This window comes from Canis lupus, chromosome 8 (assembly GCF_011100685.1).
Source record: "Canis lupus familiaris isolate Mischka breed German Shepherd chromosome 8, alternate assembly UU_Cfam_GSD_1.0, whole genome shotgun sequence".
Lineage (NCBI taxonomy): Eukaryota > Metazoa > Chordata > Mammalia > Carnivora > Canidae > Canis > Canis lupus.
In genome coordinates this window covers 22056150-22200328 of record NC_049229.1, presented here as the reverse complement: position 1 = coordinate 22200328, position 144179 = coordinate 22056150, and the positions used below count along the sequence as shown (strand labels likewise).

The 144179-nt window shown below is 35.4% G+C and overlaps 1 pseudogene; it reads left to right on the top strand.

Annotated features, from left to right (window-relative positions):
* The first annotated feature begins 23208 nt into the window (after positions 1–23208).
* On the top strand, positions 23209–142009 carry LOC119872816 (annotated as a pseudogene).
* The last annotated feature ends 2170 nt before the right edge of the window (positions 142010–144179 follow it).

The following is a 144179-nucleotide window of genomic DNA, read 5'->3' as shown; positions in this document are numbered from 1 at the left end:
CTATCTAGTGTTGAAATAACCTTTAGGAGAGCCACGGGCAATTTATTAGTATTAATTACTTTTTCTAAATAGAGCTCTGTGGCAGTCAATATCATATTTTTGAATTTCTGTGGTAACAGTGGTGGTTAGGTGCTCAGCATTTAGGGGTTTCATTCCAGTGTGGAAGGATAGATCAGGAACCAGCTAAGGTAGGTGATAAGGAAATTAATTGGCCTCTACAAGCTGTTTCTCTCAAGGCAATAGGGCAGATAAATGCATAGTGTAAAAAAAAACCTTTGAGGCAAGACCACATGTAGATGGGACTCATCCACAGGACCAGCCTGATAACTAATTTGTATAGGCTGATACTGGTATGACAACAGAAAATGTTCAGTAAGCAGTAATATTTGAAATCAGGTAAATGATGACATTACTGATTTAGATGATGTGACCAAGATAGAACCCCAAGTAGCAATGGGGTTGATATAAGTTGTCAACTTATATCAACTTATATCAACTTATATCAAGCAAAATAGACTTAAACCACAAAAACCATAATAAGAGACAAAGAAGGACATTACATAATGATAAAGGGACCAATACAACAAGAGGATATAACTATTGTAAATACACACCCAACATTGGAGGACCTAAATATATAAAGCAAATATTAATAAACAAACCAGACAAAAACAGAAAAAAAAACTGGAGAAAGCAAACATGTGGAAGTTAAACAACACGGTACTAAACAATAAATGGATCAACAAAGCAATCAAAGAAGAAATAAATAATTACACATAGCCAAAGAAAATATAACAGTCCAATTTTTGGAACACAGTGAAAGCATTTCTAAGAGAGAAATAGAGGTCTACCTAAAGAAAAAAAAAAAGATCAAATAATCTTACACCTAAGTAGTTAAAGGAACTAGAAAAAGAAGGAAAACAAAACCCAAGCTAAGTGGAAGGAGGAAATAATAAAGATCAGAGTAGAAAAAATGAAATAGAGGCTACAAAAACAATAGAAAAAAATCAATGAAACCAAGAGCTGGTTCTTTGAAAAGAAACACAATGGATAAACCCTTAGCCAGACTCACTGAGAAAAAAATAGAAAGGACCTAAATAACATCAGAAATGGTAGAGAAATAACAACTGACACTGTAGAAATACAAAAAAATTATGAGAATATTATGAAAAACTATATGCCAACAAATTGGACAACTGGGAAGAAATGGATTAATTCCTAGAAACATACAATCTTACAAAGCTGAATCAGGAAGAAATAGAAAATATGAACAGATCAATTATTAGTAACAAAATTGAATCAGTAATAAAAAAATTCCAAAAAATCAAAGTCCAGGACCAGATGGATTTACAGGTGAATTGTACCAGATATTTCTCTTCAAATTATTTCAAAAATAAGAGAGGAAGGAAAGCTTTCAAATACATCCTACAAGGCCAGTAGTACCCTGATACCAAATAATACCCAGTATTACCCTGATACCAAAACCAGACAAAGGCATTTCAGAAGAAAATTATAATATCCTTGAACATGGATGCAAAAGTCTTTTTTTTTTTTTTTTTTTTTGGATGCAAAAGTCTCAACAGAATATTAGCAAAAACACATTCAACAATATATTAAAAGGATCATTCACCACAATTAAGTAGAATTTGTTCTGGGGGTGCAAGCATAGATCAATATTTGCATTTCAATGAAAGTAATGTACCACATGAATAAAAGAAAGGATAAAAATCATATAATATCAATAGATGTGGAAAAAGTATTTGACAAAATTTAACAACATGACAATTCAACAAAGTGGGTTTAGAGGTAACATACTTTAATATAATACAGGCCATATATGGAAAACCTATAGCTAACATTATACTCAATGGTGAAAAACAGAGAGCTTTTCCTTTAAGATTAGGAATATGACAAAGATGTCCACTCTCACCACTTTTATTCAACACAGTACTGGAAGTTCTAGCCACAGTAATCAGACAAGAAAAAGAAAGAAAAAATATTCAAATTGGTAAGAAAGAAGAGAGATGACATTCTATATATATATATAGAAAACCCTAAAGACTTCATGAAAAATCTACTAGAACTGATAAATGAATTCAGTAAGGTCACGGCATATTAAAAAAAATTAATACTCAGAAATGGGTAGCATTTCTATACACTAGTAATGAAGTAGCAGAAAGAGACATTTAGAAAATAATTCCATTTACAATTAAACCAAAAAGAACAAAATACTTAACCAAGGAGGTGAGAGACTATACACTAAAAACTTTTTTTTTTTTTTAAATTTTTATTTATTTATGATAGGCACACAGTGAGAGAGAGAGAGGCAGAGACACAGGCAGAGGGAGAAGCAGGCTCCATGCACCAGGAGCCCGACGTGGGATTCGATCCTGGGTCTCCAGGATCGTGCCCTGGGCCAAAGGCAGGCGCTAAACCGCTGCGCCACCCAGGGATCCCATATACACTAAAAACTTTTAAAAAATGATGAAAGAAGCTGAAAGATGACACAAAAAAATGGAAAGATATTCCATGCTCATGGATTGGAAGAACTAATACTGTTTGAATGTTTTTTCTACACAAAGCTGTCTACAGATTCTATGTAATCCCTATCAAAATACCAACAGCATTTTTTACAGAAGTAGAGCAAAAAGTACTAAGAATTGTAGAGAACCCCAAAAGTCCCCAAATAGCCTAAGGAGTCTTGAGAAAGAACAAAGTTGGAGGGATCACAATTCCATATTTCAAAATATACTACGTAGCTATAGTAATCAAAACAGTTTGGTATTAGCACAAAAATGGACATATAAATTAATGGAATTGCATAGAAAGCCTAGCAATAAACCAATACTTATATGGTCAATTAATCTATGACAAAGGAGGCAAGAGTATACAACGAGGAAAAAGACAGTCTTTTCAATAAATTATGCTGGAAAAACTAGACAGCTACATGCAAAAGAATGAAACTAGACCATTTTCTAACACCATACAAAAATAAACTCAAAATAGATTAAAGACCTAAATGTGAGACCTGAAACAATAAAAGTCCTAGAAGAGAAGAAAGGCAGTAATTTCCCTGATATTGAGTATATCAATATTTTTTAGATATGTCTTCTAGGGCACGTGAAACAAAAGTGAAAATAAACTATTGGGACTACATCAAAATAAAAAGCTTTTGCACAGCATAGGAAACCATTAACAAAACAAAAAGGCAACCTGTTGATGGGAGAAGATATTTGCAAATGCTATATCCAACAAGGAATTGATTATTCCAAATATAAAAAGAATTTATACAGCTCAACACCAAAAATACCCAAATAATCCAATTAAAATATGAGCAGAGGACCTGAACAGACATTTTTCCAAAGACATACAGATGGCCCACAGACACATGAAAAGTTGCTCAACATCACTAATCATCAGGGAAATGCAAATCAAAACTATGATGAGATATCATCTTACACCTCTAAGAAAAGACAAAAAGTAAGTATTGACAAGGATGCACTGTTGGGAGTGGAGAATGTAAAATGATGCAGCCACTGTAGAATACAGTATGGAGGTTCCTCAAAAAATTAGAAAAAATACCATATGATCCAATAATTCCATTACTGGGAAATGAAAACACTAACTTGAAAAAAAATATATGGGTTCCTATGGTAATGCAGCATTATTTACAATGGCCAAGACATGGAAACAACCTGTGTCCATCAATAGATAAATGGGTAAGAAAGGTGTGATTATGCGCGCGCACACACACACACACACACACATACACACACACAATGGAATATTACTTGGCCATACAAAAACAAGAGATCTTGCCATGCAACAAAATAGTTAAACCCAGAAGGCATGATGCTAAGTGAAATAAGTCAGATTGAAAAAGACCAATACCATATGATTATATTCATATGTGGAATCTAAAAAATAAAACAAACAAAAAGTAGAATCAAACCTATAAATACAAAGAGCAAATTGATATTTGCTGGAGGAAAGGAGTTGGGAGGATGGGTGAAATGGATGAAGGGGAGTGGTAGACACAGGCTTCTCGTTATGGAATGAGTAAGTCATGGGGATAAAAGGTACATCATAGGCAATACAGTAATTGCCATTTACATGAGGACTGATGGTAGCTACATTTGTGGTGAGCATAACATACCATATAGAGAAGTTGAATCACTAAGTTGTATATGTGAAACTAATTTGACATCACCAATTATACTCAAAAAACTAACTAAAAAAAAAAAAGACAGCACACTTCAGTTGCATCATGATAGGAATGGCAAGTGGTTGGTCATGATGATGATGGTGAAAAAAGTTTAGAGGCTATAAGTACAATAAGTTAACCTAGAACTCCTATCTGATATAATTCTGAGTATATATGGATCTATTTACTTTGGTAAAAATTATTTAGGTATTAGGGCTAGTGGTCTGGATTGGCAGATATATGTGAGAATCTGGGAAATGAATCTCATGATGATAGAATCTCTCTTTGCTACCAGTAAATTAATGACACAGCTTAAAAAAATCTAAGGCATGCCTGAAAATTCCTCTCCTAAATTCTAAGGGGACAAGCAAATTATAGTACAATGACATAAGAACTGAAAAAAAATATAAAAGACAAAGTGAGGGATCCCTGGGTGGCGCAGCGGTTTAGCGCCTGCCTTTGGCCCAGGGCGCGATCCTGGAGACCCAGGATCGAATCCCACATCGGGCTCCCAGTGCATGGAGCCTGCTTCTCCCTCTGCCTGTGTCTCTGCCTCTCTCTCTCTGTGACTATCATAAATAAATAATTAAAAATTAAAAAAAAAAGAAAAATAAAGTCTGACTTTTTTAAAAAAAATAAAAGACAAAGTGAAAGGAAATAAGGAAGAATAATAAAATGAGATTACAAGAAATGGAGGAATACATGGTATGAACATCTCTCAGTGTCTAAAGGTGGGACACCAAGTCAATTCTAAGTTTCCTAATGAGTCAAAACAGTAACTTAGGACAAATTGAACGATTCACATTGTCCATATATGATAAAATATATCTAAAAAACCACAACACAACTGCTTGAAGTTTTGGAAAAATATTTCCTGTGCTTGTTACAAAGGAGACATAAAGTGAAAAAAGTGAATAATATAGAATAGATAATTAACCTATGTAGAGTAGATACAATGTAGAATAGATGTAGAATGTATATGTAGAATAGATAACTTAAACTAAAGCATAGTTTAACAAAAGTAATTCTATGGAAGGCCCAGATGGTATAGTCTGAATTGATCCTTGCATAGCACATAAAGGAGCAAAAGAATAGAATTGCACCCTTTGTGGACCATGCTCCATAAAGGCTTTTGAGGAATAGTACTGATAACTTCTGGCAAAATCCTTAGTTGGGGTTATTCCATGTTTGTGATGAAAGGAAGATTCCTATGTCTTAATATCTACTGAATGGAGTATAGAGTTCTCATACTTTTATTAAAATTAAGGAATTAAAAACTGTATTGAAGAGGTAGCTACTCTATAGGGTTAGCCATAGGCAAAGTAAAAAATGTCCAAGACTAGATTCAGTTTTGCTTTGGCTCCAGCCCTTGAACAAATGAAAGATCAAGTGCTCCAAGTTCCAAATTATGGAGCATCTGTGAGACTATCATAGTTTGGAAATTTTCTCGTAAATAAATAAATAAATAAATAAATAACACTCCTTAGTAAGAAAAGGAGATTTTATATCTATTCATATGACATGTGTCTGTCAGAATTTATGAGCTAGCATTCTTCCTGCTTTTAGCTAGCTCACAAGACCCTTTGTTGAGGTCAGTCTAGGTTTATTATATTATATCCCTAGCATTGAGGAGAGAACTTAATTGTTCTCCTTGATGTGAAGTAGGGATGGAGAGCATATGTTAGGTTATTTACCATGTGTAGGTGGGCGAATGTGCTCTGTACCATGATGATGATATAATAATGATAAGTGTTTATTAATATTTACTATATGTTTGGTACCTACTGAGCACATCATGCATTTTTATTTCACTTGATTTTGAGCAACCACTTAGTTGTTATTAAGTATAATTGTTCTCAATTTACAGCTATGGAAATTGAAGGTTAGAGTTTAAATAGGTAACCTGCATTTGAACAACTACAAGGTGGAATGTGTAACCAAATGGACTTATTCCAAAGCCTGTGTTCTTTCATGTTTACCAGCACTATTTGGCTTTGCATATTTGCTTTTCAGTTTTACCATCTATAGATTGTACATGGATCAAAGACCAGATCAAGGGCCTTTGGCCACTCAGTATAAGGGAAGTGTGTTGCCAGACTGAAAGCTTAGTTATGATCTTAGGATGGGGGGTGTGCCCCACTAATTTTTAGGAAAATAACTGTTAACTGTTTATTATAACCAGCCTGGCATATTTGATTAAAATATTTTTATGTCCTCTCAGAACCCTTGAAAATTAGTATATGATCTAGGTCTTTTAAAAAATTTCATAGAAAATGAGTTATACTTTATTGTTAAAATTAAAACTTTTGTTTTAAAGATTTTATTTATTCATTCATGAAGGACACACAGAGAGAGACAGAGACACAGGCAGAGGGAGAAGCAGGCTCCATGCAGGAAGCCTGATGTGGGACTCGATTCTGGGACTCCAGGATCACACCCTGAGCCAAAGGCAGACACTCAAGGGCTGAGCCACCCAGGGAGTCCCTGAAAGTAAAACTTTTTTGAATTATTAAATAGTCTTATATTTTAATATGTCTTAAAATACTATTAGTCATATCTGTGAGTAATTTGATTCTGGGTTCTTTGTCAGAATTCATTACTGATGCTGTAGTCTTTCAAAGAGCAATTTTGATTCACATTATGGCAATCTAATTTACAAAATGATTTCCAGAAAGACATTATGATAAATGACCAAGAATGCATGCACATATTGTCTTCATAGTGTAAACCTTAGCAAAGTGCAAAAATCTCTACTTCAAGAAATACTATTCACATTCATAAAAACGTAAGGATGAAAAATGTGTATATATACTGTTAAAAAAATATACGCTCTACAGTCATTAGTTTTATACTTTACAAACAAACCCTGAAGGATATGGATAAACTGTCTTAAGGTAGTTTTGCTTTGAGGTAGTATATCCTAATGTAGTTCTAGTATAGAGTCATACATTCTCCTTCATTTCGTAAGGATACTGTCCTGGTGTCTGTGAGCTTAGGGTTTGCAAAGAAGTATATGAAAGAGTTAATCAGATAAGGCTTCTTAGGAGAGCAAATTTTTAAGCCAGATTTTGAAATGATTGACAAAGAAGGATATTTCATGAGGTGCAAAAGATATGGGAAAATAGAGATTGGATTTTAAAATATCCTCCAGGATGATAAGAAGGAGGAACACTGGGTAAGTAATATGTAAGGAGTTAAGAAAGATGAGAGGGATAACAATGCGGAGTTTTTAGTAAAGGACTGAAGCATTTAAATTGGGTTCATTGGCAGTGGAAAATTATATCCTAATACAGCCTTGTGTAGCAGATATGGTAAAAACAAATAAAAGACTAGTTTGTGTGAGACAAATGACTAAGAGTAACTGAGATTTGTTCAGTAAATTTTTTTTTCTTTTTTGTTCAGTAAATTTTATGTTCAAGTACCTCTATTTGGCACTAAGATATGCAGTGAATTAGAAATAATTCCTTCCTTCAACCCAATTTGGTCATAGTCTTAGAGAGAATACTGGAGTATATGTAATATAAATAGAGGTGCTTTAAGAACAAAAATAAATTTCAAAAGTTTACTTTTAATTTGAAAAAATTGAGGAATATGTAATAAAGAAATGACTTATAAGCTGGTTTTGAAGGATTAATAGGACTTCACTAGACATGCCTAAAGGAAACCATTTCAGGTGGAAGTAGTAGAGTTGGCCAGAGGGAGGGGTAGCAGAGACAAGACTGCTGGTTGGTGCATTGGAAGGAATATGTAAGATATTGATAGGTGTTTGAAACCTGTCGTAAAATTAGTGTCTAAATCTACATGTAGATCAAGGCTCGGTAAATAGGAAGAACTGTTAAGTTAGCAAATGACTTTTTCCTCCACTTGTTTCTTATGTGAAAATTATGATATGACTGAAGCAAAGAATTCTGATATAAAGTGTTAACAAAGCTCAATAGGCTGGCATCATAAAGCGACTTGAAATGTATATTGCTTTCACTTATATTTTCTAATTCCATCCTCTCAAAAACTTTATGAGTCATGGGGAAAATATTATTCTCCTATCCCATCTGAGATTATTTAGATTTAGAGACACTTGCTCCAGGTCACTCAATTAGGAAGTGGTAGAGAAAGGTTTCAACCCAGGTTTCCTGATGTCAGGTTTAGTCTTATTATACCACACATGCAAAATGACAAAAGAAACAAACATTGGAACTGACTGATGAATAGTAATACAAAGGGAGAATCACCATAGAGGAAAGTAGAAATATGTCTGAAAATGTCAAATTTCCTAGTTAGAGAGCTTTCTAGTCCATTATTTTAAGAGACAACATTTCTTCTACTGGTTGATGGTATAGCTATGAAATGGCCAACTGCTGAGACACACTATTAAATTGCTATATCTGAATTTGAAATCAGTTGGTCTGGTCATGCCTCATTTAGTTGTTTTTTGAATGGACAATGGTGAACCTATCCTTTGTAACAGATAGAAATGAATGAGCTCCTACTAACAGGGTTCCATATTCTATGAAATTCATGTTTACTCATAATTTTTATCGTAAGGGCAAAAGGGAGAAAAGAATTCTTTAAGGAATTATTGTAGGATGTCTAGAAAAACAGAAAAATAAATACAGTCTCCTATTATACAATCTTTTTCTTTTTGGTCTTTTTAAACAGAAACAAGGAATTTTAAGTGCTTTAGTAATCAATCTTCACAATGTTCCTATAAGTCAAGTAGGTGGTAAGAATTACTATTAAGAAGAGAAGTTATTCATTTATTTGTTGCAATAAAAAGACATGTGGAGACCAGAAACTTGCAGTAAGAACACTTTAGTTTGAAATATTACACATAATAACAGAGAATAAAGAATTATCCAAGGGAGGAAAAAATTAAATCTAACTACTATATTGGAATATGGAAATGTTTTCTCATAATGAGTGAAAATAGAAAATAAATCATAATGAAGATTAAAAATAGAAAAATTCATGACACTTCAGCTAAATTCAATAAACATTTATTGAGTGCCTAATGAATTTAAACTTTAATCATTTTCTGTTTCTAGTTATGTTGAAAAATGCTGTTTCTTAAGGGCCAAATATTAAAAATATTTTTTAAATGCTAAAGAAGTTTCCCTGAAAATATAAGCAGTATATGAAAATGAGCTTTAATAATGATTCTAGTTGTGAGCAGTTGTAAGGAAGGGGAAGCAATAAAAATTCTTAGTAGGACCTCTGCGAAGGATTGCTTAAATTATAAAAGAGAAAACAGACACAAGAATAGCCTCTGTATTTAAGTACAGATTATGGAAAAGTGTTAAATAAAGGGTCATGATTATTCATTTTCAGTGTGCACAAAATAAAAGGAAAAAAAATATGCCATAACATGAAGTTTTAGTAGATATTTGGAAAGATTTCCCAGCAATGATCATTGCCTAATGCAATGATAGGTTGGGTATTTATTAAGATAGTTTGTAGAACATTTTTAGGCAAGAAAGGAGGTAGAGATACTGAGTTATATGATTCTTAAGGTCCTGTGTGTGTGTGTGTGTGTGTGTGTGTGTGTGTATTAAGGCTATTTTTTTCAAAAGATTGCTAAATTCATTGTTAAATTCCATTAAATGATAGATTACTGTTCTCTTCAGATCGTCTCTTGAATGTGTATGAGTCTACATGTCTTAAAAAAAATCCAAGGAAATGCTTTCATGCTGAACTTTGCTATTCCCAGCAATCAAAAGTTTGTCCAAAACAATTAATTGAAGATGGAAAAATCAATTCCTCAATTTATATTGTGTATGTATTGTGAGAGTTCTCCAGATTTTAGAGTAGGTCAAGATGCCTTCCCTGTCAGTTAGATGCCCAACGCCATGACCACTGGTCCCTGTCAGGGAGGAAGGGCTTCTAGCTGGTAGTGAGTTCATATTCCAGAAGGTATATATCCCTTCCAGAAGCATACAGATTTTTAAAAGAGAAATTGATGGGTAAGGCAATACTTACCCTAAAGGAAAAAAGCTCTAAAATTTCAGCCAGAGGGAATGGGGCAGCCATGATATTGACAGAAGTCCATTTAATCACACTATAAAAGTGACTGTGCTTAAGGTTGGTGTAGGAACATGATATAATAAAATAGCAAATTGATAAAGTCACCAGGAAGAAATCACTGGAGAGAGAAAAAGAAATCAGAAAGGAGAAGAAAACTAAGAGAGGGAAGGTGATGATGGAGAAGGGAGATAGACATGGAGGGATGATTAAAAGTAGATAGATCCTGAAGGACTATATCCTGTTCTGAAGTAGCTAAAGGAAGTATGTCTATATGGTACTAAACATAACCATATGTTGCTAAACAACTGATCAATTTAATGTAAAAATTAAGATTGTTCTTACTTATGTAGATCTAATCTTAGCTGCCTTTTTTAAAAAAATTCTTATCTTCTCTCTTCATCTCCTTTTCTCACTTCCCACTTGTCCTTGAATTTCTTCCCATTAGATCTGTCATCTATTATCTATCTATCTATCTATCTATCTATCTATCTATCTATCTATCATCATTTCTCTGTGTTTATTTTGATTCTTCTAACAATACTTTCAAGACACCAGAGATGAAAATGGATTGTAGTCTTCCTAACAACAGCTTCTTGATAACTTACATGTGAACCTCAAAACTAGATCAGTGTTTTTCTTAATGTAGTTCAAGCCTTGACAAAGATATACATTTCTTAAGATGTGGATCTATTGCTTAAGAATCATCAGTGAAGATTGCAGTGATGATTTATGTGCTGGATTCTGTATTTTTAACAAGTTTTATGAATTTTATGCACTACAATATTTGAGATGTATTACTGTAAAGATATAGAAACTGTAAAGATATAGAAACTTAAAAGTAATAAATGTTTCCGATTTTAGGTATATACTCTTTTTGAAATATCAATGCAAGTAGAGAGGCCAGAAAAATGAAGCTGGATGGTGTTGGAGGAAGACTTCCAAGGACTGCTCTCAGAAAGCTAACAACAGGTTAAGGTGAATGTGTCACTGTTCTCTACATTCTTCTTACTGCTGTTAAAAAAAAAAAAAAAAAAAAAGGAATCATTGAAATGCTGAGTGCTTAACTTCTTTCAGCAGTAAGCCTCATAAGAACATCAATAAAAATTTAAGATTTCTTTTTTCTTTCCTCTTATTTTTCTAGCTTGCATGAATGTCTCTCATCACCCTGCCTAACCTCTTCCCTACAACATTTTTCTTTTTGAAACTTGAGCTCTGCTTTCAATACTTTTGCTATTATGCAAAAGGTGATTTGAGGAAAGAGTCTTTTAGAAAAGTTTTACACATTTATGTTAAAGTTTTGACAATAGTTAAGAAAAATGGAATTTGTTACTGCTACCTCAATGAAATTATTCTTCTGTAAATACTTCAAAGATGATTTCTAGGCAATTAGCACTGTGAACAAGTTTGATTGTTTATTGATTTCTGAGTATAACAATTTTTTTGGAGGAAATGTTTAAATTTGCCTGAAATTAGGTTGTTTTTTTACCTGAAACTTTATTTTTTTTATTTTCTATTTTTTTACCTGAAACTTTAAAGTGGTTGAAATTAATCACGTTTTGAAAGTTCAGGGTCTAGCCAGCTGATGAAGATATAGCCAACAAATTTCTCCATAAGTCTGTTAAATAAAAAGGGCGTCTTTCATAAGCCATATAATCTCTTGCATTAGATTTTATGATTATATTTTTCTTCTCCTTAATTCTTTCAAGGTGATAATTGGCTAAAGAAAGACTACTGAGGAATAAATTTTTATGCAAAGTGATTCTAGTGGTTTCATAATTATTCTAGATAAATGTGGAAAACTTTCAAGCATCTTTGGAGTTTGGTGTAATATGATATGTATGAATGTTATATTTTAGTTCTAGTGTAATATGATAAAGTTATTACTTTGGAAGAAAAATTTCATATCCTTATGGGTCCCCCAAGATAGTCTTTTCTACGAAAGAAAAAACATAAGACATTAGCTCAGCCTCTTGGTTTATAAACTGTGCAGCTTTGGGTATATTGTTAGAGTTTTAAAAACAAGGAAATACAAATTATAAAGAAGCCTATGAGTTATGGTCGAATGCAAAATTTAGTTAATTTTTGGAAGTGTATCCTGTAAGCCAATTATCCAGATCTTATTAAGATTAGATGTATTTCTATCCCAGATTTTTTTCTTGCTATTTAGCTCAGAACAGTTCCACACTAGTAGAGGGAAACAGAGAATTAAAGTAATTACCTGAAGATTTCAAGTGAGAAAGTGATTCTCTTTAAATATTAAGTTTAATGAGGCTTTAAAAAGTTGTTTTAGTTGACCTGAGTTGGACTTCCCAACCCACCTTCAATTGCCAATTGAATTTAATACTAAATACAAATAGTTTTTGGGGAAAAAAGAGGCTTCTTTATGGAGGATATATGGTCAAAGAATTAGAGAGAAGTAGACCTTCTAGTTAGGGGGCCAGCTCACTCTACCCCTTAATTCTCCACAGGAGGCTCTAAGACAGGTTACTCACAAATTTCAAGACTTCTGTATGAATAGGGTTGCTAGGATTTCAGGGATCTCCTTAGGACCATGTGATAATTTTCTGAAACCAGGGTTCAGCCCTGGGCTTTGCCCATTCTCTCCCATCCTTTCATTTATTAAAATCCTAATGTTTTCACTATTGCAAACCCCCAAAGCTTTTACCTAAGACATGGGGCTTATTTTCCATTGGCTTTTAAATGTAAAAGGAAACTAAATTGGAGGTTTTAACTGAGACAGTACTATATTTGCAAGATACTAAAGTGAGTCATGAAACATGATGCTGTAGGAAGTTTAAAATGGAATGAAAAAAAACCTATGATTTTCTCTTTCCATGGGGCGTGTCCCCCTTCACCTTATGTTAAGAGGGAGGGATTCAAGGAGATTACTCAGAAAGGTTGATTGGAGATCTACTGGTAAATGAACCAAAGGAGACATTGGGTTTACCCTATAGTTCTGGAGGTTGTGGAGGCCAAGACTGAGGAAGTGTTATTCTAGACTAGAGTGGACTAGAGGCTTGGGGGAGCTGGAATGCAGGCTGTCCTAATGCTGCCCAGTAGGATAGCCTAGAAGGAATTTAAAGAGAAGTTAGAGGTGACTGCCAGAATAGTAGACACTAGGAAGGGTATAACAAACCCTGAAAGAGAATGGATTTGCTAGATCAAGGAACCATATCTAAGAGTCCACTCTAATCCTGGACATCTCTGAAGAATCTACAAATTTGCCTCATCAGAGAAAGGCAGGTGTAAATATCTGTTATGCCAAGAGAGTGTGAAGGTAGCTTAGGACTGTGCGCTCAACAAATGCCAGGGAAAACACTATACTGATTTGAGTTTAGGGCCAAAAACAGAGGATACAGTAACCTCATTAAATGTATTTAAAGGGTGGTGGGAGGTGGAAGCGTAACAGTGCATTTTGACTATATTTCATTAACCATGTACATAAGTCCTAAGACTTGCTTAAACAATTAATACTGGCTCATGTGGTTTAAACTTAATAAAGAAGCAATGTTTAATAAAATTAGGAATCAAAGGTTTTAATTTCCAGCCAGTATAAATTTTTATTTACTTCATATAATAAAGCAACATAATAATCTAAACAAAACTACTTATGGTTTGCCTTTTTTCCCCCAGGATGGGATAATCACAAGTCACTAGGATATTGCTACATGTTCTTTCTTATTTAATTGTGGATTATTTTTTTTCCATTTTATTTTATTACTGTGTAGGTTAGCATCTCATTTGTAAGTGTAAGACTTTAAAAAAAAATTTACCCAAAGACTTACAGTGACAGCAGGTAAGAAGCCAATAGAGCTAGAAATCACTGCCAAGTTTCCCTCTATGTGATTGTTGCATTCCAGATAGATTGCTTAATTATTGGGCCATGCTCTCTACAATTGGCATCTTGCCAAGGACAAGATAATAATGACCATCCTTGCTTCTGGTGTAGATTTTTTTTTTTTTTGCTTTATTTATACAGATAATTTTAGAAAACAAAAGAAAACAATGCAAGATATGTGTAATTTAAAAAATATATATATATTTATATTCTATTTAGAGTAATGATCTGAGGACCTGACAATGAGATATCTACGGAGAATTATTTTGAACTGTTCCATTCTGCGATATTTGCAATAGTGTGGTATTGGTTATAATATTGAGATGCACCTAGTATGACTGCTACCTACTATTACCATTCTCTTTTGATTATTTTCATTTTTCTTAGACTTCTTGTTGGCCTCCCTCAAAGGTCTTCTTCCTCTATTCTGATTCCCCAGGGTTCATTCTTTGATATTGAACTGTACCCATTCAGATCCCTTTTACCTGCCAGCACACCCAACTCCTCAGAGGCTCTCAGTGTTTTAGCAGTTCAAAATTGACCCCCTTCTCTGAAGAATTGCCTAAATAAAGAGCCACTTCTCCTAGAAGTCATGCTCAGCTCCCTTCCCAACGTAGTCTGCAGCTAACCACTCTCTGATGGGAGAAGGGCTATAAAAAGCTAGCTTCCTTGCCTCAAGGTGAGGCCAACTCTGGTACAGTGCTGACTCAGGCCTCTCTATGAGATTAATTTGAAGCTAGGCTCTATCTGAGACCACATCCTTGCTTAGCTTTTTCCCTCTGCACTATCCTTACTTCTTCTACTCTCTTCCTCTTGAATAAATCAGTAAGTGATTTGAACAAAAATTTCCCATCTTAGACCGTTTCTAAGGAATCAAACCTAAGACAATCATTTGTTCTTTTCTTACAGTCCCTTTCTGTGTAATCCCATGACTTCAACAGAAGCTAACATACTGACTTTCAAGCCAATATTCTCTAGCTCATATCTCATCTCCTGTCTAAATTTCAGACTGAGAAGTGCAATTTCCTTTTTTAGATTCCTATCTCTGGGCAAGGTTGTATTTTTATTCTTTTTAATTGCATTGAATTAGAAATTTCAGGATCATAAAAGTCTAAGGCCAGCTGAAAGCCTTATATGCCTTTTATTCCACATCAAATGCAATAGTCTTGTGAATATAACATATTCCTATGGGTACATCAAGATTATGGCAGCAGCATAAATCATACACACTTGGGTTATGTGTAGTTCCTGAAGTTTTTGCCCTTTAATGAAAGCCTATCAGCATTTAAGAACATAAAAGTGATATTATAGAGAATACCTTAACTGCTCTGAAATTCACAAAAATTATGCAAACCTCGACATATTAATCATTTTTAGTAATAAATTACTTGCTATAAGCTTCACAACACTGCTGTGCTACAACATAGTGAAGTTAATCTGCCTAATGCAAGCCCTCTTGAGTTCCACAGGCAAAGCTTGATTTGGTGAACACATCTCTGTTAGAGTCCCATCATATTGCATTTCAATTGTTTCCTTGTTCACATCTGCTCTGGTCCCTTGGAGACATGGATTGTATTTTTTAAAAATCTTTTCTTGTTAGTAGGTACTCAATAAATGTTAGTTTCTGAAGGAATGTGAGCAGGGAGGAGAGGTTGAAGGAGAGGGAAAGAGAATCCCAAGCAGGCTTCGTGCTCAGCACAGAGCTCCACGTGGGGCTGATCTCATCATCCTGAGATCATGCCCTGCGTTGAAATCAAGAGTCAGATGCTTAACCAACTGAGCCACTCAAGTGCCCCCAAGTATTTCTCCAGTAAAGTGAATAACATGTTCTTCCAGGAGAGGACACTGAATGGATATTGCAGGAGGAAGAAGCTCTTTTCCAGTCACTTGTGTGGAACTAGGGATTGGTAGTGTGGTTGTCAGGACATTGGGTGGCTCCTGCCACAGCCACAGGCCCAAAATAGTTCTTCCAAGGTCTTGTAGCCTCATCCTGGCTATTAGCTTCCCATGGCTTTTTTGGCATGATAGCCAGAGCTATAGTGTGCTCCTATGCTCTGAAGACCTCTTGTCTGACAGCAGTACCTAGACTCACAGTTTACCCCCATGTTACTGGTTGCTGTTCTTCGACTTTCCCACTTGTACTGTGGAGTTGCCTATTTCTTAAGCAGCAACTCTAGACCAGCTCAGGCCTGATTGAACCAGTGAAATTCTCTGCTATACAATAACCAAACCACACCTCCAATAATCTGATTACTTCTAAATTTGTTCTTCCTTGGGTGTCATATTGAGTTTCCCTATATCCCATAGTTACTTATAGTATATGTAATAATTCTTTATATTAACAATCCTCTTTTAACCTACTATGTAGTTTTTTTTTCCTGATTGCACTCATACTACAGTGTCTGTGCTACAGTATGCCTTTTACAAGTTAGCATAGTGACATACCTAAAACTAGACATTTGCATTAGTTTATCAAAATATGTTGGAGCTTAAAGAAAAGTCACAAAGATCTTTCACTATTTCATTTTATTTTTGTATTTATTTTTGATCTGATTCGTATTCTAGAATAGATAATTAGATTTTGTTTTATTTCATTTTTTTGCTTAAGACTTGTCATAAAATAACAATTTTGATCTGTGCAGCTTATAGACATACTCAAAAGTAATGGAGACTTGATATCCATATATATAAAACTAAAGATATTTGGGAAAGATTATTTACGGATATTTAGGAAAAATATCAAACACTATCAAAATTATATTTCAGGATTTCTTTTCCTTTCGTGCCTGATGTTCTTGGTCATGCCAGTTTGAAGAATGAAGAGGTAGACCAGATGAAGAGTGGTGGGCAGCAAAGTAAAGTTTGTTGAGTCCTAGTACAAAGATCCTGAAGAGGACGAGGACTCAAGACGGTTACCATCAGAGTTTCTAAATTGAGGAGTTTTTATGAGATTGTTTGCAGGCTGTTTTAATCTGATTAACCTTCCATGCACCTGTCACTCAGTCAGATTTTGGTCCACATGCTCATCTACCTATCAGGTGGTTGTTCATGTAGGAAAAGATGGAGGACTCCTTCCTGGGTGGTGTTTTGTAGCCTCTAGGATCAAGAGGATGGTGGCGACCACTGCCCTAAGGCACACTGACCAGCCACAGGCCACCACATCAAGTTCTTTACTTACATACCCATTGGCTGTTCAGCTGCCCTCCCAGGGCCTGAGTTAGAATGCCTAGGCCCATTCCCTTGCTTTCAGTCATATACATGTAAGTTCTTCCAGTAGGAAGACTTAAAGCTGGGGCACTGAGTAAAGCTGAAATAACAGGATGGGTTTTTTTTTTCCTTTTAAGGGTAGTTTTCTCTTACAGTGGGGCCCCTTTGACCCTGTCTGCCTTTCTTCTGACTATCCTCCATTAATTAGATGTGCATTAGTTACAAACATGAGTATGAATATGCAAAGATCCAATCAAAGACATCAGAATGCCATATAGCATGCTCTATGAGTCTGCCAGATTTGACTCTTCTAGTTTTCGTTGGCTACAGAAATGATGCCTTCAACCATCAGGATTCTTTTTGTTGAATGGAACAAAAAACCAATCCTAGCTGGCTTAGAAAAAAAAAAAAACAGGAAAAATTTTTGGCTCAAATAACTTGAAAATCCAGAAGATGGTCTCATTTTAAGTGCAGCTTACTCAGAGGCTCAAACCAAGACTTTATCCCTCTCTTTACTCCTTATCTCTTTTTCTGTTGTCTTTATTCTCAGTTTCTAGAAGAAGAAGAAAAAATCACCCAGAAGTCCTAGGCCACATCTTCCTAGGTTAAAAAATACAGTAGATGTGAAAGCAGTTTTCTTCTGGGAACTCCCTTCAAGTACTGGCATTCACTCTGACTAGATCCTCTTGGGTTACATCCCTGATCTTAAGCCAAAGGAGAGGGCAAAGGCGTTGCATGGCCCCTTTTGAGTTTGGGTCACCACTGGAGCCAGACAAGGTCAGTAAGGGATGATTCTCTACAGAAATTTAGAGAAATCTTCAGGGCAGGGTACCCTGAAGAACAGAAAAATGGTCAGTAGGTAAAATAACAAGTATGCACAGAACTAAGCAAATCCTGAACAGGACTGCCTGGCTTTCCATAGCCCCACTGCACTTTACTTGGACAAATCTTGTCAGCATCACATTCTCTTAAGAATTAGCTGGGTTCTTCCATCAAGAAGGTAGATCATTTGTCAGGCCAGCCAACTTTAAGTAAGGATACCTAATGTGACTAGCAGCCTTTCTATACTTATCCCACATGCAAAAGTAACTTGTGTGTTTTTTAAACCAGCCTATGTTGTCTTTGATCATTCTGTATGCCATTCAGCACTGCATACCTGCCAGTCTAAGATGATAAGAGCAGAGGGTGGATACATCTCTTAACTCCATTTCACCTGTTGATGGTAAAAGTAACTTATTGAGTGTTCACTAAATAATAAGCATGCTTATTAGCACCTTATGTATATTAACCTATTTTATCTTCACAATAAGCCTGTGAGATAGATATTATTATTATTATTATTATTATTATTATTTCATAAATGAGGAAATTAGGGCAGAGAGAGATTAGGAAATTTGCCCAGGGTCACACACCTAAAAAGAGGTGGACCAGGGGTTCTCCTTCAGGTAGCCTGCATTCACAACTGCTATATAATGTTGCCTCTAGTGGACACCAAGAGTCATCTTTGGTTCATATCTCGTAGCCTCGTGCCAGAGATGTGTTGACCACATTAAGGAATTTGCTTCTTTCAGAAGGAACATAGTGGTATAGCTTTCTTGTGTCTTTGGCATTTTTGCATAGTTGCTTAAATTTCTAATGCACCTTCTAGGTATAGAAATAGGCTCAGAAACAGTAAGATCTTGTTTAACATAACTCATTTTCCAAAACTTTGAATTTAAAAAACTAGCTTCTACATAGAAATATAGACTGCTAACCCCTTGACATTTCTTGCTCATATAGACCTTATCATTGCCTCAGTGGTTCGATCAGCACTTGAGAAAGGCAGAATAGTGTAGCAAGTCTGAGCAGGACAATGGGAGTCAGCAGACCTGGGTTCAAGTTCTGATTTGCCAATTCAGATGTGTGTGAACCTCGGTATATTCACCTTCCCTAAGCTTCAGTTTTCACAGATGTAAAATGGTGAGGAAATAGAATTTATAAGACAGAAAACGTGATTTAGCCTTGAAAAGAACCCACGTTGCACGAAACAATGGTAATGGATTAGGTTTAGAAGGAAAAAAATGCCAAGAATGAGCTGGTGAGGTAAAACTATTTATATTTTGTGGCCAGAGGTACAATGGTCAACAAAGACTATTCTGTGAGCACCGACAAGTGGGGAAAAGGCCCTACTTAAGTTCAAATCGAGACAGACTTTATCTTGTTTTAACAGTGAGAAGAACAAAAAGCTTTCTTCATAAGAAGATAGGTTTTTAGGATGTTTAAAAATTCATGTTTAATTTCTCTGGAACCTAATTTCTGGGGACAAGCATCTGGAAACATTATATTTTCATTTAACTTATATAATAGATTTAGTATAGAAAATGGAAGTTCTTTCTTTAAAAGAAAGAAGTCCCTTTCTTTAAATGGTAAAGGAACTTGCCAGTTTTCATGTTTCCCTGTGTGAATAGTATAAGTTCCAGCTCAGGTGTCCCTGGTCTGCCAGGCAAGTCAGGCCCAACTGAAGGTCATCTCCATATCTTGATGGAAGAACTCAGCCAATCTCTACGAGTGTGTGTTGTTGACAAGGATGGCTCAGTGGACACATATGTGCTTGAGGGCATTCAAGCAAGCCATCACTACCACCACCACCATCACCACCACAATCAGTACTTCCAATCCAAACAGGATGGGAGTTTGTTTTTTTTTTGGCAATGGTTAATAGTGCCTTTTTCATAGTATATTCATTATGAAGATTTCATGAGACGATGCATGCCCAACAAATACATTTAATCAGTGATACTGATTCTCACCTTGGTGCATGTGGGGACTTACCTAGGAGCCCATCCCTTGGCTACATTGCACATACTCCCACTCTTCTCATTCCCTTCCTAAACTGGGTTCTCACCTTCTACTCCATTCTGCAAAAATACCTGCAGCATAGATTGTGCATACTAGTGGTTGAGATTTGACTCAAAATTTAGCACTTTTTTTTCATGTCTCAGTAGGATTTGGCCTTAATCCTTACGGTCCTACCAGTGTTTCCTTGCTAGAGGTCTGAAAAGCTCTCTAATTTTTATCCCTGAAGCATTGGGCTCGGCAGTGATTCGTTTAGAATTGCGACAGATACATGACAGGAAGGAAGTAAGGGAGAGGGAGATTTAGAGTTGAGGTATTATTAGTTGAGGGCGGGTAGGCGGGAGGGGATCTTCTTTCTTTCTTTCTTTCTTTCTTTCTTTCTTTCTTTCTTTCTTTCTTCTTTTCTTTTCTTTTCTTTTCTTTTCTTTTCTTTTCTTTTCTTTTTTCTTTTATTTTCTTTCTTTCTTTCTTTCCTTTCTTTTCTTTCTTTTCTTTCTTCTTTTCTCTTTCTTCTCCAGCCTAAAATGTAACAGGATCCCTTGGTAGCCCATGTATCTTATAAACTGGAAAGACTGATTTCAGTTCTCCCAACTCATTTTGGGGATGTCAGAGCTTAGAATCTTTGCTCTAGCTAAGCAGAGTTGCTTATGATTATTTCTGGTTTCTCAGCAGCAAAGCTACTGAGTTACTGGAGCCACAGTTTGATATTCATTTCTCTACAATGTCTCTAAGGCCTATGTGGGTCCATAATTGTGTAGAATAAATAAATTTCTGAAATATCTATCAGTGCAAAATAAGGAAGATCTATATATGAAATAGATTGCCTATGAACAAACACAAATGTGGCTTTCTGATATTTAAGAAGTAGCTCAAATTTTGACCTGGGGTGCTTAACAAGTATTTCTATTTTACCTGCAGTATTCTATTCTCAGTTATTAATGGATTGGTATTCTCCTCCAGAGTACTCACCTGTTCTTTATATAACCTTGAACTTGTACTTAGTTTCTCTGTGTTAGTTGAGCCTACAAATGCTCTGCAGTTTCTCAGTTTCTGAAGACAATATAATACAACTTAAATCCTCCTGTTGTAGATGAAATAAGATTTTGTGATAAGAACATTGTCAGGAGCAGGAGGAAGATTAGTGGGAAATTAAAGTATATATATATATATATATATTATATATATATATATATATATATATGTATCTTCTGAAATGAGATAAAAGAGACATGAGATAGGAGACATGAATATTCCAAATCATTTAGACCACATTCAAAATCAAGACAGAAATGTCCCTTCTCTGGCTTTAAAAAATTTTTCTTTTACATTTTTATATTTTGATTCACTTCTATTCTTTACTTTGCCTTAATTAAGACCTCGAATTTAGGCTGATTCAAAGTTTGTTTTCCCTAGTTTCACTTTACTTCATTTCCTTCTGCCATCATCTTTATTAAATCTTCAAGTTTTTCTACAAGGGCTTCATTAATAACTTATAATCCATAATTTAATGCAACCTAAAGGGAATCTTTCCTGATATATGCATTTTCTGTGTATTATACTTTCCTAAAAGTCAGGCTTTAAAATGAAATTTATATGTTAAATTTCTTACTAGCATTTGGAAAATGCTGATTTTTTTTGGAGAATAAAATATTAACAATTTGTAAATTATTTGACAAATTCCTGTGATCTAATTCTCTAATCACTCCCTGACATCTAATACATCTGCCACTGGCTGTACACGGCAAGTGGGGCTGGATCTTGATCACAGAGCTGCCTCATGTTCTGCAGTTGGACCAAAGTCAGTGGTCCTGCTTTTGTCGGGCACACAGAAGAGTTTTTCTCCCACTAAGTCTCTGTGCAGGCAGAACTGCCTCTGAACTATGGCTAGGCATGGTTGGGGCTGAGTCACACAGGACCACTTCAGGATCTATGTCAAATTAAGGTCAGCAGGCTAGCCTTTGGGGCAGACAGGAGTATCTCCTTCTGGGTCCCCCAGTGGGCAGGACTGTTCTCCGTTGCAGCTGCAAAGGTCTAGAGCCAGGTTTGGGGGCTTCTCCAAGATTCGCTGTTAGACCAAGGTCAGTGGGTCTCTACCTCTGGGAGCATGAAGGTGTGCATATCCCATTAGATCACTGGGTTGGTAGAAATGGTCCTCAGTCTGTGGTTGAGAGGGGCCATTGCAAAGCCATTTCAGATCTGCAGTTGGACTGAGGCCAGAGGATCTGAGGTCAGAGGAACAAACATGTCTCTCCCTAGCCCCTGTGTGGGTAGGACTGTCAGCTAAGAGGAGCTGCAGCCAAGTCATGGGCTACTTCTGGGTTCACAGCTGGGATTGAAATTGGCAGGCCTCTTACTGGGAACACAGGTGGAAGTGTTGACCTTGACCATTGGTGGATGGTAATGTGGCAGAGCCAAGGCCAAACAAAGCTATAAGTTGAGTCCATGAGGGGTTGGGGCTATTTCTGAGTCTGTAGCCAGGACCATTATCAGTGAGTCTGCCTCCTGGGAGCAGGCCTGCCTTCTCAAAATGGCACTCCTTGGTCTTTGGCTCTATTAGGTTTCACCTAATGTTTTGTTATTTTAGATATAGAAGCCAGCTTAAGCAGGGCTCCACTGACCTCATTTGGGACATGTTTTAAAAAAGATTTTATTTTTATTCATTTTAGAGACAGAGAGAGAGTAGGCAAGTAGGGGGGAAGGGTAGAGGGGAGGGAGAAACTCAAGTAGCCTCCATCCTCAGCAGGAGCATCACAAGGCAGGGCTTGATCCCACAACCCCAAGACCATGATCTGAGCTAAAACTAAGAGTTGAACACTCAACCAACTGAGCCACCCAGGCACCTCTAGGTTCATAGTTCTTTTACCTGGATCCCAAAGACACTTTTTACCATGGATGGTTACCAAATTATTGTTTCTGGGGGTAGATATGAATGGAGGTGGTGCCCTCCTATTCTGCCATCTTGCTCACAAGTCTCATTTAAAATTTTTGAGAAGCCTAATATTCCTTTCTTAGTCTTAGCTTGAGGGTGAGTTGCCTTCCTCCTTTGCGTTAGTTAGTAGTTGAAAAAAATGTAGCCTTGTTATAATCACATGACTCACTGCCCATCATGGCCCAGTTACTGCTCTGCTATGAAGTTTTGGTCTTTGAGAGTGAGTGTACTTCCCATTTTGTTCCTCTGGGCTGTCACTCTAACAGGTAAGTTAGGTCAGAATTCCATAGATGTAAATTTAACTTTATATAACTGAATTAACTTTTACTTTGCAAGTAGGAGAACTAAAAAATTTTAATTTATCTTGTATGGAAAATTGTATATATGGGTGTCAGACTAATCTCAGCTCTAGCCACTTAAGAACTTTATGCATTTTCTTGTCTATGGAAGATGGGATAATAATAGCTATTTTGTAGGGTTATTGAGGATTAGATTTGTTATTTTGAACAACTTATAATTCCCAGTATATAATTCCCAATTCTCTTTATAATTCCCAGTAATTCCCAAGTACTGTTACTTGTAGCTATCATCATAATCATCATTATCAGCATCATCATAATTAAGATTATATAAAAGAGATGTGTGTATATGTGTGTGTGTGTAGCTTCTTTTTCTTTATTCTGTTCAGTAGTATGGTGGGATCATGTTAAATATATAATTCTGCTTATACTGCAGAATTGGCTATCTCCTTGTAACTAAAAATTTTTTAGCAATATTAACTAGTATAATTGCAGTAAACTTTGATAGGCTTCCCCCAGGTTGCCCTTCCCTCCCTCCAAATTTTAAGGCAGGTGACATTATGTATAAATACTCAGCCTACTGACTTTTTGTAGTGGTGATGATTCTTCATAGATACAGCTTACTTTGCCCTTAATTAATTCATCTCACTATTGCTCATTTGGATAACATTAAGTACAATCTAAGAAATATACCAAAGATAACACTTAAGTATAAACTATAATGCAACAACTGTTTGTGCCACTCTTCTCCCTTTGTTGTTTTCACTTGGGTCAGGTAACATTCTTTCTTACTATGTAAGATAATGCTGGTGTCCAATTTCTGAGAGCTGTTTACTTGCCTCTGAATCAGAGGATGGCAAATTGGGGTCCATGGGCTACTCTTGTCTTATCCTGCTATCTGCTTTTGCAAATAAAACTTTTTTGGAGCACAGACACTCCCATTTGTTTATGTATTACTGTCTGTGGCTGCTTTGATGCTGCAAGGGCAGAGCTGAGTAGTTGCAACAGAGACTGCATGACTCGTAAAGCCTAAAATATTTATTATCTGGCCTTTTACAGAAGAAGTTTGCCAACTCCTTCTCTAACTCAACAAAACCCAGATTTTGGAACTGTGATTCTTCTTGTGGGCCATGCTCTAGCCTGCCTTATCTTGACCAATTTAATTTGGGAGTGTTTTTCTGAAAGAATATTAAAAGAGTTTAAAATTTCATTTTGAAATGAATATTGGCATCACAAGGTATTTTGATCATGGAAAAATAGCATTTAAAAATAATTATGAGTAACATTGCTGTTTTACAGCTTGCCAGAGAGGCACTCTTAACAAATGGCTACCAAGGATTGGAAGAAGTGTGGAGGTTTGGGGAGAGAGAGAGGGCAAGAGAGAGCAAGAGACAGAGAGAGAGAGAGAGAATGAATGGGCCTGTATTTTGGCAATAAGGATATGAAGAATCTACACTTTACTTATAATTTTACTTGCAGTTTTTCTTATCCTACATAATTTTCAAAGCAGAGAAAAGGCTTCTCTTTTCCAGAAAAGACTTGATTCCCACAATTAGTAGCCTGTGCTTACTGTGGAGTGATAAGAAGATCCTTCTATGAAGTTCTTGGAGATGTGTGCTGTAATTGTCATGTAATGATGGAAGAAAAACCCTCTAAGCATTGTTGACAACTTACTGGCTACTGCAATTTTATCTCTTCAGAGAACAGTTTACTATTACTGCATGGTGCTAGTTATATCTACTACTTTTGAACTTGTAGGATGAAAGTGAGAAAGCAATCATTGCTGGGGAGTGGGGTGGGCGCAGACCAGAATGTTTAGTTTCATATTCACTTAGTCATGGGGAACTAAAGTGGTGTATTTTTTTTTTTTTAAGATTTATTTTTAAGAAAGAGAGAGGGAGAGAGGACTCAAGTGCATCATTGAGCACGAGTGGGGCGAGGAGCAGAAGGAGAAAATCCTCAAGCAGACTCCCGCTGATCATGGATCCCAACCGACTGGGGCCGGCTCTCAGGACATTGAGATTATGACCTGAGCCAAAATCAAGAAGCAGAGGCTTAACCAACCGAGCCACACAGGTGCCCCATAAAATAGTATAATTTTATACAGGCAAGTTTCTCTTTCTCTCTTGCTATTTCTCTCTTTCTTGCTCTCTCTCTCTCTCTCTCTTAAATTTATTTTGAAAAGAGGAGACTCAATTCAGGCAGCTAGAAAACACATGCAAACTCTTGATTGTAGTAATTCACTTAAGAGCAGACAGGTGCATGCATGATACAGCAGGTGGCTCTAAAATGTGAAACTACCACAGCAGAGATTTCAAGAGAAATCCTCTCCCAAAGCTAGACTCCAGTTTGAGTTTGTGCCAGGGGTTAGAGCTTAAAAGCTTTATAGAAAGTCATTTTATTTCCAGTGCAACTTTGCATTTTTAAAGCTCAGTCTCTTTTGTATCCATTTGAAATGAATTTTCCATTCTCAGATTCATTTTCCATCTCGTAGGGACACTTTTCTTTCTAAATTGTAAAACTTTCTTTACCTTGATCTTTTCAAAATTATTAATATTTTTTATTTCTTTGCTATATACCATTTTGATGAGTTTGGTTAAAATAAACTTCTCCATTGTCCCTTTAATTCCTTTCAGAAGCTTTTGGAGAAAAGACTTCCTTCCAGGAAATTTTTAATGACAGATTTAATTTCAACATGTATTTATTAGATGATTTTATTGTTAACATACTGTTCCAGGAGTTTAGGGAGATACCAAAAAGAATAAAACTTAGACTCCTTCAAATTTCTTAGAATTTAGTGATATGTGAGTTCTTACTAGCTTTAAAATTCAGGAAGAAAGATGGATGGATAATAATAGAATAAACATTGGAGTTACGATGTATGAACAGGTCCTAATAATGGTGCAGACAAAATATACTGCTGTGGTGACTTTTGTGTAGTTTTGAAAGGCAGTAATCCTTCACATGTGGTCTTTGCTCTGTCTCCCTTGTCATATCACCACATCAGAAAAGGTCTATATATCTTGTATATATCTTATATGTTTAGGTATTATTTTGTATCTGTCTGTCTTGGGTTACAGTTCTTTTGTTTAGTTATCTTAAATTTATAACCTCAGAATGGATCTACTTCATCTGGCTTTTAGCCTTTCTTCAGTAGGCCCATGTGGAGACTAGCTCTAGCACATAATCTGTGGGGCAATAATGGCTAATCTCCTGACTCGCCACCTCCTCCTTGTTCCCCATATTTCCTGCCTTGTTTCCTGTAAGCAGTAGTAGTTAACAAATCAGTCACCTTGTTTGTGCACTCATATGAGTCATAACAGTAAAACCTGTCATATACTGGAGAGGAAGTAAAGAGTAGTGGATGAGTAACACACAGTCTTTGAACTCATATTGCCTGGTTTCAAACTCCGGCTCTGTGGCTTATGAAATGAACAGTCTGGGAGAAGTTACTTACCTCACTTTCCTATATCAAATGGTGGTATTGACAGTATTTGACTATACTCAAGTTGTTAGGATTAAATGAAGTTATCCCTAAAAGTATATAGAAAGGTATTAGTTATAGAAGGAAAGCTCAATGAATGTTAAGGTTTATTATTACTAGAAATAAATAGGCTTGGAAAAAGATTTCCTTCTTCTACTTTTGCTTTTGAGAATTTTTTTTTCTATCCACATTTTCAGGATTTCACATTTCTGTGGTCAGGATTTGCTATTGAAGGCCATGAATCAATGTGATGAATTGAGAGAAATTTCTGAAGAATGAAGAGTTTGGGTTGTGATTTAAGAAAAACCATGATAGAAGAGAAAAAAAATGGGGATATTTTATACCTGTGGCATGGGGAAGAGACCAGTATTAGAGAGTGAGGATCAAGTGTAAAATGCCTCAAAAATTAAATGCTGTACAGTTTATGAGGATGCCAGCAGTTTGATATCTCAGGCAGTCATGCTGCAAAGGGAAGGTCACTTGGTTACTGCTGTGGAGCAACCTGGGTGTCCACTGATGTGGGGCCCAGCTGTTCTGGCAGTTATTGTTCCAATGTGCAGAGCTTCAAAACCTTTGTGGACAAGGCTACACCGAAGAACTTTCAAAGTGGGGACAACAGAGCCCAATTTTCATAAAGCTATGTGAGTATAGCTTAGAAAGATCTATCCAGAGTTGAAAATTCTGGAGTAGATCCAACTGGAAGTCTAGATTATTACATGGTTTCATCTTTTAAAATTTTTCTACAGCATGTTGATAATCGGTCTCTGCCTTAACATTACTTGAGCTCTGAAGGATCCTTCGTAGTAAGCTTGCTCAGTCCTCTGTCAGACATCTCTAATGATCAGCAGGAGATTTAAATATTGAGCTATGAATATTTATTCATATAATTTATTATTTATTATTTATTTATTCATATATTTATTATTCATATTTATTCATGTAATTTATTCTCATGGTTGTAGAGTCCCTTCTTTTGGCTCCCACAGCAGCTTGCATGTATGTCTATCCTGACAATTACAATACAATGTAACTGTAACTGTTTACCTGCTTCTCTTTCCTGTTGGACTCTGAGCTCCTTGGGGACAAGTGACATGTTTCTCTAGCCCCTAGCATGATTCTGATCAGGTGAAGGTCCCTAGGAAACATTCATATCCTAGGGTTATACTAAGCAAGGCTAATACCTCTCAACATCTAATAAGCCATCAAAACTTTGAGAATGACTATGACGGCAAACAAGTCTCAAGTAATATCTGTACATCTGCAAACAATATTATTTGTAAAATACAGGTTGGTATATGATTCTAAACATTCAATTTTCCTGTCCTTGTAAATGTTTATATTTTGTGCTTATTCCAGTTTGTACAAGTCCTGAGGGAGTTGTAACAGTGTCAATGGAAAGTACCGGTTACCTTTTTAAATCACACTTCTACAGGTCTCTGGTGTTTATGGTTCACCACAGGAAGTTGGGGTATTCACTCCAAGCAGACTATGATTTCTGTATCTTCAGGGATGTGTCTTCCTTCTTAGCATAGTTCTTGTGGCTGGCACAGTGCCTGGTACTTTGTAAATTTTCAGTATATACCCATCAATGCATAATTAAATGAACATTTCTACTAAGTTGTTAAATTCAGTTATTTTACTTAGAAAAAAAAGAGATTTCATGTTACGTACACCTTTTCCAAAATGTTTAGGAGGCTCCCTGATTCCTCTGGGAATTTAACATTAGGTGAAACCATTATGTCTTTAGTATTTTTGCTTATGATTATTTCTTTCCTTTCATTTCTTGAGTGCATTTTTAGAATTAGTTTCAGAAACTGAGTTTTGAAACCTCTGAGCCATACCATTAACCAAGTCATTTAACAGTATGAAAGTGCTTTCAGAGAAATAGATTCAGGGTTTCCAGAGGAAATAATTTCCCTTCTCACCACTGGCTAGGACTTTCGAAACTGCCTTTTTGCCTCCTGAAGTTAGTGATAGCAGCAAGTGGCTTCTGTATCTATTCTAAATGCAACCTTCCATAGCAGCATTATAAAGCTTGCACTGGCATCCCTGAACATCCCGTTAATTAAGAATTCACAGCCCTGTTTCTCCTTCATTCTCCTCCACGGCCTGTGCTGTCAGCTTTTGCTCCTCTTCCTTAGTAACGGAAATGAAATTAGAATTCCGAGTGGAGGCGTCACTCCCTGAGGAGACTGAGAACACCACACTCTTCTGAACTTGTTCTCTTTCAGAGCATCTGTCAGTTGTAGCTCACTCATTAAAACGTGGACATTTCATCATTCTGTCACTCACTTAGTGTCTACCCCTTGGGCAAGTAATGCCTTTGTAGAAGGAGGCGTACTGGAAACACTCATAGTTAATAAACCATCATTGTAACCATGCACTCATGAACATAAACAAACATTTTTCTCAGGTGTCCTATTGGTAGATAACTCCAATTTAAAGCCTTTAAAGGGTAAGTCAGGATATTAAAATCTACCTCATAGGGTTGTTATGACTAGTGCATGAATAAATGTGCTTAAATTGGTTTGTGCAATGGCTGAGAGATAACAAGCAGTCAATAAAATTTAGCACCTATTATTACCACTTTTACAATAATAAGTATGTATGTAACATAAATAAAATAAAGTCTTAATTACTTGACTAAATTTCTAGGCGTCCTAGCCTAAGAGCACCAATATTATTATAATTCAACCCAAAGACTTTAGTTGTAAAAGTGGAGATTTAACATGCATTTTATTAAATGGTATGTATTTTAAATAAATTAAATTGTATACATTATAATTAGAAAACATAATAGACAAGAGTAAAGGATCTAACAGGTTATTTTTAATGAATGTATGAACATAAAAGGAGTTTGATGCCTTTTGGTGAAGATGTAAGCTGATACAACCTTGCATCTTCTTGGATGTAGTACTTTTATCTTGTTTTAAAATCTAATGAGCACTGAGTGGTAGCTGATTTTTAAAGGCGATTTCCTTTCTTGATCTCAGTTTAAAGCTTAATAAACATACAAAGAGCCATTAAGTGTACACTTAATGTGACATGTAGAATATACTTAGATCATTGATTATTTTTCTAAATGATATTAATGTTGCTTCTATTTTATTTTATTTTTAAAAATATTTATTTATTTATTTATTTATTTATTTTAGAGAAAGAGTGAGAGCAGGATACAGGAGGGGCAGAGGGAGAGGGAGACAGAAACTCAAGCCCACTGTGCACTGAGTGCAGCGCCCTATGTGGGGCTTGCTCTCATGACCCTGGGATCATGACCCTGAGATCACAGCCCAAGCCGAAACCAAGAGTCGGACACTTACCAACTGCGTTGCCCAGGTGCCTTTGCTTTTATTTTATATAACACCAATTTAATGTGCCATTGAAATGATAACTGTTTCTTATGAAGATATTAACTGATTATTTTACTCACATTTCTGTTGAAAAAGTTAGAGCAACTTGTTTTCCAAAAATAGACAATGAGGAAGGTGAGAAAGACTTTTAAGTTTGTGGTATTGCTTTAGAAAGGGTAGCACAGCCCAGTTTGTAAACTTGCTAATTATTTTGGCATTTTCTGGGCCTGGAACAGTTTCAAAATATATCCACACATTTTTACTGTCATAGTCAGAATTTCTTTGCCAGAACTGACTCAAACAGGCAAAGCTTAGCATGGTTTACAAAAGAAGATTATTTAAATTTATTTTTAGTAATCTGCCTCCCATTCCTCATTTACCACTACAGACTTGCTGGGGCAGACATGTAATTTTTCTGGGCCCTTTCAAATCTTTGTGTGAAACTAGAATTATATAATTGAAGGCAGTTCCTAATCTCTCACCTGTATTGATGTATTTATTTAAAAAAAAAAGAGGGGTAACAAATAGGGACAGGAATATCATTCACAAAGCAGAATTGTATGTAATTTTTACTGCAAGTATTAAAACAAGGGAACATTCATATGCATATGTAGATGAATCTTTAGAGATGTTTCACAAAAATTGATAACCTAAATATTTATACAATATTACCTTTTTTGTGTTGTAGTTTTTCAATCAAGAGATAATGGTCTTGCAAAAGTGCTGAGATGTGGTAGGATTCTGGATATATTTCAAATATAGAAACAATAGGATTTCCTGACAGAATAGCTTGTGGGTTTTTGAGAAATAGAGGATTCAAGAATGACCCCAAAAGTTTTAGTATAAGCAACCAGAAGGATAGAGTCACATCCTATGAGAGAGGAAGGCTAAAGATGGAGCAGTTTTGGAGGGAAAACGTTCAGTTTTAGAAATGTTAATTTTGACATGCCTATTACACATGATTGTAGAATATCTTCCCTTTGTTCTCTGACACCCTTTCTCTCCTTTTCTTTGTTTTGTTCTCTACCCCAGGAAATTGATCTATGTCCATTTCATCAGTGGGATCCCTTTACCCTTTGGCTTCTGATTGTGATCAGCCAATGGTGAACTCACAGGCTGGAGGGAGGAAAGAAAATGGGATCATGAATCTATAATCCTGGCTTCCCACAGCAAGGTTTTCCACAAGTTCTTTGTGTTACCTGACTAAATGTTATTACTATTCTCTTGGTGGTCTTATCTACACAATTTGCTCCTTCCAGTTGCTGTTGACTGCTCCTTCCCCTCATCACTTTGGCCTTATGGGGTCTTAACAGCTCTGGTGCTATTGATGCAGAGACACTGCACTGCCTACCATGGTTCCCCTACACTCTGCTCACACCTTTTTAAATAGTCACTTTGTTAATTAAGTCTCCTCAAATTTCCTAACTCAGAATGACCTCTGTTTCTTATCTGGACCCTCTATGATGTAATATCCATTTAGAGCTGAAGAGTAATAGTGACTATACAGGTTTGTAGTGCAGGGAAGAGGTCTGCCTTAGAGAGATAAATTGGAAGTTATTAGCATATAGATGGTATTTAAAGTCTTGAATCTGAAAAAGATTATCAAGGGAATAAATATGGATAAAATAGAAAAGGAATAAGTCCTGGGCTTCTTATGGAAAAAAATAGGAATCTTCAAAGGAATCCAAGAAGGAGTAACTAGTGAGGGTAAAGGAAAACTGAGTGTGGTCCTGACCAAATAAGGAAAGCACAGCAAAGAGAATGGGAGTGATCAGCTGTGTTAAATACTCCTGACAGCCAAGTATTATCAGGACAGAGAAGTGATCATTGAATTGAATAACACAATAGGAATAAAACCTTGATTAAAGTAGTTTTAAGAGAGAAGGTGAGAGGTTAGGAAACAGAATACAGATAATTTTTTGAAGAATTTTGTGGCAATGGGATGCAAAACAATGGGGTGGTATCTGGTGACAGAAGTGGAGTCAAAATAAGAATGGAGAACTTTCTGTACTTATTCTCTTGGTAATCTCTTATAGACACAAAGCTTTACACACTATGTAATGCACACACTTTATTGTAAGTGACATTCCAAGGAAAGGAAACAGAATGTGCCAAGGTCTAGGTCCAAGAGGAATCATGGTGCATTTCGGAAACTAAATGGTTACAAGTAGTTAAACATGGCTATAGGATAGAGTGAAGAAGAGATGAAACCCTTAGTTTGGTAGCCTAAGAGGTACTGAGTCCTTAATAAGCACATGAATGAGCTTGCCCGCAGATTGTTCCTCAGCTCAGTCTTGGATTTTCTGTAGCCCTTGATTGTAGTCTTATGGGAGACTCTGAGCCAGAAGACCAAGCAACCTCATCCAGATTCATGACCTACAGAAATGGGGAGATAATAAAATTGAAATAATTTGGTTTTGGACTAATAGTTATGTAGCAGTAGTTAAAAAATACCATTTCTTTTTTTTTTTTTAAGATTTTATTTATTCATGAGAGGCACAGAGAGAGGGGCAGAAACATAGGCAGAGGGAGAAGCGAGCTCCCTGCTAGGACCCAGATGTGGGACTTTATCCCAGGACCCCGGGATTATGACCTGAGCCACAGGTAGATGCTCAACCACTGAACTACCCAAGTGCCCCCCAAAATACCATATTTCAGGAACTTCACTCCAGATGACACTGGACTCCTTAAAAGATTAAGGAGGGGCAAAACTGGAAGCAGTCACTCCAATAAGGAGGATACTTACAGAAATGCAGGTGAGAAGTAAAAGTTGCAAATAATGTACTCTCCTTAGACAACCTGGATGATCTTCCTTCTACTTTTCCCTGCAGATGTTAGTCCTCAGAGTATTTAGCTTGTTTCTGTAGGACAGCCAACTTTAGTCCTGGTGTCTCTTTTATATTGACCTATTACACTGTAGTTAAGTTTTCTGTTTGGACCTGTATTTTAAGGAATACCCTGTGATCCCCCAAAATTCTAAGAAGGAATATTTCAGCTTAATTACTTGGCCATTAAAATTGAGCACATCAATATCTTAGCATTTATCCATGCTTATCAAAACAATAGGAACAGGACCCTGAAAGAATAGAACACAGAACAGATGACTATTTTCATGCATGCACGAAAGAAGGGGAGGGAAAGGCATACTTACTGCAGTGTCTAGTGTCTGGTACATAGTTGGTGCTCAATAAATATTGAATGAATTAACAAATTGGTATATAAAAGCTGGGCCAAGGAGACTCTTATATTCAGGGAAGAATATTAGGGCACAGAAGGTTTGGAGGAGTCTAGGGTATTAGTGGAAGGAGAAAGTGAGGCATGAGGAGGAATTTGGGAAGAGGCACTATAAATAAAGTACCAATTTCACAGTTTTATCTAGACCTATCTATGCTTAACTCTTAAGGAAAAAAAAAAAAAAGAGACCTGACAAAGCTGAAGATTAGCACATAGTTTAGAGGATCTGAGGCAGTGCATTCTATTGCATAGGGAGGGGGAAAAGGACTGTTTTGTTCCTTAGATATTCTTGCAGTAGCTACAGATATAGTTTCTGGAGAAATATCCCTCAACTTACTCTGTCATTTTCAGGGAAAAGTCGATTGAAAGGGGTTTCCAGCATGTTCTGTGATTGTGAGCAAAAAAATCTATAAAATTTCAAGTCTGTGGAATGAAAAGAAATCCTTATTCCTACCTCTTTGATAGATCTGGAGAGTTTTGGTATTGGGGTTTTATTGAGCTGTATCTAATGATACAATAGATAGGCTGTGTTTATAGGGACTAGAATGGATTGTAGAATTATTACAATGGAAAATATTCAGTTAATAATGGAATGCATTAAGTAACAATGCAAAGAAGGATTAAATATTTCCTGTTTTCTGTTTCTAATTATACAATTGTCACTTGTTGCTTAATTTTAGAATGCTCACAGCATGATTTAACTATGAGTTTAATTTTTCCACTATCATATTCTGAGGATAAAGATTAAAAATTTTGTCTATGTTTTCTCCAAATCTTATTGTTTTTCACGAGCTTTTCACTTAAATGTGCAAAATGGTGATATCATTATTTTAATAAGATTAAACAAACAAGTTGAGCATCATATTGATGATATTAGAAGTTAATGTGCTTTTTGTCCTGTTTCTAAATAAAATGGAGAATTTAAATGTACTAGGATCACACTTTGTACCGTATAAAGTTTTTACACGATGTGCTTTGTTTAGAATGTAGCTTTTAGTAATTTATGCTTGGGGAAACAAATGAATATGTTAAAATTCCACCCTTTACACCACATGCAGTATTTATTAGTGAAGTCAACATATGCTTGACTCTCTTCATTATTACTTTACGACTACTTGTGTTTAACTAATAGCTTTTTTTTTTTGTTTTATCCTTCCAATGTACTGAAACTTCCTGAATACTCAATACAGCTGTTCCATATAGTGACACTGCCTCATTAGTTTGATGCATTTGAGCATACATACTAATAAGGACAGTCACAAGGAAAACTACTTTATTTTGTTCTTCCCTGGTGTTTCTTTTTGAAATAAGAACATTTGCTACTAGTGGATGTTGCAGCTCAAATGTAACCAAAGGAAAAATCTCAGGAAAAGACACAGATGGTCTCATTGGACTCTAGAGAAACTACTTGTCTGTATCAGTGGCACTTTCTCCCTGGTTTATCTACCTGTTTGCACAACATAAAAATTAATTTTTCAAGTAATACTTCCATAGCTACAGTTAACATCAAGCCTGTAATTTCCTAGTGTGGGTGGATGAAGAGTTGCTTAGCTAAAAGTAGTCATGCCTAATAGTCTCTAGATAACCGTGTGGCTCTTTTCTATTAAGAGATTTTCCTGCAACGTGTGGCAGCATACACAGGTGTGCATTACTTATATGCATTCCTGCTTCAGCCATTGTTATGCATCATGAATTACACCATGGGGTCTGCCTTTCCTGAGGAGGAGGTGGAGGTATGTTCCTCCTCAGACAAATCCTAAATTGGATTTTCTGGACCATAACTGACATTGATGGTTTTGTCTGTAACAGACTTGATAAATAGTTTTCTTTTTTCTATTGTGGAATATTCTATTTGTTAGGAAGCTGTGTCAATAGAACAGTAGAAATTCATGCTATTATATTTGAAATTTAATGTCCATTCAATTTCACTGAAATGCTTTCTGAAAGACAGTCCCTATGTAGATTACAACATCTAGGAAGAGGGAAATTTTAAGCTGCCAAACTACAGTTGTAACCAAACATGAATCTTTTCCTAATAGATTTCCAATGGCTGGGTAGAGAGTTGGAAACTGGAGATTTGTTTTCAGGGCTCTGTATCTTGATTCACTAGTAGACTCTACTTAATTTGATTTCTTTTTACTCTTATACTACTAATTCTATTTTATCTAATTCTACTGAAAAATGAGCACTCAAAGCTTTTAGATATGTCCACTACAAAGAAAGAAATGCAAGACTTGGGTAATGACAGTGTGTCAAGAGATTGCAAATCAACAATATTTAGTTCATTTATATGCTTCTTTTGCCCTAAAAGGATTTAATGAAAGTTTAAAAATGTATACAATATATTAAAATTAATAATTAGAGGAGAAGCATATAGAAGTAGATAGATATGATTTCTTTGTTCTTGGAATCTTTTGGAAGCTCAATGTAACCTATGTTTAAGAGATATGATTATAAAGGAGGTGAAAGAGGAGACTGGTTAATGGAATATTTGTGTCAGCTAGCAGGCTGCTGCAGACAAATGGCAAGGCAAATCCTAACATCCATAGTCTCTTCTAATCTAACAAGTTTTAGAAGGCTCATTCCCCTTTCTGACTTTACCTAAAATCCATCTGGAAATGTTCTTGTAGTTTTAATTGGCTTTGTGGAATCCCTGCCCTACTGCCCCATGGCTCAGTGCCTGGCATATATTAAATACTTAGTAAATGTTAAATGTTTTATTACTAGAATGTTTCATTCAAATTGTATGGAGCTGTATGATTTCAGCAGAGGATATTATATTCATGAATATTCTGGATTTGATGTGCCCTAAATAAATCTATAGAGCATTTTATTCTATCCCTGAGGGAAAAAATAGAAAAAAAAATAGTTCTTATTTCATTATGGATACAATTTTTGGTCAATTAAAATAACCTTCAAAATGTTTTCTAAATGAGTAAGGAATTGTCCTTTAAATTTAATACCTCTGAATCTGACTAATTACAAGTTTAGAGATAAGATTTAGAAGCAAGATATAATATGTAAACAAAGGAAAAGATGATTTGGTTTTTAAACCAGAAGGTACTGGGCCTAATTCCAAAGGGTATATTGAATTTAGTTCTTAGTTAAAAGGCTACTATAAAGCCTTTCATAAGCATTCTGGGAGAGAAAAAGTATCCACATTACAAAGACCTTTAAAACCAAACAGATTTTTAGAAACTAGTTCCTCATCCTCCTGTACTGGTCATACCAGGCACTTTGTCCTAAGGGTCTGTTCCTTTGTAGTCATTAAAATATTGGCGAGACATGTAAACTGTAAGTAAATGCAAAATAAAGAGTAAAGGGTGGTCCAGATGGCTGTAGAGTGATTACTCGCTAGGGATAATGAAGAGTGAGATTTAAAAAAGATCCCTTGGATCAGGAGAGATATTAAAAGCAGGGAGGCAGTTAAGGAACTTGGAAGAGAAAATAAAGGAAGTTGAACACCTGTCCAGAGAGGTTGAGAAAAGTGGCCATAATTAGACAAGACTGTTTTTCATATTTTATTTATTCATATGGACAGACATATAATGGTGTTATAGTTTTCATCAAAATTTGGGGTAACATCAGCACTTAATTCTAGTTAAGAATTCTGCCTAATTTTGTCATCCTGTGTTTTCAGCCTGATGTGTATGTCTACACTGTTTCTTTTTCTTCCTTCTTTCTCTCCTTCCTGTTTATCTCTATATGTTTATTTAATATATACATATTTATTTTATTTATTTTCTACAAATGATATAAGAATAAATATAATAAAAAAAGCTCCACGTGATAGTGATCAATCAAGAGTCCCTTTTGGAGCAATCTTACTTCAACTCCCTACCTCCAACCTTACTGCTCTGTCACCAGAGTTAATCCCTGTGACTAGTCTATGTTGATTACTCTAACTATTCTGTGTTTAGATTTTTTTCCAACATATTTTTTTGAAGAAAGTAAAATTCTTCCTTGGGAGCATCAGGAAAAACAAAGTTGATGAACTTAGATGAATTCTCCCAACACTATGATCCTTATGGATTTATAAAAATCTGACCTGGCTGATTATGTACTGATATTTAATAGACATAAAATGTTAGAATACCTTTAGTTCTGGTGTGAGAAAAACTTCCTCATACCATATTCTTATACATGACATAAATCTTGCATAAAATATTAAAATATTCTAATTAGTACTGTTAGCCATTTATATTTATAAAATGTGAATAAAATTTAACCAAGTTTGATTTCATCCACTGCATATTGAGTTTTGTGGGGTTTTTTGACAGGAGGGAGGAAGTTCCCCATGACATGCATTTTTAGTGAAGCTACTTTAATTTTTACGAATGCTTTATAATAGTTATAGTGAATAACTGAATGAATAATGGGTAAGAAGATTCCTGCAGTAAAAAAGGTTCCTTCTTCTGTGTGGTTTTGGAGCATTGAATGTTGAGCCTTTTAGCTGGTAGTGGGTGCGACTGTAACGGAATTTTCTCATATGTTCCAGTTAAGTGGAGATGCTTCCAAGACATTAAGTCATTGTGTTCTACCAATCAAGTAAGCTTCATTTGGAACACAGTTGCACCTCTTCCTCTTTCATTGTACATAAGCAATGTGCTCTGTAACAGAACTTATTTCCATGTGCTTTTTCTTCTGGTCAATCAACTCCTTCAAATAAAAAGTTAAAGATACATGGCAGATGCTCAAAATTCCTTTTCTAAGTTCTCCAAAATTTAGTAATTTGTGCCAATAGCATGCTAAGAGCCAGGACAGGAATGGTGCACAGTGGTCTTTCCTAGGAGGGATACTTTGTACAGTTCTGATCTGAACTTAGTTTGAAGTCTTCAAATAAGTGATGTAATATTATTCCTGTAAACTTGCTTTTACTTGCATTCCAAATTGTTTCTTGAATGGTAAATAAATGAGTGGATTGAAAGCAGAGATTCGTATATTGTGCATGCTCCACAGTGTAGCTTACCATGAGAAAGCCTAACTTTGGCATGAGGTCGCTGACTGTAGCTGTCACTGGTGAAGTGGATTGCAAATTATTCTATTGCTTGTGAGCTGAACATTTGTAGCTGTGTCTCTGTTATTTTAAATTTTTACCCAGGGATCAAATTTTCTAGTAACTTAGAAAATGAGATGAAGAGATGCGTGACATATTCCTATACAAACGAAAAAGAAGGATAGTATGAACATTTGATGGATGTTGATGACAAAATCAAAAGCTAACAGAATATGTTGCTAATATATATATATATATATTACATATATATGTTACTTATATATATTTTAAAATTTTTATTTATTTATGAGAGAGAGAGAGAGAGAGAGAGAGAGAGAGAGAAGAGACACAGGCAGAGGGAGAAGCAGGTTCCATGCAGGAAGCCCGACGTGGGACTCGATCCCAGATCTCCAGGATCACTCCCTGGGCTGAAGGTGGCGCTAAACCGCCGAGCCACCCGGGCTGCCCTATATGTTACTTATAGATACTTATACACACATGTAATATAGATATGTATACATATATATTTATTTATATCTTATGTAAATCTGGAGGTTTTCTTAGAACATAGAAGAAGACCGTCCCATACCATAGTGCCTTGTGTGTGGATTCACTTTGTGAGAAATCTCAACTGTGGTAGTATAACTATGTGTAAGTTTTTTCCTTTTTCTGTCCCATGAAGTGTGCTTTCAGGTACCCTTTTAACTAGGGGTTGATGTCACTGTTTCTCTAGCCCAGCCCCTGATCTGTAATATTCCTGTCCATGAGCAGAGCTTTCTCCTACATGTTTCAATTAACGTGTTCCACCAAATTGAATATACTCCATGGCCCAGTAGGATAAAGAAAATTTCTATTGAAGATTTTAGGTAGTGGTTCTGAAGCCCTAGAAAATTGGAGGCCAGGATGAACTTTGTAAAACTGCTTTGGGTATTGAGAAATGAAGATTTTTATTTCTGTCTTTAATGACAAATTGTCATTAAGGATAAGCAAATTCTTTCCATCCTCTGCCTTAGAATATTTGGAATTTGGTTTCCTAATCTCTAGGTTGATAAAGAGTATATATCAAAATAAAATAAACACAAACAATAACAACAATGCACAAAATACCTACTAAACCCAGGGTTGATCAGTGTGGTGATACATGAAATTAAAATAAAAAAAAAAGAAATCAAAAGTATTTTTAGACTCAATTTTAAATCCCATTGTAAAATATTAAAAATAATTAAAGATAATAGGTACATATGTTAACATTAAATATCACTTAAAAAATAAACATCACTTATGGTTTCCTTTATTGGCACCGTTTTCTTGTATATCTTTCCAGAAATATTAGATTCTGTATTTATATACATCTGTTCCTCTCTCCTAAATTATAAATTCTTATAATACTTGCATATAGTAAGTTTATATGTGAAAACCTGAGTCTTACTGTTAGAAATGGAATTGGAGACAAAATCTAGAACAGGACTTTCAAATTTATGAGTTTCCTGGGGGATTCTAAAACGTATTTGTAAAAAAAATGAATAACTTCTTCTCCATCACTTTTCCAACCAATTAAACTGCCCCCAAATGTATAGACTTCAAATAACTTTCTGGTTGGATCTTGGTAATACTTCTTCATGTTGTATAAATAGTTTAAAATTCAAGCTAAATACAATCTACAGTGGAGTGGAGGTTTTTCTGCCCAAGTTATCATGGACCCTAATGCTCTTGCCAATTAACGTAACTTTATCAACTTTCTGATGGGATTTGGTCTCTTTTCTGGCCCTGCATTTTTATGAATGGTAATTATGCTCCCCTCAAATTATAGATAATTATCTCTCAGATCTATTTAAAATTTGTCTAACATCTTTCTTGATACATTATTTCAAACTTGCATTTTTCCAAAGAACAACAAATCCAGGGCATTGTTGTTTCACTGTTGACCACTGTCACAATATTATGATTATGTTTTTCTGTATATCTATATAGATTGCCTTTGATCAGGGTCCCTTAAAGGCCTCAGTGGGCAATTAATATGTGAAGGGCTCGTCTAGAGCAAAGGCTTTTGTCCCAAATTCCTACGTGGAATTTGGTGATTTAGGTTGTAGTTGAACCAGTGGTTAGCTCCTTTTGGCCATTTTGGTGAGAGCAAAATATTTTTTCCTTAAAGTGAGAGAAGAGCCAGCATAACCTGCCTGTCTAAAAACTTTTATGGAGGCAAAGGTTCTTACCAGCACTCTCTCAGACCATCTTACCAAGTATGGGAGGAAGAGTTAGAAAGGAGGAAAGGAGAGAAGAATGGCTGCAGTTTTTCCCAGAAGGGTAACATCCAACCCTATCCGTACTTTTCATTCTTTTACAAGCAAGCATGTATAAGACAGAAAGTCAGCCATTTTTCTGGCCTTTAATTTCCTCACTGCAATGAATACCAACCCATTAGCAAAATACACAAAAAATATCTTTGGTTTTGAGTAGCACTCTCCTTCCTTTGGGATAGATTGAAATGAAATATGCTTAGAGGCAGGTGGTGGTAACAGGGTGGAACAAAATTTGGTTCCTACAAGTGGACACGATGTTTTGTTAAAAGGTCAAAATTAACATGATCTAAAATTGTTGTGTTCTTATTGTGCAGCACTGATCTTTGGCACTTTGATCATCCTTTTATTTCTGAGGCGAGTAATTACTTTTAAGAAGAATCTTGGCCCTACCAGTGGATACCCGTTTATTTATCTCCACGTGCAGATGGAGTGGCTTTCTCTTCAAGCATTTGTTCTTGTCAGACTCATCAGCTCTCATAAGAAAATGTCAATATGGCCTCTGGGTTGAGGAGCTGTTAAAACATATGGCTTTGCATTTAACTAGAAAAACAGAATAGCTTCACTCCAGGTACTTGTCAGGGAATATAATCTTCAAGTCACTGCCATTCAACACTTATCAGAAGCTCAGCTGGGAGGAACAATATTTATGAAAGATTGTCTGAAGGACATGCAGTTTGTCCATTCACTTGGTTACTCTTAAATCTACTCCATCTAAGCCAGACGAGCAGAAATTCTGGAACACTGTCTGGTCCCCATGGAAATACTTTTACTAAATTGTGGTGTGGCATTTTGCCATAAGCTTATTCTGAGTGATGCTAGAAGGAACAGTTCTTTCAAATGCACTGTGTTTACTATGAGGCTATTGTTAATGATTCTTTACTACATTACACAGTTTTCTCTTTATGAGGGCCCACAGGAGGAATTTCTCTCTCATGTCAGTACCAGCCATGGAAGTTTCTACTTTGCAACTGGTTTGCCTATAAGCGTGTAAACACTGACCCATAACTGGGTTGTGCTTCTGGCTTTGAGTAATTTGCTAGCAAGTATAAAGCTCAAGTTGTAACCCATTTCTGGAAAGCTTATAGGAGTTCCCAACATATATTTTGAGGCCTGATTTTATGTCTGGTTTCACCTTATTTGACTTCATCTAATTTACCCTTTGTTCTGGGTAGGATGGGGAAGGGCAAAGAAAGTCTTCAAAAAAGGCCTGATTGGTGGAATCTAGAGGGGCAGTAGTTCCTGGATGAAGAAGAGGGATTCACTTCACCAGTAGGACAGAATACTTTGGTCTACAGATAAATCCATGCATAGATAACATTTCACAGAAATCCAGGTCATATTATTATATCCCGATGGTATGTCACTGTCTGTCTGGCACTCAAACATTCTGCCTCCAGTGACCCACTTTTTATTTCCTCTGGTCCTCCACTGAGGAAAAAAGCCTTTCTGCAGAATTGGAAAGAGAAGCCTCTCACAATAGGGTGAGTGGGGAGGAGATGGAGTTTAGAGATAAGAAGATAGAATCCATAGGAATTACATTGCTTTCAGAGTCCCATTCAGGAATTGTTTAAGTAGAAACATCTGAGTCGGAAGCGAACCATCCTGAGAAAACACTGGCACTCAGCCACCAAGTGAATGTGTGCGCCAGGCCATTAGTCACACAGATGCCTCTTTCACAGCTTGTGACAAAATCTGTCACTGATTTTGGCAGCGGCAGGTAAGTCATTCTTTCAAGGATATAACTGCATGCTACAGAAATGATAAACCTTAATTTTCATCAACTATTAAAAGGCCTTTTTGCTTTTTCTAAAGTATCACTTAAAGCGGTATTTTCCAAACTCTGATCTATGGAGGAGGATAAACGTTGTCTTTCATCAGCCTGGGATGTAAGGGGAATGTGATATGATGGTAATGCAAAGAGCTTTTCATGAAGCTAAAGTTATTTCATTTAAAATCCTGCGTTACATTCTGAGGTTATGTACTTCCTGCTTTTGGGTGTCCATATGTTCTTTCCTTTATGATACTGTGATAGTAGATTTTTTAAAAATGCCTCCTATTGTTAAGAAATAATAACAACTGAAGTGAGTCTGTTGGACTGGCAAGTATGGTGGTTCAGGTTTTCTACTGCATAAGGCGGTAAAATTCCATGTGAATTACATGTCTGGTGTTTATCTAAATTCCACTAAAACTAAAAACCACCGAGTGAGAGAGGATGTGTGCTTTTCTTGTGCCAGATATACCCTTTTTTTCCCCTTAGAGAGTTTAGCTCTTGCTTCCCACTAAACATCACCACTTCATAAATGATTCCTATGAAAACATTGTGGAGATGAGAAGATAATTACCACAGCTTTGTCAAACAATATGGAACAGATTAATATGCTTCATTGATGTGCATAAGATGACAGCTGGAACCCTTTAAAAGAGCTTCTGCACTCAGGACCCTGAAGTCTCCAGTTGTCAAGAGCAACACCTCTTTCTCATGTTGTTGATTGGCACTGACAGGCACTTGTCAGTCCCTCACTTATTTGATATGCTGTCACACAGCGAAATTCAGGAGGGTTTTTTTTTTTTTAATTTTTATTTATTTATGATAGTCACACAGAGAGAGAGAGAGAGGCAGAGACATAGGCAGAGGGAGAAGCAGGCTCCATGCACCGGGAGCCCGACGTGGGATTCGATCCCGGGTCTCCAGGATCGCACCCTGGACCAAAGGCAGGCGCTAAACCGCTGCGCCACCCAGGGATCCCCAGGAGGGTTTATATGCGTTGTTTGCTGCCCTACTATGCCTTCAGGAAGCAAGTTTAAAATGATGATTTTCTATTAGGTTTCTTAGTCTTCCTTTTATAAAGTAAGATAGGTAGCACAGATGGCCTCCAGGCACATGTGTGCTCTCACACAGTCTTTGCTATATTCCACATCCATGATGAACAACTGAAATGGAATGGGATCAGAGTTATCGAAGGGTGAGGACTACCTGTTATTATGAACTAAGTACACTGGACACAAAGCCAGTACTTCACCAATTTTAGAAATTAGATTCTCAAGGTCATACAAACAACACCACTGCATGTCACTGCATGACTGCTACAAGGATGAGGAAAGATTTTTTTTTTTTTATGTCATTGAAGTTTCTATAGAACTCTTAATCCTAACTCGCAATACACTGAAAAGCTGAATAAACACATCTCATCCAGCAAAGGGTTTTGCAAGGTTGAATGACTGCAGGTGATATTTTAAGCAAAAGGATTTTTCATTTCCTCTCTACTAGAAAAGCAAAAATATACCCAGTGTGGGCAAAATATGCTGTAGAATTTGTCTTACTTACAGAATGCAGTTTCCTTGTCATATTTTTGTAAGAGATTATTTCCAGAATACAGCAAAAAGTTTTCTGGATGATTCCTCTACTGTTGGATTTGTGGTTAATTTCTAATGTGTGAGATTGAAAAACTACCTTGCAGCAACTAATTTATTTTATTTTATTTTATTTTTTTTTCCTTTTTTCTTTTTTTCTTTTTGCAGCAACTAATTTAGTTAAGACTATCACTTAAATAATGTAGTAAGCTTTGGCTCACTTTTCTCCAAGAACATCACATGGTAAGCTACTTCTTTACCCATGTGCATGAGTCTCAAAACAATGTAGATATTTTATAAAAGGTGCACCTAATAATGATTTTGGGAAAAGGGTTTCTAGATGTGAGTAGAATGTAAGTCTAGTCTTATTTGAAATGTCAGTAATTACCTCAATAGGCTTTTTATTTTCCCAAAAAAAGAAGTTAAGCATTTGATAGTACTAAATATTCTTGTTCTATTAACACACTCAAGAAAAGGATGGGATATAAAATAAATATTAAAATGAGATTCTCTTAGTTTTTATCACAATACATGAATGTTTTTTGTCCATATGCTCTCTCTCTTTCTCTTCTTCCATCTCTTTGCTTTAAATTCTTAACCACCTACTATTCCTTTCACTTTTCTCTCCTCTTGGAATATTTTTTTCGTCTAGTCACTAAGATCTGTTTGACCTTACAGTCTGTGTTCTTTCCCTGTGCACTACTGATTGCAAGGGAGTTTGTTGCTAAGGTGAAATATCTATTTCTGGAAACATTTGAGCCTAACTTTTAAGGAAATCTAAAAAAAAAAAAATGATACTACCAGGAAGCAAAGAGATAACTAATTCCCTCATGGGGACTCTTCTAATATGATGACTTCACTTTCCATCAAGAAAAGTCTCATTCATGAGCACATCCATAGAATCCATATAATTTCTGAACAAATGAGAAACTTACTGGTAGCAAGCAAAGTAAAATTAAAATGAATTATAAACCTTTCTTCTTTCCAAAAATAAAAAGAAGGGATTGTACTATCATCTTTGACAAATCTTTTACTAATTCTTTTTTATTATTTTTTACTTTGTAATAACATTTGAATTAAATTTCTTCTAGAGCATTTTAGAATCTTAAAGACCGGTAAAATAGGCAGCCGTATCATTTTTTTAGTAGGCTGAGAAATGGAAATTTACATGTTTTATATTTATTATATTATATCTACATGTTACATCTCATGAGGGATGTAGCCCAGCCTTCTGTAATGTTTGTTTCCTCATATCACTTTTATGTTCATAATTTTTAAGAGCAGACTCTTAGAAAACAATGGTCTGTTTAGAATTGATTCTTAGAATTGACCAGTTCAAAATGAAAAGAAAAAAAAAGCAATATCTGAGGACACCTGGGTAGCTCAGTCGGTTAAGTTTCTGGCTCTTGATTTTGGCTCAGGTCATGATCTCTTAGGGTCCTGAGGTGGAGCTCCGATCCTGCTCCACGCTCAGCAGCAGTCTGCTTGAGATTCTTTCTCTCCCTCTTCCTCTGCCTCTCCCCCTGCTTGGCATGCACACTTCCCTAAGCACATTGCTCTCTCTCTAAAAGTAAATAAATAAACCTTCAAAAACAACAACAAAAAAACCAATATCTCAACATGACAAATAAAATCACTTTAAAAAGGACTATGATATGTTAAATATAAACGATAGTGGTAAACACTACTTTCCATCACAGCAACTGAAATGTTTTCTTTTACTTAAGTTGCCAAAAGGCAAAGTTAACACAGCCTGCTCAATAATGCTGTTTTAAAATAGGAAAACCTTGCAACAGACTTTATAGACAGATAAATATGTTTTTTCCTCAGCACTTTTCATTACTATTAATTTTTCCCTCTCTTTTCAGCTCTGGTTGATTAAAATAGCCAATAGCAAAACCATTATTTTTTTTTCTTGCTTTAAAACTTGCTTACCTGGGTTAATACACTAACATCAATCAATGTAATGCTCAGAAGGAGATAAATAGCTGTAAACTTTCCCACATGTTTACTCCTTAATGCAGCATAGAAAATGTGAGCTTCATTCTGTACCATGTTTCAGAGTTATGACCTGGTTTATAATTAATCTGTTGATGAAGGTATTTTTACATTCATATACTTACATGCACTCTAGTTCCAATGCAATTAATCACCATTCAGTATCACTCTATCACAAAAACTTTTGATACAGGGTTCATGAACAACAAGATCCCCTTAGACTTTCTATAGAATGGTCTAAAATGCAAAGATCAGCCAGTATCATTTTGAAGTTCCCAGTCAAGATGGACAGAAAGATTTTGACCCCATTGCAGTGGTTGATTGTCCTCACATTCCCTAGACCTCATAGCTCTTCCACACCACATCCTGGTCAGTCATCTCCCTTCTCCATTAAATGCAAATGACAAAGAATGAGAGTGCTCTTGCTGTCTTACCTATTTTAAAGGATCAACATTGTAAAAACTTTTTTCCTAATGCAAAGGCTGGGGCATCCTGGAGAAATTTCTATTCTAAAAGTGGCATCTACTGATGGAGTTAACTCATATTGGAATTGAAACTATGTGAGAGTATTCTGTAGAATGTAAGGTACCATTTACATTACATTACCTTACATTATAAGGTATTAGTTGTTTACTTGACACTAGAATAATTTGATTAATAAATATTACATATATCCATCAGCTGCTTATTTACTCATTAGTTTGGCTGGTTGGTTCAGTTTCAACACCACATTAAAGTAACTTCTGTGCACTCTCCTCACATTTCATTGAGGAGAGTAAATTTTTTATAATTTTGTGCCATATTTAGTAGTACCACATTTTCTTCTCATTTAAACAAATCTTGGGACACTCAGGCATTGTCAATAGGAGATTAGTAGTCATTATCCATTGTTCAAAGACATTATGAATTTCTAATGAATATTAAATGCCATACTATTAATATAAACCAAGAAAATGTTGACAACTCAAGTCAAACCCAAACTGGACACTTATTTAAATAACCACACATTTAAAGAACTTCCCCCCCCCTTTTTTTTTGATTGTAAAAGATAGTGACTCATAGCATAGGTAGTTAAGATGTATATATATATGAATTCCAACATGGTAAAGATGGGAGGTTCAAGATAAAATGGAAGATAAAGAGAGTAGACAGCTGAGACTCAGTTTCTTCCTGAATCAGATCTTATTCTAGAATATGAATAAAGAAGGAACTTTATATAATAAATGAGAAAATAAACATTAATTACAAACATGGTGATATTTTGTAAGCAATTAATGTGATAACATTGTTGGATAATTATATCATTTTATACTTATAGATTATGTCTCTTAAAGAGTAAGCATGCATCTAAAATATTATAGTTTTAATTGAATAGTTTTACATTTAATTAATTTGTAACATATTTGAAGAGTTTTATTTCAATTGTGATTTGGGTTTTTGATTGTGTCCTCTTTCCCATTTCCACTTTCTGTTCTGGTTATGATGTGCTTATTTAACAGTATCATTGGGATGTTTGTGCATTTGTTTATTCATCATTCAATAAATATTTGTTGAGAACTTGCTAAGTGCCAGGCACAAACCTTAGGCACATAGATATGAAAAAAAGGGATATATATATAGATGTATATATAGATAGATAGATTTATATATCTATATAATATATTTACTGTTATATAGTTTGTATTCTAGTGAAAGAGATAGAACATATATAAATAAACAAGCAAACATAAAAACGCCAAGTGATAAGTGTTACCAAAAAAATAAAGGGGATAGAAAGCGATGAAGTATGCTTTTTTAAGAGAGGGGGTAGGGGTCTTTTAAACAAAATCCTAGAAGGAACTGAGGGATTGAGCTAAGTAACTATTTAAGGAAAGAGTGTAAATGAAGAATTAGAGGTATGACCAGGAAAAAGTGCTCCAGATAGCTATTAGGAAGATAGCACTGAAGTTCTAAGTCACTAATTCAATTCTAAGATAAGCCACATTTTTTTTTTCAAAAGCATGTAGCGTCTTTTTACATGATCAAAACAACTGCAGTCCTGCGAGCTAGAAATGTATTTTTCATTGAAAAACATTCTTTATTCATCACTTAGGCAATTTCAGGTTGACTTCCTAAAATGAACTAAGATTTAATTTTATCATGATTATATTAAATATGCTAAATTTTGCAGCTCATTTAGATTTATGAAGAAAAAACCACATAATGAATTTTGATATGATTTTAGCTAAATTTGGAAGTCAATTTCTCAAGAAATGAAGAAATGTGTTACATTCCTTAACAGGGATCACTAAGAGTCAGTCTGCTTTCTCCAAGAACAAGTGATGCCAAACTAGTACCATTTCCTTTTTTTTTTTGACAGAATTGCTAGGCTGGTAGATCAGAGGAAGGGTAGATATAAAGCTTATCTGGATTTTATTAAAGTAATTGGAAGTTTCTTGAAACCTGTGAAGAGATATGGGCTTGGTGTTAGTACAGCTATGTTTCCTGGTAACTGATTGATAAGGTATATCCCAGTTTGCTATTTAACAGATAAATGCTGGCTTGGAGAAAGTTTCTGTAACATGACTTAGGGAATCTGCCCTTGCCCTACATTTCAACTCTTTCGCCAGTGACTTGATTGAATTAGGTTCCAAGTCAAACTCAGTATGCTAGAATGATGGGACAGAGCAACAAAATGAGGGTTCGCAGGAATAAACATTAAAGTTTTATTCATGGACTCCCTCACCCCCCCAAAAAAGCTTCAGTGTCAACAAGGACAAAATACAGAAGACATGCCTTAGGAGAAGTATGTGTGGAAACTAAGATTTTCATTTAATGTGGGTAAACAGATTAATGTGGTTGCCAAAATTGCCACCTTGGGCTGTGTCACTTGAAAGAATCGTGTCTGGAACAAGGGTGATTCATTCTTTGCTCTACTTTGCATTAGCCAGACCATATGCCATTTTCAGTTTTAGGCACCAGACTAAATTTAGGGATACATTAGGAGAAGAGAGACCAGGGTAGTGAAAGAGCTTGAAAGGATATCATATGAAGAAATAAGAGAATATTTGCCTATTAAATATGAAAAGTAGAAAAGGACAAGTAGAAATCAGATGGAATCAGATTTTAGCTTACCATGACTCTATCCTAAGGATAAACTGGTCCAAAGAGCAACTTTTAGTTTCCTTGTGCTGCCATAACAAAGTACCACAAAGCAGGTGTCTAGAACAACAGAACTTTGTTGTTTCACAGTTCGGGAGACTAGAAGTCTGAGATCAAGGAATTTACATGACTGGTTTCTTTTTTTTTTTTTTTTTTGTTGTTTTTTTTATTGGTGTTCAATTTACTAACATACAGAATAACACCCAGTGCCTGTCACCCATTCACTCCCACCCCCCGCCCTCCTCCCCTTCTACCACCCCTAGTTCGTTTCCCAGAGTTAGCAGTCTTTACGTTCTGTCTCCCTTTCTGATATTTCCCACACATTTCTTCTCCCTTCCCTTATTTTCCCTTTCACTATTATTTATATTCCCCAAATGAATGAGAACATATAATGTTTGTCCTTCTCCGACTGACTTACTTCACTCAGCATAATACCCTCCAGTTCCATCCACGTTGAAGCAAATGGTGGGTATTTGTCACAAAAGCAAAAATGAACTATTGGGACTTCATCAAGATAAGAAGCTTTTGCACAGCAAAGGATACAGTCAACAAAACTCAAAGACAACCTACAGAATGGGAGAAGATATTTGCAAATGACATATCAGACAAAGGGCTAGTTTCCAAGATCTATAAAGAACTTATTAAACTCAACACCAAAGAAACAAACAATCCAATCATGAAATGGGCAAAAGACATGAACAGAAATCTCACAGAGGAAGACATAGACATGGCCAACATGTATATGAGAAAATGCTCTGCATCACTTGCCATCAGGGAAATACAAATCAAAACCACAATGAGATACCACCTCACACCAGTGAGAATGGGGAAAATTAACAAGGCAGGAAACAACAAATGTTGGAGAGGATGCGGAGAAAAGGGAACCCTCTTACACTGTTGGTGGGAATGTGAACTGGTGCAGCCACTCTGGAAAACTGTGTGGAGGTTCCTCAAACAGTTAAAAATATACCTGCCCTACGACCCAGCAATTGCACTGTTGGGGATTTACCCCAAAGATACAAATGCAATGAAACGCCGGGACACCTGCACCCCGATGTTTCTAGCAGCAATGGCCACGATAGCCAAACTGTGGAAGGAGCCTCGGTGTCCAACATGACTGGTTTCTGAGGACTATATGGGAGAATCTGTCCCATGTTTCTCTTCTAACCTCTAGTGGTTTTCTGGCATTTTCTGGCATCTGTCATTCTTTGTCTTGGAGATGCAACATCTCCCTTGCAGTTTCATGTTCACATGGTATTCTCCCTGTGGGTGTTTCTGTCTTCACATTTTCCCCTTTTTTTATAAGGACACCATTCATATTGGATTAGGGGACCACCCTACATAAGCCTGACTTCATCTTAACTAATTACATCTGCAATGACCTCATTTCCAAATAAGGTCATATTCTAGGGTACCAGGTAGGAACTTCAACATGAGTTTTTAGGGAATGAAATTCAGCCCATCAGAGTAACTAATAGCTGAGGATCCTCTTAGAAATAAAGACATGAGATTTTGTCTCAAGGATATTTTTTTTCCCTTTAAACACCAACAACAGAGAGATAAGACAGGCTGAGAAAGTCATAATTAAAAAAAAAAACTCTATGATTGAGAAGAGATGGGAAATATTTCTTATGGTAAAATCTCTAATATCCAAACTCTACTTAATCACTTGTTAGATAAAACTAAATTCTCCATTCTCTCTCAAATGTTCTAATACTGAATAGGTGTGCTGGGTCACCATAGATCACCATAGTTATGAGGCTTGAATCAAATTAAGCTGTTCACTTTTTGTCCCTTTATTTATTTATTTTTATTATTTTTGTTATTTTTTTTAAGATTTTATTTATTTATTCATGAGAAACACGGAGAGGAGAGAGAGAGTCAGAGACACAGGCAGAGGGAGGATGCAGGCTCCATGCAGGGAGCCCGACAGGGGACTCAATCCAGGGTCTCCAGGATCATACCCTGGGCTGAAGGCAGCACTAAACCCCTGAGCCACCGGGCTACCCCTTTTGGTCCCTTTAATTGAGACTTTTTTTTTTATAAGATTAGGTTTTATTTGCTTCCATACTTGTATATTCCTGACATGTCAATATATCATTTAACTAAATGATGATATCATTTAACTAAACTCATAATAAATATTTAAGTGGGGAAAAATAAAGTCTTTGTTTTTATGAAAATAAAGTTCACACTTTGGAAATGCATCGTGAAGGCAAATTTTATTAAAAAAATACTGTCAGATGTAGGGATATAATTGTAAAAGCCTAGGAAAAAAGTTGTCAAACTGTGAAAAGGGGGTACATTTATTGTTTCCCAAATGCCTTCTTTCCTCTTGAAAGAAGCTGAACCTGGAGATTTTAGAATATGAATTATGAGTGTGGTTTATGCAAGAAGGATAATGGAGGATTACAATCAACAGACATTCAAAGAAAGGACTTTGGCACTGTATCAAAAGACAAGAAAGGAAGTCTGCCCTTACACATTTTAAATTAAAATAAAATGTTGATAATACATACTTGATGTTTTTAAAGCTGGCATTCAGTTACTAAGGCAGGAGGGGAGAATGGATGTTGGATAAAGAACTAGCAAGTCTGTTATTGTTAGTGTTTTCCTTTTGTGAATATTGAGCCTCTCAGCTTCAGCAGTTAGAGGCAAGAAGCACTGAATCATGAAGCATAAACTACGTATACAGCATTCCTATCTTGTTCTCCTAAAAGAAATGGCAAAACTCTAGCAAACTGTCTTTGGTGCTTGCTTTTTGGAATGATGGAGATGGGATCTGAATCTTAATTGCCTTCAACTTTGATGACTGCTTTTTTACTGCATCAACTGTTTGACCGGTAAAGTACATTTCAGGGGACAACTACACTCCTTTTTATTTATTTATTTAATTTTATTTTTAAAAAAGATTTTATTTATTTATTCATGAGAGACACAGAGAAGAGAGAGAGAGGCAGAGACACAGACAGAGGGAGAAGCAGGCTCCACGCAGGAAGCCTGATGCAGACTCAATCCCAGAACCCCAGGATCACGCCCTGAGCCAAAGGCAGTTGCTCAACCGCTAAGCCACCCAGGCATCCCTACACTCCCTTTTAAAGTCCAAATGAAACTCCTCAGTAAGTGAGCTGAGATCCTGGTGTTCATTTTGGACAAGGCAGCATACTCCTTCATTAGGTCAGCTCACTTTGACATTTCTGGGTTAGGGTATCACCCTTAAAAGTTATGCAATGAATTGGAATCCAACTGTCCTGCTTGCTTTTATAGAATAGGTCAAAAAAGCAATAAGAGTAATCACTACTTAGAATCCTATTTAACAAATGCTTTCCATTTATCTAATCTCTAAGAATTGAGGCCGTTTGTCTAGTGAAATCCATTTGGTATCAGGATTTGTTAGTTATTCTATAATCAATCAAGTGCTCCAAAAACAAATGAATGAGATGAAATAATAATAATACTAAAACTTATATGGTGCCTACTACTTCCAGAAACTGTTACAGTACTTTATTAACCAACTTAATCTTCCTTACCCTAAGAGGTATGGACCAACATTATTCCTATTTTTGCAGATGATAGAATTGAGGCACAAAGAGATTAAATAATTCGTCTGAGGTTATACTGCTAGCAAGTAATGGAACTGGGATTATCAATCTCAAAATTTTATGGATTATATTTCATGATATGTGGAACTAGAAAAAAAGTCTCACAATATAGTTTGGTTAGAAATGACTACTACTTTATTATGGAATTGTATAAATCAATATCCCTGATTAGTTCCTTTTCAAACTCACTAAGCATCATTCACTATGGATAAGGAAGCATGTGAATATACTTTAATTTCTGTTAAATATTTCAGTAAAGATTGACAGATGGAAGAGATGATCACAAATGGTCTGGGGGGCTTTTCAAGATAAAATTCTTGCTGCTGCCCGTTCACCCTTATTCTGTATGCTTCTTTCCTCATATGTAGTTTTTATTAGAGTAGTGATTAGATGCAAATGATAGTGTATTTCAGCTGAGAAAGGTTGAAAGCCACTGAAATTTAATGTTCTATGTTATTTTTCTATATACTCTTTATGATTGTCTCCTTACATATGCCTAGTAGCATTATATTTAGGGCATTGCTTGGGAAGTTGCATTTTTAAATCTTTTTTTAAAGATTTTTTTATGTATTTATTTGAGAGAGAGAGAGAGAGAGAGAGAGAGAGACAAAGACACAGACAGAGGAAGAAGCAGGCTCCATGCAGGGAGCCGGATGTGGGACTCAATCCCGGGTCTCCAGGATCACACCCCAGCCGAAGGCAGCGCTAAACTGCTGGGCCACCGGGGCTGCCCGCATTTTTAAATCTTTTAATCCATATGTATACAATGAAGTCTTGTAGAAGCTGTCGTTGAAGATTTTATAAAACCTTGGATTCATGAATATTGCAGGTCAGGTTATCTATGTAAAAATGACCCTGCAAATAGAGATTTAAAACAATTTATAACTGTTTCCCATGATTCTGTGGTTGACAGGGCTCAAATTTTAACTTTTCTCACTTAGACTCTAGGGTGGTTGCATGCAGATAGCAGCTGGTACCTGAGTCATCTGAAAGTCCCACTGGGTGCAACTGTTCCGGGTGACTTTTTTCTTATGCATATCTAGTGCTTTTGAGCTGCCTGGTTTCTCTCTTTCTTTCTGTCACATCTTCCAACCTTTCCACATGGCTTGGGGTTCTCATTACATGATAGGGTGAGTTGCTCACATTTCTCACATGGTAACTGACCTTCAAGATACTTAAAGTGAACTTTTCTAGGCCAATCCAAGACTATGCTAAGACTGGCATAATATCACTTTTACTGTATTCTATTGGTTAAACTAGTTTTGGGCCTGATCAAATTTAAGGGGGTTGATAAATAGATTCCATATCTTAATGGAGGAATACCAAGGCCATATTTCACAAGAGCATGTAGAATCAGGGCTATTGTTATAAACATCTTTAGAAAATATAGTCTGCCTCAGAACTATGGTACCCAATCCGACATACTTTGTACATGATGTCAGGGAGAGAATAACGTAAATATGTTTAGATGTGCCTGCTAAACACTGCCTAGACTTTATTTATCATCCAAGTGACTTGTTTACATTCAAAGTCATAGACCTTGGGAGTCTAACAAGAGTGGTAAAAAGTTCCTGATTTCTCTTCTAGTCAATCTTTCCTGCTCAGAGAAGTCTAGGCAAAGGAGCTGGAATGGGCAGCTTTGGGAGTCTACCAAAAATGGATCAAAGTTTCTAATTAGTCTGCTTCCCTTATTATCCTTCCCTCTTAGAGGAAGCTCAACATAGGAGCCTAGGATGGGTATATAGTAGAGTCAATGTCTAGGCATGGAATCCAAACCAAACCTAGCATCCTGGTTAACCAAATGGATAGAAACACGGGAAATCATGCAGGACAATAAGGACAAAAATTTGAGTGTAGGAAGGAAAGCCTAAACAATTCTGATTTGAAGTATTAATATTACCAGTAATCTTATACTAAATTGCAGAATGGTACAATTGACCTTATTCTGCTTAAGGTCACAACTGGTTTAATATGCTGGATTGAGGCTGAGATAGAAGGTGGGTGATCTGTAGTCCTAGCTACAAGAAGAGGCCAGACAGGATACTAAGGAGGAATTGATGTCTTTCAAATACTGATTTTTCTACTTTGTGACTTCTAAAGCCCTGGATGACTGATTTGTTAGAAGTCAGAAAAAGACTCAAAATGACTACTAATAATTTTGTTAAGTGGCTAAAATATTTATTCATAGGATGTCTTAATAGATGCTACAATATATTTTTGATAGGTTAAACAGTAGGATGTAAAAGCATAAATCGGTCTTATTGTTTATACATTTTTTAGTTTCTAGTATCTGAATTTTCTAAACTAAGTTTTACATGTGAAGATAATGTGAGCAATGTATACATTTGTGAATATCTTGATTGCATTATTTTGTCCTACTATTGCTTATAACAGCACCAATCTGCATTACCTAAAAAATGTAACCTAGGTATAGCTGATTTAGTTCTGATGATTTTATCATCTTGATAAATGATGAAATCAGGTCATTGTGTAGTCATTGTGTAGTCTAGCTGATTTTTATACAATTGTTTGTGAGACTAATCAGAAGAAATACAAGGGCAATTTAGTTTTTGAGTTTAAACCCAAACCAAAGTTTCAAATTCCTACAGATAAAATGTTTTCTGAGCTTGCCTGAATAGGACTGGAATTGTTCTAGCCAAAGAGAAGTGTTGAATAATGATGAGTTTTTCTTAAACTCAGCTAATCTATTTTTAGGGAAAACATAGTGAATAAGAATCAGATCAGGTCTTCTGAAAAAAAAAATGGCAATAGCAATAAGTGGCTATTAAAAAGACTTCTAAAGAGTAGCAGTTGCATTTGGATAGAGCTTTTTCCCAGTCATGTGAATCATTAGCTAATGTTTCATTTACTTAATTAGAAAATTGTGATTAAAGCTCTGGTTTCAAAAACTAAAGACAAAAATCCAAATCCAATCTTTTCCCTACAAAAGTTTTTATGTAAGAAACAGCACAAAGTAATTAAAGATAAAATGATTCACAAAATAATTACAGAAAATTTCTTACCTTAGAGAAAAACAATAAAAGAACTGATTGAGGTATTGAGGCTATTAAGAGTGTACGTGCCAGAGAAATAAACCCAAGCATAGGTAACTCAATTATAAAAAATTATCCTCAAAAATAAAGAGAATATATCTGTGTTTATTGAAAGAGAATATATGTATGTGTATATATGTATATATAATGGAATTCCATATGCCATATGTAATAGAATTAATATACTTTAATATAATTTATGTTAGAATTACATATACCATATGTAATAGAATTAATATATTTTAATATAATTTATGTTTTTAAAAATAATATGTGGACTTTATTGTGACTTTGAAAAAGTATTTGAAAGTATTACATTGATGTTGCTTATTATTTATAATCTTTTTACTAATGAATGTGTAACTATACATGAGCACTCTTACTATTTTTCATTTTGTGGGTTTTTTTTTTTTAGATTTATTTATTATTAGCGAGAAACAGAGAGAGAGAGAGACAGAGAGGGAGAGGGAGAGCGAGAGAGAGAGAGGCAGAGACACAGGCAGAGGGAGAAGCAGGCTCCATGCAGGGAGCCTGATGTGGGACTCGATCCCGGGTCTCCAGGATCACGCCCTGGGCTTAACTGAAGGCAGGCGCTAAACCGCTGAGCCACCCAGGGTGCCCAATTTTTTTTTTTTTAACAGACTTTATTTTTAAAGGCAGTTTTGTATTTTGTGGTTTTTATGTAAAATTTCTCAATTTCTCAATTTTATAAATTTTGAACCAAAAGGCTACATTTAGGTCACCAGAGAGGTTCTTAAAAGTTTCTCAAATTTTAAACCTTTTTGTTTTATCTTCTTTCCTTAGAATTTACATCCTGCCTATTTCTGAAAAGATTTGAAGTGGCTTATGAGATTAGGCATAATGCAAAATAAGGCCATTAGGAATAGAAGGAAAAGATCTCCAAATATAGCAGAGGGAATGAGGTGAACAGACACCCAGGGTGAGGTGATTGGTAGAATTGGGGCACTGATCTTGGCTGTAGCTTTCCTGTCAGCCAAAACAAAGAGGAAAAGCTCATGTAATAGAATTTTAATTTCTGACTAGAGAAAGCATTTAGATATTAAGATTTTTTTTAAAAAATCAAGCCTAAACTTTGGTTGTATTTTGATGACTTATTTAAGAGACAGTGTAAAGGTACAGAACAGTATTATTGCTTCATTTAAGACAAACACATTCATCCTGTTCAAATCTGTTCATAAAATACTGTATACCAATTTAATGCTTTAAGTTCTTTTGCTTGAAAAATAATACTTATGCATGGAAATAAAGTTTTAAACTTTCCAAAATGGCATAAAATTGAAAGTTGAAGTATTTTTTTTAAGATTTATTTATTTTAGAGGGGGGAAGGGGCAGAGGAAGAAGGAGAAACTAGGTAGACCCTGCAGGCTTGATCTCATAACCCCTGAGATTACAACCTGAGCCAAACCCAACAGACTGTTGTTTAACCAACTGTGCCACCCAGGCACCCCAAGGTTGAAGTACCTTTAGGATCTTTACTTTCTCTCATCTAGTCCAACCTTCCTCAGAAATAGTAACTGTTGACATCCTATTAGAGGTTCTTGCAATGGTTATCTCCATAACTCTAAATGATATGGGTACACTTTCTCCCTTTCTCTTTTTTTTTTAAAGAAAAAAATATACTTAAAAGAAAAACACAATTTTTTTTTTGAAAAACACAATTTTTAAAAACAAAAATATGTGATCTTCACTTAAAAAATTTTATTTTCAAATTTTGAGGACATAATAATTATACTATAGGCAGTGTTTTCACATTTCTTGGAAATACATAAGCATAAAAGGTATGCTTTATTTCTTGATCAAATTGAGCCTATGGACGGTATAGACTTTTACTACTGATAAGGAACAGAGTTCATTATCTCTGCTAACATTTTCTCCTCACTCTTTCTCACATTTTTATTAGTCGTATTATTATATTTTAATCCTTTTACTGAATGAACTTAACAGCTTAAATTGTACTTAAATTTGTATTTGCTAACCCACAGATTTGAGATAGTATCTCTTGAGTTTTCTGGAGTAGTAGGAGGAAATCAGTGCTCTTACACTTCTCTTTTTCTCTCTCTTTCCCTCTCAATATTGCCAGCTCTAGGCTACTTCCCATAATCAGTGTTTAAATTATACAAGTTGAAAACTGTTGGCTGGAGGGCCATATCTAATTATTCAGAGGTATTAGCTTTTACCCATGTGGTGACTATTTTTAAAGGAAATCAAACTAATAGCCAATATGTGAAAATGGAGATATTTCATATATTCTGCTTTGTTTTTCTTTTCTAGAAAAATGGGAAGACTGCTAGTATGGGGCCCACATTTCTATGTGGTTATAATTGGTAGGAAGAAGAATAACTTCTCCCTTTTGATGAGGCTTATGCTCATTTCTTCCCACTTTGATACATTCGCAATTACTTTGCCCTACTCCCTCCCATCACTGTAAGCATCTAAGTTTGTGTGTGGTCCTTAGTCTGTGGTATTCAGTTTTATTCTATTGTTATTGTTAAATGATCCATGTTTTGTCTATGGAATGATTCTATTCTGTGTTCTGAGATATTTCCTTATCTTTTTGGAGAGGTTATTTCTAAATACCTCATCCAAGATGGCTTCTAAGTCCCTTGCACTCACCTGGTAATTCTCTATGTGGCACCTTTGGTGATTCTGATATTTTCCCAGTTCATTTTTAAATGTATTTGTAACTTTCACACCTGAATAAAAGCTCTGTGAGAGCAAAGCCCTGGTACAAATCCACAGATGTTAGAAAAGGTTTTGAATTTATGGTAGGTATTCCACAAATAATAAGTTCTCCCTCCAGTTTTCAATACATTTGTATATTCTTTTCTTGTGCATTGTTATTATAATAAGGTTTGGGCAATAGGAGAGAAACAAATCTGTTTGCTGAGGATGCCATCATGAACCAGAGGAGCCATTGAGTGATATTTGAAATTCTTTTAGAAAGTGACCAAAGAAATAATGAATTTAGAAGAAAAATTCTTTGAAAGATTGTTTTTCATTATCATATAATATTTTTCTGCAAATCATGAGCCTGCTTTTTTGGTACCTTGGTAGTGTAGAAGATGATGGTATAGGTAGCTTTTAAGGTTAAGTTTACAGTACAATTTTTCTTTCATAGGTAAAAGTTCAGGAAAGATAACCTTGAAACGATATGTAAAAATGTTTATTTTTCTGGGCAGAAGGGGAAAATTTTACTCTCAGATTCTCCAAAGTGATTTTATGGAAGGTATCTTTGGTAATTAAATCTAATTTTATTTTCTCAGGTTTCTCTTCAGTAAAGTATGAAAATCAGTAAGGAAACAATTTTTCCCAAACTTCCAAAAGGGATTTTGAATTCATCCAATTTACATGGTATTTGATATTTTTCTTTGAATTCATTTTGCAAGCTCTTATACTGTAAGAGTTTCATTAAGTCAAGTGAAGAGAATCTTTTTGAGCATTAATCTGCTGTATACATAACTGACTTCGATGATGAACACTTGAAGTACATTATATTGTGCAATGATGCTGGCAGTTACTCTTTAAAGTAGATTCACTAAGTATATCCATTCAGTTTCTTCTTGGTATTTTAAACACTGGGCAAATCTCTCTTACAATTCTTCAATTCAATGAAGGGAATTTTCCTTTAGCAACTATGGAAGTTCAGTATAAAAATTGAGTAGAATTTTATTGTTGACATTAAAATCTTTATTAATAAAACAACAAAAAAGTACTTATGCTGGTTTTCTTTTTTTTTTTTAAGATTTTATTTATTTATGAGAAACACACAGAGAGAGGCAGAGACACAGGCAGAGGGAGAAGGAGGGTCCCTGCGAGGAGCCAGATGCTGGACTCTATCCCTGGACTCCATCCTGGGACTCCAGGATCACGCCCTGAGCTGAAGGCAGATGCCCAAACCCTGAGCCACGCAGACACCCCTTATGTTGGTTTTATTTTTTTTATTTTTTTTTAATTTATTTTTTATTGGTGTTCAATTTACTAACATACAGAATAACCCCCAGTGCCCGTCACCCATTCACTCCCACCCCCCGCCCTCCTCCCCTTCTACCACCCCTAGTTCGTTTCCCAGAGTTAGCAGTCTTTACGTTCTGTCTCCCTTTCTGATATTTCCCACACATTTCTTCTCCCTTCCCTTATATTCCCTTTCACTATTATTTATATTCCCCAAATGAATGAGAACATATAATGTTTGTCCTTCTCCGACTGACTTACTTCACTCAGCATAATACCCTCCAGTTCCATCCACGTTGAAGCAAATGGTGGGTATTTGTCGTTTCTCTAATAGCTGAGGAATATTCCATTGTATACATAAACCACATCTTCTTTATCCATTCATCTTTCGTTGGACACCGAGGCTCCTTCCACAGTTTAGCTATCGTGGCCATTGCTGCTAGAAACATCGGGGTGCAGGTGTCCCGGCGTTTCATTGCATTTGTATCTTTGGGGTAAATCCCCAACAGTGCAATTCTTATGTTGGTTTTAAACTGAAAGTAAGGTTGGTGTCCTCTTGTAGATTTCTGAGGAGGGTTTTCAAAGTCAGTAGTTTTTCTATGGGGTGTAATCTCAGAACTAATTCTAAATTTGATTGTTTTCATATATATATGATTTATTCATTTGTCCAAAATTTTGATTTTGCAGGCTAACAGGCTGGAATTTCATAGTAAGCGATTCATTCTATATTATTCTTCCCTACCATTAATTGAGCTCATTTTCAATTCCCTTTTTCTTTTTCTTTCTTCTTTCTTTCTTTTCTTTCTTTCTTTCTTTCTTTCTCTTCTTTCTGTCTTTCTTTCTTTCTTTCTTTCTTTCTTCTTTATGCCTTTCTTTCGTTTGTCTTGAGGTCTGCCTGTGTCGTTTGCGTATTCGGACGGTGGTCGTTCTGTCTTTTTTTCGGTTGATGGGCTGGGCGTTCTTCTCGTTCTTTCTTTCTTCTTTTCTTCTTCTTTCTCTTTCTTTCTTTCTTTCTTTCTTCTCTTCTTTCTTTCTTTCTTTCTTTCTTTCTTTCTTTCTTTCTTTTTTCTTTCTTTCTTTCTCTTTCTTTTTTTTTCTCTTTTTTTCCCCAGAATAATCCAATTTGGAAAGAATTTAATTAACAAAATAAAATGGGGGGAAGGGCCCAGGAGGGGCTCTGGAGAGAGAGGACCCCTCCCCATGGCTGTTGCCCCTGAGCCTGGCAAACCCAGAGAGGGCTCTTGGACCCGCCTGAGCAGAACCTGCCTTAACACCCAGAACCGCTCTGCACGATGCCACCTTCTCCTTGTGTACGCTCCTCCTTATATACAGATTTTAAAAACCAAACAATTGCAGTTGTTATAAAGTGGCTTCTAGCTCTCCTATGCTGGCTTGGCACATTAACGCATGCAAAGCAAGGTTTCAAGGGTTTCAAGGGAAAGAAACTCTTTCTTTCTTTTCTTTCTTTCTTTCTTTCTTTCTTTCTTTCTTTCTTTCTTTCTTTCTTTTCTTTCTTCTTTCTTTCTTCTTTTTCTTCTTTCTTTCCTGCCTTCCTGCCTTCCTTCCCTTTAAAGATTTTATTTATTTGGGAGCCCGCAGATAAGTAGGGGGAGGGGCAAAGCGTGAGGGAGAAGCAGACTCCCTGCTGAGCTGAGCAGGGAGCCTGACTTGATCCCAGGACCCAGAGATTATGATCTGAGTCAAAGACAGAGGCTTAACCGACTGAGCCACCCAGATACCCCAGTTTTGACTAATTTTCCTAGGTACTTAGTGTAATGATCTTTAAGGCTTGAGAAAGTGACTTTTTTTCCAGTTTGTTTGTAGCTTGTTTCTTTTGCATACTTTTTCTTGTATATTGTGTACATTTTTATTTTAATATTTTTGTCTCTACTTCTGTTCCCATTGATGTTATGCTTTCTGATAGATGTCATAGGCAAGAGCTTAGTTCTTTTATTTTGAGTACCCTTTTACTTAAGAGTAAAGTACTGCCACTCCAGTAGAGAGGAAACAGGGAAATCATCTCCTGAAGAAAGAAAACAGTAATTTCATTCTATGGTGATACTTCTTTTTCTCTGTTAAATTTCTCTCCAAATTCAGCAAATTTGTTTTACTTTAAAAGATATTGGTTTCCTATTCCTTAGATTATGTGCTGGCCACAGGACTTTTGCTTTTGAGTCCTTTATTGCTTTCTATGTGTGGCAGATGAACAGATATGGTATTCCAGAGCAGAAGCTCTAAGAGATGGCACACGTTTTTGGCAAGTTCTCTTGCTCTCATCCTCTATAGTGAAAGTGGAATATCTAAAAGATGGTATAGGAATGAGGAGACCTATTTAGCAGAGCCACAGCTGAATACAACTTATGTGAGATGTGGGTGAAAAAGAAATATTGTCATAAACCACTGAGATTTGGGGATTTTATCTGCTACTTCAGAAAAGCTAAAACATCACTCATATTGAGACCTCAGCCTTTGAAAATATTTGGGCAAGGAGGATATATTCAGAACTCTAAATCATATTTATTGATGACAGATGCCCAGTTATTGCACAAGTTTCTTAACTGTTGTCTTCGAATATCTGAGTAAGAAGGAAAAAGCCTTAAAGAGATCCCACTAAAAATAATTCATCACATTGTATTTTTCTGATATAACCATAAATAATTTTCATTGCATACAGCAGTTTGATATTCTTCATTGCAAGAGATAATTATGAATTTTGTTTTCCTGATTAGGCGAATTTTTCCAATTTTACTTTGTAAAATTTGTTTTAAATTAAAACTTTGTTTTTATTTAGGCCATTTTCACTTTTTGATTTTCTAATCTGGAACTAAAACTAACCAACAATATTTTAAATTTTAATTCTACTTTATGAAAGAGTAAAATTCATAGCAAAATTAGAATGTCAAAGCAATATCAAGATAAAATTTCTCCAGGTTTTTTTAAAAAATAATTTTGGCAGTGTTTACAAGTATTTACAATCTCAGGGTTGTATAAATCATTTTACTGTGTGAGGAAAACGGAATATTTATGTTTCTATAAGACAACATTTTTAATAAGAATTTTGCTCCTTTAATTTTCATAGTTTAATTTTAGACTGTAACAGTAACAATTTCAAAGTTGTTCTATTTCTCCTTGTTTGTTTATCTAAATATTAGTCCATTGACCTTAGCTGAAATATTTGTCTCAGGTTTAATCTGTAAATAAAATATATTTTGTTTTCTCTTTTAAAATATATATTACCATAAAGTTATAGGTAAGGTGCATTTCAATAACAAGGAATGTGAAATTTGGGTTTTAATAGAAATGAAATTTAAGCTAGTAGCAATACCTTACCAGAAAACATGCCGAATATATAATAAATAAAAAAAAGTTACTGTGAGCTTCTGTACACTTACACCCCAACTTCTTATATTAATAATTTACTAATACTTCATCGTATATTGATCTATCTGTATATCACTGTAAATATTCACCAATCCATTTCCATTTGTTGGATAAATTTTAAAATAAATTGCAGGCACCAGTACATTTTTTTCTTAAATAAGTCATACATAACATGATAGAGTTCCCTATTTGTTTAATAGTCTTTCTTTTGATGAAATGTTACATAAAATATAATGCACAAGTCTTAATTGCACATCAGAAAAGTTTTAACAAATGCATATACGTGTGTAATCCAAAACTCTAACAAAATGTAAACCGTTTCCTTTGCTCCAGAAAGTTTTTTCATGTCCTTTCTCAATGAATCTCCACCTTACTGCCTGGAAAGTTAACAGATTCTCTGGTTTTTGTTTTCCCCATAGAATAATGTTTTGTTTCTTCTAGAATGTATTATAAATGAAATCATAAACAGTATACTTTCTTGTGTAATGCTTCCTTCACACTGCATTATGTTTTGAGACTCACTCATGGGAGATTGCTTCTTTTTACTGTTGAATAGTATTCTACTGTATGAATATATAGCAATTTGTTCATTCTTTCTCTTATGGATGAGATAGATATCTGGGCTGTTTAAATCTCTGTATATCATGGTAAAGTTATTATGAACATTTTGGTATACATTTTCTTTTGTAAATACGTATATTTTTTTAGCATTTTTATTAGGTAAATACTTGGGACTGAAATTTCTGGCTCATAGGAATATTTTCACTTTTGTTAGAAATTGCCAGATCTTTCTCAAAGTGTTTGGATCATTTTACATTCCCACCAGCAAAGTATAAAAGTTCTGGTTACTTTGTATCCTCACTAACATTTGGTGTTATCAGTCTTTAAATTTTATTTTAGCCCTTTTGATAAGTTATATAGAAACATCTTCTTATAGTTTTAATTTGAATTTACCTAATTATTTATGATGTTGAACACCTCTCTCCATGTGTTATTGTCCATTTGCAAATCTTTTGTGAAGTATACACTTAAATCATTGCCCACTGCCCATATTTAATTTTTTCTAGAACTGTTTCAGTCCCATTTTATTCCCTGATTTCAAATATCTGTTTTTATCTCTTATCTTAAGAAGAAACTTAGGATCAACAGTTTTAAGATTGTGAGTCATATCTGTGGAGCTTCTCATGATTTTAGAGATCCTTTAAATTTCATATATAGTTGCCAAAACTATTGCACTATCCTTTTGACCATGGTGGTAATTTGGATACATATTTTCCACAATTTTACTTTTGGAGGCATGTTTTTAGACCTTTGCATAGGCTTATTTTAATTAGAAAAGATAGAATTATATGTTCCTTAAGAAACAAATTCTCTATATTCAGAAAAATGAGTTATTGCTGAATCTAAAAAGAAGGTACTTATGCCAATAAGTTTTGTACCACTAATTTTTCTCATATCAATGTATGTTGATACCCACAAGTTTTTCTGATGGAATGCCAGTGGAAGACTTCTATAGTTATTAGACCTGTTCTATTTAAAAAAGACTCTTTGCCTCTTCAAAATGTAATATGGGCATTTTTCTCCTCTTTTTACTTCCTTTTCTAATAATGATGATGATGGAATTCATAGAAACTGAGTTGTTGCTTGATTACTATGTGTTATATTACATTATTAAAAATATTTTATTGGATTATATGAGACAAAAATTAATTTGCCCTGATTTTAGAAATGAGATACCTAAAACAAGGGTATATTGTTATTTGTCTGAAGTCATGGGGCTGATATGTAATGGAATTGGAACCCAAATCTAGCTTTTTCTGCCTCTTATCAACTATGATGTGCTGCTTTGGAGATCACAGACTCGTGAACTTTGGAACATGAAACATGATTGATTGCACTATTATACTTGTGTAAGTCACTCTGATGGGTATCTGGAGTGTTCTATAAGACATTTTATAGGAGTGTTCTTGTTTGGTTTGTCTTTTATAGGCGCCTGAATTTTAACTCCATTGTCAATTTCAGTCTATCTGATCCAGACATATGATGATACCTAGAAGAATCCTTCAGTTCAAGCACTTGTAAATTCAACAAATAGATTACGTAAGAGTGAGTACTCTACACAGCATATGGAATATACAACAGTATGGAGCACCTACAATGTGCTTGACATTCTGCTAGGCAAAGCTGAATAAGTTATGGATCCTTGCCCAAATGAGCTTATCATCTAATGAGAGTTACTAAAATGTACACAATCTTTATTATATGGTTAAGCACTATGATAGAGTTATGCAATGGAATATATATCCTATACTTTCAGATAGTATAGGTAGGTGTTTCAGATAGTATCCTTTAGTTTTTGCTTGCTAAGACATTAGCAAAACTTATTAGGATTTCTTGTTTTTTTTTTTTTTGTTGTTGTTGTTGTTGATTTATTTATTTTAGAGAGACACAGCGGGGTGGACAGAGGGAGAGAGAATCCCAAGCAGATTCTACATAGAGCAAAAGCCTGACAGGAGGCTCTGATCCCACAACCTTGAGATCATACCCTGGGCCAAAACCAAAGGTCAATGCCACCCAGGTGCCTCTGTGGTTAGGATTACTGAAGGAAGTGTTTACGGACTTTAAGTTTGCATTTTATGCTCTTCTTGCCTAACCTCATTTTGTACTATAATTGGCTAATACTAATTTCAGAAACTTCTTTTTTAACCAATGTGCAAAATTCAGAATTTTTAAAATACTGAATCTTTAACATTAAAATTGTCTCTTAAGGAAAAAGGCACAAAATCCTGATCCTATTTCTCCATAGCCCTTCAGGCCCTAGCCTAACTGAGGGTTGGTCGTTCTGTTTGTTCTAGGCTGCTGAGAAATTTATATCCTTACATGAGCAGAGACTAAGGCAGAGAATGATGCTGGGGAGTAAGGGACATAGAGAATATGAAATACGTGGATTTGTTATTGGATTTCATCAGGATAAATGGCAATGGAACACCCCTTTATATCTGAAAATTGGACACTAACTATCTGTATGTTGCCTATGGTTTATTTAAGGTGCTTGGAAATGTACTATCGTAGACTTTTTTAAAGGGATGGAAAATGCAAGGATGGTGGAGTTGAATGCTTGTTTTTGGAGCATTAGTGACTTACAGCATGAGAAGGACAAACTTATCTCCCAAAATTATCTGGCTTGGGAAACAAAAAGAAACACAGTATGTAATTATGTTGCAGAAATTCCCTTCTGCCTGCAGTTGGTGCACTGAGACTGCTAAAAAGAAATTGCAGAAATTGATGTTTAAGAAGTACATTTTGGGTAGACAGCCTCTCCTCTGCTGTCTTGCCTACAGCTCCCTTGCAGTATACTTGATAAACTTCTATCTTCTTTAAGAAAAAAAGAAGTACAGTTTCCATCATGTTTTAGCAGATAGGTATGTATGGTGTGTGTGAGTAAACATAAACAAAAGTTTCCAGAAACAATACTAACCTTTATAATGTTTCATTGATTGTGATATTTTCTCTTCTATTATTCTATTCTATTCTATTCTATTCTATTCTATTCTATTCTATCCCATCCCATCCCATCCCATCCCATCCCATCCTATCTCATCTCATCCTATTTCACTCTATTCTTCTATTAATGGAAGAGTCTTTTCAATTAAGGTGTAGTCATAAGATCATTTAAGGAAGACAATTACTGAAAATTTGGAAGAGGCATATGAAAGCAAGCATAGGGGGTTGAATGTACTAGATGAATAGAACGTACTGTTCTCTTTCATTCTCTTTCTAATAAATCCACTCTTCCTCCACCTCCATCTTCCTTCCTTCCTTCCTTAGCATTCTTATTGATACTGCATAACTGCCTGCCCTGTCCACAACTGATTGGACTATGGATAAATACCTGGCTCCAAAGAAATCAATCTGTAGTCTCAGTTGTACTAACCAGATACCTGGATTGTTCAGATTTTTCTAAGATTCTGATAGATCTTTATCTCTTCATAAGTTCATTTCTGGAATCAATTTGAGATTTCTTTTCCTTTTATTAAAATATGACTTGACAGAAGTGTAGGTTGTCAGTTATTGTCATTTAAATCTCAATCCATCCACAGATGAAACATGCTGTCTTGTAGCCTATATTATTATTTATTGACTGGTCAATATACTATGGCTATGCCACTACTTTTTATAACATTGGCCAACAAGTTTTATTCACAATTAAATTTAGTAAATTTTTATTTTTCTAGGTGCTTCATCACCTCTTCAGACACTTAGGCTAATAAATACATATTTTCTCAGACTACTTTTTGTTGGCTAAGTAGTCAGTAGTTTCTACAGAATGATTGGAAGATTATAGCCTCTCTTTCTTTTGATTGTCTTGTCTTTTCTTCTTCTATTTCTTTGGTTTATTAGATAGATCTTATATTTTCAACTTAGGCACTTTTCCCTTGGGTTGTTAGATGAAGTCTCTCGATGTCCTGACATGTCGGGTGATTTAGCCATGGAAATGATTCCTAGCCTGCCCTTTTTCTCTTCAAGAAGCATGAATTTAAGGCTAATCTAGAATCTTAAAGTTTCTTTAATATTTGGAAAGGTGAGTTATTTTGAGAATTGAGTGATATTAAACACCTCAAGTAGCTTTAAAACCTTTCAAAAATCATCTGTTTTCAACTTAAGGTTAATTTTTCAGTTTCTAAGGCCATAGAACTGTTCTATTTTGGCCTGAAGCCAAATATTTAGACACACTGCAAAAGAATCCCATTATGAATCTCTCATTCAATTAGCTGTTTTCAAAGGGCAGAGAACAGAAATTTAGTCTCCTTTGTGAGAAGAGCAGATAAGAGTTTTATTTGCTAAGTGGTTTTTGAAAGAGAATTTTGAATAATTTTTGCCAATGAGTTCTATAGTGAATACATTCTCTGTATTAAAATTCCTGAGCTGCAGTTTCATTTCCCTTCTTATTTTAAAATAAACAAGAGTTGAACAAGTATACTAATTAGTTAGAGTTTGGAAGACATCTTTGTGTCCATGTTTCCACAGAAGTATTAGAACTAGTGATTTTATTCTAGAGAGAGTTGATATTTTTTTGTTGAATATTTTGGGGAATTACATTAATGTACTATTTTTTAAAATAATATTTGTACTCAAAGTGTTCTCTCTTTCTCCCAACCCTCCCATTCTATAAAATTAAGAATAGAGTGAATTTCCAAATAAATCCCAATTATATTTTCATTCTACTATAGGAGAGGATTATAGACGCTCTCATGCTTTATCTTTGAAATATTTTAGTCAAGAGAAAAAATTTTTTGTCAGATGATTTAGAACTAGCATCTCCAACATTCTTTGTTTTAAGATATATTTATTTATTTTAGTAAGAAGGGGAGTGTGCAAGTGGATAGAGGGGCAAAAGGAGAGAGAGAGAATCTTAAGTAGAGAGAGAATCTTAAGTAGACCTCACCACTGAGTGCAGAGCCCAAAGCAGGGCTTGATCCCACGGCCCTGAGATCACAACTGGAGCTGAAATCAAGAGTAAGATGTTCAACTGACTGAGTCACTCAAGTGCATCTCAAACTTTTCTGATGAAATATTTCTTAACTCATGAGACAGTGAACTTATAGCTAAGAGAAGTCAGGCTATGCATTCTATATAATGGGATTATAGGTAATTTTAAGCATTCTCCTTTTTAAACTTCCTATATCATCGTATTTTTAAATAATAAATATATACTAGTTTTATAATAGAAACTATTGAAACAATTTTCAGCCTAGCTTCCTTCCTTGGAAGATGAACAATAGCTGTTAAAGGCAGTGATAGAAACATCATTTGTTCATCTTTGCTGTGTTCACTTTGATTTTGAATCTGTGAATAGAAGTATCACATATTATACTCCTCTCCATTCTATGCACATAAACATTTCATGAATGAAAAATAAACTGTTTGATGGAGGAAGTTTGATTTTGCCTGTATGTGCATATAAAAAGTCTTCTAAGAATACAAACATTAAGAATGTAGACCAGCCTCTGCCTTCAAATCTTCAAGTATAAATGATGTTCTAGAAAAATGTAGCCTACTTATCTACCATTTTTTTCTTTGACAAATTGCTATAGGTCCAAGATTAGCATTTTCCAGTTTAAAATGCAAAAGTTTAGAAGATAAATGTAAAATTTCTCCTGCAAATTCTAACAGCCTTCATTATTATTAAGATGGTACAAGAAATTTTCCTATTAACAGAATTAAAAATCCTAGATTACAAATGCCTGAGTGATTGGGTAATATTTTACTCATATTTAATTTTGGTAATTTATTCCATACAATTCTTCAGAATTAATTTCTATTTTTTGTTATTCTTGTAAGAGAGACCTGGTTTTGTTAGTTACTCATTCCTTATTTTGTGAAATTTTAGTAAACCTCTTAAGTTTTCTCCACTCTCCTGGAAAAAGAATGATCATTCCACCTAAGATAAGCCAATCAGAGTCACTCTCCCAGGAATTTGACCTTAAATCATAAGATCTCAGGACGGAAAATATTTGGAGATGATTATCATGGAGTACATGGTGAAGGAAGTGTCATTAACTTTTCCTACCATCATTCTTAGTGTTGCTATGGTTTTTATATTTTTTGAAGTCTGATCTTTCAAATTTTCATCTGATCACGTGAGATTTCTTTCTTTATCCAAAAAAATGTTTAAGAATCTTTTTCTTTTAAAATAAAACACAGATCAGGAGCACCTGGGTGGCTCAGTCAGTTAAGTGTCTTACTTTTGATTTCAGCTCAGGTCATGATCTCAGAGTTGTGATATCGAGCCCTATATTGAATTAAGATTCTCTGTCTCTCCCTCTGCCCCCCCCCACTCACTCTGTATGTATAAATAAATAAATAAATAAATAAATAATAACACAGTTCCAGAAGGCTACACAAAACAAACAAAAAAACTAAATAAACTATTATAAATACCCTATAACCACCATCCAAGGGAATAAATAGAACTTTGATGGAAGAAAGGTCTACAATTACCACTCCAGAATACCTCCTTGCCACTCTGTGCCCCATCTCAATCTCAACCTCTGCTTCATAATTAATCACTATATTGACATTTAAAATAATCACTTCTTTGAATTTCTTTATAGTTTTATCACCCATGTGCAGATCCCTGAATTAACACTGTTCTAAAATACACAGTAGTGGAATTATTGGATCATATGTGAAAACCGGATGAACAAAACAGAGAACAGAATTATGCAAAACAAAATAGAGTTCAGGAACTCAGCGACTCCATCAAATATAATAACATTCATATTATAAGAGTCCTAGAAGAAGAAGGAGAGAACACAGGCCAGAAAATTTATTTAAAGAAATAACAGCTGAAAACATCCCTAATCTGGAGAAGGAAACAGATATCCAGATCCTTGAGGTGCAGAGAACTACCCCCAAAATCAATTAAAGCAGACCCAGAGCAAGACATATCATAATTAAATCTACAAAATATAGTGATAAGGAAAAAGATTTTGAAGCAGCAAGACAGAAGAAGTCAGTAACTTAGAAGGAAAGCTCATAAGGCTAGCAGGAGATTTTCAACAAAAACTTCACAGGCCAGAAGAAAATGGCATGATATATCCAAAATGCTGAATGGGAAATATGTGCAATCAAGAATACTCTATTCAGCAGGGCTATCATTCAGAATAGGAGAGATATAGAGGTTCTCAGATAAACAAAGGTAAAGGAGTTCATGACCACTAAATCCACTCTGTAAGAAATACTAAAGGAGACTCTTTGAGTGGAAAAGAGAGACCAAAAGTGACAATATGGAGGCAGGAAACACAAAAGCAGTAAAAAATTAATATTTCTGTAAAAAAATCACTCAAGGAACTCACAAAAAAGTATATAAAAGATAATAACATGTACCTAAAACATGGGAAAAGAGAAGACTGGGTTCAAACTTAAATGACCATCAAATGAATATAGACTGCTATATGCAGAAGAGGTTATACACAAACCTAATGGTAAACATATATCAAAAGCAACTAATAAATATGCAAAAAATAAGGAAAAAGAAATCCAAATATATCACTAAAAAGGATCATCAAAGCATAAAAAAGAGAAAGAAAAAAGAACAGAGAAAATCTTCAGGGAAAACCACAAACCAAATAATAAAATGGCAATAAATACATATCTGTCAATCCTTACTTTGAATGTAATGGACTAAATGTCCCAATCAAAAAATTTAAGGTGTCAGAATGGATAAAAAACAAGACCCATCTACATGCTATCTGCAAGAGACTCATTTTAGTCCTAAAGACACCTACAGATGGAAAGTGAAGGGATAAAGAAACATCTATCGTGAAAATAGTTATCAAAACAAAAGAAAGCTGGAGTAGCAATACTTATATCAGATTTTAAATAAAGTAGACTTTATTTTATTTTTTTTAAAGACTTATTTATTTAACTTAGAGAGAGAGAGCAGGTAGGGGCATTGGCAGAGAGAGAGGGAGAGAGAATATCAAGCAGACACTGTGATGAACATAGAGTCCGACACGGGGCTTGATCTCATGACCCCGAGATCCCAGCCTGAGCCAAAACCAAGATCAGATGCTTAATGAACTGTGTCACTCAGGTGCCCCAGAACAAAGTAGACTTTAAAACAGAGAGTTAAACAAGAGTTTAACAGGAGTTAGAGAAGGCACTAAAATAACAAAGAGGACAACCCAACGAGAAGATATAAGTATTTATGCACCCAGCATAGAACCCAAATACATAAAACAGTTAATAATAAGTAACACAAAAGAACTAACTTATAATAATGTAATAATTAGTAGGGGACTTTAACCTACTTTAACCCTACTTAAATTAATGGACAGATTATCTAAACAGAAAATGAACAAGGAAATAATAGCTTTGAATGACACACTGGAACAGATGGATTTAATAGATATGTTAAAAACATTCCATCCTAAACTGCAGGATACACGTCCTTTTCAAGTGCACATGGAACATTTTCCAAAATAGATAACATATTTGCCCATAAAAAAAGGTCTTAACAAATTCAAGAAGATTGAAGTTACACCATGCACCTTTTCTGAATGCAATGCTATAAACTAGGAGTTAAACAAACAAACAAACAAACAAACAAAACTAGGAGTCGATCATGCACACACATACACACACACACACACTCTCTCTAAATCTGGAAAGACCACAAATACATGGGAGGTTAAACAACATGCTACTAAACAATGAATGGGTCAACCAGGAAATAAAAGAAGAAACAAAAAAGTTAATGGAAACAAATATAAATGAAAACACAATGATCTAAAACCTTCAATATACAGCAAAAGTGGTTCTAAGAGGTAGGTTTATAGCAATTCAAGCTTGCCTCAAGAAGCAAAAGAAATCTCCAATAAATAACCAAACTTTACACTTAAAGGCACTAAAGAAAGAATAAAAAACAAAATGTGGAACCAACGGAAGGAAGGAAATAATAAAATTTAGAGCATAAATAAATGACATAGAGACCAAAACAAACAAAATCATAACAGATCAGTAAAACCAGGAGCTGGTTCTTTGAAAAAAATCAATGAAATTGATAAACTTTTGGCCAGACTTACCAAAAAGAAAGGAGAAAGGATCCAAATAAATAAGATTACAAATGAGAGAGAAGAAATAATAGTCAACACCACAGAAATATAATTAGAACATTATGAAAAACTCTATATGCCAACAAATTGGACAATCTAGAAGAAATGGATAAATTCCTAGAAACATATAAATACTAAAACCGAAAGAGAAATAGAAAACTTGAGCAGACCAATAATCAGCAAAGAAATTGAATCAGTAAAAAAAAAAATTCCAACAAACAAAAGTCCAGGACCAGATGGCTTCACAGGTGAATTCTACCAAACATTTAAAGAAGAGTGAATACCTATTCTTGTCTGCTTCAAACAATAGAAAAAGAAGAAAAACTTCCAAATTCATTCTATAAGGCCAGCATTATCCTGAAACCAAAACCAGATGAGGACAACTATAAAAAGAGAACTACCAAGGCCAATATCACTGATGAACATAGGTGTAAAAATCCTCAATAAAATAGTAGCAAACCAAATTTAACAGCACATTAAAACATCATTCATCATTTGATCAAGTAGGACTTATTTCTGGGTTGCAGGGTGGTTCATTATTTGCAAATCAACATTATAAATCAAACCCATGAGACAAAAGATAAGAACTACGTGATCCTTTCAACAGATACAGAAAAAGCATTTGACAAAGTACAACATCCATTCATGATAAACTCTCAGCAAAGTAGGGTGTTGAGGGAACATACCTCCACATGATAAAGACCTTTCATGAAAAACTCATGGTGAATATCACCCTCAATGGAGAAAAACTGATTTCTTTCCCCCTAAGGTCATGAATAAGACAAGGATGTCCACTTTTACCAGTTTATTCAACATAGTACTGAAAGTCCTAGCCACAGCAGTCAGACAACAAAAAGAAATAAAAGTCATTGGGATGCCTGGGTGGCTCAGTGGTTGAGCATCTGCCTTTGACTCAGGGTATAATTCTGGAGTCCCAGGATCGCATCCCACACCGGGCTTCCTGCATGGAGCCTGCTTCTCCGTCTGCTTATGTCTGCTTCTCTCTCTCTTTTCTGTGTCTCTTGTGAATAAATAAATAAAATCTTTTTAAAAATGCAAAAAAAAAGTCATCTAAATCATTAAGGAAGAAGTAACACTGTCGCTATTTGCTGATCACATGATATGATACATAGAAAATCTGAAAACCTCCACCAAAAAACTGCTGGAACTGATAAATGAATTCAATAAAGTCACAGGTTACAAAATCAATGTACAGAAATCTGTTGCATTTCTATACACCAATAATGAAGCAGAAGAAAGAGAAATTAAGAAATCAATCCCATTTACAATTGCACCAGATATCTAGAAATAAGCCAAACTAAGGAGGTGAAAAATCTGTATTCTGAAAACTATACAACACAGATGAAAAATATTGAAGATGGCACAAACATGTGAAAAGACATTCTATATTCATGAATTGGAAGAATTAATATTATTAAAACCTTTATACTACCCCCCAAATATATACATTTAATACAATCCCTATCAAAATACAACCAGCATTTTTTCACAGTCCTAGAACAAACAATGCTAAAATTTGTATTTGAAAAATAAAACAGGGAGTAAAGGGAAAAAGAAAGACAGTTGGACAAACTAAGAAACAGACTCTTAATAATAGAGAACTGATGTTTACCAGAGAAGTAGGTGGGAGAATGGATTATAGAGGTGATGGGGACTAAGGAGTGCACTTGTTGTGATGAGCACCAGGTGATGTATGGAATTGGGGAATATATTGTATACCTGAAACTAATATAATGTTGTATGTTAACTAACTGGAATTAAAAACTTAAAAAGAGGAAATAAAAACTCTAATTTGAAAAGAAGATACATGTACCCTCATGTTTATTGCAATATTATTTATAATGGTCAAGATGAGATTTTTTTTTCCACTTGCAACAGCAAGGATGGACCTAGTTATGCTAAATGAAATAAGTCAGACTGAGAAAGACAAATGTCGTATGATTTCACTCATTTATGAAATCTAAAGAAACAAATAAATAAACAAAAAGCAGAATCAGACCTGTAAATACAGAGAAAAACTGATGGTTGCCATGGGGAAAGGTTAGGGGGATGAGCAACATGGGTAAAGGAAAGTAGGAGACACAGGTTTCCAGGAATGGAATCAATAAGTCATGGGAATAAAAAGCACAGCATAGGGAATATAGTCAATGATACCATAATAGCCTTGTATGGTGGCAGAATGTAGCCACATTAGTGGTGAGCATAGCATGACACAATAGAGAAGTTGAATCAACATATTGTGCACATGAAATTAACATAACATTTGTGTGTCAGCTATCAGATAAAAATTAATTTCATGTCTTTTAATCTCTTTTTTAAAAATTTATTTATTCACGAGAGACAGAGGGAGAGGCAGAGACACAGGCAGAGGGAGAAGCAGGCTCCACGCAAGGAGCCTGATGTGGGACTCAATCCCGGATCCTAGGATCATGCCCTTAGCCGAAGGCAGACGCTCAACTGCTGAGCCACCCAGGCGTCCCTTAAATCTCTTTTGATGAACATCCCCCCATTCTTTATAATATTATATTTGAAATGAATTTCTTATAGACAGCACATCATTGGCTCATGTTTTATTTTTGACTCTGTCAATCTCTGTCTTTTAATTGGCATTTTTAGATAATTTACATCTAATTTAATTATTGATATGGTAGGGCTTAAGTCTGCAATCTTAGTTTTTGTTTTCTATTTGTTCTCTCTGCTTTTGATTCTCTGTTATCTTTTTCCTGCCTTCCTATAGGTTAAAAATGTTTTAGAATTCCATTTAGATTTATCTATGATATTTTTGAGTGTATCTCTTTGAATAGATATTTCAGTGTTTTCTTTGGGTATTACATTTGCAGACGTAACTTATCACAGTCTACTGATGTCATACTATTTTCATACAAATGTGAATATAGGATCTAATATAATGTGAGATGCCTACTATAATGCTAATTCGAGTAAAACAAGATTCCTTTTTTGATGCTGCAGTAAAAAAATGCAAGGTTTATGGTTTTGCATTTTATGGTTAGCCATGGTTTGTACAAAGAATTGAATCTCACACCAATTTTTATGTTGTGAATGGTGAGGCTATTTATTCTGACATGAAAAGTGCAACACTCAATCCTGATAGTAGAAAAATAATGAACTTATAGAATAGCACAAAGTATATATAATATTGAATTAAATAAACTATACTATTTTTTTAAAAAATAAGTTTTGAAAAGGAAAAACAATGCTAGCTTATAAGAACAAGATATTTTTATATTCTTTTCTCGAGCTATATAGTTGGACCCTGAAAACTGAAATAATTACTTGCTTGGTGTTCATAAAATACATGTTTACTTGAAGACTTTGCTAATACACATAGCTTTTTGAATTATATAAAACCAATTATATACTACAAAGTTGAACAAAAATTATGGAACAGAACCATTAGAAAAGTTAATGAGTAACTGGCCTTTTCACCTTAATTCAGTTTTAAAATTTGGTGTAATCATTAGCTATAGATTTTATAGACATATGTCCAAATTTTATCAATCTACAGTTTGTCTTACATATTATTACAAAATTAAGCTTATGATTTATGTATTAGTTAAATTTTGAGTATTTTAACTTATACTGCAACAAAAATGCTTAAAGAAACAAACAATGGAATAGAATGAGTCAGAAAAACTATTTGGTATCTAGCAATTTGGAGATGAGTTCAATTGCTTCTTAGACGAGGAAAATAGAAAATGGGCATTTTATATCCACTGGACATGGAATAGTGCCATAAGTCCAGTTCCTAATCCTGCAGACCAGAATAGCTCTTGGCTCTCTCCTGAGACTTCAGACTTGTAGTTGTCTTTCTGCCTAAGGATACTCTCACTTGGAAAGTGCAATATATTGAAAGTTGACTGATCCTGGCAAGTGTCCATTGAGGGTGCTCCTATTGAATCCTAAATCCTTTGTATTCAGTGTGGTTTCCTGGATTACTTTTTCTTGATACGATTTTCTTCACATTTTGCCTTATTGCACATAGTTTTGACTCATAGACCCCTGGCACATTGTTGGTTTTTCTCTTAGGGATGAAAAATGTAGACTGTGAAATGTTTCTTTATTGGGAATGCTGCTGTTGCTCAACTTCTTTTCTGAGATGAAATTGAGAATACAATTATTTATGTCCATAGTTTTTGGCTTGGGGTGTGTTTTATCATCCCTATAACCATTGTATAGGTCATGGGGCAAGAGTGGAAACAAGTTACTGATTCCTTGAGACCTTGGAGGGGTGTCCATATGGAGCAGCAATGATCATGAGTCTTGTTCTCCCCTGTGCCTTCATTATGATTCATTCTATGTCACAATTAGAAATATATTCTTGGATATGTATTCATTGCTAAGTTTTAGGAAAGCCCAATTTTTAATGTTTAATTGCTTGTTTCCAAAGTTAAGTTCATTTGTTTTTCTCACTTTAAGATCTTCAAATAGATTTTCCTTTCTTATTTGAAACATCTTTCAGCAAAGATAAATGAGCCAGAAGAACGGCACTTGCTGATGTGCCTTCTCTTCTTGCTGGCTTGATGAAAGCTCTTTTTTTCCTTTTTGGACTAGACTGTTGAAGATCTAGTCTGGCAGGAAGTCAGTCTCTGCAATGTGTTCTCTCTTGGAAGCATTGATCTTCATTCTTTCTCCCTTTTCAGTTCTTTCTTCCTGATAGTGGTCTAGAAACCAAAATTCCTGATTGTGGCCAACAAAGCTCCCAATGTAAAATATTATCCTTCTCCACCTGAGCTCTGCATCATCATAGATCAGTAGCTGAGAAGCTATCTCTGGAAAATATCTTTGTAGTTCTCCCCTACTTATTCACAGCTCACATTATTTGTTTGACTCTCTAACATCTCTGTGATGCTGGGGAAGTTTTTAAACTTAGAATGGGAAGTACTGGGAACAAAATTGATATGACATGGTGCCTGGTCCATACTTTTCTATTTCAACTCATCCTATCTGCTGATTGTAGAAACATTGGTTGTATTGAAGTAAAACTGCTAAAATGAAATTTTAAATTAAAGTAAGTAATATCATTCTGGTAGACATATTTTGAAGTTTGACTACAATCTGTGTTATTGACTTAAGGACAAAATGAAGTTTGGATTGACTGAAGGAACCAAGAGAATATCATTACTCCACTGGTATATTTTAATTATTATTAACAACATATCAGCTAAACAGGTGGATTATGAGTTGATAATTAAAAAGATGCTCAACATAGTTTGATTATAATAGAACACATCATCACCACATTCACAATTTTAAATAACTTTCCTTTTAATTGCCAGGAAATAAGATTATCAGTATAGTGCAAAAGGTCAAGACGTCAAAGTAAGTTGAAAATGTGTAACTGTATAAACTTCTAAGCAACACTAAATACTTCTTTAACATAGTAAGTACTTAAGTAACAGTCAATTTCTTCATATTATTTTCATGTAATGTTAATTTTGTATTTGAAAACCAAATCAGCTCTGTAAAAAGTATAACTTTTTGGTGTTTATAGAGGAAACACTGTTTCTTTTGACTTATAACAAAAACTCCTTATATTTGTAGTTAGATCATCTTTAGCAGTCTATAAATCTTGACAGAAGGAGAGGCTATTTATTTTTTATGAATTAAGACATTTGGCAATTTAAAAAGCTATTATATTCTGTATCTTTCATTCCAGCTTATGTTCAGAAAAAATGCTGAATGAAAATATTGGCTGCAAAGATAATTGTATGGTGTTACTCATATTATATGGTGTTAGAAATTTTTTGTTTGCTCATTCAAATCTATCTTTCTGCCTTCTCATCCTGTTCTGTGCCCTTGCCCTCTCATTTTCCTGATTTGACCAATGAAAGGTATTAGCAGATGATCAAGGGGCAGATGAAAGAGAAAGTGGGGTTATTTGTCCCCCTTTCTCCCTTTGGGTCATGAATTATCAGTGACTTCTTTCTCTGTTTAAGGCCACAGCTCCTTCCAAGTGGCACTCTGCTATTCCTACTGCTTTTCTCTGGGTTGTAATAACTTCTCTTTCCCTTGTTTTTATGACCTAAGGGTGGGAATGACCTCCTACTCTTCTTTTGCCTCTCCATACCTTGATATTTATCCTAAATTCTTGCCAAATCCTTGTGAATAGTCTCTGTATTAATCTTCTAGGGCTGCCATAAGAAATTAACACAAACTTGGTAGCTTAAAATAACAAATTCTTTCACCGTTTTGAAATCCAGATATCCCAAATGAAGGTGTTAATAGGATTGTTTGTTGTGGAGGACAGGAGGAAGAATCTATTCCATGTCTCCCTCTTAGCTTCTCTGTCTCTCTGTGTCTTTTCCTGTCTCTTTTAAGGACATCTGTTATTGAATTTAGAACCAACCCTAACCTAGGATAATCTCATATTGAGACTTTTACCTTGATTGCATCTGCAAAGAACCTATTCCAAATAAGGTCACCTTCTGAAACTTCAGGTAGAAATGGTTTTGGAGGCCACTATTCAACTCACTATGGTCCTTTAGTTAAACTTTCATTGTCTGATCCTACTGGATCTCTGAATACAAGTACAAATATATTTGTAATTGTAATTGTACCTGTATTGACTAATACATGTACAAATATATTTGTATTATATCAATATAAGAAAAAAAGGAAAATTAAAAGGAAATATTTGATGCAAGAAGATACTCAAAATTAAACAGTGCCACTACTAGACTAATGACACAACAGAAACTAGAAATACATTGTCTAAAAGGAAGTCTAGCAAGAAGTATATTTACACTGTCTTTTTTTTTTTTTACACTGTCTTAATGGAATAATTTTCTTTAGAATCCCTTTAGAAAATATACTTCTAGTTTACTTTGGAAATTCTGTATTAGAAAAATAAGATTGTTTGGTTTATTTGAAGTTCACTCCCCCTAGTAGGACTTAAGAATATATAAAAAAAGAACTTCTAATAAAATGGTTCAGTTTTGATTTTCAGTCTTTCATGTGTAAACTGTTGGGATATAGAGAATAGGCCTCACATTCCTGAGTCTGAAACAGTTAAACAGCAGATGCTCCCCTTTCCATGATCTTAGCAGCTCAAAATTTTCAGTTGAATTGCACAGTATGTCAGTATAACTCTCTAGCAAGGAAACGAAGGAAGTTCAAGATTCCAGTTAAGAGGATATTTTTTTCCCATAATGGTTGAAAACACCCACAGAATTAAAAAAAAATAGTGGTAAAAGCTGAAGATAAAGCTGCAGACTTGAACGACCTAAGTCATGGGGAAGGCTAAAAGACTTTCTATAGAAATAAAGTAGTAGAACATTGTGTAGGATACTCAGAAGAGGAAGTTCAAGGAGAGGGTACAACCAGAGTCAAGACTACTCTTTCACTCAGTGGGTTAAGCATTTTCATCAGCTTATATTAAATCTTTCTTCTATGTTGTATTTAGAAAACTTGTGCTTATTTACTTCAGAGGAAAATGTGTAAGATCTTACTCAGACTGTCTAGTAATTGATGAATCTTTATAATTATTTGAACCTTGTCAATTAAACAACTCCTCCAGTTTTTGTTAAAAATATTGAATGCATTCTTCCTATCTATATAAGTTGATTCCAGTCAACCAAAGAAAACTATAACTATGTAAGAACCATCCCTTTCAGAGTGCTGCTTTTTAATAAACTATAAGAAGTCTGGATGTGCTGCATGGTGAGCAAAGACAAGGTCCTATTCTTGTCAGTTAGTTGAATACACAATGTTTAAATGAGATAAAATAATCTCTTTGTTTCTGTATTGTTCTTTGAAGAACCTATTTGAAAATGACATTTTCCTTATTATAAAAAATTCAAATCTTCATATTTCTAAATGTTTTATTTATATTGAGCAATCTAGCAAGATTAAAGTCTTTCTTCTTCTATGACAGAAATGAAGAATTATGAAACTTTAAACCTATATATATATTCATTCAAATAAAAGAAATTAAAATATCATTTCATGAGGTAAAAATGTCTTAATGAGTAATAGATAAACATGGCATGAAATAAATTACTTAATAAACAGTTTGCAGCTGTGATTTGTTTAATATGTTATAGTTGACTCATACTGCCTGTTCACATTAATGGCTGAGCATAAACCATTTTTGTCAGTGAAATTTTATTGAGATTTAAAAAGAATAATGTAGTTTATGACAGATTTAACTACAGCCATCAACCATATATGATCTTGTTTCTTTCAGGTTATAGATTGAACATATGTTTTTAAAATATTAATTTGTCATATAATCAGAAATGTTTTATGTTAATATATGGCTTTGTTCATCTGATTACAGCATTGGAAGAAGATTAAAGTTTTATGATAGTCCTATAAAATTCAGCAGTTTGATAGAATACTAAACAGTATAATCACTATACTTTATGGAACTTTATTCTGAGATGAGTTAGATTTTCTCCAATGATTATTAGGTGAACTGATTCTTTCAGATCATTAGCCTACCACTTGCCATACATCAGCAAGGATGGTGCCTGGGTCTAGAGTCTGGAGAAATTAAAAATATCTTTCAAAATATTTATCACATCACCAAAAAGCAACTTAAACATTGGAAAGAGAATCCCTTAAGTATGTCATGACAGACTTTCATAGGAATCTAACAATAAATCTTCTGTCCTCTTTTTATCCAGGAGGTCAGCAAAATTTTTCTATAAAATGTCAGATGGTAAATATTTTTAGTTTTGTGGGCCATATGACACTGTCTGTCTCAACTACTTAACTTTGCCTTTGTAATGTGAAAACAGCATAGATAATATGTAAGCTAATGTATGTGAATGTGGGTGTGTGTGGTTTTTTTTTTTTTTTAAGATTTTATTTATTTATTCATGACAGACAGAGAGGCAGTGACATAAGCAGAGAGAGAAGCAGGCTCCTCACAGGGAGCCCGATGCAGGACTCGATCCCAGGACCCCTGGATTGTGACCTGAACCAAAGGCAGGTGCTCAACCACTGAGCCACCCAGGCATCCCTATGAATGTGTTTCAATAAACATTTACAAAAACAAACAATTGGCCAACAGGTTGTATTTTGCCAACTCTTTGAAGCCTTTGGTTAGCTAAACTTTTCTTGATGACAGCAGTCAGGTTAAGGATCAAGCCATTGGGCTGTTCAAATTAAAAACAAAAAACAAAAAACAAAAAACAAAAAACAAAAAACAAAAAACAAAAACAAAAAAAACCACCAGAACAGGAAGGTGAACCAGTCCTAGAATTTCCAACTGTGTGGTATCAACCACTTGAAACATTTATTTAGTCCAACAGTGAAGTCAGTGAATGCAATAATTTGCATCATTTAAGAATCCTCAGAATAAGGGCTCATTCAATTATATACAGCAGCCAAAAACATCCACTCTCATATCGCGCTGTCTTAAATACTTCCATATCTCTTTTCCAACAGTTTTTGAAGGTTGAGCTGGCTAGAACTCATGCTGCTGTATCCCTGATTACTGTTCCTTTCATTTGCATAAAAATTGTCTAATTATGACAACATGGATAAGGGGGTTCTTGCTAGACTTGTAACCTGTAGAATTTATGTGCATTTTAATATTTGTAGAGAACTTTGCCCCACCAAATTCAGCTACTACTTTATCTGCAAATAAAGGTACATGGATCTTCCTTATCTCAATCATGTTGGCAGCCATTTAATTCTTTCTCCATATTTTACTGATCATAGCATTTTAAATATTCTTTCTCTTAGCCTGTAATCTCATATAAGTAACATATGTTTTGTTGTAACATATTCTTAATAAATTTCTTTCCTCATTGTATGAGATCCTACTAACCACAGTTGACCTTGTAGTATGTGGCATCCACACTTTGAGGTCTGATGAGATGGTGAGTTGCAGGGGATAGACATTCCTCAGTCAGCATCAACAGACTCCATCAATGTCTAAAGCTTGGGGAGAGGGCAGAGCTTGTTGGCTTGCTCTTTGTGAACTCTGTCCCACTGAGTTAGAGTTAAGTCTCAGGGTCCCCTCTTCAACTGCTTTTTGCTTGCTTTTGTAGACATTGATTTCTAATTATGTAGTGCCCCTGGAATTGATGGGTTTTGGGGAGATGGTACAGAACATGTAAGTATATGAACAATTAAAATGTCAAAAATTTTTAGATAATTTATTCATGCAACAAATATTCATGGATAGGTTGACCATTTATTGTACAAATCATGAAAATATTTTTTTTCTGAAAAGAAATAAAACAGAAAATAGAAAGAGAGAAAAGGATGGTCATTATATTAATGAGTGCTTTCTCCTTCTCTTCTAGGCATTAGAGATACAAAAAAAAAAAAAAGTGACCAAAAAAGCTGAAGCCCCTGCCCTTAAGGGACTTTCATTTGGAGTAAAGAGAGACAAATAATTAAAAAGTTAACTTTTAAAAAAGTTTTCCTTGGGGCACCTGGGTGGCTCAGTCCATTAAGTATCTGCCTTCAGCTTAGGTCATGATCTCAAGGTAGTGGGATTGAGCCCCTCATTGGGCTCCCTGCTCAGTTGGGCATTTGCTTCTTCCTCTCCCTTTGCCCCTCTCCTGCTTGTGCTCTCTTTTTGTCAAATAAATAAAAATCCTAAAAATTTTTTAGTATAATGGTGGTTAAGAAGTGAACTACTGGTGGAACTTCATAGGTTTACATCCTGATTGTCTCAGTTGGAATACCAATATGGAAATTAAATGAGTTAAAGCATGGAAAAGGCAACAGTGCTGGCCACAAAATAAGACCTCAGTAAGTAATATGTTACTTTTATTATTACTTGACAAAGGCGCTACACTAATGAATCCTCTGAGAACCGGGAGATAAGATTGTTTTCACAGTTTGACTTCAAAATCAATACATCGGAATAGAGATATACAAATTGTCTCAAAAACAAAGAATAATTTTCTGGGGCCAAAGTCTGTACTGTAACTTTTTGCATGGATTAATACAATTTAAAAAAATACTATGTCAGTCATATATGGGTTTTGTTAGCCATTGAAGTGTAGAAAAAGAAGGGCTACATGGTAAATATTGGTGTTGCCTATTCAAACACTCCCAGGAGAGAGTGAATCTTAGTCTGATAACTTATCCCAGCAGTCCTCTCTGTTTTCAGAGTAGGAGTAGGAGTAGGAGTCCTCAGAAAAGGTCCCTTTAGGGATTTAATGCCTGAAGAGAAAATCTTTTTTTTTTGTTTTGATTTTTCTTCATTTTATTGGTCACTAGATAGTCCTGTAAAGTAGGTCAAGACTGCAGTGGAAGTTTGGCTGATTGACTTTCTCTAGGGCAGTTAGATTTAGTTTCCTTTGCTCTGCTTAAAATCTACATTTGATTTGACTATGTTCTTTAAAGAGATTGCAGTGGGCAGCCCTGGTGGCTCAGCAGTTTAGTGCTGCCTTCAGCTCAGGGTGTGATCCTGGAGACCCGGGATCGAGTCCCACGTTGGGCTCCCTGCATGGAACCTGCTTCTCCCTCTGCCTGTGTCTCTGCCTCTCTTTCTCTCTGTGTGCCTCTCATGAATAAATAAATAAATAAAATCTTTAAAAAAATAAAAAAAATAAAGAGATCGATGCTTCTTTTCGGTGGGGGAATATAGAATCTTCAATTTTATGGCCAACTTTGATATACAGGTTCAACTGTACAAAATTGCCATATTATAGGTCACAATGGTCCAGTATTGGCAATATCACATGAGTTAATCAAAAACCTGGGCTGCCAAACTTAAGCACCCAGTTGTGCTTGATATGATTCAGTGCCTGCCTCTGGCTTGGCAGTGAGAGGGAGGCTTCCAGCCAGCCAGCCAAGTGCAAAGGCTGTCTCTTCGGGACGCTGAAGGCAACGAATGGGATGATGCATCCTGTCCTTATAGCCAGCCCCTTGGCAGCAGGCTGAGATGGTTCATGTAAGTGCTGCTGTATGGCTCCTGCCAGACACAAAGGGACTTGGTCTCCTCAAACTCTGGTGGACCATGGGGATAAATCTGCCTTCCAGACTGCTGTCTCTGCATACAAGACCCTTTCTGCAGCAATGACAAACTATAACCCTTATCTCTCCTCTTCAGCTAGGCATCCTTTTCTTTCCTACTGGGTCATGAAAGCTGTCTTTGTTTTATCCATATTCTGTAAGCCTATGCCTTGTATGAAGGCTCCCCTCATCTAGGAGATGGAAATCCCTCTAGCTTCCTGTCTCAGGCACACTCTGACAAAGCAAGGCCATTTCTGGCTTAGAGATAAAAGAAGGGAGCTATAGTCGAATATTCTAGTCCTATTGGAACGACCATAACCCCGTGGTTAGAGTCTTGCATCAGGCTGTTTTCCCCTAATGCCATTAAATATTTTATTCATCTGGTTTCCTCTTCAGATTTTAGGCTCATCCACAAATCTTCTGCTTATCATCTAGCTTGTCATATAGGTACGCCCTGTCACATGGACTTCCAACTATCCTGATTTCTGTGACTTTTATTTCTTGTTGTGAATTAATGAAGCTGAATCTGGATTATATCATAGTTTTATGAGTTCAGTTTGTATGAATTTCTGTTTGTGAAAGATCCTCTACTTATGGAGTGTGCCAACACCATCTGATCTCTAATCCTTCAAAAAAGTGGCAGGGGGTTGGACAAGTCAAATTCACCAAAGTAAGGAATGAAGTCCTGGGAGAGGTCTTTAAAAGCTAGCTAGATTTGACTTTTTGAGTCAGACAACAAATACCTTTTATCTCCATAGGGCTGATGGAGGAAAGGAAAGCACAAGGAAAAGCTTCTTTGTGCTTAGTATTAAATTTTTATATTCATGTCCCCTTCCAAACACCTTAATGCAAGCACTTCACAGAATTTTTTTGTCTAGTTGTGGCAATTTTCTAACATATTAGATATTAGGATATTAGATATTTTTGGAAAAAAACAATAATATTAAATAGCTGTATAATATGCCAGTTACATAGACACATCAAAATTTGTAGAACAATAGCACTGTTGTTGGATATTTGCATTGTTTATGTATTTATATATTATAAATATTTCTATGATGAACTGTCTTTTCAAAACTTTCTTATGTAAATCTATTTTCATCTTAGCATAAATGTCTGAGTTAATCATGAGTTAATATACATATAGTCATTGTAGGCTCTTAATATATACTTCCATTTTTTTCAATAAGAATATTAGTTTACACTCTCACCAACTTTGAAAGAGACTTCTTTTCACAGCACACTCACCAACACTGGTTTTATTCATATTCCTTACTATAGGTGAAACATACTACTATATTTTTATGAATAGCTTTTCTTTTATTCCTAGTCAGGCTAATTTTTTTTTAGATGTTTTTGGAAGTTTTTATTTTCTTTTTTTCAAAAACATATTTTTACCATGTGATTGCTGTCTGTGCAGAGAGAAGCAGAGAATAATGATCCTGGAGGTCTGAGGCTTGGAGACGCTAGTTATTTGATTTCTTCCTGAGCAGTGGTAGGACCCGTGGACTGTAGCTCTTCACTGACAGACTCCTGTGACTGGGACACCAAACTTATTTCTATCAGAGCTTTTATTGTAGTAGCTGAGGCTTTTATTGTAGTAACTGATGTCTTTTCACATAGTGCTAGAGGCCATATCATAGGCTACAAAGGGAGCTACTCAACTAAGTATATATTAACTGTACTTTCTAATAATTCATATAATTTAGGCACATACTTTTTTGTGATGTGCATTTCAAGCAGCAAACCCACTAGTGGCATTTATTACATCATCCTGAAGCAAACATTCCCCTAAAATCTATTAAACTTAGTACACTTGAAAAGCAAGTATTTGCCAATACATAATTTAAAGCATCACTCCAAAATAATTTGTTTACAGTTGTTGGATCTACTAAAATGACCTTCTGAAGCTAATTACCTGGAAAACATTATATAATTTCTACTGGAGAAAATCAGTCCTTTAGAAAGGTATTTTCTAGTGTCACCCTTGGACTCTTTTGTCTCTGATTCTTTCAATGTGTGAAGAAAAACTGAAGCATGCCTCTCTAAATGTCAAAACCCTTAACCTCAATTAGTCCCCTTTTCATTCTCAATCCTATTTCTTTTCCTTGGGGGAGCATTGGGGACAAGGCTCTCATCTAACTCTAGACTGACTGCTCTGAGAAGTAAGGGCTTCCAAAGATGCCACAAGTTATTGTGCATTTATCTCCTGTCTGCATTGTGTTGTGTAGCTTTTCTTGAATTTCCATTAACCTAGTCTGCATCTTTCAACTGACCCACAGCAGTCACCTACTTACCTATTGGACTCCATTTTTATTTTATTTATCTATATATATTCTTTTTTTCTTTTTTCTTTTTTGGGCTTCATTTTTAAATGATATAAATTGTTATTCAAATCTGTTCACATACTTTTGAATATGTCATATTGTTATGAAACATAACACATTATTATTCAGAGTAGTGCTATGTTGCTCTTTCGTTCTGTTCATCTTTATTTCTTTTCCTTTTCCATTTCCCAGCTGCTCTAAGCCTTTATTGCTTTTTTTAAAAATATGTTTTACTTGGGTATAGCTAACATACAATGTTGCATTAGTTTTAGGTGCATAACTTTGAAAGTTCCTAATTCCATATTGGGTTACTTGCTCTCAGCACTAGCTACTTTTCTCAGTGAGCAAATCTCAATTATGAGCCTTCTGTCCCACCTCCTTTCCATCTCTAAATCTTTTTTTTTTTTAATTTTTATTTATTTATGATAGTCACAGAGAGAGAAAGAGAGAGAGGCAGAGACATAGGCAGAGGGAGAAGCAGGCTCCATGCACCGGAAGCCCGACGTGGGATTCGATCCCGGGTCTCCAGGATCGCGCCCTGGGCCAAAGGCAGGCGCCAAACCACTGCGCCACTCAGGGATCCATCTCTAAATGCACTTACAGAATCAAATACCTCTGCTCCTCTCCTAAAGAAGAGTTTCTATTTCAAGCTTGATCCTATTAAATATTTCCTCTTTCTTAGCTTCATTTCCACCACCACCCCCGCCTTTTATTGGTTTCTTTACCACAGTTTAAAAATAAGGCTAAAGTTTTTCCCTCCCAAAATATTAATGTTACTTTCCCAGAAACACTTTCATCCAACTTTAAGCTCTCTGTTCTCTCTCATCATCTCTCTTCACCATTAGTTTAAATCTCAACCTACTGTAATTCAAAATTTGAGACAGTTCTTCCCAGGGGCCCCAAGGGCTTTCTAATCAAGTAGTCTGTTGTAAGTATTTTCATTCCTTCCCTGTCTGTAACACTAGCTCGCTTCTCTCATTTTCTCTCATGGCTTCCATGCCACCAATCTCTCTTGCTTTCTTCTTCCTCTCTGAATATTTCTTTTCAGGCATGTTTACAGGCTCCTGTGAGGTTATTTCATGATCTGTAGGAATCTAGAATGGTTTCTCTTTTTCTTCCCTTTTCCCCTCTCTCTGTTCTCTACATATACATTCATATCCTCTCCCATGGCTTCAGATTCCATCTGTTTACTGTAGGCAGTAAACAGTATATCTCTCTCTACTGAGAGAGAAATATAACACAAAATATGCACATTAGACAGTTATGATACCATACAGTAGTCATATACATGTGTATTATTCTCAAGATATTACCTGACCCAAATTGTTTCAATCTTCTCAACAATTTACATGGATTATGGTGTGGCTAATTTTAATGTGCAAATTAGAATCAAAAGGTACAGTAAAAGAGATTACACATTCCATGAGAACTGAAATTGTACTCCATTGATTCCCTGAAAGACTCAGGATTAGGGTTTTATATATCCTAGGCACTCAGCAGCTTTATGATACTTGTAAACAGTCACTGTGACAGCATGTGCTTATGCTCGCCTCAGAAAGTTTCTCATAAAGTACAAAGGATAAAAACAGATGCCACTTTTATCAACTGCAACTTTCCATAAATTATTTTTTGAAAACCAAAGCTGAAGAAATAACTTTAAATTACACACAATAAATTTGTATTCAAATATGACCTGTTCTTGAAAAGTTGAATAAAAAAATAAGATTCTGTAAACTACAAAACCCCAGAACCATTATAGATCCTGTGCCTCTCTGGTGATTTTCATTAAGTGGTAGGCAAAAGTGATTTTATATAATCATGCTAATCAAAAAATGAAGCTGTAAAAATGTATGAGATCTTTGAGCACTTCAAATAATTTTAGAACTGCTCTTGGTCTTACCTCTTCATTTTATGTGAGAGAAAATTGAAGCCAGAGGGGTTAAATGAGTTCTTCAATTTCACTTAGCTAATTAGTAGTGGCAAAGCAGGGAGGATTCAAGTTTCAAGGCTCAGAGTTTAATGTGCTTTACATTATAAAACAGTGCTCATAAATAGCCAAAGTTGTTGTCAATTCTGGCAGAAAAATTAGACCTGCTTTAACATCATCCTTTTAATTAAATAAATAGCTCTTCTTCCTTACATATGAATTTATTTATTTGTTCTCCCTTAGATGTCTGAGATGCTGTGCAGGTGGAGAAAAGTGGTATAATTGCTTTACTCAGCATGGAGTAAATCTGCCAGGTGATATTAATGTTAGGAATTATGTTACTTTTTTACATGACATCTTTTGTTCCCCAAATACACCACATAGTTATTTTATGTTTCTATATCTTTATCCCTTATTTGGTCAACAAATATTCCTTAAAAATGTACCTTATTCCAGTCATACTATTGGGAACCAAGAATAGAAAGCTGAATTATGTTCCAGTCTTTGCTCATAAAGGAGATGTGAGCATCCATTAAAGATTAATTGAAATAACATATGAAAGTGCCCTGTTAATTGTAAGTAGTAGTATATGTATATAGTCAAAATAATCAATTAAATGCAACTTTAACATTATAGTTTGTGTACATTCATTGTGCAGATGCATGTAGATATATGATACTGTGTAGATACAGTGGGCTTCTGGGAGAAGTTATAGTTTCATCAGTAAAAGAAAGAGACCCATCTGGCAAGCAGTTGTTTTGTGAGCCTGGAGATGAACATTACCTATTAAGGATTTTGGAGCAGGGAGCTACACAGGACTTCGGTCCTTACTAACTTTTTGAGCTACCTTGGGCTTCCTGCCTCCCCATTTCATCTTATTTACAAAAATATCTGCCCCAGCCTCCCCCATTAAGCCACTGTTCATTGAGTTTTTGTTATATGTCACTTAACATCGATTCCTGACATATTGACCAAAGAAGTGGATATCAAACTTTAATAAGCACCAGAATTATCTGGAGGTCTTGTTAAAACACAGATTGCTGGGCTCTTCCCAATTTTTGATTCAAAAAATCCAGGAGTAGATCCTGAAAGTTGGCATCTCCAGCAAGTTTCTAAGTGATGCTGCTGCTGCTGCTGCAAGAACTGTGATCAGAGAAGGATTTAGCAAGTTAACAGACATGAAACAATTATAAGGTAATATGAAAGCTGTTTTAATTGAATTAGGTACCAAGTTAAGAGAAAAAGGGAAAACAGCACTTTAAGTCTTCCTGAAGAAGTTAGAGGAGTCAATGAAGAAAGAATTTGAATTGAAGAATGAATATGAGGATGCCTGGGTGGCTCGGTTGTTTAAGCATCTGCCTTTGGCTCAGGTTCTGATCTCAGCTACCTGGAATGGAGCCCTGAATCAGGCTCCCTGTTCAGTGGAGAACCTGTTTCTCCCGCTCCCTCTGCTACTTCCCTTGCTTGTTACCTCACTCTGTCAAATAAATAAATGAAATCTTTAAAAAAAAATAATGAATACAAGTATGCTAGGCAGATTAATGGGAAGGGATGGAGAGAGAAAAAGTTGGCAATGACATGGAAACAGGAAAAACACTGGGTTTTCTGAGAACTATACAGATGCTTGTCTATAAGGTGGGGATATGTATGTGTGGTATTACGGGTGGTCAGGGCATTATGTACATGTATATCAGTGACCAGATAATGAAAAGTCTTATCTATCATGTCAAAGAATTTATATTGTGTTCTGTAAGATTGTGTTTAGTGGCAAAGCCATAAAAATCTTAAGAAGAGGGATATGTTTGGTGTGTGTGATTAAAAAGATGATGGTGACAGTGTAGAGGATAAGCTGGAGGAATATAAGCATAGAAGCAGAAGTCCAGTAAAGGGCTGTTGCGATTGTTCAGGCTGTGTCAATTTGTTGTTGAATAGTTTGATTTTAGTGTGGAGATATGAATGCTAAGTACTCATATCATCCGATCAAGACGGAATTTGTGAAAACCTTACCCCTAGCTGTGTAACAGTACCTAGTAAAGTGCTCAGGCTACTGTCCACCAGAGGAGGCCATCTTCTGAAAGGTTTCCTTTCTTCAATATTGGAAGTAGAGGTGGGGCTGAGGTTCTTTAATTACCATGATATGTACCAGTCCTAGAAATCAAAATATTTCTCCCTAAGATGTCTTTAACCTATTATGAATTTAAGTCACAAATGTATACTATCTCAACTTAAGCATTAGAATAACCTTGTCTCTTGGATATAGATAAGGATATCTTGATATGTCACAGGGGAGGTCCTCTGTACACAGGCTAATATCTGCTCTCCCATACATCATCAAACTCATGAGATTCACACATGAAGCCCTAAGAAATATCCTCTACATATTTTTATCTAACAAAAAATTTATAAAAAAAAATTATTCTTGCTGGAGCTATATACTATATTTGTATTTACAGTTCTTGTCATCAGTCAAACCAATGGCAAAGAGGACAACTTAGGGCTTGGAAAAAATGCTGAGGTATCAGGGATTTGTAAAATGAGCTGCCAGCTTTCAGCTGAAATGTTTAGAGCTTTTGGTAAACAGAGGCCAGCTCTCCAGGTTAACCTGACTGGTGTGTCTACGCACATACACACGACTTTGTAATGACACCTTAGTGGTTAATTTTTCTGGTTCAGAAACTTGTTTTTTGTTTCCTGTTCATTTATGGGTAATCATAGCAATACAGAATAATTATGTGGTATAAAAAATAAACTTACAGGAAAATGTCTTATAAATGCACGTAACTTGTAACTGGGGTGTATGGGGGCGTTATGGGGGAATATTACTTTCCTGGGGACCATCATCATTCTCTTATCTCATGGGCCCATATTTTCTTCTGTCAAGAAACAAGGACAATCAAATAAATGATTAATCAGAAGTGTGCTCAGGGAGCAAAGGGAACTGTGTGGTTTTGCAGGACATTTAATCTGGATTGGCTGATGTGGAGGCTGATGACCTTCCTCCAGTGTTGTGTCCTATTGCCAGGCTCACCCTGGCTTCTCAGATGCTGTCTTTTGCACAGCCCTGACGAACCACTCATAAAATGGTTATCTCTAGCTCTCTTTTTCTCTCCAGCTTTACACAAACTACCATACTTCTGTTCTGAAAATATTTTCTGGACACACTGGATATTATTGTCATAGTTTACTTCAACAGTAGTTAAACTTTGGATATTTTGATGACATTTTAGAGAAAATGTATTCTTTATATTTAAGAAATTATGCCTTATTTTCATTAGAAAAAATAATTTGTTAGTGTACAACTACATTTAAAAATATCATTTATTATTATTTTTTATATTACTCAGAAAACCTAAGTTTGATGCAAGAACACAGGATAATGGTAAACTAAGAAAATTTAAGACTCTAAAACATATTAGCAATTGGGAATATTCTCTTACATAGTCATTCTTACAAAAATGCTGATATGTTGAACATACTATTTTATGCACTGACTTGTATTATGAATAGTGTATTTTCCTATGGCAACGAATATTCTTCTATAATTGTTTACAATTGAATATTATTCTATTATATAGGGATAACATAATTTACTACATCCTATTGGTGGATATTTAGATTCTTCCCAAATATCAATTGTATAGATAATACTCTACTGAAAGCCTCTGTTTAAGTATCTGTTACTTGTATCTTTGATTCTTTCCTTAGAAACCATTTCTTAGCAAAACAAAACAAAACATTCCTAGAAGTATTTTGCCTTATGAACATTGCCAAGTACAGTGTATCAGTCTTTCATCTGACCACTCTCATCCATTATATACTGATGTTTTGTCTCAAACCCAGAGGGTGCTACTTTCTGATTATGATCTCAGAATCTGGTTGTTTCATGAATTGGGAGCCTGCGGTTCCTTATATACTCTATGTGTGTATATTTGTTTGCCTGTGTGTGTATGTGTATGTTAAATATAACATCTATATGGCAAAGAAAGTATATATACATAGTATATATTGTATAAAGTGTGTATATATATACACTTCACTTTTTTGAGTTTATATGTTTGTTTCATTAGATTTTCTATGAGCTTAATTTTAAGCTTTTTAAGTCTGGATTGAGGAATTTGAAATAAGTGATACAATTTTTATCAAATACAACTTTGAGAATGTAACTTTACTTTATTTGGACCAAAAATATTTGATACATGGGAAATAACCCATGTTAAATCTTTTATTGCCATTTTACAATTTTATTTGTTTATCTTTTAAAAGTTTTTGAAGGCTACAAATAGTATAAGATTAAACTGGAAAATTTAAGGATGTGGTTCTGGATCAAGGCAAGTATGTGTGTGCATGTGTGTGTATGTGCGCAAGCACTCATGCACCTATGTCTATTATGAAAACAGCTGTATGTGTGCCATGTCAATCACAGAAACAACTATGCTTTCGTATGTTCTTAAAACATAGAGCTATTACCTTGGTGTTGCAACATATTATATAAATTCTTATATAAGAACGTGGGCATATTTAATCCACCCAGCAAGGAGAATCTGGCAGAAAAAAAATTTCATACTTCTATTCTCTTTTGGTTCTTTAATAGATATCCAGTCCATTACCTTAATCAAATATGAAATTATAACCAGAATTTTTTTTTTGCACTAATGATTGAAAATATAGTTAACTAGTCCTATCTTTAAGATAAGGGTTTTTAGCTTGAGAACATTGACTCCTACAGAATTCCTGAATGGGCTTCACCATATGTATGAACCTACCAAAATTATACAATCCTAATGCTATATTTGTGTGTATTTATGCATTTTTCCCTTTTGTGAAAGATTCTACAGTTTTTAAATCTCATTCTTCAAGGGGTCTATGACACTTAAAAGGGTTAATAACCATAGTATAAGACATATTGTTAAATATTAGAAAACATAATTAAATGGAATATATATAAATTAGAAATCCAGAGGTTTTAGAATATTCAGCAACATGGTGTTATATTTTCTAATGTGATTTGCCCTGTCAGAGCACAATTCAATTTTAATTGTACTACTCAAATTGGTAGCTGAAACTAGTCACATAAAATTTTTTTGAAGAGTGACGATGTTACAGGAAAAAAACCTTAATCATAGCAATTTTTTTGGCTGTTCAAGTCAAGGTTAATTTAGGTAATCACCTCTGGTCTAATCTTGAGTTCATTTGTTATTTACTTTTTAGTAAATGAGGGCGCCAGAATGAAAAGAAAATAAGCATATCAAAGAAATTGGTAATTATATCATTTGTTTGGCTAACTAGCTTAGTTAGTCTGGTCAAAAATCCAGAAATAGCAAAAGTAGAACCACCAAATCAATCAATAGTACTTAGTAGTAGCTTATTGTAGATATAAGATTAGTTCAGAAACTTGAGAGTCTTCAAAAATAAAAATTGATAGGAGGTTCAGGGGCATGGATTTACCAGAAGGCTTATAAAGTAAAAAGACGTTGTTTACTTTATAATGACTGGTTATAACAGGGGTATCTAGACAACAGGGGATTGGTTAAAAGTGCTTATCTCATTCCATTTTTAGGAAGAGGACTTGGGTTTCTTTTATGATTTTCAGAGGCATTTCTAAGAAATAACCTAGGTTGTTTTGCTTATGTTCATAAAACAAGATAGATTTAGTTTTGCCTATGTGGCTTAAATGGTTTTGTTTGCTCAGGGAATTCTCAAGTCTGGTCTCTACTGAGTATTTAATCTTAACAGCCTCATATATTTGAACCTGTAATATGTAGGATACTTTAGTACTGAGGGATACTGAGGATTTGGGTGCATATGAAGACATGTTAAAGATGGCCCAAATCTTCCAAAAGCTTACAATCTAGAATGAAAATAAAGTTTATAAGACCAACCACAAATCTAAGGCCTTTTGCTATAAATCACCCAGAAACAATATTACATCATGTTGCCCATTTATACTATCACAACCAGGCATGATTTCTACTCACAGCAGAAATCTGACAAGGGTCTATGATTCAAAATGTAGGTTGTTGTTTTTTTTAATTATTATTCACATATGGTGAAGCTAACAGATGGGGTGATAATTTGTTACATTACTTGAGAAGAGGGTTCATACAGGACACTATTGGGAAGCAATTATGGTTTTCAGGGGAAGGAATGGATGAGGCAGGATAGGCAAGTTTAAGATTGGTTAGTTTGAATAATTTCAGTGGGCTCTGAGGTATAGGGACCATCACTTCTTTCAGTCTGATATCTTGCCCTAATATGATTAGAGGGATAGTTGACCCTGAATGTAAAAGCCCACAAAAGGAGGTTGGGAGTGAGTGGGTTTTGAATTGGTTTATTTGTAAGCAAATGGCACACTCCTGGACCAGTTCTTTATGACCTCTAGGAATTAGCTAGCCCTGGGGGGAGTAGTCTTTCCAAGATTAGCAAGGCTCCAGATGTCAAAACATCAGAAAATACAGAAAATAAAAAGAAATAATATAGGTAGGTTATTAACAGACTATGGCCCTTGAGGCCCATTTACCTCCCTATACTAGTTTAAAACAATAATAAAGTACTTGGTCTGTCTACTGAATGCCAAATATTGAGAAAAATAGAAATTCAGTCCTTTCAATGGTCTAGGAATTGATTCAATTCTAGGATTGATTCTTAAAATGCTTCTATTATAAGTTAATACTATGTTTATAATATCAATCAATTACCTGAGGGAAACTCAAATTAATTCTTCTATTAATACTTTACTCCTCCCCTAGCCTCACAATTTTATTTTAGGAGTCAGTACAGAGATAAAAACATTGGTAAACTCTTAATCTAAGGCATTGCTGTCCACTTGAAATATAATGCTAATCATATGTAACATTTAATAAAAAATGTAACTAGCCATATAAAAATAAAAAGAAACAGGGGTACCTGGGTGGCTCAATGGTTGAGCGTCTGCCTTTGGCTCAGGGTTTGATCCCAGTGTCCAGAGATCGAGTCTCACATCAGGCTCCTCACAGGGAGCCTGCTTCTCCCTCTGTCTATGTCTCTGCCTCTCTCTCTGTCTCTCATGAATAAATAAATAAAATATCTTAAAAGATAAGAAGAAACAAGTAAAATTAATTTCTATATTATTTATGTGTATTTAATATATAATTTTAAATAATATGTTAATTTTGTATATCCAAAATATTTTAACATGTAACCAATATAAAGTTATTTATGGAATTTTTTTCATCCCTTTTAATGCTATTTCTTTGAAATCTGGTGTATATTCTATACTTATAGCACATCTCACTTTGGATGCTACTTTTTTATTGAAATACTTGATCTCCTTTTAAACAGTTGAACTGATAGGTTTACATATGCAAAATTGTTCCAAATATACAGAAAAGAAAGTTTCTTGATAAGTGAACTCTGACTATCAGTTTTAAAAATTTAAGTTAAGTGAAATTAAGTAAAATTTAAAATTCAATTCCTCGGTGGTATTAGGTGTATGTGGCCAGTGGTTACTCTATTGTACAGTTTAGGCCTAAGGTAATCAAAGTAGTCTATGCATTAGAATCACTGACAGATTACAGAAAGAATATAGATCCTAGAACTGTACCGTAAGCCTACTGGAATCTACACAGCGTTATGTGATCCACAGAATAGTTTGAGAGCCTCTGGAAACACCAAACATCCAAATGTCTGAAAATAGTATGTCCTTAGAAGGAAGTGGATAAATTTTTACTTAGTTGAGTGCCCTTTACTTTCCAACCTCACTTCTTACAAGCCTTCTCCAAAATTGCTCTGTTCCAGCCACACTGACATCTTTGTACCTTTTCCTCTATGCCTTTGAATTTATTTCATCTAGAATCATCTCTTCCATAACTGCTTGGCTCACACAGATATGTTCTCAGCGAAGCATTTCCTAAAAAATGTGAAACATGAAATAACATCTTTCCAGTCATACTCTGTCTCCTTGCCTTTTACATGTTAGTTCCAATACCTAACATTTGATATATTTCTCTATTAGTTATCTCCCCCTTACTAGAATGTAAGTCCAATGGAAGATGAGTCTTTGTTTTGTTTATGGCTTTATCACCATCATCTAGAAAAATACTTGGCATTCAGTAAATTGTGTTGAAGAGACAAATATAAAATCCCATTCAGCTGAAAGAATAGAACCTAGTCACTAACTTTTACAGTTTAATTAAGTTTGATGCAAGTCAGCTTCAGAGTCTATAGTAACCAAATGCTTAATATCAGTCCTCTGATTAATTTAGAACAGTTAATTTCTTTAAAAAAAAAAGATTTTGTTTATTCATTTGAGATAGAACACAAGTGGGGGGCAGAGAGAGAGGGAGGGAGCCTGATTCAGGGTTTGATCCCAGGACCCCAGGATAATGACCTGAGCTGAAGGCAGACACTTAACTGACTGAGCCACCCAGGCTCCCCTGAACAGTGAATTTTTGGCCACTGTATTTTAGGCCATATCTTGGGAAGCATGATAGACATCTATGGCCAATAACAGGACCTGGAGAAATGGAAGATCATGGCTGCTGACTAGACATACACACTTTGTAGTTGAGAGGATCAGGATACTCAATGATATTTGATATTCTCAAAGATAAGAAAATACTTAGAATAACGGTAGGCCTTTGGTAGACATATTGGCATTGACCCATATTTCCTTTGCTTTTTACCGTTGAGCAAAACTAGAAACCTGGAAATGGTACAGGAGAAAGTACAAAGATAACTCTGGAAAGTGTTAAGAAGAGGGTGAGCTGGTTTGGGACTCCCAAATTTGAGGCTTAGCACAGTGGCAGGCTGTCTTGAGTCCCCCCTACCCAATAAAGGATGGTGTTTAGGAGCAGCATTTCTAGGCCATGGAACTGCAATGGAAGGTAGTCCAGGTATGTTCTTCTTCCCCCCAAGCCCCAGATGGAATGGAGTACCTCTGACAGTGTCAGATGAGCCTGACAACATCAGGGAAGCCCCGCCAGAAATATATAATATGTATCCACTGTTTTTCCTGTTGGCCTCAGTATCTCTCTTTTTCCTTTTCTTTTCTTTTCTTTCTTCTTTTTTTCAGTTTTATTGTGGTTGTTTTATGTCTTGATTGTTCTTTCTGTTCTGTTTAGGTGCGTTTCTTTCTTTAGTTTCTTTGTTTTGCGTTTGTGCGTTTTCTTTTATTGTCGATTATTGAGTGCTTTTCTTTTCTTTTTCCTTTATGTGTCTTTTTTCCTTTCTTCCTTTATCTTTTGTCTTTCGTTTTATTTATCTTCTTTCTTTCTTTCTTTCTTTCTTTCTTTCTTTCTTTTCTTTTCTTTCTTTCTTTCTTTCTTTTTCTCTTTCTTTTTGCAGAGAGATACTGAAGAGGGCAGATGAATCCTGCAGGGGAGATTCAGCTATAGCAGGCAACCTGGTCCCTGGTACTTGTGTGTCTCCATGGGAGACTCTTCTTCCCCACTCAGAGCCACCAGAAACCATCAATGGGGGATCCCACTATAATTTTCTCCTGCTAAGAGATATCTAGTGATCCTCTTGGGGAAATTCAACTTCCTCAGTAGCACCATTTGTGGCATCAGATAGACCAAATTAACTAAAGTAACACTTCCAAAACTTTGAAACTTAAATAGCCATTAATATCAGAGTCCACAAATATAGGCCTAGTGCTACATGCTACACCTGAACAGGGTGAATGCTTGCTAAATAGAAGAGTCAAATAGGAACTCAAGTCTCTTAACATAATAGACAAAATGTCCAAGATACAATAAAAAACAGATTGACAACTTGAATGAAAAAAGATGATTCAGTGGTATCAACACCAGGATGAATCGGATGTTGGTGAAGTCTGACAAGGATTTTATTTTATTTATTTATTTATTTATTTATTTATTTTTTTTTCTGACAAGGATTTTAAAGCAGCCATAATGAAAATGCTTCAAAAGTCAATTACAAATTATTTTAAGACAAATAAAAATTATAAACTCTCAACAAAGACACAAAAGTTATGAAAAAAGAAAAAATGGAGATTATGGGAGATTATGGAACTAAGTAACAATAATTGAGATAAAAAACTCATTAGATGAAATTTACAATTAGTGAAGTAGAGACAACTAATAGAAGATTATACTTATTCATTTAAAAGATACTTACTGAGAATTCACGCAGCATCAACAAGTCAGATATGTTACCTGTACGGACCTTCAGTGAAATAAAGGAGATAGATATTAAACAGATCACTGCAGAAACAGTTACAGTTGTGCCAAAAGCCATGAAGGAAATGCTATGAATAAGAAGTACAGGCAATTCTTCTTGCAGGCATGGAATTTGCAGCAAACATGAGGATAAGTAGAGGAGAAAGTCTCCTCTTTGAAGGGAATTTGCTGAGTTTCCTGCAGAGTTCCTCCTGGCTTGGCTACCTCATGATTGCCTCAGGAGGGTTGGTTGCCAAGATCTCTGAATAAAGCATATACTTTGAAATCCTTATACTCCCTCTGCAATTTAGGGTTTGTGATGAAGTGAGTCAAGGGTGACTAGCCAGTTTGTGGTATGGATGATGGGGAGAATATGGCCTCATTATTAGAATTGCATATAGAGGAAATAGAATGGGTTTGGAACTGGAAGAAAATGAAGTCACTTTTGAATACACTGAGTTGGAGATGGCTGGTTATCTGCTATATCCTATTGGCAGATGGATTTGTGGTTTGGAGCTCAGCAGTGACCAGAGTTGAGCTAGGATTTGCCAGTCCTTACCATAGATGGAAATTGATGCATGGAAGAAATGAAATCACCATAAGAAAGTAGGTAGGATGGGGGTGGGGGGGAAGGTCTAAAACATAAACTTAGAGATTGGGAGAGAAAGAGAGCCTGCATAGGAGATGAAGACAGAGAAAACAGAAAAGTAATCAAAGCTGGATAGTATTAAAGAAGTAAGGAATAGTTAATGTCTAATGCTACATAAATGTCAAGTAGCTAGGAGGGCAAGAACAGTTTGCAACAAGAATGTAATCAGTGTTTTTTGGCAGGAGCAGCTTCAATAATTTTTAAATGGAGAATATGGAGACAACTCATGTAGACTCTATTTCTGGAAATTTGACAGAGAGAGAGAGAGAGAAAGGTTTTTGGTTTTGGTAGGAGAGTGGCAATTTGAATGTTTGTAGGCTTAGTAGAAAGGGCAAACAGAAAGGAAGAAATGGGGCCATAGGTAAGGGAAGGAGGGAGTAACAGGGGAGGCAAGATGCCAGAAGTGCTGGTAGCATCAGGAAGGATGAAGCAGAAGAAGGGGCACTGGCCTTCATGGAGAATGCAGAAGGAAGGCTCATTTATAAAGGGGATAGGAATTGAGGTATTATTACCTGGTCCACTTGGATTTCCTTGTCATGAAGAAAAATCTCTGCTAAAACTAAAGGGACAAATCACAGGTGGTGAAAATTTGAAAAAAAACTATTGGTGGGAATATTAAGAGGAACAAAGGAAGAAAAAACTGCAGGGTTTCTGGGAAGCATTGATATATTAGTTGAGGTTAGAGGCATCTGCATGATAGATTCATTTGACTATTTCTTCAGCAGGTAATTTTTTATCATGAAGGTCCACTTGTATCTGTTACATCACCTGATCAATTTTGGGATGGAAATTTAAGGAAGTGTAGGCACTTATTAAAGCTTTCACCAATGAGATTAAGTGTTTGTAGCATTGTTACTGTCAGTGTTTACCTCTTGGAAAACCATATCAATTTAGTAAATTAGGTGTTTATTCATTGCCTATGATGTACATGGCACTTTGTCAATCCCATTGGGAAAGTCTAGGAAAGTTGTAGTTCCTGCCTGTCACAAACTGTCCATTTGTTTGGAAGGAGTTGATAAATAGTACAGCTATTAGGAAAGATAAGCAAAAACAAAAAGACAACTGTTTTTTGAGTTAAGGTCTACTATGTATCAGACATTGGACTGGGTGTTTTATAAATGTTATACAGAAGCAGTATCGGGTGATGATGGAGTGTGAGCTCTGGAACCAGAGTCTAAGTACTTAACACATAATGGTGATTGTTATCATCTAATTGATTTTCTCAACAAACACATGGAGCAGGCATTCTTATCCCCACTGAATAGACTAGAAAAGCGAAGTCAGAGAGGTTGGATGTCTTGCATAAGATCACACAATTGAGGTAGATTAAGATTCTGATTTCTGATTGTGCAGCCTGCAGTTTTTTCACTTGACTCTGCTGCCTCTCACTAATGTATAATGTTGTACAAATTACATTCACCTTAGTACTTATGCTTGCAAAGTAGGGGGTATGCGCTCGGCATGTGGTGACATTAATCACAGAAAGTATACCGATGGAAATGAGTCTTACAGAGGGATTTGAGTGAAGTTGTGGGCATTAATTAGAGAAACAGAGTTAGAAAGGTATTCTAGAAAGAGGAAATAACATAAGTCAAGCAACAGCCATGGGAAAGACTTTTGTTTTGTTTTGTTTTTTAAGTCTGGGAAATGATAGGAGGTAATCTTAACTAGAGCTAGTCTCTGTGCATTGGGAGATGAAAGGTGGAGTAAGCATGGCCTTCATAATGATAATTTGATTTGATTTGTAGCTTTTGTTGCTTACCTGACTTTTTGGTATTATTGCATTTTAAGGAAAATTGGAACTTTTTTTTTCCTTTTCAATTTAGATCAATTTGGTGGGCCTATCCTGTGACATGGCCTTTCTTCTTCTGTGAATCACTACCCACACAGAATAGTCATGCATAGCAAAATTTGTAAGCTAATAATACTTTCTTATCAATTGTCTCATAAATACTAGCTATATTTCATTTGAATGGTTTTGGTTCTAGAATTTCCTGACTGGTTTCTCCACTTCCATCTCTGCATGCTCCCCCGCCCCCCATTCCCATGATGATCTTTGGAAAAATCTAAGTCCAGTCAAGCCAATCCTCTGCTTAGAATTTCCAATGACTTTTTTATTCAGTCAATATAAAATCCAGTGTTCTTACTATTATTGCCTATAAATCCCTACAAATCTTATCTCTTGCTGACCTCCCAGACCCATGTGCTGCTGTCCCTCTCAATCCACGGTGTCTGGTTGCTTATTTCCTTCATATTTTTGTTCAAATGCTATCTAATCATCTAATCATTAAGGTTTCGCCTTATCACCTTATCTAAAATAGCCGAGCTCTTTTCATCTCTCCCCAAATCTGTTCCAGCCCTCTATTCTTACTTACACTAATTTTGTTCATATCACTCATCACCATCTGATATATTACATATTTATTTGTTTATTGTCTGTCTTCTCTCACTGGATATAAGCCCACTGAGAGTGGGAACTTTGTTTTGTTTACTGTTCTAACACCAAAAGCATTGGCACATGGTAGGTTCCCAACAAATATTTACCAAAGGAATGGATGAGGGAAACTTTTTAAAAATGCTAATTAACATTTTAAATTATCATTGGGGAGAATAGTAACTCTAATATGGAAGTTATGCTGTACTAAAATAGTTTACAAAATATAGTAATTGAACAAAACCTTGTCATGCAGTGCCAAAACACATGCCAGTAGTGATTTTCTCCTTAGTCACATTCAATATAGTGATATTCACTATATTGATAGCATTTCCTAAAGAAGATATGAATACCTTCTTTAAAAACTGGAAGCCATTAATGTATAGTGGATGGGATGAAAAACACTAGTGATAGGAAAAAATCAACAACAACAACTTCTGCCTTTTCCTTTTGGTGAAGTGGTGAGATTCAAAAAGAAAATCTGGGATGGGTTATGAATGACAAATCTTACTAATAAAATGAGTTGCATTGCAAACCTCTGCTTGAAGGAGTCTAAGAGTCTAGAGTAGTTTGTCTTTATCTGAAATACAGTAGGAGACAGAGAAAGTTATTAATACCTTCTCAACTATCAACACAATTTATGAGCATGGGTGGGTTCACACATAGCCAATCAAGGCCTGTCATTCCCCCTTAGAGATGAGGCAGACTGTTTCTCCTTTTTTAGGAAGGAGCTAGGAATTGCTACTTTGTTATTGTAGTGATCATTGGAGGGAGGAGAGGATGACATAGGACCATTTGAGGTTAGCACAAGTTAGCATTCAAGTCTGTGTCCATCCTGGTGTCTTTGATCTAAGCAGTTCAACCTGTTTAGCCATCTGCTGAGGTCAAGTGAAAAACAGCAAATGAGAGTTTTGAAGTGTTCAACTTCAAATTTGTATCATTTGAAAACTTCCTTGACTTCTTCATGTTCTATTTCCCTAACTTATTGATACTTGTAGCTTAGTCAAGGCTGAGAAAAGTACAGTAGTGTGCTGCTTGTGAATTACCAAAGACAATCAGACCAGCTAGCCTCAGAGAGGTTTGTGTTGAAGACATTGGTAAATTGGTAAATAGTATAGGTATTGTGAGTTATCACTGGCTTCTAAGTATGTCCCCAAATGACTTGTTTGGGCATTGTATTCCTTTATAGTGATTTCATTAGAAGTGGAGCCTTCAAACAAGAAGCTAACACATTACAGTAGAAATGATAGCAGTACATGCTTGACACGTTTTAACAAAAACATTGTTAGAAGTTTTTTCCCTGACACCCAGTTTCTCATAAAATCATGTGAAGACAGCAAGCTGTCTCCAGAGGCTACAGTCAAAATGGTGATATCCCTTTTTATATTTATGTTCTCAGAGAAATCTCCCTGATAGTGGAATATATACCCAATTCCAGCAAACCTCCAGTTTGAGAACGGGAGAGGAACTCTTGGCCCCGGATTATTAGTCAACATACAGAACTCATTATATCAAATGGGGTATAACCTTCAATGGCTGCCACTTTTTTTTTTTATCCAGTAATATCAACATAACCCCTTCATCATGCAAACAAATAACAAGTCTGTTATCCACAATATTCTTATGTGTATGCTAATGACAGCAATCTCCGAGACTAGACATTGTTCTGGGGCTACCACACTTCAGACTGTCATGTGACATACTGCAAATAATGGGCTTTAAATTAAAAGTTGTCAGCTGCCTCAGTGACTACAATAGAAATATTGAGGGCTGGCCTGTCCCTCTCCTCTATAAGGTATCCAAACTCACCACTACACCTGATGCTTGGAGGGGAGCCCTTCCTGTTTTCCTCCATTCCCTCATCCTATGCCATCCTTTTTCCTCCATGGAGCTCAAAAAGACTTCCTTTCCAATAAGGAGAAGGGTTCAGATTCGGATTACTGTTATCTCGGTTAGTCATTCACTCTCAAGCATCTACATTTTCTGGGGCTCCCTTGGTTTATGGCACAGCTTCTGCATCTGTTGTGTCAGTGGTCATTACACTCCAGCTCGAGGACTTGCTACCACTCTCAGAGATGTCTGCTTCCTCTTGGGTGACTCAGTTCAACTTTTCTGCCTTTAAAAGCAGTCTGGGCTTATCAGTGTGGGCTTGCCATCTTGTTTTAATTTGCAGTCACCTGCAAGTTGTCATGTGCTTATTTTCCATCTGCATATCTTCTTGAGTGAGATATCTTTTCAGACCAACTGGCAATTGTGGGTTTTTAATGCTTCAGTTTTTCTTTTTTTTAAGATTTTATTTATTTATTCGTGAGAGACACAGAGAGAGAGAGAGGCAGAGACACAGGCAGAGGGAGAAGCAGACTCCATGCAGGGAGCCCGAGGCGGGACTCGATCCCGGGACTCCAGGATCATGCCCTGGACCAAAGGCAGGCACTAAACTGCTGAGCCACCCAGGGATCCCCTAATGCTTCAGTTTTAAGTGCTTTTTGTATATTTTGGATAGCAGTGCTTTATCAGATATGTATTTTGAAAAATTTTCTCCAAGGCTGTGACTATCTTTTGAAACTTTTCTTGATGTATTTTGGAGAGCAAAAGTTTTTAATTTTAATGAAGTCTAACATCATTTTTTTATAATAAATTTATTTTTTATTGGTGTTCAATTTACCAACATACAGAATAACACCCAGTGCTCATGCTGCCAAGTGCCCCCCTCAGTGCCCGCCGATGAGCACCTACAGAATGGGAGAAGATATTTGCAAATGACATATCAGATAAAGGGCTAGTTTCCAAGATCTATAAAGAACTTATTAAACTCAACGCCAAAGAAACAAACAATCCAATCGTGAAATGGGCAAAAGACATGAAGAGAAAACTCACAGAGGAAGACATAGACATGGCCAACATGCACATGAGAAAATGCTCTGCATCACTTGCCATGTCCACCCAGTGCTCTAAATTTATACCTCTCTATACAAATATACAACAAAATAAGCCAAAAACTAGGGCATAAAGATGCTAAAACAAATATCTATAAAAACACCACAAAAAATGCTCTTGAAAAAGTAGTCTATAGTGTTTCGCTCCAGTGAAGTACATCTTTTTAACCATATAATTGTACATAAAAGGTATATTCTTGCTGGCAAGCTTTCAATCTCCTCGCATCTCTCATCTGTTGTCTGAATAATTTCCTGTTATTTAGGAGTCTTTATGTTCTGTCTCCCTTTCTGATATTTCCCACACACTTCTCCCTTCCCTTATATTCCCTTTCACTATTATTTATATTCCTCAAATGAATGAGAACATATAATGTTTGTCCTTCTCCGACTGACTTACTTCACTCAGCATAATACCCTCCAGTTCCATCCACGTCAAAGCAAATGGTGGGTATTTGTCATTTCTAATGGCTGAGTAATATTCCATTGTATACATAAACCACATCTTCTTTATCCATTCATCTTTCGTTGGACCCCGAGGCTCCTTCCACAGTTTGGCTATTGTGGCCATTGCTGCTATAAACATCGGGGTGCAGGTGTCCCGGCGTTTCATTGCATCTGTATCTTTGGGGTAAATCCCCAACAGTGCAATTGCTGGGTCGTAGGGCGGGTCTATTTTTAATTCTTTGAGGAACCTCCACAGAGGAACCTTTCCAGAGTGGCTGCACCAGTTCACATTCCCACCAACAGTGTAAGAGGGTTCCCTTTTCTCTGCATCCTCTCCAACATTTGTGGTTTCCTGCCTTGTTAATTTTCCCCATTTTCCCCATTCTCACTGGTGTGAGGTGGTATCTCATTGTGGTTTTGATTTGTATTTCCCTGATGGCAAGTGATGCAGAGCATTTTCTCATGTGCATGTTGGCCATGTCTATGTCTTCCTCTGTGAGATTTCTCTTCATGTCTTTTGCCCGTTTCATGATTGGATTGTTTGTTTCTTTGGTGTTGAGTTTAATAAGTTCTTTATAGATCTTGGAAACTAGCCCTTTTTCTGATACGTCATTTGCAAATATCTTCTCCCATTCTGTAGGTTGTCTTTTAGTTTTGTTGACTGTATCCTTTGCTGTGCAAAAGCTTCTTATTTGATGAAGCCCCAATAGTTCATTTTTGCTTTTGTTTCTTTTGCCTTCGTGGATGTATCTTGCAAGAAGTTACTGTGGCCGAGTTCAAAAAGGGTGTTGCCTGTGTTCTCCTCTAGGATTTTGATGGAATCTTGTCTCACATTTAGATCTTTCATCCATTTTGAGTTTATCTTTGTGTATGGTGCAAGAGAGTGGTCTAGTTTCATTCTTCTGCATGTGGATGTCCAATTTTCCCAGCACCATTTATTGAAGAGACGGTCTTTCTTCCAATGGATAGTGTTTCCTCCTTTATCGAATATTAGTTGCCCATAAAGTTCAGGGTCCACTTCTGGGTTCTCTATTCTGTTCCATTGATCTATGTGTCTGTTTTTGTGCCAGTACCACACTGTCTTGATGACCACAGCTTTGTAGCACAACCTGAAATCTGGCATTGTGATGCCCCCAGATATGGTTTTCTTTTTTAACATCATTTTTTTTTTATTTCAAGGATGATGCTTTCGATATTATATCTATAATCTCATTGTTAAACCCAAGGTCATATAGATTTTCTTCTATGCTCCTTCTAGGTATTTTGTAATATTATATTTTACATATAGTTCTATGATCCATTTTGAATTAATTTTTTCTGAAAGGTATAAGATCTATGTCTGGGTTCATTTATTGCATAAAGACCTGCAATTGTTCCAGTATCATTTATTGAAAAGACTATTCTTTCTCCATTTTATTGCCTTTGGTCCTTTGTTAAACATCAGTTGACAATATTTGTATGGGTCTATTTCTGGGCTTTCTATTCTGTTCCATTGATCTGTTTGTATTCTTTTGCCAATGCTACACTGTTTTGATAGAGTAAGACTTGCAGTCATATTGTATCTATCTTCCAATTTTATTCTTCTTTAGTATTGTGCTAGTCATTCTGGGTTTTGTGACTTTCCATATAAAGCTTAGAATCTGATTACTGAAAGCCACAAAATAAATTGTGGGGATTTTGTGTTGAATATATAAATAAAGTTGGGAACATCTTATTGAGCTTTCCTATATGTGAACACGGAATATCTTTCCATTTATGTAGGTCTTTAATTCCTTCACCAGAGTTTTGTCATTTTCCTTGTGTAGGTCTTGTAATATTTTGTTAGATTTATACGTTGTCTCCTTGGTACTAATGTAAATGGCATTATATTTTAATTTTCAAATTCCAATTGTTGCTGGTATATAGGAATCAGTTTACTTTTGTTCTTAACTTTGTATCCTTGCTAAAATCCCTCATTTGTTCCAGGCAACTTTTTCTTTTTTTGGTTCTTTGTCTATTCATCGTAGAGGCAATCATATCATCTGTGAACTAAAACAATTTCATTTCTTACTTCCCGATATGAATCCTCTTCTTACTTCACTACATAACACTTTCAGTAAGGTGTCTCTTATTTCCTATCTTAAAAGGGAAAGCAGTCAGTTTTTCACCATAAAATATAATGTTAGCTGTGAGTTTTTTGTGAGTGTTCTTATCAAGTTGAGGAGGGTTCCCTCTATTCCTAGTTTGTTGAGTTTTATCATAAATAGGTGTTGGATTTTATCAAATGCTTTCTCTTCTTTGGCATATTAATGTGGTAGATTACATTAGTTGATTTTCAAATGTTGAATCAGGCTTGTACACATGTAATAAATCCCATTTGGTCGTGTTGCATGATTCTTTTTATACAATGTTGGGTTCAGTTTGTCGATATTTTGTTGAGGATTTTTGCCAATGTGCAAGTATCTCCGATTCTCTCTCCTAAGTGAATGATGTCTTGCCTGAATATATGATTCTTGGGTGATAGTCCTTGCCCCTTTGAACAGTAGTGGTAAGAGATGGTAGGTTTGTTAGGCCCTTTTGACACCATGTATACCCAGATCTCCTTAGCTTCAAAGGCTACAGTTCTTTAAAGGCTCTTTTTACCTCCTAGACTTCTCTGAGGTTGGATTGGTAGGAAATTGCTGTCTTTTTGGGGGTAGATTTCCCTAGCCAATCTTTCTACACTAGCATACAGCTTTGATATTTGCCCTAGGATCCTCTACTTTTGATCTGCTTTGGCTGCAGTCACAGTGCATGAGAAAGTTGGTTATGGGCTTCTCTCTCTCTCTCACTCTCTTCCTCTTCTCCCACTTCCCCACCTTCCACCACTCTGTCTTAGGAGAACCTAAATCCTTATTCATAGTCTCCAGTCTCTTCAACCTGCTAAATCTAACAGCTAAGAAAATGAAAAACTAAGAAAAATCTATTGGTAATTAATTTCTAATGAGAGAGGAAAAGAGCAAAGACTTAAGAGTTAGGGCAATAACTTCCCAGAACTCCTGTGCATGTTGAAATCTGTTTGTCTTTTCCTTTCCCATTTCCCTCTCTGCATATAATAAATCTCATTTTATACCTTTTAAATCAAATGGTAAAATGCATCAGACATGCCATCATTTTTGGTGTCAGCTATACACAAACTCTGCACTTAGAGAAGTATTTTACATACAGTAAGAGACTCAATTTAAAAGCCTAAATTTTACTGATATAGATACAACAGGCAGGACTGAGGCAGCTGCATAGAGCTGACCCAGCAGGAGAGGGTTTGACAGAAGTGCCCAGAGCAAGCTGTCATTGGAGTTGATAGAATGGAAGAGGAGGAAAAATGGCAGATTCAAGTGGTAACAGACACAAGTAGTTCAGATATACAGGTGAAACCACTTCAAATATCTCTGAAATAATTCAGGATTTTTATAGGGAACTGGAGATCTTATAGGAGTAACAAGGGAATAGCAAAGTCAATGAAATCCAGTTGTTATCTAATATGACCTACTTTTATATATCCTTTTAAACCTGGTTTAGGTAACCCAGGTTACACAGCATTAGAATGTAGAGAGTAATTATGTAACACTTTTATTTAACTAGCAAGTATATTTTCTGTGTCTTTAGACACAGGTCTTTGGCCTTTGCTCCAATATCATTTCTTTGTAGGATTTAGTAAGATGATTAATTACCATATTTTTTTTAAATTTTTATTTATTTATGATAATCAGAGAGAGAGAGAGAGAGGCAGAGAGAGGCAGAGACACAGGCAGAGGGAGAAGCAGGCTCCATGCACCGGGAGCCTGACGTGGGACTCGATCCCGGGTCTCCAGGATCGCGCCCTGGGCCAAAGGCAGGTGCCAAACCGCTGCGCCACCCAGGGATCCCCTAATTACCATATTTTAATGAACGTCTTATTATATTCTTGAGAAGATCACTTTATGAAGTATGTATAGTCACTTTACCAAGGGAAAAAATCTTTAGTTACTCCTGGTCAACAACTATCCATGTTCATTTAGAAGGAGGCAAAAGCATTTTCTCTGTTACCGCTGCTATCTTTCTGACATATCCAGCAGACCTTGACAGGTATAGCACATAAAGCTTATTTCTGTAGTGATAGGAGTGGTGCTTCACTTCTGCCTAAGAAACCTTTATAGGCAAGGCTTCAGTTCCACAAAAATGAGCTGAGACAATCTTACAGCTTCTTCAAAACATAACTTGCTATTCTTGCTTCATTTCACTGGGTTTCTGAAAGTTCCACAGAACTACTTGTTGCTTCTAGTCATCTCCTCAGTTCATCCATCAATTTGGGGTACAGTTTTTTTTCTGGAACATCAGATTGCTTAGGGACCAATGTAAAAGGATTTGGAGTTAGGGTTTTTCATGCAGGGGAAGGGATTCTTTGTATTCTTCTTATAAGTAACTCTCAATTTATATTCATTTAGAGTGTTTTAGTTCCTTATTCACAAAGAATGGATTTTTTCACAGTTGATAAGAAAAGTAAAGAGGAGTGTGAATTTTTGCTGAGCTTAAAGCTAACCTGCTTGAGTGACTGTGAGAATCTTAGAAATGCACATTGTATATTTAGGAATGTAACATAATCTTCAGGCAAATGGGGTATTGTTTGAGTCCTGGACAGAAGGGATTTGCTTCATTTGCTATGGTAGATCGTATTATATCTGCCAGATAGTAGAGTTATGAAAAATATAGTTTCTCTTCCTCTTTCTTTCCTGGCCAAGAGAAAAAATTAAAGTAACAATAAGATAATAAATTTTAAATGATATCCTTTTCTTCTGTTACATAGAATTAGAATAGAAAGAGCTAGCTTCATTTGGCATTCTACAATTGAGTTGGAAAATCATTATAACTTTACCCAGATTGATGCAAAGCAATGGTTCTCAATTTGTTCTAATCAGCATCACCTGGGAAATTGTTAGAAATGCAAATTCTCAGGATCCACCCCAGACCTACTAAATCAGAAATTCTGGGGGTAGATGCCCACCCATCTATGTTTTAATAAGTCCTTAAGGTGATTAACTTGTAGGCTAAAGTTTGAGAATCACTGGTGTAGGACATACATCTTCTTTAGTGCCCCTGAAACTGATTTATTGCCAAGAACACCAAAGAAAGCGTTATCATTCTATTTCACACATGACATGGTAATAAAATGGGCATAGTAAGAAGAAGTTTTAGAGATTATCTTGTATTTAATTGATTTCTGTTTTAGAAGTTGACCTTTAATGCTAAAAAGGTCTCGTTTCATGGAAGGATAGATCAGAGTGAAATCTATTATATTGAAAGAGAAGAACGTATTCTTTTTCGTTAATAGAGAATATTTGTTATATCCAGTTGAGTTGATATAATGTTTTGAACAACAGTAGAGATTAAGGGTAAACATTGGAGATATTTTACTCCAATATCACTTTTTTAATGAAGCCTAATCCAACCACATTAAGTAAAATAACAATGCTCTCTGTTCAGTTCTACTCATTCTTTCTCCCTCTTCTCATTCTCTCCTTTCTTTTCTCTTCCAGGGCATTTACTACTACTATAATATAAGTTTCTCATTGATTAATTTTAAAGCGTATTGTCTATCTCCCCTGAAAAAAATGTAAGATTCTCCAAGGATGGCATATTGTATTCTTTTGATCGATGCATTACCTGAAGAACCTAAAGCAGTGCTTGACATATAGTAAGTAATCAGTATTTGTTGAATGAATAAAATACATAGGGTTTATATTCTTGCTACTATAAGAATGAAGAAAGCAAAGGGTATTGTGAGAGTTTAACTAAATGGGAGAGATAATCTACCTAAGACTAATCTGGGCAAGCACTTATGCTATTTATCTCAGTTGTGGGATCTCTTTATCACATTAATGATATTATAAGAAGCCACTTTACAACAAATAATGTAAATTTTAACTAGGGGTAGAGTAACAAAAGTGTTCCAGCTGGTTCCTAGATTGGAGGATGGTTAAAGGGGGATGTTTGGGTGGATATTTTACTGTGGGCAAAGAACAAAGGCTATAAATAAATAATAAAAAAAAAAGATTGGTGTATAAATAGAATATCTCATAAATAAAAGATATTGCATTGAATTGTGAGTTCATGAATTTTTGAGTACTGAAGATCTAGAAGTTTTACTAAGAAATCAAGACTGGCAGGTAGTAGCTTTTGTGAACCAGCTTGTGTTGTTATTATGACAAGTGGTCTTACTTGTTTTCCCTTCCCCCTGCTGCTACTCAGCAGCTCATCCAAAGGGATTAGAACAGATAGAAGGGGGAGTTAACCAGAGAGTGTGTTGGATTAGTATTCTAATATTACTGTCTTTAACTGATGGAAATAGTTTTTAAAATAATTTATTCCACTTCATAATGTTCTTGTCCTAAGTGGTAAGTGCAAGAATATTCCAGAGGGTTGTTAAAAATGTTATTGATGATGGCTGTGTAGTTCCAGGTACTGGGCAGTGTAGGTGGCAGTGGACAAGATTAAATTATGTTTATTAAATATAAGCTGAGGGTAAAGAGCAGAACTCAACTTGGAGTACAAGCATTTGCTGATTATCCCCAATGATAATTGCTCAGAACTCTGGTTTTGACCTTCAGGAGATGTTAGTTAGAAGTTCAAGCAGAAGATTCAACATCAGATCAACTTGTGGATGTGGACTTGAACACAAGTGAGCCCATGGTAGCAGCAGAAGTAGCATATGGGATAACTATTGACAGCTAAAGAGACAGCTTCTTCACTCCTGCACTATGATTGCCACCAACATTCTCCTGGTTGATGAGATCATGCAAGATGGAATATCTTTTCAAAAAGATTGAACTGAAGCTTCTCTTGTGTCATCTCAATCATGAAGATTCTACAGAGTGATCCTAAGAATATAGCTATGGAATTTTTGTCTAAGCTTCAAATGATTTTCAAACGAATTTTCTTTTTCCATGTGAAAAAAACAGAGTACACGGATACTCAAATTCTGAAGTTCTGCAATTATAATTACAATATTTTTTAAAAATCAGGCTGTACTGTTTACATAGGAAGCAGGCCATTTTTACCCAATGAACAAGATGTTTTGTTCTAGCTTCAGTGATATAAAAGTACCAAGTTAGATAAGTATATATTATCTACCTTAGTAAATATTCCCTGGAAAACAAAACAAAACAAAAAACAAAAAGAATATCCAGGGAGCTGAAGTCAGTAGAGAAATTAAGTCATTAGGTGACTGTAAGATAGACCTAGGTTACCAAATTGGAAAATTAGGTCATTTCTTCCTTTTTCTTATATTCCTATTACCTCTATGTATACCTCAGAGTTCTACTTCTGTCCCATTAATAACTCTTGTAAGGGATACATTTTTCCAAGTTATCATTTTCAAATATCTTCTTTTACTAAAGAGAATGCTAACTGTTGAAAGGATATATTTAAAGTCATAGTCCTCTCATTCGTAGCCTGAGAATAGCTTCAGGTCAGGTGAATTTGCTTCAGTAACTAAAGAAAACACTGTTAAAATTTATCACAGCAGATTCTGAAAAATTAAATGAACAGCGAGACACCATTTTTTGAAACTGGTTTATGTCTTATCCCTGGGCTTTTCCTGATCATAGCCCAGGAACAATGAAGAAACAAACATTTCTCTACAAGGTGGCTATTCATTTAAGCTGTCATCTTCACCCACTTTGGTAAATAAGAATGCAAATGAAAAGAGCCATGTTGGCTTCTGTTCTTTGAGACACTCTAGAGAGATCTGGCATCTGGCAGATGGGAAATAAAAATAGTGGGTTTATGTTTTACTAATTATAGATTTCTAAAACAATAGATATGTCAAGAAAACACATGTTGAAAAAAAAAAGAAGAAAAGCACAGCTATCTACAAGTTACTTTAGAGAAACATTCTCACGTTTTAGGTGCTAAACTTGGATGCTTGCTAAAGAAATTTATTTTTAGCAGGAGAAAAGAAAACTGCATCCACAAGTATGCCTGTGTGTTTGCTCATGTGTGAATGAACTTAGGAAGTGAAAGAGAGGCAGAGAGGCAGAGAAGGAAAGATCAAGAGAGTGAGTGAGGGAGAGCAATTGGTTGATTTCCTTTCCAGAAGATTTGGTTTAAATATGTTTCCCTGAAAGTGGAAACCTATCTGGGGCAGCAAAGATCTAAAACTCAGCAGATCTATCGTGATCTATCTTTCATAGAAGGGATGCTCTACTTTCCTTTGATGAAAAAGTAGAGGTAAGAGGCTTGTGCCTGGACTCAACTATTTGCTTTGGATAATTCTGTGCCCCTAGAACTCAGAAAATGCCTGGATGCAAAATAGAGAGATGGAATAGATGTCTAGAATTTTACAGGCCTTTTGTGAAATGTAAGGGGCTTTCTAACTCTCCCAGATTGCATTGAATTGATCCATATCAGTGAGTTAGCTAGGTCTCCAAGAAATTAAGGTGTATTTGTGCTTTAGGATATAAACACACTCATTCCATTTCACAGTAGTACATTTTTCTGGTTTAACTTAACTCAGTATTAAGTAATACGAATTAACAGCTTAAAATATATTTTTCAGAAATTTATATTTTAAAATTGTATTACATTAACATTATTTATTCTTTTCATTTTTCTATGAATGTAAATTTAGTACCTGACACACATTTCATTAAAATATAACAACAACCATTCATGGACAGTAGGCACTGTATCTAGTTAATGACTGGAGAATTTAATCTTTTGGTTTAAGAGAAAGGAGGTCATTAACAAAATAGTAAAATTAGTAACAATTAGTCACTTATAGACAAAGGCCTCTAATCACTGTGAGCAGGCTGTGAGCATGATCTGCAAACAGCAAAAGTGAGATTTGTCTCTAGAGAGTTGAAAAACAATTACAAAATTAAGTGAAAATCAGTCTTCTAATTGGTATCACCAAGAACTTGGACAATTTTAAACTTCAGTGATAGAATGTAACTCCCTGCCTGGGCAGACTGCTTCCAGGCTTCTGTTCATAGAATTTCCTGTTTAACCCTTGCAACAACCCAATAAGGCAGGTATTACTAATATCCCCATTTTACAGAGGGAGAATCTGAGGCCTAAAGAGGTTAATTTGCCTAAATAATAAAGTCAGTCAGGGTGTTGCCACGAGGGACCACACTGAAAACTAATATGCCATATTGCTTTCCTAAAACAATTGTGGATGTTTTGACCTCCTCCTTACCCCATTATACATTTTTCTGCTAATCTAGGTGGAGGAAATTTGATCATTCCACAAATTAATTTCTATCAGATAATTCTGTTCTAGAATTTTTCCATCTTCTGTAAAGCCTTATTTGTGAACAAAATTTAAGCTCCAGATTTTACTCTCAGAAAAGTCACTCATACATCTATGACTGATTTTATTAGATCCTTGTCAGATGTGGTTCTTAATCAAAAGCAGACATTATAAAGTAAATACAATATTCTGTAGTTCTCCTGAGTTAGGTTGAGTGGTTAGCGATTGCACTGTCAACTACCAATGAATAAATGGAAATATATGGATACTGCACATAGGAAGTATGACCTTATCAAATTGTCATTTGGAGATATTTAGTGTTCTTAGAGGTATGACTGTTGGAGATTCCTCCAGGAGACGTTTAGCACATCCTTGACTATAAGAATAGTAATAATTATCAATTAGCATTAGTAGATAGCTAAGTAGAGAGTTTTGAGCCTAAACAAGTGTGTGTTTGTGTGGGTGTTTGTGTGGGTGTAGGGATCAGAACTGAGTAAGCATGGAATAATGAGAGGACTTGAGAAATAAGCCCTGTGGGGTATAGTAAACTCTGAGTCAACTTGAGGTCTGGACCAATTACCTGGGAGTCTAGACCCAAAGAGTAGGATGTGAACAGAGGGCCTTAGGCTTTGGAATGAGGGAGGTAGGGTGAACTCCATCCAGAACACCAGGACCTAGCTGAGTTCAGAAGTTCTACCTTGACAAAATGAAAACATGATTCTCTCTAGTGTGGAAGGGGATGGGGACTAGGACCCTGTCATATGCAGAGTCTTTTCTGTCATAGAAATACAGAACAGTTGATGGATCCAAATGCTAATGGAAATTCTTTACTCGTTTGTCCATGAAATTTCTTTTCCATTTCCCATAACTGATACTCTTTACCATGCTCTCGAAAACATCTGGTCTTACTGCCTTTCCCCTCCTACAAATGTAATTCCTAATTTCCAATGATCATAGAAGCCACAGGGAGGAACTCCTTTGACTTTCTGCTAAAAGGAAGATTTAGCTAAATCTGCACTCATTTTTTTCCTTCATCCATCCTGTTACAATGAAGTATACTTAGGAATCTCCTAAAATAACCTTTCTGGTTTTGCTCTGGATCTCATCTCCCATACCCTCCTAGGGAGCTTATTGTTCTGGCTCTTTCCTCTCTTTTCCTGTGTCTTCAATTTCTCCCTATTTCCTTCTTCCCAAAAGAATTTAAACAGACTCTGGCCTCTCATAAAAACACAACATAGCTAGTTCTGCTTTCTTTATCACCAAATACTTTTTAACTAGATGTGCCCTGGCTTTTGTGTTCATCCAGGTATTAACATTATTTTAACCAACATCACCAAATATATCTTTGTTGTTAAATCTAATGAATACTTTTCAACTTTTTTCTAAACTGAACCACTGATTTTCACTTTCCTCTTTAAATACTCCTTTGTCTTCTAGATTACTCATTTCCCTGCTTTTTCACAATTCTTTTTTTTTTGTTTTTTCTGATAGCCACTAAAAATCTGCTTTGCAGGGTCCTTTTCTTTTGCCAGGAATTCTAGCCCCTCCTTTCTTTTTTCTTCCTATCTGCTCTCTACCCTTTATCTGTAGAACCCCTACCTTTCCTAAGAAGTTTTGTTTTTATGTTCTTCAAGAAGTTTTTCCCGAATTTTGAAATGTGTTATGTCCAAGTTTATATCCTTCCACAGCACATTTTCCTCAAATAGCGCTTACCACTATAGTGTTGTAATCACCTGTATACTAACCTGTGTTCCTTACTCTCTTCTCAAAATATGGCTCACAAAACCCTCAGCATCAGTATCACTTGGGAGCTCCTTAGAAATACAAACCCTCAGGCACCACCTCAGACCACTAAATCAGAATCTGCATTTTAACAATATCACTGTGATTCGTATCTGCATTAAAATTGGGAATCTTGGTATGGTCATAATAGGAACTTGATAAATATTTGTTAAATGAAATAGAAAAATCCCCCTCTTTCAAGAAGTCTAGACAGAAGAAAGCATATGGGTTGGATTGCCTTAAGGCTGGAGTGACATACCTAAAAAGACACAGCTTAAAACTACGACCAAACCAAGAGAGAAGTCTCTTTTCACTCAGATGTGGAAGATGACATCCACCCAGCTGCTCTGTGTCTGTTTGATGCAAAGAAAGGTGTGTGTATGTGTGTGTGACAGGGGAGGAGAAAGAATGAGAGGGACAGAGAGAATGAGAAAGAAGAGAGGGTGAGTAGAAAATACATAGAACTAGTGAGCTTTTGAAATCTCAACAGGTTAAACTTCCACTTGATCCCTGAGCACCGTGGAGTAGCTCAGTTTATGAGTGAGTGGGTAACTACTGTCTGAAGTGAAGTTCATGGAAGAAGCAGGATTTGGAAGGTCCTTCTAAGGCAATACCAAGTCTGCTGATTTTATTCTATTTCAAAATCATAAGAACAGAGGCTTTGTATTTGGTAAACATTTACTTGCAACGTGATAATTCAAAGCAGGAGTCAGCACACTATGCCCTGTAGGCCAACATCTTTTTGTGTCCTATTTTTGAATTGCAGAGGAGCTAGGAGTGGTTTTCACTCTTTAAAAAGGCTTTTTAAGAAAACAAAGAATATACAATAGAGACCATAAGTGGCCTGCAAATCCTCAAATATCTACTCTCTGGGCCTTTACAGAAACTGTGTCCTGATCCTAATTCAGAACTTCACACCAAGATCAATAACACTATCAGAAGAACCATTTTAGGGCAAAATAGTAGAACCTAAGAAATATTCAGTAACAGGAAAAGATTTTTAAGTTGCCATATGTCATCCCTGTAGTGTGCATGTATACACATGTATACATACACACACACATATAGTGATCTGTTATCTACAAGACACTCCTGGATATGCTTTTTAGTAAAATAGTTTTCATGGAAGATAGCATTTTCCTAACAATTCTTTGCTTGTGTTTAATGGGTGGTAGAATTTATGTTCTCCAAGTTTTCACTTAAAGTTTTAGAAAGAAACCATTATCATTCTAGAAAAAAAATGACTTTTCAATAAATAAGTGCAGTCATTTCACCATCCTCTCATTTATTTGCATGTGTTAGTTTAAAACAATGGGTTCTGGCTATCACTTCATCTGTAACAAAGTGGTACTTAGGAAGAAACTCAGAGAGAGTAGATTGCTGTTATGATCTGATGTAAATACAGTGACAGTCTGAGTAAAATCCCAGGATTTGACTGAGAGTACATTCAAATTAGGGTGGAAAGACCTCTTTATAAACTCCACCAGGGAATGTAAAAAAATTTGGTTTTAAAATTTCTCAATTGGTAGTGGGACGTGCATGTGTGTCTATGTGTGTATATTTTTGACACATGACCTATTTTTTTATTAATGAAGTAATAACTATTTTGCTTAATAGGTAAAGGACTTTGCATTATTTTTATCTTTCTGTTTAGTTTGGAAATTGTGGTCTTGTATACATACAAAATACAAAATTATCTCTCATCACAAATGTGAGGTAATTTTTTGGAAGCACTTATCTATTGGCATTCATAATTTCTTTGTCCTGCACAAGCTAGATAATCCAAAATAAAGTTTAAAAAAAGGTTTTTTAAGGGGACTTTCTGGAATAAATCCTATGTGTGTGATTATATGCAAATTATGGAGGGAGGGAATACTTATGAGCAGATGAAATTATTCTCTAATTTAAATTTGCCAGATAATCTGTCAGTATTACAACTTCAGTGCTGTGTTCTTATACATGGAAAAATAACTTTATGCAGTACATGTATCTGTAAATTATTTGAAAACAATTTTAATTGCTGAAACTACTGTGATTAGACTTGAATTTAGTTTATCCCCCTTCTGTTTAATACAGCAGCATTTAATGTGACCCAGAGGGTGCTTTATAAAATTTAATGTGTTTAAGGAATCTCTAATGATGTTAATTAAGTTTGATCTTGCCTCTAGGATAGGACGGTCCTGTAAAAAATTATTTTTTAAATTAACCTGTGTGACATTCAATTTTTCTCCATATTAGGTAGCATCCTCAAAGTTAAGGAAAAAAGTAATTACTTTTAACCATATTAATTTTTAGAGGGAAGCCCTGGCTTTACATAAGGTATTAATGGTTTTACGCAATATACCAAATTATCAACTATATTTTTTGATTTTTTGTATGCTATTGGCACTCAAGTTATAATGAATTAATTCAATTATAGAAAATCTATCGTATGACTAAAATATGCACAATGCTCTGAACAACAAGGAGGGTAAAGAAAATGAGTGGGTAATGCCGTCAAGGTAAATTCCATGAGGGTGGGATAATGTCATTTTCATTTTATTGAGTTAGATCATGGCACATAGATTATATATAGAAGATGGTTGTTAAATGTTGTACGTGTTGAATAGAAGAATGAATCCATAATGAATATAATAGAGAAAGATCTAAGGAAAATGTACAACAGGGACATATGACTATAATAATGCCTTAGAAAAATTCAGAGTGATGTGTCAGTTCCCAGGAGAAAGTAATCATATTAGATTAAGATTGGGAGAGGGGAAGAAACCTAGGAAGGCTGCATCTCATAGGGATTCTTGAGATGGCATTGGAGGATAGAATAGAATTTTAACATCAAAAAATGGGTTTAGGAGTACTCCAGACAAAGAGAAATCACATGAAACAAGGGACAGAGATAGTAACACATGGCAGGTGTTAGGTGATAAGTGACTACTCTGGATCATTTATAATGTGAGATTATGGACTGAAAAATATGGGAAGATTGGACTTTAACATGCTCTGTTAGAATTAGAAAAAAGGAATAATTTATATTCTCTAATCTGTGGGATTGCCAAAATGCTCTACAATAAAGTAAAAAAATCTCAAATTGATAGTGAAAACTATAACATTGCTTTAGGTAAATTGTGCCAGATTTTAAGAGGCAGGATTATCAAATCAGTACCTTAAATTAACCCCAGATTTTTTTTAAAGATTTTATTTATTTACTCATGAGAGACACACACACACACACATACACACAGAGAGAGAGAGAGAGAGAGAGAGGCAGATACACAGGCAGAGGGAGAAGCAGGCTCCATGCAGGGAGCCTGATGCCAGACTCCATCCAGGGACTCAATCCAGGGACTTGATTCAGGGACTTGATCCAGGGACTTGATCCAGGGACTCCAGGATCACACCCTGGGCTAAAGGCAGACACTAAACCTCTGAGCCACCTAGGGATCCCCTAACCCCAGATTTGATTCAGAAATAGAAGACATGACTTTGGTAATCCTTTCAGTAAACACATTGTAAACTCTCTTGTCTTAATTAGATTTTCTTTTTGTGAATAGAATAAGTTTAGATATTTTTACATCCCCTTAAAGTTATTTCACTAATTATCTGTTTTCTAATTCAGCCACCAAGATACTTGGGTAATAAAGTTTTAATGATAAGAAATCATATATATAGTATACATCTAAATCTTGGTCCCTAATATATATTTCTACTTTTCATATGTCATTTTAAAAAATTATTTCTTGACTGTACTTTTATAGGAAGTATTGAAGAATTTTTCTTGAACACTTGCGTTTCCTATCTATGGCAATACTGTCATATGGCCATTTGAAGTTGTAAAAGACAATTGGATTGAAAGGAAGCAGATGTTCATTGCTCATGATGAACTCATGTGATGCTACTACCAAAGTATACATCTTCCATATCAATAAGATATTTTTTCATTTCTGCCTTTCTCTGTGTGCACTGGAATTTCTTATGTATGTTATTCACTGCAGGAAGTATAATGTTTGGGGGGAATATTGTGATAAGATTTAAGTGTCATACCAAAGGAATAGTTTTGAGAAATTAACTCAGGAGATTTGAACAGCTGCTTATTTCCTTTTTTTATTATTTCTAGGAAGTGAAACTTTTAAACTAGATTTTCTGAGATGGTTTACAGATAGTTCATATACTAGGAAAAAGATAATAAGGTGCAGGAATCCAGGGAGAAGAAAATCTTTGTGTTTAAAGGTATATTTGAGAATATGTTTAAAATAATTTCTAGTGAAATATTGCCTTCACATCTTAATGAACTTAATGAGAAATTTTAATGTAATAGTAAATTTATACTCATCATTCTTCTCAGAACTTACTGGAATGTGAATCACTTCCTAGAAACCATAGGATATTTATTTGAAGTCAATGTCTGCTTTTTATGATTCTTTTAAAATGAGAGGATATTCAGGGTCTTCTTAGTATCATCTCCTGTGGCCTTGCATGTGGTCTTGCACATCATTACACAAAGCTGAAATAATGTAGTAATCATAGAAATATTTATTTAAAGCCAGGACTAAGAATTTTATTTATGCTTGATTAACCAATCAAAGTTCCTTGCTCTGACCTTATCCTAGTAGAGGTAATAGTTAAGAAATGATAATCTCTTAGATTTACACTAATATTTTTTTATTTACATTAATATTTACAGGTAACATTATATTTTGAAATATATAATGTAATAATAAATAACAATAAAAAGTAAAAGAAAGCATAATTATGTTAATGTTAAAAATCATATTGCAAGTAGCATAATTAATTTATTTGAGTTTCTCAATTAGGAAAAGTGTCATTAAATCTCTTAATCTCAATGTGTCTCTGTTTTTTTCAGCTGTAAATAAGCTTTAGTAATAACTCTGTCTTGTCTGAGCTGACATTGCTAGTGTGAAAATTGGACTCTAACCCAGGACTTCTGAATCCAAAATGATGATCCTATCTTTAGTAAAATGTCAGTTGTCCCAGAAAACAACCATACAAAGCATATTGACTTTAAACCTTCACTTTTGTTCTATTTTCTCATGTATTTGAGCTAATTGTATGATAGAAAATTTTGAAATTTGAAAATTAAAATGTTCAGTCAAGAATTTAGACATTTTTGTCTCTTGATAACCACCAGCTATGCAGAAACCCAAAATCAAGAGATAACCTGAACTAACAATTTAGAGAGCATATGGTACCATATCCTCATTTTAGGGAGGAAAATACAGGATTGATAGTTCTTTTTATAAAGACACAGCAGGGCTCTCCATGAACTCCATAAAAACTAGAAATAATATTATAATAATGGAAGTTTTGGAGGAAATGATTGTGTCTTTTTGAGCTTTTCATTTAAATAGTCCTTTTTAGGGATGCCTGGGTCACTCAGGGGTTGAGTGTCTGCCTTTGGCTCAGGTCATAATCCCAGGGTCCTGGGAGCAAGTCCTGCATCAGGTGCCCTGCATGGAGCCTGCTTCCTTTCTGCCTATATCTCTGCCTTTCTCTCTGTGTCTCTCATGAATAAATAAATAAAATCTTAAAAAAAAAAAAAGTCCTTTTTATATTTGGAGAAAGGAAGAATTTTATCATATTCTTAAGTAAATAAAAAGCAATCCAGATATTTTGTGAAAAGGAGGTATATGCAAAAGGCCAAAAGAGCCTTAGGACCAAAGAAAAAGGCAGACAAGTCCAGCTTCATAAGAAATGGTACATTAAGGGGGCTTACAGGCAGAAATTTGTCTTCAGTGGCCTCAAGATGAGTAGATCTCTGCAACTCCATCTCCCATAAAACCTGCTTTTATAGTCCTAAAGGCTTGGGAGTACATGCTGAGGTACTACCAAGAGAAGAATGTTGCCACTACCGATGTCAGACAAATTATTGTTTGTGTTCTCTTCCAGGATTTTTATGGTTTCAGATCTTTAATCCATTTTGAGTTTACTTTTGTGCATGGTGTAAGAAAGTAGTCCAATTTCATTCTTTTGCATGTAATTGTCCTGTTTTCCCAGCACCATTTGTTGAAAAGACTCTTTTTTCTTGTGTGTTTTTCCCTCTGTTAATTAATCTATGACTATAGATTAGTCATGTGATTATATACATGTGAGTTTATTTCTAGAGTCTTTATCTTGTTCCATTGATCTTATGTCCATTTTTGTGCCAGTATCAGTGTTTTGATTATTACAGTTTTGTAGTATATCTTGAAATCTGGAATTGTGATACCTCCAGGTTTTAGTTCTCTCTCAGGATTGCCTCAACTATTCAGGTTCTTTTGTGATTCCATACAAATTTTAGGATTAATTGTTCTAGTTTTGCAAAGAATGTTATTGGTATTCTGATAGGGATTGCACTGAATCCTATATATTGCTTTGGGTAACATGGACATCTGACAATATTAATTCTTTGAATCCATGAGCACAGGATATCTTTCCATTTGTGTCATTTTCAATTTCTTTCATCAATGTTTTGCAGTACAGATCTTTCAACTCTTTGGTTAAGTTTATTTCTGGGTGTTTTATTCTTTTTGGTACAGTTGTGAATGGTGGTGTTTTTTAGATTTTTGTTTTGTGATTTCATTGTTAGTGCATAGTAACAATACTGATTTCTAGATATTAATTTTGTATCCTGCCACTTTACTAAATGCACTTATGTTAGTAGTTTTTTGGTAGAATCTTTAGGATTTTTGATATATAGTATTCTGTTGTCTGCAAATAGTGACAGTTTAACTTCTTCTTTACCAATATGGATGCTTCTTTTTTTTTTTTTTTTTTATCTGTTGTGCCTAGGACTTCTAGTATTATGTTAAATAAAAATAGCAAGTGTGAATGTCCTTGTTTTCTTTCTGACCTTAGAGGGAATGCTCTCAGTTTTTCACCATTGAGAATGATGTTGGCTATGGGTTTTTCATAATAATGCCTTTATTATTGTTGAGAGTTTCTATCATGAATGGACGTTGAATCTTGCCAGATACTTTTCTGCATCTATTGAAATAATCATATGATTTTTATTCATTTTGTTAATGTCATATATGACATTGATTGATTTGCAAATATTGAACCATCCCTGCATCCCAGGAAGAAGTCCTTCCTGATCATGGTGAATGATTTTTTTTTTTTTAATGTGTTGCTATATGTGGTTTGCTAACATTTTTAAGGCTTTTTGCATCTATATTCATCAAGGATATTGGCCTGTAGTTTTGTTTTGTTTTTCTTTGTGCTGTCTTTGTCTGGTTTTGGTATCAGGGTAATGCTTGCCTTGTAGAATGTATTTGGAAGCTTTCCTAAGTGGAAGAAAATTTTAAAGTGACTCTTTCATGCTGTCATTTTGTAGCCCCTCTCTTTATTGTTTCCTAGATTTTAAAAGATATACAAAATCAATAATTTTTGGTTTTAATGAATCTATACTTCCCACCAAATATCAGAATTAGAATGTATATTTCACACGTGGTTGGGAACTAGAAGAAAGAGATTTTAAACTAACATGGTAGATTTCTTGCCTTTAATTTAGTCAGTGGTCTCAAAAAGGATTCCCAAGTACCCAAGATGATATACTGCCAGATTCAATAAAATAACAGCAAACATTACTCAGGTTAAATAACCCATTCTTAGAAATAAAAAAAGAAACAACAGGTGACTTGTTTTGCATATAGTGGGAAAGAAGGTTTCATAGCCCTGTAGGAAATGGCCAGTGGAAGGTTTCCCTCCAGCTAGTTATGGATAGCAGACAGTTAAGAAAATTAAGGTGCAATGTTCTTCTTTTGGCAGATTTTGTGAAATACAAAGTACTAGACTCTGGACTTTAAAATACAGATCATAAGTAAGAGATTTATGAAAATATGAATATAAACCATAATTTTATGTGTATTCTCGATCTGTCTACTCACATATTTATCTAGAAAATGTGAATATTAAGCAAAAAATAGGAAAGAAAATAACCTCTTTAGATTTCAACTTCAATCTAGGATTCTGTTTCTACTTATTTATATGAGATAACAGATTTGCAATCAAATTAAATTAAATTATTAAATTATAGGCTTGCAATCAATGAAGTAAAGAGCTGGCCTTAAGTAACATGGGAAGATTGGATTATTTCCTTTAAGTTTGTATTCTTAGATGCTCTTACCTCAGAGATAATAGATATAAGCAGGAAAACTTAGAAGAAAAACTCTTCCTTCCTCTTTTCTCACTAGCCATTGCAGTAATGAAAGGATTAGGTTTAGGAGATATGGGAAGAGAAAAGGCAAGAAAGTACTCATAGGTCTTATTAACTTAGTTGTACTAAAAATACAGGCTATGAATGAAAGTTCAAAATATTTTTATTTTTTAAAATACTATTTACATTTCAATAAAGGCTATTTCTGGGATGCTGAATCTAGAAATCAGACTAAGATGAACATAAACCAAGAGTAGAGAAAAATAATTCTCTAAACAGACTTTTCTGAGGACTAGCATTCTTACCTGAAATCAGCTATGCACTGTGTAATTTTATAGATTTTTATGTAGTTGAAAATGTACCATTTTTCAATTAAATTATCAATTTTTTAAAAAAGTCTTATTTTTTTTATTCATGAGACACACACAGAGAGAGAGAGAGAGAGGCAGAGACACAGGCAGAGGGAGAGGCAGGCTCCATGCAGGGAGCCAGTCTGATGTGGGACTTGATCCCAGGACTCCAGGATCAGGCCCTGAGCTGAAGGCAGGCACTAAACTGCTGAGCCACCCAGGCATCCCAAAATTTTCAATTTTTTAATTCATTCTGAAATTACTGAAAAATTTCAATTTTGTTCTATTTGTTTCATTAAGGTTTGAGAATAATTTTATTTTTTAAAAGAGAGAAATGGTGATTTCAACAAATGACATTGTTAGGAGTAATGGCAAGGACAGAGACTGAAACCATAGTACTAAGTATTTCCTGAAGGCACATGCTGGTTCAGTTATGAGAAGTTGTATATAATTTAAAACAAATTCATATTCATGGCCAAATTAAAGAAGAAAATTCAATTTAACTTTTAAAATTCCTTAAGCAGAAACAGGTACAGCTTTCAGGCCAGCGCTCTAGCTAGTTGTTATTTCACAGCAGGAATTCTTCCTCTCCCTTTCTTCCTTCCTCCTTCTTGTCCCTTTCCTTACACATGTATTGAATACCAACTGTGTGGGTGGCACTGTTTGGTGCAGAGGCTAGGAAAAGATAAATAGCCTCTGTCTTTAAGGGATTTGCAATTAATAGTTAAACAGCCTTGAAATTTTAACTTAGTTTGAAGAAACTAAATGCAAAGAGATTTAAAAGGAGAAAAGTCTTTAGGGATAGCCAATTCACGTGTAGTTATTAAGATTCTCATAAACAAGATCTACAACTGTATTCTTTGTCTAATGTACTGAAGACTGACTTTACAATCTATTAGCTTGTCGAGGAGAGCTATGAAGTTGCGGAATGAAACAAATAGCCTTGTTTTTTTCTGAATTAGAGACAGAGACTGGGATTGGAAGACCACAGAGGATGGATCTTTGAAACTGTCTCTCCAATGTGGCATTAACCATTCTCCTTTTTCTTCTGACCTAAAAATACAGCTAGAGTATAAAAGGGGAAATAATAAAAACATTTTTATAGTTGCCCTGTATCATATAATCCAATAATTTCAGCAAGATATTTGAAGAATTTCTTTGTCTTGTGGATATTTATCTTTTCCAAGTCTAAAGAGTTTAGCAAATGGCAACATAATGAGCAGTGCAAAAACAACTCTTAGGTGACCAGTTTGCAATCAAAGCATGCTCTATGAATCCCTGTTATTATTCCCCCTTGTTTGCTTTATTATTTTCTGTCTTATTTTGTCTAAAGCATTCTCTTACTTGATACTGCATCTTTTCAATAGCTCCTTTCTGTAAAATCAACTGCCAATGCTAATTGCAGAGGCTTAGTACAGATGCACTGAGTGGAGACCTCAGAGATAACATCTTTATCTTAAGTTTTATAGAGCCCAAGACTGCTCTTATCTTTTAATTCTCTCTGTAGCAGCTGCACTTATCTTTCATGAACAGATTTGAAATGTGACGAAAATGCTAACAAATTTGCCAATACATAACCTTTTCTTTCCAGTATCATTAAGGATTAGGGTGAATGACTCATTTTCTAGTATTATCCATATGCAATTGTGGTCATTACTGACCCCTTAATTATTGCTATTAGATTCCATAGAATTTTAAGCACTTTGCAACTTTCCTATTATTTGGAAACGAAATATTTTCAAAGATGCCAATATTACTGCTCTGATATTCAAGCATATTTCTTCAATAGCTAAATTTTGCCTCATTCTACTCATAGAAATAAATAATATTAATGAATAAAATCTCAAATGAGGGATGCCTGGGTGGCTCGGTGGTTTCGTGCCTGCCTTTGGCCCAGGGAGTGATCCTGGAGTCCCGGGATCGAGTCCCACGTCGGGCTTCCTGCATGGAGCCTGCTTCTCCCTCTGCCTGTGTCTCTGCCTCTCTCTCTCTCTCTCTCTCTCTCATGAATAAATAAATTAAATATTTTTTAAAAATCTCAAATGATCTCCCCACTCCTATTTTCCCCACAAAATACTCACTTTTAATTAATGATAAATAATATAAAGAAATACACATTTTAAAAATTAAATGCCTAGAAGTCAAAATCCACTTTAGAGGCAGACAAATTATTGATACTGCTATTTAGTTCTTACTAACTTTTCTATAATTTCTATTGGTATGCCTGGCTGAAAATCACTACTTTTTATTCACTTGGATACAGGCAATAATAATAATGATAATGGCTAACCTTTATTTTGTACCTATGATGTGGGAGCCATTATACTGCCTGACTTGGAATATTTTATTAATTCACACAGTAATCATAGTATCTTCATTTTATAGCTGTGGTTAAGTATTTTGCCCCAATTTGCATAGGCAGAAACTGACATAACTAGGATTTGAACCTTTGTCTTTGTGAGTGATGCCCAAACCAGCTGCAACCTCCTCCACACACACATTCAATCACTGTAGTATAATTTGTCCTTCATTACCTTGCTCTCCAGGTGCCTCTGAGGATGAATGTAAATTGATTTATTTGAGACTTTTCAGAGCCATATTTTGCATGATAATGATTTTCTTTTTATCCCTCAAATTGCCACTTTATTTTCTACCCATAAGGTCTAATGCATTTTTATGTTTTTTCTTTTTTTTTTCTGAGAACACAGTTGCTTATCTCTGTATTTCCTGTGCATAGCACAGTTTCTGGCAAATGGAAGATTCTAAGTGAATATTTACTTATTTTCTTATAGATTCATATGTAATTTTTATTTAAAATCAAACTGTGCATACAATTTTGCTAATAATTATTATCAAATAAGTTTAGAACATTAATCCGAACATCATCCCAAGTCAATAATATCAGTTCAGATACATCATGTTTAATAGATCCATGGTATTCCTTGATATGCCTGTACCATAGTTAATTCACCCAATCCACCATTTTTGAAATTTTAGGTAGTTTCCAATTTTTAGCATTTGTTATCAGTGTTGAGAGGCATGTCTCTATGCTTAGTTCTTTATATATAGCTATGCCCAATTTTTAAAGAAAAGGCATTTATTAGGTCAATGGGTGTGTACATTTCAAGTTTTGGTCGACACTGATAAAATTTATGTTCCCCGCAGAGCGAGATGAGGTAGAAACAAACAAACATCGCTAGATAAAACATAGATTTTATTTACTGCAACAACAGATTTGCTACTATATTCTGAGCAAGCCACCTAACCTATCTATGAGTTTATTGATAACATCCTGGATGGAGATTTAATGCCTGTTATAATTTACAATTCGTAAGTATTCACAGAACATGTAAGAAAACACTCAAAACTCAAAAATGAGAAAACAAAACATCCATTTAAAAAGTGGGCACAATATTTGAATAGGTCTTCACCAAAGAAGATATAAGGATGGCAAATTGCATTTGAAAAGATGCTCAACATAATTTGTCATTAGGGAAATGAAAATTAAAATCATAGTTAGGTACCATTACACACATATTAGAATGATTAAGATAAAATAAGACAGAATAAAATAACAAAACCCGACAAACCTGGTGAGGATGTGGAACAATTGTAACTCTCATTCATTGCTGATGGGAATGCAAAATGGTACAACTACTTTGAAAAACAATTGAGCAGTTCGTTGTAAAGTTAAATATACCATATGATCCAGCAATTCTACCCCTGGGTGTTTACTCAAAGGAAACAAATGTTTGTGTGTACATAAAAACCTATAGTGAATATTTACAGCAGCTTTATTCATGATTGCTCAAAATTGGAAACAACTGATATCCTTCACCATGTGAATGGATAAACCAACCATGGTATATCCACTCAATAAAATAATACTCTGCCATAAAAAGAAATGAACTGTTGATATAAACCAATAACATGTATCTCTGAGATAGCTGAATAAATATAGACAGAACTGAGAACACAATGTGCTTATATGAAAGAGATATGAATATTTGATTTCTGTGAAGCTATAGTATTTATCCATTTGTATTAAATCTATTTATTATTTTGTTTATTCTTTAGCTCATTCATGATCTCAGTAAATTATTAGTGAGTTCCTAAAAATAGGCCTGATAGCATTCCAGAACTGAAGGATAAAGATGAAAATACCTACCCTTGAAGAAGTTGTAATGTAGCTGGGGAGAGTTATTTTTCACTACTTAAAAACAAAAACATAAGCTATATAGTCAAACAAGCAGTTGTGAAATATATGTTCAAAGTGCCAGTGGGTGCAGAGATGAGGGTGCTACTAACTGCTTGGTAGAGTGTGAAATCATATGTTATATTTGATGCGGGGTGGGCCTATGTTTGTTAAAGATTGATATGCATTTTCTAAAAAGAATTTGGGATGGTGTCACTGCATCTATCTAGAACTGAGTGATATGTCCTCACAATATATTTGAATGAAATAAATTACCAACTCCAAAGGCTATTTGGGAATAAATAAATTTTCTTTCTCTTGGATAGATGGTTTCGATATATACTCCTAAATTGGGATTAGGCATACATCAATATAATATAATATAATATAATATAATATAATATAATAATATAATATAATCTGAATCATGAGTATAATATAATTTATTTGGGATATTATTTATTTTAAGGCACATTTTACTTTATAAAAAATTTTTCAGGTAAAACATGGATGTATTCTCATCAAGAATCTGGCAATATGTTATAATTTTTTAAAATCTCATGTTTTTCAAATTCTATATTTCTCCAGAGAATATGAATCATGAGTAGGACCGTGTTTTTTTTATTTTAATAGCATCACAGAACTTTTCCACAGGCAATTTGACATTTAATTATGTTAGTAATGGAATTTACAGAGGATAAAGATCTATTAAATTATATTGTCATTATTTGAAAAATATTATTTCTGCATTTATCCCTGAGGTCATCCTTCCATTCCCCATTTTCCCCTCTTCCCCTTCCCAGATATTATGTTTTCTCTCTCAGAATTGAAGAATTTCCTAGTATCATTGTATATTTTTTCTTTTTTTTTTTTAATTTTTATTTATTTATGATAGTCATCAGAGAGAGAGAGAGAGAGGCAGAGATACAGGCAGAGGGAGAAGCAGGCTCCATGCACCGGGAGCCCGATGTGGGATTCGATCCCGGGTCTCCAGGATCGCGCCCTGGGCCAAAGGCAGGCGCCGAACTGCTGCGCCACCCAGGGATCCCCATTGTATATTTTTTCTATATGTAGTATTATATCATCTACAAATAGTGAAACTACTTCTTCTTTACCAATCTGGATGATTTTTATTTCTCTTTATTGTCTGATTGCTGTGGCTAGAAATTTCAGTACTAAGTTGAATAAAAGTAGTGTCATTGGACATCCTTGTCATGTTCTTCATCTTAGAGTAAAAGTTCTCAGGTTTTCACCATTGAGAATGCTGTTTGCTGTGGGTTTTTCACTTATGGAACATATTATGTGGAGGTATATTCTCTCTAAACGTACTTTGTTGAGAGTTTTTATCATGAAAGGATGTTGTACTTTGTCAAATGGCTTTTCTGCATCAGTTGAGATAGTCATGTAGTTTAGAACTTTGTCTTATTAATGTGGTGTGTCATGTTGATTGATTTGTGAATATGGAACCACCTTTGCATCCCAGGAATATATCCTATTGATCATGGTGAATATATTTTTAATGTATTTTTTTTGTATTCAGTTTGCTTGTATCTTGCTATTGATTTTCGCATTTATGTTTTTTTCATTCAATCTGCTTTGTTTAATTAAAATTAATATACACAAATATGTCCACCCAGTGCTCTAAATTTATACCTCTCTATACAAATACACAACAAAATAAGGCAAAAACTAGGGCATAAAGATGCTAAAACAAATATCTATAAAAACACCACATAAAAATGCTCTTGAAAAAGTAGTCTATAGTGTTTCGCTCCAGTGAAGTACATCTTTTTAACCATATAATTGTACATAAAAGGTATATTCTTGCTGGCAAGCTAACTTTCAATCTCCTTGCACCTCTCATCTGTTGTCTGAATAATTTCCTGTTTTTTTTTTTAAATAAATTTATTTTTTATTGGTGTTCAATTTACCAACATACAGAATAACACCCAGTGCTTATGCTGCCAAGTGCCCCCCTCAGTGCCCGCCACCCATTCACCCCCACCTCCTGCCCCCCTCCCCTTTCACCACCCCTAGTTCATTTCCCAGAGTTAGGAGTCTTTTTGTTCTGTCTCCCTTTCTGATATTTCCCACACACTTCTTCTCCCTTCCCTTCTATTCCCTTTCACTATTATTTATATTCCCCAAATGAATGAGAACATATAATGTTTGTCCTTCTCCGATTGACTTATTTCACTCAGCATAATACCGTCCAGTTCCATCCACGTCGAAGCAAATCATGGGTATTTGTTGTTTCTAATGCCTGAGTAATATTCCATTGTATACATAGACCACATCTTCTTTATCCATTCATCTTTCGATGGACCCCGAGGCTCCTTCCACAGTTTGGCTATTGTGGCCATTGCTGCTAGAAACATCGGGGTGCAGGTGTCCCGGCGTTTCATTGCATCTGTATCTTTGGGGTAAATCCCCAACAGTGCAATTGCTGGGTCGTAGGGCAGGTCTATTTTTAACTCTTTGAGGAACCTCCACACAGTTTTCCAGAGTGGCTGCACCAGTTCACATTCCCACCAACAGTGTAAGAGGGTTCCCTTTTCTCCACATCCTTTCCAACATTTGTGGTTTCCTGCCTTGTTAATTTTCCCCATTCTCGCTGGTGTGAGGTGGTATCTCATTGTGGTTTTGATTTGTATTTCCCTGATGGCAAGTGATGTGGAGCATTTTCTCATGTGCCTGTTGGCCATGTCTATGTCTTCCTCTGTGAGATTTCTCTTCATGTCTTTTGCCCATTTCATGATTGGATTCTTTGTTTCTTTGGTGTTGAGTTTAATAAGTTCTTTATAGATCTTGGAAACTAGCCCTTTATCTGATACGTCATTTGCAAATATCTTCTCCCATTCTGTAGGTTGTCTTTTAGTTTTGTTGACTGTATCCTTTGCTGTGCAAAAGCTTCTTATCTTGATGAAGTCCCAATAGTTCATTTTTGCTTTTGTTTCTTTTGCCTTCGGGGATGTATCTTGCAAGAAGTTACTGTGTATCAGTTGAGTTTGGATGTAAAGTTCTGTAGATATCTGTGAAATCCATCTGGTCCAGTGTTATCATTTACAGCTCTCCTTTCTTTGGAGATGTTGTGCTTAGAAGACCTATCAAGTATAGAAAGAGCTAGATTGAAGTCACCAAGTATAAGAGTATTATTATCTAAGTATTTCTTCACTTTGGTTATTAATTGATATATTTGGCAGCTCCCACATTCGGGGCATATATATTGAGGATTAAGTCCTCTTGTTGGATAGATCCTTTAAGTATGATATAGTGTCCCTCTTCGTCTCTCACTACAGTCTTCGGGATAAATTTTAGTTTATCTGATATAAGGATGGCTACCCCTGCTTTCTTTTGAGGACCATTTGAATGGTAAATGGTTCTCCAACCTTTTATTTTCAGGCTGTAGGTGTCCTTCTGTCTAAAATGAGTCTCTTGTAGACAGCAAATAGATGGGTCCTGCTTTTTTATCCAGTCTGAAACCCTGCGCCTTTTGATGGGGTCATTAAGCCCGTTCACGTTCAGAGTTACTATTGAAAGTATGAATTTAATGTCATCATGATATCTATTCAGTCCTTGTTTTTGTGGATTGTTCCACTGAACTTCTTCTTAAAGGGGAATTTTAAGAGTCCCCCTTAAAATTTCTTGCAGAGCTGGTTTGGAGGTCACATATTCTTTTAGTTGCTGCCTGTCTTGGAAGCTCTTTATCTCTCCTTCCATTTTGAATGAGAGCCTTGCTGGATAAAGGATTCTTGGTTGCATGTTCTTCTCATTTAGGACCCTGAATATATCCTGCCAGCCCTTTCTGGCCTGCCAGGTCTCTGTGGAGAGGTCTGCTGTTACCCTAATACTCCTCCCCATAAAAGTCAGGGATTTCTTGTCTCTTGCTGCTTTAAGGATCTTCTCTTTATCTTTGGAATTTGCAAGCTTCACTATTAAATGTCGAGGTGTTGAATGGTTTTTATTGATTTTAGGGGGGATCTCTCTATTTCCTGGATCTGAATGCCTGTTTCCCTTCCCAGATTAGGAAAGTTTTCAGCTATGATTTTTCAAATACATATTCTGGCCCTCTGGCCCTTTCCACGCCCTCGGGAACCCCAATTAAACGTAGGTTTTTCTTCTTCAGGCTGTCGTTTATTTCCCTTAATCTATCTTCATGGTCTTTTAATTGTTTGTCTCTTTTTTCCTCAGTTTCCCTCTTTGCTATCAACTTGTCTTCTATGTCACTCACTCGTTCTTCCACCTCGTTAACCCTCATCGTTAGGACTTCTGGTTTGGATTGCATCTCATTCAATTGATTTTTAATTTCTGCCTGATTAGCTCTAAATTCTGCAGTCATGAAGTCTCTTGAGTCCTTTATCCTTTTTTCTAGAGCCACCAGTAGCTGTATAATAGTGCTTCTGAATTGGCTTTCTGACACTGAATTGTAATCCAGATTTTGTAACTCTGTGGGAGAGAGGACTGTTTCTGATTCTTTCTTTTGAGGTGAGGTTTTCCTTATAGTCGTTTTGCTCAGTGCAGAGTTGCCAAAAACAAGTTGTATTGGGAAAAAGAGAAAAAGAGAGGAGAGAAAGAAGGAAAGAAAAGAGAAAAAGAAAAAAGAAAAAAGGAAGAAAAAAGGAAAAAAGAGAAGAAAAAGAAAGAAAAAGAAAGAAAGGTGAAAAAAAAAGGATGGGGAAGCATCAGAAATCAAAAAGAAAAAAAAAGAAGAAAAAAAAACATGGGGGAGTATCTCCTGATTCTGTATACTTTAAGTCCCTTGACTTCCCCCGGACCTTGTCCGTCTAGCTGGTCTTCTGGGGGAGGGGCCTGTTGTGCTGATTTTCAGGTGTGAGCACTTGGGGGAGCTGCTCAGCCCCCTGCCTGGTGCAGGGCTCAGTGGGGGTTGTTTACCCCGTGAGGCCCCAGGAGCAACAGCCCCAGTGGCGGTGGCAGCTCTGGAGCCCTGGAGTCCGCTCCCGCAGTGACTAGGGAGCTCTCGGTCTGCTCAGATCTGCTCAGCTCGGGGCAGGAGCGTCCTCGCTGTCCTGGGCCCTCCCGGCCTTTCCCTGATCCGGGGGGAGGCCGAATCCTGGGCTGTGTCCCGGCGCCCTGTGCTCCGGGGCCTGCGCTGTTGGATTTGCGCTCCCGCCCTGCAGCCCCCTCCGGGGAGCCGCCCCCGAGCCCCCCCGAGCTGCTCCCGCCCCGCAGCCCCCTCCGCGGAGCCAGCCCCGAGCCCCCCGAGCTGCTCCGGTCCCGCCGTGCGCGCTGCAGCCCTTAGGGAGCTCGGCGCACTCTCCCGGGCGCAGGTGCCTGTTAGTGTCCCCGGGAGCCCGAGGGCATCCCCGCCCCCCTGGTTCCTGCTCCCACTCCCCGCGAGCCCCTTTCCGCCCGGGAAGGTCGGTGCAGCTCCTGCGTCTCCGGGACGGGGCTCTCCTGTCCTGGGGACACTCGCCCCGGCCTCAGCCCGGCTCCTCGCGGGGCCCCTCCCCCTTGGAGGCCTTTGTTTCTTTATTTCTTTTTCCCCGTCTTCCTACCTTGAGAGAAGCCCGAACTCTTCTCACTGTAGCGTTCCAGCTGGTCTCTCTTTAAATCTCAGGCTGAATTCGTAGATTTTCGGGATGATTTGAAGGTTATCCAGGTAATTTGGTGGGGACAGGTGACTTGGGGACCCTACTCTTCTGCCATCTTGCCCCTCCCCCTCTGATTTTCGCATTTATGTTCATCAGAGATATTGGTCTATAATTCTCTTTTTTGATAGTATATCTGGTTTTGGTATGAAGGGAATATTGCCTGATAGAAAGAATTTAGTAGCTTTCCTTCCTCTTTAATTTTTGGAGTAGTTTCAGAAGAATAGGTATTTGCTTTAAATGTTTGGTAGAGGGGATCCCTGGGTGGCGCAGCGGTTTAGCGCCGCCATCGGCCCAGGGTGTGATCCTGGAGTCGTGGGATCAAGTCCCACATGAGGCTCTCTGCTTTTCTCTCTCCTCTCTCTCTCTCATGAATAAATAAATAACATCTTTAAAAAATAAAAAAAACAAATAAATGTTTAGTAGAATTCATCTGTGAGGTCATCTGATTCTGGGCTTTTGTTTGCTGAACGTTTTTATTACTGATTCATTTTCATTACTAGTAGTTAGTCTGTTAAAATTTTCTGTTTCTTCCTGATTCAGTTTTGGATGGTTATGTTTCTAGGAATTTATCCATTTCTTTTAGGTTGTCTAGTTTGTTTACATATAGTTTTTTTCATAATAATCTCTTATAATTCTTTGTATTTCTGTGGTATCAGTTGTTATTTCTCCTCCGTTTCTGATCTTATTGATTCAGGTTCTCTGTCTTTATCTTTTATGAGTCTGGCTAAAGGTTTATCGATTTTGCCAATCTTTTCAAAGAACCAGCTCCTGGTATCATTAATCTGTTTTTTCAAAGTCTCTATTTCATTTATTTGTGCTCTAATCTTTATTATTTTTTTTCCTTCTACTGAATTTTGGGTCGTTATCTGTTCTTCCTTTTCTAGCTCCTTTAAGTGTAAGGTTATGTTATTTATTTGAGATTTTTTTTGCTTCTTGAGGTAAGCCTGAATTACTATAATCTTCACTCTTACAACAGCTTTGCTGCATCCCAAAGATTTTGAAATACTGTGATTTCATTTTTATTTGTCTCCATGTATTTTTTTGGTTTCCTTTTTGATTTCTTGGTTGACCCATTTATTTTTTAGTAGCATGTTATTTAACTTCTATGTATTTGCATTATTTCCAGACTTTTTTTGGTGATTGAGTTCTAGTTTCATAGTGTCATGGTCAGAAAAAAATGCATGGTATGACTTTAATATTTTTGAATTTATTGAGACTTGATTTATGGCCTAATAAGTGGTCTCTTCTGCAGAATGTTCCATGTGCATTTGAAAAAAATGCATTCCACTGTTTTTGGATAAGATGTTCTGAATATATCTGTTAGGTCCATCTGCTTCAACATATCACTTAAAGCTAATTGTTTCCTTGTTGATTTTTCTGCCTGGATGATGCATCCATTGCTGTAAGCAGGGTGGTAAAGTCCTCTATTAATATTGTGTGACTGTTCATTTTTTCCTATATGTCTGTTAATAGTTGTTTGATCTATTTAGGTTCTCCCGTGTTGGATGCATAAATAATTACAGTTATTATATTCTCTTGTTGGATTGTTACCTTTATTATGATGTAGTATCCTTCTTTGTCTCTTATTACAGTCTTTGTTTTAAAGTCTATTTTGTCTAATTTAGTATTATTTCCCCAACTTTCTTTTTACTTCCATTTACATGGTAATTGTTTTTCCACTTTTTCACTTTCAATCTGCCTGTGTCTTTAGGTCTGAAATGAGTCTCCTATAGACAGCATATAGTTGGGTCTTTCTTTTTTATCCATTCAGTCACTTTATGTCTTTTTATTGGAGCATTTAGTCCTTTTACATTTGATTTAATTATTGATAAGTAGATACTTATTGTCATTGTATTACTTGTTTTATGGTGGTTTTTGTAGTTCTACTCTGTTCTATTCTTTTTCTCTAGCTCTCTTCCCTTGTAGTTTGATAGCTTTCTTTAGTGTTATGTTTGGATTCCTTTCTCTTTTTTGTGTCTGTACCTATTGTAAATTTTTGGATTGTTATTACCATTAGGTTCATATATAGCATCTTATGTGTATATAGAGGGTCTATAAGTATGAACCCATTATAAAAGCACTAAATTTTTACCCCATCACAATGTATATGTTATTCTTTATGTCTTTTTATTTTGTGAATCCCTTGACGATTTTTATAGATAAAATTGATTTTACGGCTTTATGCTTTAACCTTTGTACTGGTTTTATAAGTGATTAATCTATTGTATCATATGTTTGCAATTACCTATGATAATTTTTCCTTTCCTAGTTTCCCTACTCCTGAACATGGCCTTTTCTTTCCACTCAACGAATTCCCTTTAATGTTTCTTCCAAGGCTGGTTTAGTGATGACAAACTCATTTAGCATGTGTTTGTGTGGGAAACTCCTTATCTATCCTTCTGTTCTAAATGTTACGGAAGGAGTATTTTCAGTTGAAGGTTTTTTTCCTTTTAGTACCTTGAATATACCATGCCACTTTCTTCTGCCTGCAAAGTTTCTGCTAAAAAACCTATTGATAGCTTTATGGAGTTTCCCTTGTATGTAACTGTTTTCCTACCCTTCCCTCCCCACCATTTCCTTTCCTTTTTCTTTCTTTTTTGGTGCTTTTAAAATTGTCTATCACTGTGTTTGTTTGTTTGTTTTTTTCCATTGTAATTATTATGTATCTGGGCATGGACTTCCTTTGATCATTTTTTTTTCTCTGTTCCTCCTGGATTTGTATGTCTGTTTGTTTTCTCAGATTAGAGATGTTTTCAGCTCTTATTTCTTCAAAGAACTTTTTCTGCTCCTTTCTCCTCTCTTCTGGGATCCCTACAATGAAAATGCTATTAAGCTGGATGATGTCAAGTTCCCTTAATCTAGTCTCATTTTTTTTATCATGTTTTTTTCTACTTGCTGTTCAGTTAGATAGCTTTCCATTACCCTGTCTTCCACAATGCTAATTTATTCCTTTGCCTCCTCTACTAATCTTCTATTGATTCTCTCTAGTGTTTTTCATTTCAGTTACTGGGTTCTTCATTTCTGATTGGATCTTTTTTATATTTTCTATCTCTTTGTTGAAAGTCTCATTGAGATCCTCCACTCTTTTCTCAGGCCCTTTATCTTTATTACTTAGAATTCTTTACTAGTTATATTGCTTATCTCTATTTCCTTTAGCTCTTTGGTTGTGGCTCCTGTCTTGACAGCCTGCAAGGTACTCCAGCAGGGATGGATGCCGCTCCAAAGTGACCCTTGCCCTGAGGACAGGGAAAGATAACTATACATACCAGTATATCCACAGCCCCACCAGTCAAACTTTATAGCTGGCACAGAGGATGCCCTGCCCAACAGTGTACCTGCAGTTCTGGCAGATGGCCTAGGATAATGTGTCTGGTCTGATTGCCAGCCTGCCCACCAACAAAAGCCTTTCAGAGTGCAACACAGGGAGAGCACCATACAGTTCAGTGTGACTGTAGTCCTGGCAGATAGGCTGTTGGCAGATATCTGGTATAATAACTAACATGGCCCAATTATAACCTGGAAGCTGCCCCAGAATGGTCACTTAATAGCACAGGGGCCAAACCCTTTGCAGTGTGCCCACAACAGGAAAAGTGGGATGTTACATCTGACTAGACTGAAGGCAAATGTGGCTCAGCCACAACAGTATAGGGCACACACAATCCACATAGGATATATTCCTAAAGTGCCTAGTTCTAGTGAACAACTGGCATTGTGCTACAGGGTATCACACAACCTCTTCTTCATAAGGCTGCTACTTTCAAAATCAGGAGATGTAGCTGACTACTCTAATACATAGAAACAAACACAGAGAGTCAGATAAAATGAGGAGACAGAGGAATATGTCCCACATGAGATAACAGGACAAAGCAACGGTCAATATTTTTTTCTTTGTTAAGGTTCTTTAAATTTTTGGCTACATTTAGTTCCATAGACTTCTCATCTGAATTTTAAAAATGCCTCATTAGTATCTACTGAACACAAATCTTCTTCTAGGCTTTTGAATGTGATTTTTTTGAATCTATTGATCAATTTGGTGAAAATCGACATCACAACAGTACTGATGATTCTGGTCCATGAACATGGTATATTTCTCCATTTATTTAGGTTTTCCTTAGTATCTCTTGGTAACATTTTATGGTTTTAATGCACATATTTTACACATTGTCATATTTATCTCTAAGTATCTAATACCTTTATGCTATAAGTGGCACTATTTTTTTAAATGGCCCATCTTTTTGTTTCAATTTATGAATATTCATTGCTAGTATATCAAATGCAATTAATTTTATGTGTTGCTCTTATTCTTGCAAACCTGATAAACTTACATACTAGCTCTAATACAAGTTGAAAATAATAGACATCTTTGATTTGCTTTGTTCATAGAAGAAATTAAGAAATTAAGTCTTTCATCATGATGTATTATGTTAACAGTAGGATTTTATAGATGTTCTTTATCAAATTGAAGTTTTCTTCTATTCTTGGTTTGTTCATATATAAGTTTGACTGGAGGATTTGGACTTTTTCTCATTTCACAATTCCATGTATTTTTCTGAAGTACCTGGAGGTGGGGAAGAGCACATTCCCCTTAATTAGAGAAGGTAATAATAATAAAAAAGAACCTAAATAACTCTGAAGATAAACTTGGCTAAATGACAATTTTGATTAAGACACTGTACACTTACATTCACATTTAATCTTTAAGGAGGAACGTTCATTTTGGTAGTGCCTAAGACAGTGCTTTGCAAATAGTTGGCTATTAATAAGTACATTTCTTGGATAAAGTGAGAAATTCCATATACAGTGTCAAAGATTGAACTGGACAGAATTAAATAGGCAATCAAGGCTATTATAGTAGGGTAGAGAGATTGAACTCTTAATGAAAGGTAGGAGGATTTCTTAAGCATTAGAGTGAGCTAATGAGAAAGTACTGAAAGACTTTAAGGGGAGTGGCAGTCAATGTGATTAGACCATTTGTCTTTGCTAATTGGTACTTATTAATTAAGACAGGGAAATAGGAACAGTGTCTTCCTTGATGATCACACTTTCAAGGGATGACTTCCAAGTCCTTGAGAAAGATATTCCTGGGAAGTAAAATGGGCAAGGGGCTGGAGAAGATTTACATTTTAAAGAGAAAAAAATTTACAGTTGAAAGATTTCTAAAGTACATGCTCTAAGAAAAGTGAAGTCAGGGGCCAGTAGTGTGAAAGAAACTTGTCTGAAATTTAGTCAAACCAAGGGTTACTTTAAGGCCTAAGACCATCTTGGGAAACAGATTGCTGGTACTATTATCCAGAAGTCTACACATTTAACCTTTACTCTTTTACAAATGTAGATTTATACAAAACAAAAGAGGATGGAAAGATTAACATAAATCTATCATCATAATAGACAATAACTCAGAGGATGGGTGTATGGCATCTTTCTATATGAAAATGCATGTAATTTTACTTATTCTAAGGACCTGCAGCAATATTCTAAGAATACTGCAGCAAATGCAATTTAATGGTTCTACTTAAGGCTCATTATTGGGATTTATGATGATTTGGTTTTATGATGATAATTTTTTAGATAGCTAAATGGTCTTTAATTTTTTTGTGCCTTCTATATATCTGACTTTAGTTGTTCAGAATAGTTAGCTTTATTATAAATGGATTTTAAAAGTTAGGTAATTTTTTTGCATATTTTAAATGTATAAAATTATAAATTATGTTAATAAATCTCCATTTATGCCATTTTGCTAAATTATTCTGTTGAAATTATGTATTCTGATAATAGCAACTTAAATTTTTGCCAGTTCCTTTAACACAGGGTAGTAAACCATATTACATGTTACTTTTAAGGGAAAACACATTTTTTGAAATATTTGTATTAATTAGGTCAATTTAATAATTAAGAGATGTAGTTAATTATATGTAATCCTGATTATATACAAACTTCTTTGTATTATATCCAACTTGATAATTACTATGGAAATACCAAGTATGTTTTAAAAGGATAATATTGTTGGAGAAGAAACTGTCTTCTATTCAAATACAGTATTTGTGCTAATAATATTTAGAAGAATTCAGGGAGACCCAAGGTGGTGAAACCCACCCAAGCACCTGAATAAGTGAGACTTGCTCCCAAACTCTGCAAAAGACTGGAGAAAACTTTATTGAAGAGATTGGCGACAGGGTAAACATTCAGTATTTTCTGAACTGAAATTTCTGCAGGGGTTCATAGGCTTGGTTTAGAACTTTCACAAGGTAAAAGAAGCTGGTGTAATGAATTTAGGGATGAGGAAGTAATACAAGTAATATTTATTTCATAGTACTTTCTTATACACTTTGCCACAAATTGAAAAAGTAAACTGTACCTCTGAGCAGATCCAGATATCAGCCTTGCTACTACCATGGCTCAGAGACCACAAAACACTTTTCTACCCACTGCCAACCACTTCTGACACAGAACATCCAGTAAAGTATACTGGTGCAGAAGGCCAAACTGGCCAAGTAAGCTGAGTACTACATTAACATAGCAGCCTGCATGAAGTCTGTAACTGAGCAAGGAGCTGTATTATCCAACAAGGAGAGGAATCATCTCTCAGTTGCTTATAAAAATGTCATAGGAGCCTGTAGGTCATCTTGGAGGTTTATCTCAGGGAGTGAGCTAATGATGTGAAGTGCTGAGAGAAACAGCAGATGGCTTGAGAATACAGAAAGTGATCTCAGAGGTGTCTGCAATGGTGTACTGTCTCTTTGGGAAACTTGCTTCACAAGCACAGAGCAAAGTCTTCTGCTTGAAAATGTAAGAAGACTACTACTGATACTTGGCCAGGTTGCTGCTGGTGGGGACCAGAAAGAGACTATGAATCCATCATAACAGGCATACTAAGAAGTTGTTTAAATCAGTAAAAGGAAATGAAACGAAAACATCCTATGGTGTTAGGTCTGGCTGTCATTTCTCTGTGTTTTATTGTGCAATTCTGAACTTCCTGGACAAAGACTGCTCTTTTGCAAAGACAACTTCCTTTCCTGTTTAATTGAAATATAACTGGCACATAATATTGTGTAAATGTAAGGTTTGTAGCATAATAATTTAATATATTTATATATTGCAAATTGATTATCACAATAAATTTAGGTAACATCTCACATAGTTACATTTTTTTCCCTTGTGATAAGAAATTTTAAGATTTATTCTCTTAGCACTTTCAAATATATGATGTTATTAATTATAGTCATTATATTGTACATTACACCCCCAGAACTTATTTATCTTATGATTGGAAGTCTGTAGACTTGATCACCGGTACTCAATTCTCCCATGCCACCCCCTCAAACTCTGGCAACCACAAATCTGGCTCTATTTCTAGGAGTTTGGTTATTTTAGATTTCACATACAAATGAGATCATACAGTATTTTTCTTTCTTAGGATCTATCCATGTTGTCACAAATGGCAAGATTTTTCTTTTTTATGGGTGAATAGTATTCCTGTACTTTGTATTTGTGTATGCATGTATACACTATATTTTCTTTATCCATATACCTATAGATAGACACTTAAACTGCTAAGGCAGCTTTTGAGGAAGCCATTGATAAATTCAATATATTAATAGAGAGTCATACAAAGGCAACTTGCTAATAATGCAAAGACTGAGAAGCAGCTTGGCATGTGGACATAGGATCCTTAAGAAGACAAAGTGAGAGAGGAGGGGATAATTAACCAGACTTCCAGCTTTAGTCTATCTTATTCTGAAATTTACACAGTGGACCATTTGTTATCCATATAAGAAGTTTCTTGTTTACAATTTGTGACATGGATATGTCACTTCTATTTGAATTTCTATTTTTCCCCATATTGATTTTGGGTTTAATATTAGGAAAATAGAGCCAGTTAACATACAGAAATGTATCTATTTTCATTTCCTTTTTTCACATTTAGACTCGATTCCTTTCTCCATTGATTCTGCTTTTGTTTTATCAAGATATTTCATCTTTCTTTAATAAGGTTTTGCCATTTTTTTCATATAGGTCTCTTAATTTTTATTACTTTTCCTAGATATTTTATCATTTTGTTTGGCTATTGTTCACTAGATTTTTTATTTTTACTTGATATATAATTGACATATATTAGTTTCAGGAATATAATATAATACAATTAAATGATTACAAAAATAGGTTGATCATTCACTACCATATATAGTTATAAATTTTTTTTCTTGTGATGAAAATTTTAAAGATTTACTTTTAGCAACTTTCAAATATAGAATACAATATTTTAAAAAACAATTTTATTTATTTGAGAGTGAGAGAGAATGAGAGCATGAATGGGGTGGGGCAGGAGCAGAGGGAGAAAGAGGGGGAGAAGCAGGCTCCCTCCTGAGTAGGGAGTCCAATGTGGGGCTCCATTACAGGACCTTCAGATTGTAACCTGAGCAGAAGACAGATGCTTAACTGACTGAGCCACCCAGGTGCCCCAAATATACAATACAGTACTAACAATGATAGTCACCATGCTGTACATTCCATTCCATTACTTACTTATTTTATAAATGGGAGGGAGTTTATACATTTTGACCCCTCCCTTACCCATTTCATCCATCCCTTATTGCCTGCCTCTGACAACCAACAATCTATCTATGAGTTTGTTTTTTTGCTTTTAGATTCTACATATAAGTGAGATCATATGGTATTTGTCTTTCTTTGTCTGACTTATTTCACATAGCATAATGCCTTTAAGGTTCATCCATGTTGTCACAAATGGCAAGATTTTATTCTTTTTTATGGCTTAATAATACTATATATAAATATACATACATATATATATATATATATTACATTTCTAGCCATTCATCTATCAATGGACACTTAAATTGCTTCTATGTCTTGGCTATTGTAAATAATGCTACAACAAACACAGAGGTTCATAAGCTTTTCAGGTTAGTATTTTCATTTCCTTTAGACAAATACCCAAGGTTTAATTTCTGCATCATATGGTTCATTTTTGTTTGTTTTTTTTTTAAAAACCTCCATACTTTTTCCCATAGTGGTTACAACAATTTACATTTCCACCAACAGTACACATGGGTTCCTTTTGTTCCCAACACTTGTTATTTTTTCGTCTTTTGATATAGTCATTCTAACAAACATGAGGTGATATCTCATTCTGGTTTTCATTTACATTTCTCTGATGATTAGTGATGTTGAGC